Source organism: Eucyclogobius newberryi, unplaced genomic scaffold, assembly GCF_026437365.1.
Source record: "Eucyclogobius newberryi isolate DKJ021-1_F unplaced genomic scaffold, fEucNew1.0.hap1 SCAF_5, whole genome shotgun sequence".
Classification (NCBI taxonomy): domain Eukaryota; kingdom Metazoa; phylum Chordata; class Actinopteri; order Gobiiformes; family Gobiidae; genus Eucyclogobius; species Eucyclogobius newberryi.
In genome coordinates, this window is record NW_027316167.1 from 38,677,183 (window position 1) to 38,821,361 (window position 144,179).

Below are 144,179 nucleotides of genomic sequence, written 5' to 3' on the forward strand. Positions count from 1 at the left end.
CATGGCGGCCCAAAAAGACAATAATTATATGGCGGCCCTCAATACGCTTCAGACACTGGGTTAGGGTTAGGATTAGGGACAAGAGAGCGGATTTGGACCCAAGAGCAAAAATTATTGCCTGAGCTGTATCAACGCCGCCATGTTGGGGCACTGGCCACTGGCACTGGCCCCAACATGGCCCCAACATGGCCCCAACATGGCCCCAACATGGCCCCAACATGGCCCCAACATGGCCCCAACATGGCCCCAACATGGCCCCAACATGGCCCCAACATGGCCCCAACATGGCCCCAACATGGCCCCAACATGGCCCCAACATGGCGGCGTTGATACAGCTCAGGCGGTATTATACATTGGAATTCTGACTTTCGTGAGCCAGCTGGGGTCTGATCTAATGCCAACCAGTGCGATATTAGACAAAGCTGAGATCGCACCAAAAGGGGGGGGGGACTATGTGCTGGTAGCCGTATAATGGCTCAGCTGATTGGACAAGGATATTTCTGGGCTTTTTATTACAAACTTCAAATTGACCTCTTATTTTCTTCTACTTATTTCTTTTCCTTTTTGTTGGCGGTGCATCACACCCATCGCCTTAATGACGAGTCGACCCTGCTCCTAGTTGTTTATGATCAGGAATATCTATAATCCTTATTATCCTAGTCATAACCAACTAAGGTGTGTTGGTTTCAGTGTAGTTAGCTCCTCCCTTGAGATGAAGCCATAATTTACCCAATCCCTGTCAGAACTGAAGAAGCTACTTACTCACCCTTAAAAACATTTGCTCGTTTGAGAAAATGTTCTTATATGAAGGAACCTACCTCTGATTGAGGGATTCAAAAGTTACCTTTTCTGCTCAAATGTAGGATTCAAATTACAAACACAAGCAAAATAAGTAAAAGTAAAGCATTATAAAATGTACTCAAGCAAATTAATCTGCACATTTTTACGAGACGGTGCAGTACTTTCTAACTTTAACTTCCGCTCTGTTGATATGTTGAAATTGGAATTCTGTATCTGAATAAACGAATAAGAATTTACATTTTAAACAGTAACATTATGTGCACCAGCGCTGAGGAAATCATTAGGAGCTCACTTCGGTGCAATTATTGAGCGAGTTCAGCCCACACAATGTCTATGATCAGAACGGCAGGCTTTATGAATCACTCAGCCACAGCCACGATAACCGAGAGCTAGAACTTTTTTTTTTACTCATCCAGCTAATTAACATGTGAATCCAAGCAGAAAGGCGCTATTCCTCTGCCAAGTTTTAATTGTACGTATGGGTGAGCCATTATTTAATAGTATGGCCTCACCTCACAGTCGTAACAAGGCCCTAACAGAATCAAGTTGAGCTTCACCTGAGCTCATTTGATGAATTAATGGACTTGAATGAGTTGAGCTCCCAGGGTTAATTATGAAGCAGTGGCTCAGAGCAGTGGCTCAGATCAGCCCCTGTGCTGTTTGTCTCTTTAATAAATGTGTTGGGATGATTACTGGCTCGGACTGAACACCAAGTCTGCTTTTAGAAAATTGGGATTAGCGCCATTTTGATTATAAAATAACTTTCAATCGTAGATCTGGAAAAGAAAAAACACACACACACACACACACACACTTTGGAGATTTATGCTGGTCTACTAAATTAACCTCAATTGTTTTGATTTTAGACAAATAAACAAACAATACAAACAAGGCCAGTTACATCGTCCTGATTAACGTTACCGGGGTTCCATCTAGGAGCCAGGCCTTGGGCCTTGGGTGGGCGCTCGACAGTGAGCATCTGGTGGCCGGGTCTTTCCTCTCGGGGCCTGGCCGGGCACAGCCCGAAGGAGCAACGTGGACCTACCACCTGCAGGAGGATCCATAAGGGGCTGGTGCAGAGAGATCTGGGTGGCAGTCGACAGCAAGGGTGTCGGCGAATGGGGACATGGAAAGTCACCTCGCTGGGGGCGAAAGAGCCTGAACTGGTGTGGGAGGTTGAGCGGTACGGACTAGATATAGTTAGCCTCACCTCCACGCACAGTTTGGGCTCTTGAACCCATCTTTTCGAGAGGGGCTGGATGCTCCCCTTCTCTGGTGTTGCCCATGGGGAGAGGGGGCGGGCTGGTATGGGCATGCTCATGTCCCCACAACAGCAGTGCAGAGTACCCAGACTTCTTTGAGTGCCAGGGAGGGGTACTGGATAGTGCACCAACTAGGGACTCATATTACTTCGACACCCAGTCCGCCCCTGCTAAACAGGTCATGGATTAAAAATACATTTTTAATCTGTAATTTATGGACTATAAACTATTACTTTTTTCCCATGCTTTGAACCCTGCAGTCTACACAATGGTGCGGCTTATATATAGATTTTTACTGGCTAACGGCCACTGATTAGGATCTCTAGCTGGAAGCGCAAGTGTTTGACACACTATTGAAGAAGACGTCGGTGGAAGCGCTGTTTAGGGGACTGTTCAGATGTGTTCTCTGTTGTGTTTTACAATCCAACTCATAATCACAGACAAATTAGTCTAATGAGGAATTTGATCTAGACGTGGCTAAACGCAAAGACACAGGTGGAGCGCAAACATGCGATATATGGCGGTCTGCAGTTTAGAACCTGATGCATTGAAATTAGACTTTCTTGGCCCGACCTGCCCTGCGGGTCATTAAACAACATCACTACCATGGACCATCTTTCTGTGTTAATATCTCATGTTACAACAAGGGCACCTGCGGCTTATTGACAGGTGCAGCCTATATATGTACAATTCATTTTTTCTTTGTAAATTTCATTTGTGCTGTTAATATTCAGGAGCCCTCTTTAGCCCGAAATGTATTTCAGCTCAAATCAGAGCCCTGCTGTACTGGTAAAACCCAGAATATTAAGCAAGACCAAGGTTTTGTTCCAAACAGCACCGACCTGCGATTCAAGGCCGGGATAACCAAAGGTATTAAAGTTTTTTACCAGATTGTAGATTTTTTGCAAATACAGTATCTATATAAGTTGGAGAATAAGGTGCAGCCACAAAGGCCATGTTTATCCCAATTAATATGAATGTGATTTTGCAATAAACACAAAGAATATATTTTTTCCCAGAGCGGTTAGAGTTCTAACCTCTTAATAAGATCATGGGTTAGATTCCTGGGCCAGATTCCGGGTTCTCCGGCTTTTCCCCCCATCCAAACAGATGCATTTGTTTTCGCAACATGAGAGCTCGCTTTCACCCCAGGGGTGCCCGTACTAAACCAGGTCCAGAAACTGAAGGCGCTGTGCACAGAATGCTCCACAGTTAGCGCACACAACTCTGAACTCAACATGTGATCCATAAACGAGGGCAGGCAGCAACAGATAATCCCGAAGCTCACACCCCCAGACTGCTGCAATGACCCGCATTAGTCCTGGTGCCAGGCCCCTGAGTCCTCGGTGATGGTTGTCAGCCAGCATGGAGAATTTACAGGCAGAGAGGTGTGTGCGAACTTCTTGTGCGTAACCGTGTGGTTCTTGACCTGCTGCGAGCTCAGTCCCAGTTTCCCCGGTGTTTGGAGCATAATGTCATCGATGAGTTGTCTGGACGATGCGTTGTGGGCCGGATTAAATCACTTAGAGGGCCTGATTTGGCCCCCAGGCCTTAACTTGAATAGCCCTGTTATAACCCGTCCCAAGCTGCCCCCCAATGAAATGGGATTTTATTTGTCCAAGCCCAACCTGACCTGCAGGTCAAAACACAATCCACTAGTGATGCACTAGTGTCCACAACGCTGCGCTGTATGCGGCCGTGTATCAGGCATAAACCTCACCTCAAACTCACGCCGACATGCAAGAGAGAGAGGGGGGGAGTGAGCACGAGTGCATGGAGCTGTGGCTGGTTTCATCACTCAAAAAAGACTTCCAGCATTAACAGTTATGAGAATAAGAAGGTGTTTTATGTGTAAGTTAGACAAACAATGGTTTAGCCAATCAGAGCCTAGTTGACGACTGCCCTGCAGAACAACCTTCTGGCTCCTTATGAAGTATGAATTGCTTTTAGCTGAGTGTGTAACGCGCTGCGCTGTTTACATGAGGGGGAGAAAACAAAATAACCGCGCAAAATTGGGCTGTGTTCATTATTCTATAAATGTATAATTTGTGTTATTTATGCCCATGAAGGTTGTTTTATAATGATTAATTCCTCCATGTGGGGATAGTAACACGACTCCAGTTTTGAAGTGTATTAGTTAGTTTCTGGCCATTCACAGAATGCACCACACCACGCCCTCAGTTTGCTTTACTCCACCTCATACCACAATTCCACCTCTTGTTTAGAACTCTGCGCCCTGCGCTGTCGTCCATTGCGGACACTGCAAGATGTCAGGAAATGAGCTCAGCTGCGCCCACGTTAACGCATAATGTTAACGCTTCTTTGTTCTCTTGATCTTTGTTCTCTGTGTCTCGTTCTTTGTTCTTATTGTGTTGTTTTGTATATTTAAGGAAAAAAAGGCGGAAAGTGGCCCGATTTTGTATTCTCACTGCAACCTAGCCGTGACAGGCCCGGCAGCACCCCTGTCACTGTCCCTGACTTTACACTCAAAGTCAGAAGCCATTCTCAGCCAGTAGAAACGTGTTCGAGTCAAGTCAAGTTTACATTCAATTCCCGTATGGCCCATGTTGTCATGCAAGCTCTCGAGAACAGCTTGTCAGAGATCTTCTGGTAAAACAAGTTGGTAAGATCCACCACTTCCAAATTCCAAAATCTACTCATACTACAAATAACGGAATATTGGACAATATCGTGGCACGTAAACCACCACCTTTCGCGAGATTTTCAAACTGTGGAACATCTGGAGCAAAACTTTGCCTACTTTGGAACTGACTCAAACATTTTGTGCACGACTGAATTCAGACTGCAAATAATTTTTGGATTAATTGTTCATATTGTTTGTTTTGTAATTGACAATATATGGTACCAACACCAAATCAAACTATCTGCTTTTGTGTGTTTACTGTCCAACACCCTCCAGTAGTCGAATTTAGGTCCTCTGTTTTCCCTATACTAGTCTCTTTCCATTACTACATTAGTAACAAACTGATTAACTAAAAATCTGTTACATGTACATCCAGAACGCTGCTGCTCGGGTCCTGACTAGAACCAGGAAGTACCATCACATTAGTCCTGTTCTCAGGTCTCTGCACTGCCCCCTGTGGCTCAGAGAAGAGACTTTAAAGCAGCTCTGCTTGTGTACAAGTCTCTCCATGGCCTAGCACCAAAGTACTTCTCAGACATATTAGTGCCATATGAAACATCTCGGACTCTGAAGACCTCAGGGACCAGCCTCCTGCTGGTGCCAGAGTCAGGACTAAACATGGACCGGCCTCCTGCTGGTGCCAGAGTCAGGACTAAACATGGACCGGCCTCCTGCTGGTGCCAGAGTCAGGACTAAACATGGACCGGCCTCCTGCTGGTGCCCAGAGTCAGGACTAAACATGAACCAGCCTCGTGCTGGTGCCCAGAGTCAGCACTAAACATGGACCGGCCTCCTGCTGGTGCCCAGAGTCAGGACTAAATATGGACTGGCCTCCTGCTGGTGCCCAGAGTCAGGACTAAACATGGACCGGCCTCCTGCTGGTGCCAGAGTCAGGACTAAACATGAACCGGCCTCGTGCTGGTGCTCACAGTCAGGACTAAACATGGACCGGCCTCCTGCTGGTGCCAGAGTCAGGACTAAACATGGACCGGCCTCCTGCTGGTGCCAGAGTCAGGACTAAACATGGACCAGCCTCCTGCTGGTGCCAGAGTCAGGACTAAACATGGACCGGCCTCCTGCTGGTGCCCAGAGTCAGGACTAAACATGGACCGGCCTCCTGCTGGTGCCCAGAGTCAGGACTAAACATGGACCGGCCTCCTGCTGGTGCCAGAGTCAGGACTAAACATGGACCGGCCTCCTGCTGGTGCCAGAGTCAGGACTAAACATGGGCCGGCCTCCTGCTGGTGCCCAGAGTCAGGACTAAACATGGGCCGGCCTCCTGCTGGTGCCAGAGTCAGGATTAAAGATGAACCGGCCTCTTGCTGGTGCCAGAGTCAAGACTAAACATGGGGAATCTGCGTTTCAGTTTTAATATTTAACACGAGAGGCTGGGACATTGCCAAGTCCCTATGAACATTGTTTAATCTGTTTTTCCACTGTCGTCCATCAAGAAAACTGCTGTTGTGATTTTGGGCGTTACAAAAATAAATTGTTGAGTTTTATGCAGCTAAAACCTAAGAGTCTTCCTGAAGATGTAAGACAGGTTCTACTCTGACTATGTTCAATTCTAAGCTAAAAACAGTTAACCCTTTTGTTTAGCTGTGCATTTTTATTTGCACTCTTCTCTTTCATGTCTTTAATTGTTTTGACTTTAATTGTAACTTGCCTTGTGTATGAATTGTGCTCTGCCTTGCCTGTTTCCAGTGCATAATACATCTAACATTATCTAAACCCAATGCATTACATAAAGAGAGGTTATAACGTGGTGTAGATGCTTTGCAGAGAAAAAATGCAGGAAAAGCTGAGGATAAACTGGAGGTAATTCCTGTTTACGCTAGCTTTAGCCACGTCACACAGCCACACAAAGTTGACACTTAGACATTTAGTTAGTCATTTCCAGCCGGGGGTTCAACAAAGCTAGACAGCAGTTTGAAAATATGCAAATATAAATGAAGTAATAAATGAATACAATTCAATAAAAAACATAGAGAGAAGAAAAAAGAACCAATTGTGACCAGCCATCTTAAAACCAGGCACAAGTCTCCCCAGAGACATTTTGAGTTATTCACAGATTCTGAAAGTGTACTTTCAAAGCTATCCAATGATGTCTCACTCACGTACATCTGATAATATTTGAGTAAGTTGTGGTCATTTGAATTATTGGATTGGATTGGATTCAACTTTATTGTCATTGCACAGAGTACAGGTACTAAGACAACGAAATGCAGTTAGCATCAACCAGAAGTGCAAAACAGCAGTTAAAAGTGCAGAGTATGTAAAGTGAATCAGTGAATAAATACAGAATGTACAGTAGGGGGCAGTATGGGGTATGAGCAGTTGTCCACAATCACATGTACAGGTGTGCAGTCGTGGGTGAAGAGGGAGTAGAGGAGAGGACTCAGCACACAGCCCTGTGGGACACCGGTGTTCAGGATGAGTGTAGAGGAGGTGTGGTTTTCCAGCTTAACAAACTGGGGTCTGTTGGTTAGGAAGTCCAGAACCCAGTTGCAGAGGGAAGCATCGATACCCAGGTCACTGAGTTTGGTCATCAGTTTGGAGGGGATGATGTATACACCTCTGAATAACTTTAACTGAGAACACGGTGCTCAAACATTCCTGACCTGGGCTCACAAGGTAGGTGCTCATTTGCATCTCATAGCTAACAGCTAGCTCCGGGCTCCGGGGCCCGGATCTATCAGCGAGCTCCGGAGCCCGGAGGCAAAAGCCGGTTTAGCCACGAAAACTAACGGCAAACCACCGTAAAACACACATTAAGCACGACCCACACAACCCACGGGTCAAGAAATACTACATAATTATATAATTTGTACAGAACAACGCCGAAAAATAAGCCAATAACATGGCGCTAGCCTAGCTTAGCTTCCAACTTAGCCCGCGGCTAACACAGGAACAACAACACCTACTGAGCTAGTTTTCGATGCGCATATCATTTTAGCATGTATTCATGCATGCAGGGATCTTGTGAGTACCAGGCACTTTCTTTTCATGGATCTTTTTTCTTTTAGTCTTTTTTGGTGGATTTACTCCGTACTCCATCTTCAAGCTACCACAGAGTATGACGGTGTTTTATGTAGCCATGTGGCTCGCAGCTGATTGGCCGAAAAATAACAACAATGCGCTGCTGGAAATAGGTGACACCCCCAGCGGAGCACTGGAAAAAGACCCAAAAACTACCCATTTTTAACAGCTTAATGTATACTTTAAGACAACCAATAGTGTTATCTGAAGCACGGAGGGGCTCCTTCATAACTTCAACTTGCACATTCTGCAAAAAAACAAAAATCACAATTTTTTTTTAAAAACAACTTAATTCGTCTTTTTCTCAGTTTCGTTTTCTCCGACTTGTGGCGGTTTTTAGCGGGGCAAGTGACAATTGTGGTCCATGAGTAGAGAACCCTTCTGGTCCCCCCCCCCCCGTTCCTTCTGCCCTTCTACGATTTTGGTTTAATTATGTTTAAATTCTTGTTCTCATCTACTTCCATCCACTTTCCTTGTGTACGTTTATTTGTGTATAAGGTGCATTAAAGTAGGGAAGGAGCAACCACCTGTGGAGGCTTAAACTATTATTATTCTTAACTGTCTGTATGGTTGTGCTTCCCCGATTGATTCCTGGTACTGCTGGATTCATCTAAGGGGAGGCCAAGACCCCCAGGCCCCAGGGTACCACAGAGAGGCATAAGGTTGTTGATACAGGGGTCTTTCCACTCAGGACCTATACAAGGCTAGAATTCAGATGCATTTTTGCTCAAGGCATCAAGAAAAATGAAGAGATTAAGCAAACAATAATAATTCTAGACAAAAACAACAAAATGAAAGAAGGCGTGGGAGGATGGGGGCACTAAGGAGTTATTTAATAGCTGTTGAGGAAGTCTGCGGGTAGGATAGGTGACTGAGGTCAAATGAGGCATGAGCTATATTAATATGCTTTTAATGAGGGTTAGATAAGAGCAGTTTCTGTTATGACTGGGTGAGGTCAGTTGCTCACCTAGCAGAGCACTGCGTCTGGACCCAGAGCCATGCCCTAGACATGGAAATTTTGCTGTCTCAAACTCACAAAGTACTGGTAAACCTATAAATAATAAATTTAGATAAATACTAGATAATAGGATCTGAAAAAAAAATCAGCATTTTGTCTAAATTATGCCAAATTCTTTTACTTTTCTTATATTTCGCCGACTCACCAGCCGTTCTTTTCGAAAGCACCGTGTTGAATAATTTTATAGCGCCGGTCAACTTATTTTTCATCCGAAGGGACAAATGACGCATTGCACATATGCCTCTGTATTGAACAGACCTTGTAGAAATGAACCTGTATTTACTTTTTTTGTTGTTGGTTTGACTCTGTCCGCGCCACTGGTGTTGCCACCGCTCACGTCGTTCTGCATCATGGTGTCGCTTCATATTAAATTTGACCTGCGCTTTGCATTCTGGGAGGGAAACACGCCCAGCAGCGTAATCACAACAAAAATGGGCGGCGCCCATGTCCCCCGCATGTTCCCCCCGCTCGCCTTCGCTGCCAAAATAAAGGATAACAGCGTACAAAAGGTCGATTGAGATATCTTAAAATCGTTAGATTTAGTCTCCCGATCGGGTTGATCGAGACGTTTTCCATCATTGACTGTTGAAGCCTGACCCCTGGCGGTCACTCCGAGTCAAAAAATGGCGACGATTGGGATATTTTTTTTTTGCCTTCAAAGTAAAAAAAATAAGAATTTACCTACCGACCGACCCACTTGAAAAATGTTGGGTCGGGTTACAGCAAAAATACAATAATTATTTGGGGCAGCCTAATCTACAAAAGAAATATAGTGGAACATACTTTTTTGTCAAATCACAGTGATGGACAAAGGTAGAATAGATCTAAGTGATCAGGCACCTATTTACATCACTGCAGATCTGGAACGGAAACGGAAAAACACACTCTGGAGATTTGTGTTGACTCAGTAACTCTCAGTTTATTTCATTTTTATTTTTTACATTGAAACATGGACAATGATAAAGGTGAAAATTACCCTCCCAGTCTTTGGGATGCAGCAAAGGCAGTCTTGAGGGCAAAAAATTAAGGAGAAATGAGGAGAGATGAAGGCAAGGCAAGTTTATTTGTAGAGCACATTTCATACACAAGGCAATTCAAAGTGCTTCACACAGCAGGAAAAATGCATTAAAATGACACTGACTTTGGAAAGCGGGGTCAGGCAGGGCTGCACCTGGTCCTTTTTCTGGTTTCCTTTGTATTTGGAACCATTGGCCCAATATATTAGACAATAAGAAACAATTCATGGAATTACAATTTACGGGATGGAACATAAGATTGTGTGCTATGCAGAGGATATTGTATCATTTCTGACCCCGCCAGAGATTTCCATACCTAAAGTGATGCATTTCCTTGATAAGATTGGCCCAATGTCTGGATACAAACTGATTGTACAAAAACTGCAATTCTATCCTGCTGGCGACCAATGACTTTTTGACCTACCTTTTTAAATGGCAAACAGAATCCCTCAAATATTTAGTAAGTAAGTGAATTTTATTTGTATAGCACCTTTCACAGACAGTCACAAAGTGCTTCACAAAAACACAGAATAAAACAATTAAAACACAAAACACACAGTCCTTATAGAGAAGGGGTGCTTTTCTATAAGAACTATATCCCTCTGTCTATATAGAGAGACCTTGAAAAATTGAGTCTTATTCCATATTTTAGTCTAAGCCAAAGGATTGAAACTATTAAAGTGAGAGAAATCTGGACAAAACACAATGGATTCCAAACTCCTGACAGCTGGGAAGAAAACCATCACCATCAAAAAAATGGATGACACAAACTTCTCCAACGATTAAGGACTGGGTGGACATCATAACCGGCATACGCACAATGGAAAGAAATCACATCTGGACTTAATTCAAAAATGGATAAATTCAATAAAAAATAAGAAATAAACGTGGTTTATTTGTCCCCCTCCTGATGCATGCTGGGAGGGCCAGCTTGCCCTTGTACCTGGAGCAGAGGCAGTGACAGGGCTAAATGCTGAACAATGTGCTCTCCATTATGTGAATGAATCTAATCACTGCTCCGCGGCGCAGCAGCCTTTGTTAATGGGGCTCCTACACTCAATTATCCTAATTGTTCCATTTGCACAAGCGGCTGGTGGTTTGAAGAGCGCTGACTGGGGCATGGATGGAGCAGGGCTGGAGCAGGGATGAGCACTCTCACTCAGGGTAATTGTAGTGGAGTGTGGAGCTGTGACATCAGGGAGGGAGTTGCCATGATGAGGGCGAGAGAGGGCAGAGCATGTGGGAGGGCATCAGGGTGAGTGTAGGCCACTTCAGTTAGGAGCTATTACACTGTGAGAGAGCATATTGTTATTATGCCCTGCACATTGATCACTGCAACAGTGTTTTGAGTTTGAAAAGCATTTAACAGGTTTATTTCTTATTTTTATTAGTATGACTGGTGAAATACAGTAGATCCACAGTAAATATTTATTGTACGTTTAGGTGGCAGTTTGTGAGGAAGTTGAAAGATTTTTTTTTTTTATGTTTCAACATCAATTTAGGAAACTAATAGTGTTGTATCATATTGCTACTCAATTCAGTCAACTATTGTGTCATTTAGATGAGTTTTGGCCTTTGTTTACATTATGGTAACAGTTATTAATTACCTATATATGTCTGCTGCTCATATCCAGCCTGTAAGTAATATTATAAACTTTATGACAACGTCCTAAAGCAAAGATCCCTCACAACGTACAAGACGCACAGTGCAGTTTGAAGACTAAATTCCATGATCAAATACTGTCATGTATTCTGAATGTGTATTTTTGTGTACATCTCGACATTCCCAGCACTGAGGACACCATATTAGGAGATGTCTGGACTGGGTCGTTTTCAGATTTCCTTTAAATCAATTTGAGACACTTTATTGTGCTCAGGAAATAAAACATAGACACTATAAGCCCACTGGGATTTACCTGTTTGACTCAGACTGTGCCAGCACCATATTGGTTTCGTTTTTTCAGATATTTTTGAACGCACCATGAGCCTTCCCTCAGCACAAGCCTGGGGCCCCAGTGAAGCAGCAGAGGAACAGGCATCAGGTGAGCACAAACAATAAAAAGCAAGTATCATATTGCGGTTATTGCAGTGGCGAATCATAAAACATATTAGTTGGCAGGCAGACAAGTGAAAGCGCATGTAATGAAAAGGAGGCGCGCAGCTGTCGGTCGGAGGGTTGAGAACATGAGCCGAGCCGCCTGTGATGTGGAACAGAGGAGAGAGAGAGTCAACAGGGCTGGTCCCTCCTGCAGAGGCAGAACAAACACGGCCGACCCCAACAGGAAATTCAAATAGTCGAGATTGTGTAAGCGGGAGAGGGATTGTAATCACAGAGGGTTATGGAGCAGCGACAAGACAAATATTATGACAGTGGTTTGCAGCAGGACACTCAAATTGGAAAACAGAAGAGGTTTCATTTGACCTTCTGATCTGTGGGAGTGTCTGGTCCTCCTCAAGGGTCAGATTTTTTGATAAAATGACGTTAAAACCATGTTTTTTGGGCCTCAACTCCTACTGCACACATGTTTTAGTCTTGTGCATTCACCACCTGCCCAAATGTTGGAGGATCAGTCCCTGCTCGGACCTGTGCATACTATGTTCTTAGGCAAGACACTACACCTTGCCGAGTATATGTGGTGTGTGTGAGTAATTGCGGTGGTCATAGATGCCGATGGTGCAGATTGAAAGTCATCAGAGAATGTATGTAAGATATATGTTTTATATTATTGCTAAAAAAGTTTCCAAAAGTAGTCATCTGGACACTGTTTTTTTAAGTCAAGACCATTCCATCTAAATCATTTTCAATCTGATTTAAAAAACTGCTCAAACCATTTCCATCAGATTGTAACTGATGACTTTTGGATGGGAATCGAAACATCATGATTTCTAAAAGCTATGTCCAGATGATTTACCTTTGAAACTTTCTCCACCATGGACCACTCCAGGACGAATGAGGGATTACTTGTGTTATTATTTTCCTAGCTTTAAGGTCTGCTACAATACAAACTATAAGTTCTGTCTGTGTTCAGAAATATGAAAAGAGGAAGTAGAAAGGTTTCCCTGGGAGCCAGCACGCAGTCCTGGGGATGTGGTCTTTTTGCTGCTAAATCCTGGTCTATGTCTGCAGGCAGCATGCCAGCCAAATCTAATATGGATTTATATACAAAAAAAGTGCTCTGTTTTACATAATGAATATTTAATCAAGCATGAACCAAGTAAAGCAATTTTGAGGAAATAATTGAAAGTGACAGCATCCTGAGACCCAGAGGAGGCTGAAACGTCACAGGATTAGGCCCTCAAACGTCCACTGAAGGAGAAGAGGCTTCAGACCTCCGGACATCACTCACTACGTTCACATGACAGAACTTACCTACTGTTCACCGCCATGAGTTTGTAAGTGCTTTTCACAACTTTCAGAGGTCACAGCAGCATTTACCATCTTAAAAAATAAATGAGATAAGAGAAGCTAATAAGCATTAGCATTCTAACAGAATACTTTCTGCAGAGAATAATACTCTCTACAATTACTGTAGATGCAGACAGCACACAGCCTCAGTCTCATTCTGACCCTCGGAGCTGCCATTACAAAAGATCTGTAGAGGGGCACAAGAGATTTGACTTTATCACATGATAATAATAATAATGATGGGTAGAGAGGCCAAAACATCTACTCAAGTGTAACATCACTTCAACAGTATCAAGTAGAAGTAAAAAGTAATAGCCCAACAATGATTATATTTAGAGTAACTACTTGAGTACTGAGTAACAGTCTGTAAAATGTATTTACAATCTTATTTAAGATTTGTGGATTATAGTAATCAAACAGACGAACATTAAATAATGTACATATTTTGGAATTTAAAAAAAAAACAGACACAAACATTTGAAAAACAAAGCATATCTTGAAGGTCTTTAAATCCTTTAATATTGTCAACATCAAACTTTAGTCACTTGTAGACTAAAGCTCGGAGCACACAGCATCTGCTCCTGATTTAGGCCTTGGTTGTCAGTGCAACATCTGGGATATGATAACCATAAAACATTTCACTACTGCAACAGCTGAGCAGAGCGCCAGGAGCAAACGGAGTGATGAACACACCAAGATACAAACACGGGAAAAAGAAAAAGGACAATCACAGGACGTCGTAAAGCGTTAAAGTCAAACTGCAGCGTCCTCATGACCTTTTGTCCAATAGTATGTGACTCTGCAGACGAGACAATATAATATAATAATATAATGTCCACAATATATTGCAAATCAGAAAGTGAGAAGAAGGGTGAAAGTAGAATCTCATGTGTCCGTGTTTACACTGCGTGGATCAGTGAAGCTGATAGAAAACACAACACTAATAGATCAACGCGGGCGTGACGTCAGGATATTAATGAGCACTGCAAATGTCCCGGATGGACATTCAAGCGTGCTCAGGCCGTCAGGGAAATAACATGGGAAAATGGCAGAACAACAGCGACTACAACAGCTAATCTCAATCAACAGAAGATGACATCCCAAGAGCGAAGCTGAAACAGCATAAAGTAGAAGACCATTCTGAACTAGATAATATGCTTAAGCCATTGCGAGTGTCTGCGTTCTTAAGATAAGATAAGATAAGATATTCCTTTATTGTCCCACATGGGGAAATTTCATTGGTGCAACGCAGGAAGATACAGAGGTAGATACAGAAGAAAAGAACAGATCACTTATAGGGAGTCTGAAAAACACTTTCAGTAGAAGATCTCCTATAAACAAAAACTCCCATAGACAAATAAATAAATACATAAATACCATTGCATGTGATCACGACAGTAATTGCGTAAAAGTACAACATGTGTGTAAGTAGTACTGGTGGTACTACATGTGTGTAAGTAGTACTGGTGGTACTACATGTGTGTAAGTAGTACTGGTGGTACTACTTAAGATAAAAAGTCAGATTTAACAACAAATTACATTAAAGCTGCGCTAGCCACGGCCAAAGAATAAAGCCTAAAGAATAATAATTCCAATGCCCCATTCATTTCAATGGGGAAAAAGTACTAATACTTTTGAAAATACTGCAAAAAGTACAAGTTGTTCAAATGTCAAAAGTAATAGCACACGTAATACTGTGAAAGCGATCGTAATGAGGTATAATTTGTTGAAATCAGTTAAAGCGTTAAGGAATTGAAACAAGCGAAATGGAAAATATAATAATAAAAAACAGTAGAACATATAGTGTCTGCGCCATTACGCAGACACTCAACTAGTTGAAGCAATGTTTAAGGTGCAGAGGACGTCGTATTAGCGGAAAGAAGGCTGAACTTGTAAAAAAGTATATCCGGGCTTTCAGCGTCTTCATCTAGACTCTTCTCCGATTTTTGAACATTACGACATGGCATTTGTAAGGGTCTACTGAATAAAACTGATGTTAATTCTACAGCGTACGCATAACATGGTAAACTTATATCCGGGGCTCCAGCCGCAGGCAGCGGTGCGTCCCGGGGTTTGCTTACTTTCACGGGCAGAACGCGTCCCCTCCGCTGCCTGCGGCTGGAGCCCCGGATATAACTTGATTGTGTTCCGTGCTAAAAAACTAGTTGTAGCCTATGCAAGTCAAAACAACACCGACACTCACTGTCACTATTATATATCGTCATGTTTATTACTCTAACTCATCTGTTCGTTGCAAGCGGTTGCTGGGATAGGATTTGGGTGGTCAGATGTTGGTCCATATCCTCCTACAAAGTGTTTTGAACAAATGTAGGTGCTCTTCCTAATTTTCCCCACGTGGAAATGTTCTTTTGGTCTGCCACACGCCCGTATCCACAAGTGACATTTGTCCCTTTTTGTCGTCCGCTTCGGAAAAGTTATGAACCCCTCTATTTCAGGTTTTTGGGCGTAGCGAGAATCACTTTTACACGTTCCATATGTGGCAGGATAGCCTGCAGGCGGGCCCCTGCCACTGCTTAGACGCCCCTGATAGGTGAATTGATCAAGCGTACGTCCATAAATTGCTGTCTGGTGACGTCAGTCGGCCTCTGACCTCACACACTTCCTGGTTGCTGGGTGCTCCACCTCGCTCCTCAGTCCAGGTATTTTGAGTTGTATGTGAATAAGAAAATATTGTATGTCTAACAAGTGTCATTATTCAGTGTGCCGCGGTGCTGCCATGGGCCCGCGTGGTGTGCGACCTCCGGGATGTGCGGCGTGCGGTTGGCCGGGCGGCGACCGCAGCGTAAAGCCTCACGCGCTGGCTGCGCCGTGCTGCAGCCATCCTGTTCCAGGTGCCCGGAGAGGACCCTGTCTTGCCTTTTGTTGGGAACGCTTTAACTGAACGCTTTTTGTGAACGCTCGTATGACAACCTGTCTCTTATGAAGACAACGGACTGTGAACATCTGTATTAATAAATGTATCAATAACTTAAACCATGCCTCTGTTGTTCCAACGACGAACTTGCGTGCCTTCGATTAGATTGGTCCTGAGCCAGAATCTCAGGTGGCGTTGTTGGAAATGTGAGTGCAAACTGTGAACATGGAGTAAAATAGTGGACGCATTGGTCCACTTTGCCACACATAGCAGCAGTGTTTGTTGCTAACTATCTTTGTGGAACAAATGAGTCGATTCTGGGTCGTAATAATCAGTCTGACAGAGTCTGACTTCCGGGTACGCTGTGTTGCCGCGGTGACGTCACATAGCTATTTTTAGCTCGGCCGTGGAGCGCTATTCTATGTCATCCACCGGCAACTTCCTGTGAAAAATATTTTTATGATCCACGTTTTACAAAATCTAAACAAAAACTGCGGTGGTTCGATTGTTTAACAAGTTGTCATCTTTGTGGCTCTTGTGGCTCTGTTGTCTTTGCGCTCTGAGGATCATCAGATTTAAAACCGTATACGATTCTCTTCAACTCAATGGTCTGCACTTTTTGTCTCGTGTTTAATCGTTTAAGACTCAAACATCCTATAGTGTGTTTCGGCCTTTACTTCCAGCTGGAAGACTCACCACAACTTTGAGCTCAGACACAGCCTTGAATGCAGCAGTCTGTAAGTTCAGAAGTGTTTATAATGACTTTATGTTGTTTAAAAGTATCACAATATGCATCTTTGTATCGATACACATATTTCCAAGAAGTTAGTCACGATATCGATATATTGATCACAGCCCTACGACAAACTAAATGTTACTCAAGTAGAAGTTAAAGTATGGTGTCAGAAACTACTCTGAAAAGTAAATTTAACTAAGCAATATAACTGAGCACTACCCACCCCCGTTAATAAATGTATAGAAGTCAAGTGAAGAATCATGAAACTAACTTTGTACTTTCTTGGTCTCTCATTACAGAGTGTGCTTGAGCTCAGTGCACCTCGGTGTGTAACAGGCTAAGCCGACTGTGCCAAAGAGTTCACTTATGCAAACTAAAACAGGTTATCTCCTCCTCTTTGGCTCTGCCCCTTTAATAAACCAGCTTAGGTTTGGCCTCGCGCCTCATCTCGCCTCACAAACCTCCATTCAGCAATAACATGCATCAGTGAGCAGCCATTCATTTAATAACTCTTTAATATTCTCTGTCAAAAGAGCAGAGCAGCCAGTACACTGTGCATGGGCCTAACAGTGAGGGACTGATTGAATATTACGTAAAGATGTCATTTATATTCATTCAAAGTGTGAAAATCTGAGACAAACAGCAAAGAATTTGTCTGAGGAGGAAACGAGCATGGACGACTTTGTGAGGAAGAAGATCAAACTGGAAGTGCAGATAGACAACTTTTACCTTCCTGAATTTGACAAATCTACTTTGCCTCCAGGACTGACGTGTTTATACAGCAGCACACGGCCCTGAACCTGATTTTTATAAAATTGTGAAAATCAAAAATAGTTTTATATTCTTTGCAGCGGCCCATATTTCTCACTTACTTAATACATTCTGAGCATCTTATTCTATTCATTATTCATTGCGATAAATTTATAAAAGGTCACGGTAAAGCTAACAAACATTAGCATGCTAACAGCGCACTTTCTGCTTCTGGGAGATTAAAACACTCCCTGAAAGAGAGGAACCATTTAGCGGGCTACAGGGACCTCTGCTGGTCAACACTCATATTACAACAACACTATGAGAAGCGCGGTCGTCATCCCCATGTAAAGCGCTAGTTTAGAGTGCACTTTTGCACGGGCTTCGCCCGTTTGCAACGGTAATGTTCCATTTTCCTACTACTAATTAGTCTGCACGGGGCGTGCATGAGCGGAGGAGTGCGTTAGTGAGTGTTTGGAAGTGGGCGAGCGCTTCGCGCTCGATTTTGTGCACACGTAGTGCACTTTCACAGCCGTGCTTTGCACAACCTTACGGAACTAATAGGCCTCTCGCCAGCTTGTGGTGCTCGGGCCTAATAATAAGAAACCAGGGGAGAACAATGGCTTTTCGCATTCCATTCCATGGCTCGAGCCAATAATCAATAATGTTAAAATAACAGCACAAACTGAACTAACCTGTTTACAAAAACACTGCACTTTGTATTCTATGTACTTTTATAAATGTGTCTGTTTTATATTCAAGTTAATGTATTATCAAAGCCTTTAGCTTTGAGGCAAAAACAAATACTTTTAGAAACAGATTTTCTCCGGTGACATATTTACATTACATGTAAACGTTTTAACATGCTGCTAATGATTATCCATCTGCAACTCAATCTCCCCTTTGTGTTAATTAATGATTTATTTATTTAAGGGAGACTCAACTAATTTATATAGTATATGTGGAGCTCCGCATTTCTAGGGCGGTTTTGTGAAAGGGGCTTTTGTGCTTTTGTGTGCTCTATAGTTCAAATCTATGACACTCGTGGATTATTGTTATATTTTGTACATTTGAATAAAAAAAATATTGAGCTAAAACAAATAGTCAGCTGACTTACGAGTGGAAAATCATCCATGGTGAAATACTGCGGCGCAGTTTTTTGCTGCCTCTTTACGGTACATTTCATCACAACAAAGTGTCACTCTGCTGGACCATGCTGACACTTGTCGGCCCCGCCCCCCTCATGCTGATGCCAGACGGACCCGCCCCCTCATGCTGATGCCAGACGGACCCGCCCCCTCATGCTGATGCCAGACGGACCCGCCCCCCTCATGCTGATGCCAGACGGACCCGCCCCACTCATGCTGATGCCAGACGGACCCGCCCCCCTCATGCTGATGCCAGACGGACCCGCCCCCTCATGCTGATGCCAGACGGACCCGCCCCCCTCATGCTGATGCCAGACGGACCCGCCCCCCTCATACTGATGCCAGACGGACCCGCCCCCCTCATGCTGATGCCAGACGGACCCGCCCCCCTCATACTGATGCCAGACGGACCCGCCCCCCTCATGCTGATGCCAGACGGACCCGCCCCCCTCATGCTGATGCCAGACGAACCCGCCCCACTCATGCTGATGCCAGACGGACCCGCCCCCCTCATGCTGATGCCAGACAAACCCGCCCCACTCATGCTGATGCCAGACAGACCCGCCCCCCTCATGCTGATGCCAGACGAACCCGCCCCACTCATGCTGATGCCAGACGAACCCGCCCCACTCATGCTGATGCCAGACGGACCCGCCCCCCTCATGCTGATGCCAGACGGACCCGCCCCCCTCATGCTGATGCCAGACGAACCCGCCCCACTCATGCTGATGCCAGACGGACCCGCCCCACTCATGCTGATGCCAGACGGACCCGCCCCCCTCATGCTGATGCTAGACGGACCCGCCCCCCTCATGCTGACACCATGTCTGGCGGTCGGAGCTATGACTGCAGGAGAATAAAGATTATTCAAACATCCATGAATCACTCTAAAACAAAGTGGGTAAACGAGTGAGTGACAGCTCTTAAAAGTCTAACATGCCTAAACGTTTGTGCCCGACTTCTGTGTTTACCCTCACTTACGTTTACCTCGTCAGACTGCAGGAGTTTATTTACCTGTGTAACCATAGCAACCCCACAGTCCTGTCTGTGTCGCAGAGGGAGTGGCTGCTGTTTGTTCTCACTGGGTTATGCGCGGGTCACACCCGGGTCACGCGCAGGTCACGCGCGGGCAGGCCCGGCTCCAGAATCAAATGACTAATGTGCATTGGTGTTGCAATGCGTTGGTGTTGTGAAAGGGTGCAGGTATTCTTGGTGAAACACACATCATGCATATTGCCTGGAATATAATCCTTTGAAAGAAGGAATGCATATTAAACATAGCTTTACATACTGCATGTATCCCTTGTTCAGCTTTGAGTCCTGCTTTAGTGCAGTCTCTAGCTCTGAAATGACTTGTAACACAAGTATGAACTGTAATTTACAGTATGACGTGAAGGTTGTCTCATCAATGTTTATAGACAGCATAGAAACTGTCACTATAAATGTGATATCCCAAACATCTTTTTTACAAGAGTACTCTAGCCACTCCCTATTTTTAAACCAGGTACTATTGGATGAGCGTTTTACTCCACTGAAATAATGGGACGGGTAATTAGGCAAGAGTGGTTGAGTGGGCTTATCTGTTCCTATATCATCAATGCAGTGGCGTCCAGTGGTAAACGCTGATTCATGTTGGGTCCAACGCTGGATGTGGCGTGATGAATCGGCTCGAATGCTTGATCCTGGTTTGGATTTGGAAGACGAGGCAGCAGTGGCGGCGGTTCTATGCGTCCCGACTCCTAGGTGGCTCCTACTGATCCCGGTGCGAAAGAGAAGGTAGCGGAAGCAGGAAATCTGTGCCTGGTACTCCAGAGGGCGACGACGGCTGGCCTCGGGCTGTACCGGAGCGAGCAAAGCAGAAGAATTGCCACTCGTGTTGAATAAAAAGGTCTAACAGAGGGTTGTGTTGGAAACTTACTGTCGTAGCGATTACACCCGCTGTTCTATTGTTTAGTAGGCACATAGAAGCCTTTATATGAGAGACGAGGCACAGACATGTTCGGGTCTAGACGGACCAACCATTTAATGATTTCCCGCCCCCAAGGAACATACACAAAGGTTCCTACCCAGCATATCACTACACCCGCGATGTTGGCGGGAGTAAGCTAACAGACACCTGCAAATTAGCATTTTCCGAACTAACATTGTACATTGAAGTGCTACTGTTTTTATTCCCAGCGATGGAAGTGTTTGAGACTTGTTTATGTTTAAGACATTCTCGAATATCCATAGTTTAAAGCTGTTATTTGAAGCCAAGTCAGAGCTGCGGCGCTCAGCCCTCAACACGGTGGTCTGACTATGACGTACTGCGTGGACCACGTTCAGCATGGATTGGGCCATTTTTATATTTTGATTTTATTTGTTATTTTTCCAATACATCTCCACACAATAAATATGTATATTGCGAAAATAAAAAAACACTTAATTTTAATTTAAATGCAACCCTTTTGCACCCCGTAGATAGGGGCCTGCACCTCTGAGGAAGTTGCTTGGATGAGTGTTGAAACGGCTTCAATAAAAACAATTGTATTTATTTGAAAACATTCTCTAGAAACCTTCAGTCGCCATATTTCAACATTTATTTGGTTGATAATGTGTTTAAAGTCTCAATGTTCTCGTCATTTTGTTTTGATATATTTTTTAATCTTCTTCTGTATCTGGAAGTGTAAAAAACAAGTACAAAACCAACACTAGGCTCATAGACAAACAGAAGGTGAGCAGGGTGAAGCGGAGGTGCAGGCAGTGGATGAAGGAGCAGTTGTTTGAACATGCATTAGAGCGAATGCGCTGAGCCTGTTAAAGACACATTCACTGAGCTCGTGTGTGCACTGGCCAGTCACAAAGCACCGGTCAATATTTACCCTGACCACACAACCACTGGCCTTCTCTTCACTCAGGGACCAAGGAATCTGAGGAGCCGTCTCCAAGTGCTTTTTTTTTTTTTAATATAACCCTTATTGGAAAAACCCAGGAGGTAGAGGTCTGCCCACCAACCAGAAGGTAACCAGTTCAAACCTCAGCAGAGTCAGTGTCATTTTTATCCAGAAAACAGCGGTGTGAAATAAAACTCACACTGATCTTTCTGGCATATTCGCTCACTCTTTTCTCATGTACTGCATGTTTCAGTAGACTGACCTTCATCAGGTGTAGATCAGGTACATATTATATGTGTGGTCACTATCTAAAGCCCAGCACCTGCATCAATCATGAATCAGTTCTAGTTTGGCCTCCGACTCTAGAGCTGAAAAGGACCATGGCCTTTTCATAAGTTTCAGCTTCCTGTGATATTCACCATTTTGACAATATTTCTCCATTCCAAAGACATATTTTTATATACTTTATAAGATATTTAGCTTTATTCTGAAAGCTGCAGGTGGAGGCAGCGCACAGGTGATTGTGGTCTCCTCTTAAACCAGTGAGTGCAGGCTTCACATGAACCTGCACAGCCACATTCTACAAGAGGTTTGGTCTGTTTAAAGCGGTTGCTTGCTTCCACCTGCTGTTCAAAATGTAAACTACAACTTAGTATCTGCTGCGCCACAAATATTCATTTAGAAACAGCAGGGTCTCCTCTCCACAGATCTGACTAACTCAAATGCTCAAAGGAGGAAGATAAGTTGAACTAAGGATTTAAAATATGCAGAAATAAAAAAAACTCATAAAACACACACACGATTTGACTTTTAGTCTGAATAAATTTTAATCTTAATCAAAAAGAAAAGGTGCTACAGCTACAGATAATGAATATACAAATGTAAAAATCAAGGTACTTTACAGACGGCTCCATGAAAATCTAGAAAACAAGCTAATATTTACATCCAGCATGGAGCCATTATTTTTTTTAAAGACTCAACAAACACAAAACTGTATTTTGAAAAAGCATTTCTCTACATTTCTAAAATATTCAAAATCTAAAATAAAGCCGCCACCACTACAGACAAAGCAAGCAAAAATAACAATACACTAAAAGGATTCAGAACTACTTGGCCATCAAAATCTTGAAAATAGATGTAAAATTGCACAGTAATGCCTTCATAAATGATTGAAATGCATAGTTCATGATACACGTCCTCACTTCTTTGGAGCAGAGACAAGGTCCAGCTGTGGTCAGCAGCTCAGGGCTTCCTTCGCCTTCAAAAAACAATTTTTATTTATTTATTCCCATTAAAAAACACTTTGCAAGCAGCAGCTGAACTTGAAGCAAGGTTGTGGGCGGAGTTTAGGGGTTTGTACCACATTTATTTTCATTATTTATTCTAAGTAACTCTCAAGGTGAAAATGAGATTACTATTCTGCATCTGATTAGAGCGTTTTCTGAAGTGTGCTGTATGTGCTTAGCACTGATATTAAGTGAGCAACACATGGACAACTGCAGAGTTAAAAACATTAAAAACAGAACAAATATACTGAATATAGTTTACAGCGTATGTAAACTGGACACACATTTTTTACACTTGAAACAAAGCTTTAGATTAAAGTATAATAATGTTTGTACTGTAATATAAGGGTGCTGCTGCTGAAGTGCATTTGAATATTGTACTTACTTCTGATATGCAGGGCCTGAACTGGTCACTGGGGGCTACATGGGAAAAGATCAAATAGTTATTACAGGTTTAGGCAAGGCAAGTTTATTTGTAGAGCACATTTCATACACAAGGCAATTCAGAGTGCTTCACACAGCAGGAAAAATGCAATAAAATCACAAAGAAATTACAGAAACAGCAATACGATAAAATTAAACTAAAAAAATAATAATAATAGTAATAATAAAAAAACACCAAGCCACAAAGGGTAACGTGTTTTCGGAGTCCAACTCCCTTTTAAATCAGTCCAACTGATTGTCTAAACTAAAGAAATCACATAAAAGAGAAGAGTGCAAATAAAAATCCTGTCAGTCATATGCGCAGCTAAACAAAACAGTTTTTAGCTTAGATTTGAACATTGTCAGAGTAGAACATGTCTCACATCTTCAGGAAGAATGTTCCAGATTTTAGCTGCATAAAACTGAAACACAGATTCCCCATGTTTAGTCCTGACTCTGGGCACCAGCAGGAGGCCGGTCCATGTTTAGTCCTGACTCTGGCACCAGCAGGAGGCCGGTCCATGTTTAGTCCCGACTCTGGCACCAGCAGGAGGCAGGTCCATGTTTAGTCCTGACTCTGGCACCAGCAGGAGGCCGGTCCATGTTTAGTCCTGACTCTGGCACCAGCAGGAGGCCGGTCCATGTTTAGTCCCGACTCTGGCACCAGCAGGAGGCCGGTCCATGTTTAGTCCTGACTCTGGCACCAGCAGGAGGCCGGTCCCTGAGGTCCTCAGAGTCCGAGATGGTTCATATGGCACTAACATGTCTGAGATGTACTTTGGTGCTAGGCCATGGAGAGACTTCTATACAAGCAGAGCTGCCTTAAAGTCTCTTCTCTGAGCCACAGGGGGCAGTGCAGAGAGCTGAGAACAGGACTAATGTGATGGTACTTCCTGGTTCTAGTCAGGACCCGAGCAGCAGCGTTCTGGATGTACTGCAGCTGTTTTACAGCTCGTTTGGAGAGGCCAGTGAGCGGCCGTTACAGTCTAATCTACTGGAGACAACGCATGGATAAGTTTCTCTAAATCTGGTTTTGACACTATATTTTTGATTTTGGCAATGCTTTTTAGATGGTAAAAAGCTGCTGATGTTATTGATTTGACCTGGCCATTAAAGTTCAAGTCCGAGTCCATTATTACCCCCAGATTTATAACTTGGTTTGTAGGTTTTAGAGCGAGACTCTGGAGGTGACCGCTAACACTTTCTTTGTTTCTGTGGCCAAAAACGATTATTTCAGTCTTGTCTGAGTTCAGCTGTAGAAAGTTGTTTTGCCTCCACAAACTGATCTGTTGGATGCAGTGACAGAGTGAATCTACTGGTCCATATTCACCTGCCGACAGTGAAACATAGATCTGAGTGTCGTCTGCATAATTGTGATAGGACACATTTTCACTGCGTATCAACTGACCTAACGGCAGCATGTAGAGGTTGAACAGAAGGGGACCCAGGACTGACCCTTGGGGCACTCCACAGGTCAGGGTCATGTGGTCTGAGACACAGTTACCAATTTCAACAAAGTACTTCCTGTCTTCCAGATAGGACCTTAACCAGTTTAGGGCAGTGCCAGTGATGCCCACCCAGTCCTCTAGTCTCTGTAAGAGGATCCCATGATCGACAGTGTCAAAAGCAGCACTCAGATCTAACAGAATTAAGACTGAGGCTTTGCCCGTGTCAGTGTTCAGGCGGATGTCATTTGTCACCTTGACAAGAGCAGTCTCAGTGCTGTGATGAGGTCTAAAACCTGACTGAAAAACATCAAATTAGTTGTTTATTAAGAGGAAATCTGTGAGCTGTTGGTAAACAACCTTTTCAAGGACTTTGCCCCAAAATGGCAGATTAGAGATGGGCCGGTAATGACTCAGTACTGCGGCATCAAGACTGCTCTTCTTTAGGAGAGGCTTTATGACCGCAGTTTTCAAAGACATTGGGAATGTTCCAGATTGAAGTGACATGTTAACTATGTGAGTGAGTGGTGCTAACAAACTGTTCAGCACAGACTTTAGAAATCTGGTGGGTAACACATCGAGGCAGCATGTAGATGAACTCAGACTGGTGATGATCTCATGGACAGTTTTGTCAGTTACTGGTGCAAAGTGAGTTAGCTCTAAGTGTCTTGGTGGTTTTAGGGTAATTTTTTGCATTGTGGGATTTATAGCATTTTTAATGCCCTGAAATTTGTCATTAAAGAATAATGCAAACTCATTACACTTGGATGTGGAAATGAGTTCTAACGGCAGCTGAGCTGGAGGGTTTGTTAATCTGTTTACTGTGGCAAACAGGACACGCGAGTTGTTACTGCAGCTTCCAATTATTTCAGAGAAATAGCTTTCCCTAGTTCTACATAAGATTAGGTTGTACATGTTCAGCTTCTCTTTGTAAATCTCTTTTTGAACCTGGACCTTTGACTTGCGCCATTTCCGTTCGGCCCTGCGGCACTCCTTTTTCTGTGCCCTGACCTAATCATCATTTCTCCACGGCGCCTTCTGCTTATTTTTAACCATTTTAGCCTTTATAGGGGCGATGGTGTCCAGAACATTCAAAACACTAGATGTAACAGAGTTCAACAAGTCATTTACATTCAAACATGAGACATTTTCAAAGTTTATCATTTCCATAAACAGTGCACCTGTGCCATCACTTATGTGTCTCCTCTGAACAACTGCAGGACCAACCGGTGGTTTGGGAGAAACAGACAGGTCAAAGAAGACACAGAAATGATCAGACAGAGCAGCATTGACCACATTGACATTTGAAATATTTACCCCCTTTGTAATTATGAGATCTAGAGTGTGTCCTTTGCTGTGAGTGGGACCTGTCACATGCTGAGTAAGACTGAAGGTTTCAAGGACAGCATCAAGCTCTTTAGCGTTTCTGTCACAAATATTATCAACATGCACATTGAAAACACCTGTAATGACCAAACCATCAAACGTCTGTGCATACGACTGAAAGCATCTCAGTAAAATCATCAATAAAACTTGGGCAGTGCTGGGGAGGCTTGTATAAAACAAAGAGAATGGATGGAGACTGTTTTAGCTCCATTTTAAAAGGAGACATACTCAAATGATGAAAACACCCCAAAAGTCAACCTGCGGGTAATTATTTAATCTCTAAAGACTCCACCCCTTTTTTTTCTTCTTCTCGTGTTTCAGATCCAAACTTAAAGTTGGGTGGAGCAGATTCTATCAGAACTACATTCAGTTAAAAACATAAAATCAAGATTATAAGAAGAAATAAAATTATTAATTAAGAGTGATTTGTTGCATAAGGATACTGACATTTAGCACAGCAAGTTTCAAACTAGTTTCAGTGGGACTGGGCTTTCAGTGGGACTGGGACTTTTCACAGGGAATATGAATCACATTTCTCAGATTGGGCCTAACTCGCATTTTGTTTTTCCATCTATGTGATGATGTGACTACAGAAATAGCACTAGGGGGGGCTCTTTTTACATAGGGCCCCGGGTTGGTTTGATTTTTAATATGACAATAAGTCCCGGCAACGCTGAGACCCAGTGCATCCTAGCTATGGGAGATACCAGGTGAAAGGCGAGGTTGGATGGGTGGTGGGGCTTTTGTAGCCGAGGAGAGTTTAGGACCAGGTGAGAGGCGAGGGGGGATGGGTGGTGGGGCTTTTGTTGGTCGAGTCGGCTTGTGCAGGGAAGAGTTGATGAAGTATTGACATAGCCCTTGATCTTGCTATATTGGGCGTGAGTGGAGCCATCTTAATGCCTGTATTGATCAGACTTTCAAAATGGCTGGGAAGGCCCATGGGTGAGAGGAGATGAGAAGGAAAATGATGAATCTTTAGTGGGAGTAGATGTTGCAGGGGGAACCCAGGGATGGTCTAAGGCAGGGGCAATGACAGGGATGTTGTTGGGCCTGTCACAGATGGGTCCAAGTCCTTTGAAGATTGTTGTGGTGCTTTTGCGGATGAATCCTTCGCTGAGGCGGTGGAGGTGAATGTGGAGCAGCTGGACCTGAATCCTTTGCTGGAGGTGGTGGAGCGGCTGCTGATGAATCTTTTGGTGGAGGCTGAGGTTGTGGTGCTGTTGATGTTGATGTTGAAACATTGGCTCGGTCTCTGGCTGTTGGAGCAGGAATTCTTCTCTCATTTCCCTCTTCTCTAACTATCTGCTCAGGACCCTGTCCAGGCCCAGTCCAATGCCTTGGAGCATGGAGCAGGTTCTCTGTCAGCACCCTCACTCCACCTCTGCATAGGTGGGGGCCATTTCTCTTAAATAGGTCCTCTCGTTTCCAGAATAGATAGAAGTTCTCAATGTAATGTAGTCCTCTAGGAACACACTCTTTGGACAGCCATATGTTCAGCTGAAGAAGCCGGCTAAACTTGTTTATCCTCCTGTCGATGTTTGGAAGAGGTTCACTTATGAATGTTTTGATTTCCACTATCAAGCACGTCAAATAACTTCAAGAAGTCTTATTTCAAAACTTCAGTCTGTATCTCCATTCAAAACAGCGTGACCTTGGCTCTTGACACAGATCCTCCTTGCTGTATTTTGGCCACGTCATTTTTTCATATAATTCCATCTCTGAAAATGGTAAAAATCTGTTTGTGAGCTGTATTTTAGGTGACTTTATGTTATCTTTGTATTGTTTAGGCTTTGCACCAAGTTTGTTCGAAGAAACAGCCTGGTCTTTCTGGTTTTTAGACAGTTTTGGAAACGACAGAGTCACTGCGGTTTAGGTTGAAAGTAGCAGTTTTTCTTGTAAAAAGTGTGCTCTTCTTACCATCGGTTGAAACAGGAATGGTATCGTGAAGAACTTTTTCAGATTCCAAAACAAATATCCGTGTTTTCAGCTCATTAATTTCTTGTTGGTATTTCCGACAGCGTTCAGTCTTTCTCCCTTCTTCTCCCGGACATGTCGCTGGCGTCAGATATGTCGTTAAAACTAGAAAAAAATTCTTAAAATCCTTGATTTACTTGAAAGTCTAAAGCAAAAATGTTTGGAAGACAAAAACTGATTAAAAAGCAAAATAAATAAGGAAAGCAGCGATAACAAGCGGGGCGAGCAGGAAAGTGTGTGCAATTTTCGGAAGCAGGAAGCAGCTAGTTTAAATCAGATTTGACCACAATTCAGTTTAATTTATTTTTTGTAATGAGAACAAAACAAGGAAGCTGACAACGAGAGAATCTACAAACTCCACCAACACAAACCAGCTCAACAGTCCTAAATATGAAGTGTGTGCCATTTGCTGAATGTCCCTCCCATCCCTCCCCATTTCACACTACAGCTGTTCTGTCAAATAAAGTATTTAAAATGGGAAGAGTCTGGAATAGATAAGAGGTCTTGGTAAAACATTCATTTTTATAGTTTTGATCCTTTGACCTGAAGCACCGGCACAATGAGATTCCACTTTTATTTAAAGAGGAAAGAAAGGGCATGAAATATCTTTATGAGGACTACACCCACATATTTAATAGAGTCTGTTTGCCATTCAAATGGACAGGTCTTTGTGAAGTTTAAGGGAGTTTGCCAGTCAGAGTTCTGTTTTTTGTACATTCAGATGCACTCACATTTACCTTATTTTCTCTGTCATCCAGTTCTACCGACTCTGCCGACCCCGATCGCCTCTTTCGACTGAAAAAGAAAAGCGAAATTAGATCCAACCCATGATATTTAGGCTGTGCAGTAATATTCGAGGCTACATTACGTGGGTGCTGTAGGATTCTCCTGTCTCAGCGTTTCGATGTCTGTAAACTGAACGGCTTGTCCTCCGCCCCTGGTTTTGAAAACATCGCCCTGAAAACACAGTGAGCACAATTACAACTTTACTGACAAATAAGCTTCTCGAGTGTCAGTGTGGCTGTCCAATTGATTTCATTTAGTTTTCTCCATTTCATTCAGTTAATTTGATTTTTAAATCCAGATCGAGCTTCAAACTGTTCATGAAATACTTTGAGCTTTTGGTCTTGATCGAAAGCCGTGATCGATCAATAAAAGTTACACTTTGTCGTATTATCCAGCCCTAAAATTAGATCATTATAAATTTATATATTTTTGCAACTCAAATGATCTTTTCTATTGTACATTGAGTCTTTTTAGATACATTTGTAACCAAATAAAAGGTGGAAATATTGTGACTGAAGGCTTTAAGATGGAGAACATTTACAAATAAAAAATAAATCTGAAAGATTTTTTTGATTGAATAAAGCCACAATATATGAGTTTATACAGTCAAAATGACCATTACGATTATGAAAATACGACTACGGCTTAAAGTCGTATCAAGTTCTGAATTCTTGCTGCCCTAGATTTTCCGCCCAGGTGGCGTGCAGCCCGGGCGGCGTGCAGCCCGGGTCCTGTTCACAGTAGAATCCTCCGTTGAGAGGAGGAGTACCTTGATGAGCTTGGTCTCGATCTCTCCGTCCGAGGCCAGCTCTTGGTGCCGGAGCATGTACTTGTGGCACTTGGACAGGACCTTCTCGTTGGGGCTGGCCACCGTGATGGCGTTGGGAATGACGGGCTGCATGACAGTGTCCAGCTCCAGGTTTGTGTTGGGCTTGTGGTCCACCCACTTGTCTGCGCCGCACGAGTGAGAGCGCCGGTGTGTGGGGTGCACAGGGACGGGCTGATTCCAGTGCAGAGAAACACCACAAATGATTCACCAAGTGACAAGGGCCGTGTGAAAGGTCAGTTTGAAGTGCACTGCTGGAGAACCAACAGCTCCAGAGTCTGTGCATTTGACTTGTTTTTTAGATTATTTATTTCACAGAATCAAAATGTTACAAAACGTTTTACTGGCATTTGTCTTGCTTTAGGGTTTATATTTCAATATCATCATTTATCGTGACGTTTTCAGTCGCGATATATCAGACTTGTGATTGGTGTAACTGCGGTTCTCCAGTAATACACTTCTGAGCTTATGAGAAAACAGAACATGCAAAGAAAAATCACCAGGATGTGCATGCAAAGAACGACAGGGGCTGGTTCAGTGGGATGTGTAACAGGAAACGGCAGTAAAATAATAAAGACACTGGCGTTAGCGATGACGCGTCGGCGACCGACCGTGTGAGCGCGGAAACGGACTCAATGCAACCAAAAAGGGCCCAAGTAATCTAATCGAATCTAATGAATCTAAAAGTGTGGGAAGTGACACTTTTTAAATACAATCAACCAAATAACTGGAATTATGGGGTTTGAATGCTTCTAGCTAGAGAAGAATTACAACATTTGTATTTAATAATGTTGCTGTCTTTAATATAAAAAGGCATATTAATATGAGAGTTCAGTTTTGATCGAAACTCTGAACTAATCGATGCCAAGCCCGTCAAGATAATTACTATAGTATTTATTGCATGTCCATTTACTTTGTACAAGTGGGAGATGTTGTTTTCAAGTAGTACAAGAAGATAAGCAATTTAGCATTGCATTTGTTATATGATACTGTGTATTTAGGGTTTACTAGTTGTAGTAGTTTGACCATTGCCGTAAAAGGGCTGATGATTTTAGTAGTCGACAGGTCAGCCATTATTCTTATTGTACAATACATAATCAACCAAATAAAAGCTTCAAAACAGAGATTTGGAAATAAAAATAACAATTACAATTAACATGATCAAAATACTACTGCAATAATTTGATATAGTCGACTAGTCTTGACTTGTTAATCGTTGCAGCTCTAGAACTGAATGAGCGTTTGTTTGTACGATCTAAAATTACATTATTTAGCAGTAAAATAACTGTAGTGACACAAGGTGTGAAAGCGATGTATAAAACTACAAACTACAGCCTAAGAACCAGTCTAAAAAAAAGTGGATGCATCCACAGTAAGACACTGACCCTGACGCCTGCCTCGAGGCCCAGAGCGTAGAGAGGTGATGGGATCTCAGAGCCCGGAGCCCAGCGCTGACCTCTCCTGCGGCCCACTCTGCTGCAGGTGGGCGTGTCGCTCCTGTGCTGGGGAGGAGTGCCCTGTGCCTCTACCGGACGCCTCTGCTCCCACTGAGAGATGCAGGAGGCCACAGAGCGCTGGGACGAGGGGGGAGAGAAGGAGGGAGAGGAGGAGGGAGAGGAGGAGGAGGACGGGGGAGGAGAGATCTGCTCTGCTCTAGTGTGGGAGCGCTGTGGGGGAGAACAGAGTCTGTTTGTGCTCTTGAAAGGGAACGGTGCCCAAGCTTAGTGGCAAAGCAAATGAACACACACATGATAATAGACATGATAGAGCCAGCATTAGTGCCCATGCAGTTTAGCCCATTTGAAAGACAAGCAAAATTACAATGTTTAATAAGCGGGAATGACCAAACCCAAAGAAAATAAATGCAGTAGCAAGTGTGCCGCGTCATCTTTATTTGAGGACAGAAGCAGCTCGGATCTACAGGGCAATCTCCTTGATCCTGAAGCCCTAGTTCTACAAAGTTACTGGTGACTGGATAATGTGCTGAACGACCAGGTCGTTATACACGGAGGTGCGCTATTTTTGGATGTAGCATCATGAATAACAGAGACAGGCTACAACATAGTGACATCCTTAACTCATGTGACTGAGCAGAGATGAAACAAACACAGTCGGTCTCAGTCGGTCTCCTCTGATCCCTCCAGGAGAGGGGGAGGAGTTTGAACTTGTCATAGAAGAATACTCACAGGCATTGGAGAGGGAGAGGCAGACCTCTTCTGTCCCGCAGTGTGGTCCTTGTCCCTAGATGGCCTCTGGGGGCGCTCTTGCACTCCACTGTTGCTGTTGCTCTCGGTTACGATGGCTTTGAGCTGCTTTAGCTTCTCATCTTTCACCCACAGCTTGTTCTGCAGCTCCATCTGCTTTGCATTCACTCGCCTCGTCTGGAGACAGAGCAGAGGTTCATGGGTCTAAAACTCTGTCCAGATAACAACAGAGGGACTACACCGACCGCCTTGAAAAAGCAGTCGACTGGATGCAATAACAACAATATTGTAAGAAAAGAACTGACAACAAGGCAGATGCAGGCAGCTCTTATCAAGTAGAAAAGGCCAATCTGTTTAGACAATTTAGAGATGTTTCATGTTTTTAGTTATTAAAAGCACAAATTATTTTTGATTTATTGCCCAGCCCTAGTTAATATATAGTAGGGGATGTAACTGCTCAAATATGACCCTGCCTCGTGTGGAGAGTAAAAGGGGGCACTACTTACACACTCCTTCTCCCACTTGTGCTTGGTGTCGGCCACCACGCCCTGCATGCGCTGCTCCATGTGCCTGCGCTCAGCCAGCTCCTTCTGCAGCCTCTGCTCACGGGTCTCCAGCTCCTGCTTTAGCGAGCGCTTGTCCTGCTCGTACACGTCTGTCGTCCTCTGGAGGATTTCAAGCTAAACAACACAAGACATTTAGACCTTCTTCTCTACATGTGCAGAGTCTGCGCTGCACTAAAGCTAAAGTTACTTTATATTCCAGGGTCTTGGATTTCTTTTCCAAGTGCTCGATCTCAGTCCTTTGATTGAGGATGAGCTTTTCTTTTTCGCCCAGTCGGCTCTGCTGGTTGTAGATTAGAGATTCCTTGGCATTGACCTGAGAGCCAAGCTGGTCCAGCATGGACCTGATGGTGAACGCTGAGGAAAGAGGGAAAAATGAACCATGAAGCCTTTAGATGCAAAAAGTATTAAAAGATGGCAGAAGATCTATGTGGTGACATTTTTAACAGTCAAACCCTTCTTCCCACAACAGCACTGTCCTAGTCTATCTTCACCAGAGTAAATCATATTGCTGCAAACAAACAACTATTTTAGTAATCGACTAATCAAAGGCTTTTTATACACATTATCAACCCAATAAAAGTTGAAATATGGTGGCCAAAGGCCAGAGAATCTTTCCAAACAAATTACATGAATGAAAAAAAGATAAGATAAGCCTTTTTGGTCACACAATGGGTAAATTTCGGTGTTGCAACGCAACCAGAAATAGTTTATTTTTTACATTTAAAAATTCAATAAAACCAGCATCTTAGTTAATATTTTTTTTTGTGTTCGAATCTATAAGGTCCAGATAATGTTATAATCAAATGAAGACTTTTTAGTCAACAAATCACAATAAGATTAATTGTTGCTGCAGATGCAGAAGATGCATCTTGTTTAGTTTGAGTGCATTGAATACATTTTTACATTTCATGATCGTTGAAATCAAACTTGCTTTCATTTACAGCAACTAATAATTGGACTACTGCAAAAAGGTTTGTGGTGTTTGAAGCGTTTGTTGCCCCCTGCAGTCTTTGAGCAGAACACCAGCCCTGCCACATTTGTCGAGAATACACTCCTGAGAAACCCTGGCTATTTTAGTATATGATTATAGGGTCTTATTATGATTTTTTTTTTTTAAAAGCTTGACAGTGTATTTTCAGAAGGTAGCTGTAGGGGAAGCTCTTCTTAGTTCTGCTCCAACACCCTGAGCCTCAGACTCGTCACAGCAGAGTGAAAACAAACGCGAGTACCAGTCTTATTGAACTGCTCGGTCATCATCAGGCGAATGTGGCGTCTCTTCTCCAGGACCTGGATAAGGTGCGGCAGTGTCTGATCATCTGTGGGGTCCACCAGAGTGCAGGGGGGCAGTGGTGGCAGGCTCTCCAGCAGCTGGGTCAGCAGCACTGGGTCATCCACTGGGGGAGCAAACACACATGAATCATGTACAGCTGTGTTCAAGTCCAATCCACAGATCCACAAATAGTGTTCCATTTTTAGTCACGTTACTACTTGGCCTTCTGCCTCGAGTTCTCTTTAAGTTTAGTAAAGTAAAACAGGAATAATTTGGTAAGATGTATACAAAAGCTGACTAATCACACTTTTAATTATATCTATTTGTTTTATGTTTGTATGTCGTATGTTAATGTTAAGTATTTTTTCACATTGTTAACATAAAAAATATTTCAAAGCCCCGCTGGCAATAGACCATGTATTTAATCTCAATCCGTTTTAGCAGGGTTAATAAAAGGCCCATCCCTGTCGACTGCGGGTGTACCAGACTCCTAGAGTGACCGTCCCTTATCACAACTTGATGTGACGGAGCTCACACTGTTCAACTCCAGATCTCCGGAGCGTCTTTAGTTTGTTCCACGGAGCAGAGATGTCCCTCGCACTCATCACTTGGTAAATCGCCTTGTCCACATGAGGGCCTTTTATGTGTAAATGTTACTGATCAGAGCGGCTTCTGTATCGTCCTCCTCCTTTCGGGTGAGCCCCCTGCAGTCTAATGCTCCTTGTTCTCTAGTACCTACTCGACGGCCCTGCCTTACATGCGGCTCCCCCTTATCCCGAGCGGCCCCCCCTTACCAATATTAGAGGCCCCTCCTCGCTCCTCCAGCCTCGTCAGCTCCTCCTTGAAGGCCTGGTTCCGGTGCCTGCGCCCGGCTGCCAGACCGCAGATTGGCCGGTCAATGGGCCGAGCCACTTCCACCTCCTGGGTCATCTCTGCGAAGCGCATCACCTGCTGCACCACAAAGTTCAACAGCTCTTAACATTTTTATTTACATGATTTTGTGTGTGATTTTCTTTTTTTAACTACACATCATGCAACATGGACTTAAGGTTCTTAAGGTTATTTATGTGGGCTACCTTGCTCTGAGCACTCAGAAATCACTCAATTCACAGCAAATGCTGTGGATTACAGAATGGGAGTGATTGCTTTTTTGCTTCCTTGCCAGAAGAAAGGGCAGTATATTGTCTATGTCCAGGGTGAGAGTGCTCTCTGTAGATATCTCTGGCCTTTTTCTCAAATATACTCCTGTAAATGCCTGTGAAGGCAGGTAGTGGTCTGGTGTCCAATTTAAGTCCATAAACATCACCAGCCTCAATCTGAGAGTTCAAAATACTTTAATGCATGGCTCTAAGGTTTTCACACGTCCGTGCGCTCCGGAGCAGCCCCACATACGTATCCAGAAACAGGATCACGATATGTCTCCCAATACTTGTATATTTCGATACAATTCCCTCATTACGATACGTATCCCCGATACATTTTTGAAAGAAGGGTCTTAGAAATGTACCAAAAGGGTAATTTTTTTTAAACTCTGGATTGTATGAAATTTCATGTTTATCCAATAAGCACTTATTTATAAATCCATTCTGCTCTAATAACTTCATTCATCCAACCAACTAATCCAAATATAAATATAAAAGGAGCACATTCTATCAAAGTATTGCATGTTTCTTGCCAAACAATTGGCCTGGTCTGAACATGCTGCAGCAGCATCTTCTGCACAGATCAGCTTCTGATCAAGTCCACATCTCCTCACCTCGGCTGAGAGGAGCGCAGCACAAACATCATATCAAAAGTACGTACTATTCCCCCCAAAAACAATGTCTCAAATATCTCGATATTTTAAACACAACCCTATTTCCCGCTCCCCCGTTTTCACCCCTAGAACCCTGAGGATGTCAAATTCAAAGGGGTCAAACTCACTCATGTCCAGGACAAAACCAGACCTGTAAGTGAAGTAATTCTGATACAAACAGCTCGTCATCATCTGATGACGAGTCTGGTGGTGATATGCAACTTGTGAGTGTAAAGACAATTAATATGTAAATGAGACTCATGCAAATAGTCATCTGGTGATATGGAAGAAAGTTGTAAATAAGGCCATCTGACTTGGTGTTAATTTGTTCAACAACTAATTGTATGTGCAAGTTTTGTTTTATTTTGAAAATGTTTAAGTGTTCAAAAGTCAATTTGTTAAGGTTTAAAAAATAGGCCGTGGCTGCAGAGCCGCGGCGCGGTCGAATGGCCCAGCAGTTTCAGGAGCCGCGGCACAAAATAACATGGCAGTTTCGGCCGCGCACCGCGGCTCTGTAGACACTCCCTTAAAAAAATTAAAAATTGGAATATTTACAAATACATTTGAAATAAATAGTCTTGTAACATCAATAGAAAATATTGGTTGTTAGTCATTTTCGTGTTTTGCTATACAAATTTGAAAAAGTTAACGGATTGAATAGCAGCACTGCTATACAAGAGAAAATCCTTCATCTGAGCCCTGAGCTGACTGCCACACTTCTCACCTTGACAACAGACTTATAGCGAACAGAGCTGTGTGAATGCGCACACTTCCCCCGGTGCTGTACGGACTCTTCTTTTGGTAAATGCATCGTGAGAGTGAAGCGCAATGAGTGTTAAAGCCGAGTGTTACAGAGGTTTTACCTGATGTAGAGGCAGAAGTGACTTCAAGTTGATCTAATTTCCCTCGTCAGACACAAGTTTATAACAGACAGCTCTGCAGCTGAAGTCACGCAAATACATGTGGTCAAACTACATTTTTGATCAAATTCCCAGCCCTTCTATCCTCACCACAGCCCAAGGCTGGCCGCTTTCACACCCCTCTTGTCCCACTTCAGAAAGCAGGAGAAGCCACTCCGAGACCACCTATTTTTGGTGAATGCAAGTGGAAGCTCCTTTACGTCGACCTCACTAGTGGCAGTGTGAAAACAACCTTAGAGCATTTTAACACAAAGTACGTAAAACCTAGTCCCAGAGAATATGCATTACATACTGGCGCCCCTGTGTGAGGACGAAACGAGACTAATATGATTCTGATTCTAATATAAAAGGTACTATATCATTGGAAAAATACATGCAAAAGGTACAAAGCAAATACAACAAAATAGTCTTTCCTATTCAACAGTTTCTCCTCCTGTGGCTCAATGTTTCAGTATTAATTTCAGTCCTGTGCGTGTTCTTATTTAAAAGTTGTTTAGACCCAGTTTAGTTCTGAATTGGTCCTGGTCTGATAGTGCTCCTTTTCTGTGCCGACAGCACCTCCTCTGCTCTCTAACAGTCCTGCTCCTGACATTAACAAAAGATAGAGTATTACTTGTCTCCTTTAGGCTTGTCTTCTTATTATAATATTTCTGTTGTAGTCTATGTACGGCGCCCATTGCCATGGTTCTTGTAACATGCCACTTGTAACTGTGTGATTACTGGGTGTATTTTGAACCCAAGTAATATTTTTTGTATTTTGTATTTTGATCAAAAGTGACATGGAGCTAGTCATCTCATTTGTTGCGGTCTATACATTTTTCGGTAAAACAAACTTTGGATGAAGTGTTATATTTCTCAGGTCCACACGAGCGACAGAGAAGCACATATATTGAAATATTGAATTCATCCCAGTGGGAGTCAGCTTTGTGTCGGGGCACTGGTGCTGCCTTACCATGGTCTCCTCATAGTCGTCCGCTTTCGGGTTGACGCAGACGATCATTCGGACTTTGCCTTCACCGTCAAAGTAGTTTTTGAAAAGGTGGGTTACTTTGGAGTCTCTGTAGGGCACCATCTGAAAAAACAAAAACAAATGAGCATCACATGCGTAGTATTGATTTAACGTGACAAAAGGGTAAATGAGCAGGGAAGAAACGCTCCTGTACAAACCTTATTAGTGCCACACATCTGGTTCTCTCGCAGCACCGCCATACACGTGCGCAGAGTCATCAGTGACTGGTTGATGTTTCCTGGACAGAAGACATTTTTAATATGGTTTGTGCCCAACAAAAGGTTTCAGTGCCCCACACTATGCACCAGTGAATCTAAAGTTGGAACGTTGCGTTTGCGTCCACACTGGGTGGGGTCAGGGCATATTCTGATCTGGCGGCGGTTCGAATCCCGCTCTTGACATAAACATCCTTGGCACTCAGATCCACTGACTCACAGATTGGTGATGCAATTCCAGCTCCCACAGATGGATACTGTGTCCTTGGGCAAGACACTTAAACCTTTTCTAGTGTTAGTAATGTGTGAATGAGTGGGTGGTTCCCTGATGTAAAGAGCTTTGAGTGACTTGATGATAGAAAAGTGCTATAGAAACATCTACAGCCCTAGATGGACAGGATTAGTTGGAGTTAAGTGGCATGGTTACGAGTTTTGTCTGTGGTAATTGTCCATGGCTGTGAAAATGTCCGCAGAATTATACAAACTGTAATTTAGTAAACACAGATGTCCTCAGGTCATTCTAGTCCCATCAGGCTGCGAAATAGACGAGGGCCCGGGGCCCGTAAGCAGTCAAATCTCCGGCGGGCCCGGGTATGAATTAGGAGGGGGCCCGCCCTGCCCCTGTATCGAAATTCCTCGAAAAAAAAATCAAGATTTAACTAGTAATTTGTCCATATTTGGGGCATTTTCATCGCTTAAGTTTTGTTTTGACAGACATGCCACTTCGCAGTATTCTCGCTTCGCATTGGCCGAGCGGTGTCAGTGATCTAATTTCGATGAAAGCGGGCATCTGATTGGCCGCTGCGTTCGGATGTACTCGGAAATGCCCGGTCTAATTTTGCACCAAAAGTGACATCTAGGTTGGCGGGCGTCAATCTACTCAGTCCACAATTCAGTCTTTTTAAAGTTGTTTGCAACAAAAGCTATGTCAATGTGGAAGTATCCAAGGGCCCCAAGGGCACCCCCCTTTGGAGTTGTTAACATCAGGCAATGTATATATGTTAGTAGTTTTTTTTGTAGGCTGTGATTTTATATATTCCACAAGATCTCCCTGTAAACAGTATTTATTTTGTATCTAAGAAACATTATTATATTGAATTAAACACTATTGAAAGATCATGATCTCTGGTTTATAGGAATTCAGTATTTGTGCTCTTCCTTCATATCAAATAAAAGATAAAAGTACTTTAAATTGTTTTCCATGCTAATAACGAGGTTTAAAACAACAAATTTATCTTGTTCTTATGACGCCGCGATGCCGCGCGCGCTTGTGGGCCCCTGAAATTGCTAGGGGGGGCCCCCCCAACTTTTTTAGATAGGCGGCCCCCCTGGCCCCTAACTTCGAAAATCTATTTCTCTATTTCTCCCTGCCCAAGTGAACGCTCATGTCTGATTTGGGCATTTTCATTTCGACATTGAAGCCAAAATAAAAATGTCTCGACATTCATTTTAGGTCCAGGTTTCAACTTGCCACAGACCACACTCCAATCCAAATATTGTTTCACTAAAGAAAAGACATGACCTGGAAGTACACTCGTTGTCATGGCAACGCAAAACCAAGCAGCATGGACAGTGAATGGATTCAAAGAGAAAGACTTTGTTTCATAAGAAATATGATCGTGTGCCACTTGGTGACTTAGTGGCTAGCACATATGCCAGGCTCCATGTGCAGCCAGCCACAGGGTCGTGACTTTGAATCAGACTAACGATTTCCTACATGTCCTTCCCTCACTTATCCCCATTTCACACTACATCCTGTCCAGTGAAGCCGCGGGCAGAAAAAGATGGTGGATTTATGGTAATTAGTTTCACAACAAAGCCAAAGAATAAATCTGTAAAAGCAGAATACTTACATTGTTTATCTAGTGTGAAGACTGACAAAAACACAATAAAGCAGCGATGTTTGACAAGATTTCAAAGACAGTGTAGAAACAAAGCAGTTCTAGAGTCCAAAGTTGAGTTGCAGTGAGTCTTACCAGCTTCCCTGAGGCGGCTGCCCTCAGCTCGGGTCCTGCTGGTGCGCTCGCTCCCTGCCAGGTCCACCAGACACAGCTGGCTCACATTCACCTGGTTTCTGTCCTGTGAACAAGGCATTAGCGTGAGCGTCACACACACACAGCCCTGAGAAGGCTCAAAACAAAGCAGAGGAACAGTATGTACCTGCAGAATGTGGTCTCCGTCTGCATCCAGGGGAGCCTGGGCCAGCTTCAGGGTGAACACGCTGTGGGAGCGGCTCGACTCACGGTTCAGCTGAGTGTTAGCAATTCTCCTTTTCTTTTGACCTAAAATGAATTAAAAGGAAATTTGTTTCAAGGAGTATCGGTATTTCAAATCAATCTGGTAAAACTACTTATAGCTGTAATGAAAATGGACAATAACAATATCAGCACCAGAGAAAGGCACAAAAATAAAGTGCTGCACAATTTCAAAGAAAACAAAAACATAATGTATGTATTAATTGTTCAGATGGTGCTTTACCTTTCCAGAAGACTTCAAAGGCCTCCTCTGTGGACTTGACCTCCACCTCCGTGCACCCGGCCACGTACATGTTATGGTTCTGGTCCTCACGCAGGAGCTTCGACTGTGGAGGTCTGAAATGAGTCCAACACCTCACTTTAATTAAACTGAACACACAAGGAAACACGCACACACAGGGGGGGGCATGAACTGAATCAACACATGCACAGGGCCTGGGTTTAGCTTCAGCCATTCACAGACAGACCACACATGAGGGACCACCGACAGACCACACATGAGGGACCACAGACAGACCACACATGAGGGACCACAGACAGCCACCAAAGCATCTAAGCTACGCCAATAACTGAGCAGCTACGTGCAGGTTTAGATTATGAGGACGGACTACGGGATGGAGCAACAGCCTGCCATGTTGAGGCTGCAGACAGTGTGTCGTGCACCACATACATGAACTCTTTGTTTCGCACAGGAGTGCCACCCTCATGCCACCTGACAAACACAAGAGTACATTTGTAAAAAGATACAACTAGAAGGCCAAAAAGAAGTGATGGGAAATATTCTGTGGTTTGAAATACCATGTAATGTTTTAAAGTGCACTCTGCAAGGTCCCAAACACACAGATGTGTGACAATCAGGGGTGCGCCGACAGGCTTTTAGCTAGAGGGCCGTCTTCCCGTATTTTGGACGGGGTATTTTGACATGTGGATGGGCATTTTCAAGGGCAAGGACGGTGTAATTTTTATTAATACATTTTAGAAAAGGGAATGTCATCATTAAATCGGGCCGGGAAGCGCTTGACGATAGTCCGCCGTGGTCCGCGCCATGACAGTTTACTGTTTACAAGTGAATTTGCATGCTGCGCGCTGATTGGTCGACAAAGTTTGTGTGCTTGGCTCTGATTGGCTGCCGAGTCGTGGTCTGGAAAATGCCGAAGCTCCACGGCCAAATACCATGTAAAATACGGCGCGATACGCCGCTCCTAAGTGGCGGAGTGTGATCCGCACGAGAGGCGCAGGCGGCCCGAGAGTATGGAAAGTCAATATGATACGAGAGGCGTGCGGGCGCCGCTCTAGATCGCCGTGTAGGCGCCTCCACGTTAAAAGCGCCGCTTTATACTTTACACATATTGGCTTTCCATAGCCTTCCCGCGAGCACCGAAGGCGCGACCGAAATTTTTTTAAGCCCCCGGACAAAATTATTTGGACGGGTGTTTTCAAATCCTATCTAAAAGCCTGTGCACCGATATATCGATATAGCATGATACAGTATCGATATCTCCATGAGTCATTTTTGGTATAATCTTCCAAATTATTTTGTGACCGCACTACAATTTTGGTGCTCGTTTCAAGAAAAGAACCCCGTTTAAGCTAAACCATTTTACATTTTGATGATTAAATGGGTGCATTTCATTTTGAGTTTGAGCAGGTTGTGGTTTAACAAAGAAACATTTCGTTAAAATGTATTGGGTTCTTCAAAAAAAAGTGAAATATCGCAGAATATCATGAGTAATATATCGATTATCTCATGTATCGCAAAATTGTGATATTATTGTATCGTGAGCCGTGTGTCGTGTATCGCATCGACTCGTGAGAGACCCGGTGATTCCCATCCCTAGTGACAGTGTGAGGACGGCCAAACTGACAGCAACAGTCAGCACTGACTCTGATTTTAGGCCTCGACTAATCGTGACTTGCCTCGACTAATCGTGACTTGTATTTCAACCTTAATTTGGCTGTAGCATATTTAGTCATTTTAAATACATTTACAAATGATCGCTGCCTATTTGAATACTAACATAAACATGGTGACAGCCAAATGGGAAAGACGTTCAAACTTGAAAAGGTCCATAAAAGTGAGTCCTTTTGAAAGGACAAATTGACGGTCCTTCTAAACCAGAGTCCTTTAAACAAGACAAAACTGCAGCAGGAATGCGTCGTGCAGCTTTAATTGTAACAACACAGACGCATTCTGTCCAGGCATTTTAAAAAGGTCCTATGCTCGCAGCAAGTGTAAAAACAAGATTGATTCTATTTTCTGAAATGTACGAACACATGATGTGCTGCCTCCTGCTGGTGGCAGACCTCCCTCAAGTGTTAGTGCATCTTTAAAGAAGGGGTTGATATGAGAAAAGACATGTGCTTTGGCCATCACTACTGTGGGAGTGCCAGTTGTACATGGAAAGTTGCCTTACTTTGGTCTGATTGGGTCTAAAGCAGCGTCCTCGAGCAGGTCATAGATGTAGTTGTTGTAGATTTCAATGTATGACACAAAGACACTGTAACAGCAGTCTTCATCCACTCCGTCTGATTTACAAGCCTCGTCTGCAGTGATCATGTCCGCAAACTCTGGGTCTGCCCGCTGCCTGAAACACAAGCACAGAACATGTTCACGTCACAGAGTTTCAGCCACAACATTTACAATTAAGTCCTGAAACTACACAAATATTGTCGCAAATCTGCACTACAAGCAAATTCAAGTGATTTCACTTTAGTTTAACATTTTTAGTGCACTCTCAAATATCAACAACATGCTTAAAATAACGAACAGCAAAACAAGAATAAAAACGTGTTTGCTTAAATTGTATTGCACCCGTTGGTCTAACCCTCGTGTACCTCGTGGGCGCAACAAGCGGTTGACTTTCTCGCTTTTGTCTTTCCAGGAGCGCATCCACGGTGTCCTGGATCTCCATCCCATTTTTATCATCTGGTTTGAACACCTAACAAGTAATGGCTGAAATGGTTAGTCTGCATATTAGTGAAATAGTCCTGAAAAGACTTGTAAATAAAAGCGTACAAATCGTTTGGCCTGAAAGGCGCTGATGCTGTTAAAAAGCATGTCCAAGGAGCGAGGGAGCAGTCCACCCTCTCCAGGAGAGCCAGTCATGGTGAAGGTCTTCCCACTTCCAGTTACACCGTACGTGAAGAGCAGACCTTCAACATGTACAAACAACACATTACATTCAAGATGGAACCATTTTCAATCAAAACCAATGAGTTACTGTCATTTGAAAACTTTATTTCAACTGATAATAAAAACACAAAACATTATATATAGAATGGGGGAAAAACAACTGGTAATTTGAGATTTACATATTGAAAACAACTCACCATTTTTGTTATGAATAAGGTCCTCGACCAGAGGCTTGGCCACGTCCTCAAAAAGTTCCACTTGACCAGTGTTGACACCAAAGACCTTTTTAAAAGAGCACTGCATCTAAAAACAGAGCGACAAAGTGTTAGCTGCGACTCGACTCACCCGCTCCACGTTCAGGACTTCTTTACCTCTTTGTATTCTCCGTTGCGGTTGGCCTTCAGTCCGTCCGGAGCGTGCAGCTGAATTGTGTTGTTACTGATCATTTCCACACAGCATTCCGTATCCTCCACTCCCAGAGGACGGATCCGGCAATAAACCTTTAGATGGACAACAATTTCTAAATGTTTGGGCCAATAACAACATAGTCTGATCAGATGTAATAATGTAAATTATGTAATGTAAGGTGACATAACATTTCTTTAACCTAAACCCTTTAACTTTCTTCCATAAAAACGTAAGTTTAGATGACACAGGAAATATTCTCCATCAGGATGAAATCCAGTGACATCACTTTAGCTTCTTTTGGCTCCCGTTGACCAAAACTCTCATATTGGCAGAACTCTCTCAATCTGAATCGAAAGAATAATCAATGAGCAAAATGACCGTTAGCTGCAGCTCTAAGTCTATCATAAGAAATCTGCTTCATTACTAGACGTGTAAAGTTAGTCTATAGAATGGATTTGTGTGCGTGTTGTGCGTGTGTGCGTGCGTTGTGTGTGTACTCACTCCCACAGGATCCTTTTCCACATTAGGACTCCTCTTTGGCCCGGGCCTCCGGGGCGTCCTTCCTTTGCTAAAGAGACAACAGGTGACACATGCTCACAAAAGGTTTTGTTCAGAAACATAGTCAATACATCCATATTATATAAATACATAAATATATAAAAAATAATTGGGCATTTCTTTTGAAATAACTCCTGTAAATAGCGCTGCTCAGTAAAGCTTTACACGGCTCCTGCTCAAGAATGACACGCACATTTGTGAAGAGTAAGTCCTAGAAATATTGTGCCATGCATTTTGTTTCTATATTACTGCTTTGTTGAAAATTATTATTCTAGTTAAGCTACAACAATATTAAATGAATGTTTCAAATATTTAAAGAACACAATTCACTATCTGTAAACCGGTGATCTAGAAAAAGATTATTGCATGAAATAATTATTGTCGGAGCACAACAGAAAACTGACATTTTGCTGTCTGGAGTTTGAGCTAGCATTTCTTTTCTGTTTAGTTTATGGCTCAAGCACTTTATTTTCTACCCTTTATATGTATTTGCACTTGAACATTTTTCAGTTTATTTGCTTTATTGTGTGTTACATAAATTACTATTGTGTATGAGTGGGTTCAGATGTGATGTGTAGAAGTTTATGAAGACTTTTGATTTGTCTTTAAATAATGTTAACAAAATACGTTTTGTGAATGTTGTTTTTGAATACGTAAAATATTTTAATATAGATTATAATATGGTTTAAAATTGCTGCAAAAACGGCCATGGAGGGAGACTGAAGAGATTTCTGCTGGATCGTTTTACGTTCGTCTGACGCAGGTTTGAGCACGTAACCGTTATTATCTACATGCAGATACATTTCCATGTGTGGTGAAAGATCAATGACACAATCTGACACATTTTAACAGGAAATCCACTGGGGGGAAAGCGCAAATTACGTTCTTAAAGTGGCGTCGTACGGACAAATGTGTTTACAGTTAGCACATTAGCATGTTAGCCATCTCAGCAAAGAAGCCTCAAAAGTAACGCCAGCCGCAACGGAATCTAGATATTATGTACTTTTGTGCTCTTTTGAACACGTAATGCTCTCGCTACTACTAGAGATGATAAAAGATATGGTTCTCACCCTGCTCTCTGCATACTTGAGTTTAAAAGTGTCTCAGCTCTCACAAGAGCGGCGCTTCTCGGTTTGATTTGAAAAATTCGCTCGGTGAGCCGTTGTACTGACAGCTCCTTTTCATCCAATCAGAGCGAAGGGAACAGAGCGCTCAGCGGAAGTCCCGCCTTCAGGCCGTAGCGCCCCGCCTCTTGTCAGTATAAAGACTACTGTAGGTGGAGGTAATGTGACGCCACCATGGATGTATTATATGGACACTACCAACCGCCATAAATACCAAAGAAGAAGAAGAAGACGTCATGACCTAAATGAACATAAAATAAATTAAAATAAATGTATGTAGGCTAAGCATACCATGATTATTATACGTCCATGAGAGTGATATATAATGCAGTCAATGGATGTTTTCATTATGTCATCGAAATCCTTTGATTGAAGGGATCTCTAAACTTTAAACCCTTAACACACACAGCAAAAGCAAAAGTAATTCCTCTGTACAAGATCTGTTTCACTTTGAATTCTAGGCTGGACAGTTTAATCAAATATGACTTATTTACAGACAATCAACATCCCTTCAGGAATAACCTCTGAAACCACATTCAATTAGACAATTTGAAAACAAATATAAGTATTAAGGAATGTAATTACATACTAACAATAGTTTGTCGAACTCTGTGCAATACAAACAAATCAATAAGACAAACTGAATGGGAAATTAAAAATGTAATATTGGCGGCAACTATATTTATGTTTTACACACTGAATGAAATTATGTGATAAAATGAGGGTTATATGATCTGAGCTGGAGGTAGGATTAAATATGTTTTAACTCTTTCATACTCATTCGTTTTGTTTTGTTCATAGGAGTTCTATCAAGAGTGTGTTTTTGAAACTTCCTATAATCTGTCCTTTCCTCCTGTTTCTACTGCGTTGTAACAACGAAATTTCCCCTTGTGTGGACATTAAAGGATTATCTTATCTTATTTTATTCTCATACTCATTCAACATTTCGTCACTTTTCTTCTCTGACCAACATCCACATTTTATTATTTATCCTTCTCGCATTCAACTTTTTCACTTCTGATTTCTATTATCAGGACTGAAATAAATCTTACATTAATCAAAAATATCGAACACATTTTTCTCATATTGATCTAAAAAGCAAAATGCCACCGGTGTTATTTCAGTCACACATCATCACAGACAGCAGGGGGCGCTATTTTCTTCACTAAGCTCCAGAGTGAATCTGTTTCTTCAGATGACTGGGGAACAACACAATCTTCTGCATACAACCTGTATAACCACAACTAAGCATCACTCTGGATCACCCATATTTTTGAAGTTTGGTAGTTTTTCCTTTGCCGCGATGGAGGGTCTATGGACAGGGGAGCTTGGGACATTGCTAAACTATGAACAACTGCTGCTGTGATTGAACTGAATTGAACTAAGCTGATAAAGATGATTCCCCGTGGTGCAGTCCAGATTGAATTTCCTAAAGCTATGGTATTTTCCCAAGGATATGGCGTCAACACAGGGTATCCCCCCGATTAAGACCACTCATGGAAACTATTGAGTTTGCCACAGATCATAAATATTACGGTCTAATTTTTGACTAGAATCTTTTAAAGATCATATACAAAACAATTCTCATAAATTGAAGCAAAACTAGGATTCTTTTATTGTAATAAAGTTTGTTTTACTCTGGAAGGTCCAAAACGTCTTGTATCAGCCATGTTTTTATATATTATATTTTTTATATAAATGCTACTGCAAAATGTCTTAAATCCCAGGACACCTTATATCACAGTGCTCTGAGATTCACAACAGGTTGCGGCTCGCTCACACACCATTGGGACCTTTATGCCAGGTTCACACATTGGATGATTTTAGTTGATAAAGTTTTGTATTGTTGTGCCCTTTCCTGCTTGTGTGCCCGGGTGCAGAGAGGGTCATTATGTCCTGCACTCACACACACATGTACAGCCTGTCGTTGCCCCATGTTGGACTGACTGGGGAAAGAGAGTGTTCTCTTACCAGAAGCTTGGAACGTTTTCAATCAGACTTGAGGTTGGGAGATCTTGATTCAATTGAGGGTTTTTGTGTGATTTTAAAAGGCAAAGAAAAATGCAGAGGACAAATTTTACTATGAAGACAATAAAATATACTTTAACCTTATCTTACTTCTTCCACCACCACACCACTATTAGAATAAAAAGCTTCAAAGCTCCCAGAACTGTCCAGGGTGCTGAAAAGACTTTGTGGGACAAACACAGAAGCCAGTGTCAGTGAAGAAGACCCCAGTGAAATAGACCCCACTCCTTACAGTACATTGATGGATTTACTTGGTTGCTGTCAGGTTGGAAACATATTTGGGGGAAACTGATGTTTATATACAAACAAAAAAGAATGCTGCGGGTGATGGTTTCACATGTTCGGACGCTGTGATGTCCCTCTCAGAGCAGCTCAAGTCAATATTCATGAACATCATATTTTGAAATATAAGCACACAAAACATGGATAAATGTGAAACCTGTTGTACGAAAGTGATTGGAAATTGTGTATATATATATATATATAACTAAATAAAAACAATCTTTGACCAGGGTAAATGCCAGTTTTGAACAGATAACCCTGTAGCTTTTGTCCCTCAACTAGGGAGTGGGGAGAGGAGGGGAGGAGAGGAGAGGAGAGGGGAGGGTTTTGGGAGGAGAGGGGAGGGGAGTGTGAAGCCACATACAGTAGGTGTGATGTAAGGGATAAACACTCATTAAAATGTCTCTATGTGCTACCCGGTGGTCGAGTGGTTAAGGCACAGAACACATATGCCACGCTCCAAGTGCGGCCGGCCTCAGTGTCGTGAGTTTGTGACTGTGACTCTGTCCTCCCCTCTCTCATCCCCCATTTCACTGTGTACTTTCCTGTCAATAAAGTCTACAAAATCTTTATAAAATGTACGTAGATGTATTTTGATTGCCTGACCAGCCATTCCCAACACGTTTTGGCAAACTACTGAGATGCATTCGAACAGAATGTGGGCGGGGCTGGCGGGTCAGGCAAGTATTTTGACAGTATAAAATATTATTGTAAAAGTCTACAGCTCCACACTAAAACGCTCAAATAAAATGAATATATATAATATAATTATACAATTATGTTTTGTGTAGCCTATTCCAATGGGTATGAGTTAAAATACTATATCTAAAATGTATCAGAAAACAGGAAATGTATTCACTTTCCCCCCCACACACCTCTTTACATCTGCTATGACCAACCACCAAATGTAAATGCAGATTAATAAGTGTCTGCTCCTCTGGAGACCCTGAGTCCCTTTTCTTCCCAGGCCTCATCTCATTTCTTTGTTCTTTGTTTACAATATGGTTGCTGCCCATGTCCAACCAGGAAGTAACATGAACGTTACCAAAATTGTCAAACCAGGGAAAAATTGTGAACTACAGCACAACCTGTAAAATGCACTTTAAGTATACTACTTTTTTGGTGGTGAAAGTGCATGTTAAAGGTCCCATAACATGCAAAATCGACTTTTCAGAGCTTTTAACCTTCTTACATTGCTATTTGTGCTTCATATATGTACCCAGAGTGTTTTTTGATTGATTCCCGCAGTGTTTAGCTATATTACAGACTATCTCCTTTCCTCGAATCTCCAAACTGACGGGCGGTGGGTGCAAGACCGCGTCATAAGGGCAAGCACGCGTCACCATCCCCCCTACCCCTATATATATATATATATATATATATATATATATATATATATATATATATATAGATCTATAGATATATCTGCTCTGCGCACACTGTAGAATAAACACCAGATTCATTTAGTCTCAAAGTAGACTCTTTCTCACTCACTAGCGCGGAGCGGCGCACCGCGGAGCAGACAGCTGTGGGGCACACACTACGTCACGGGTGGGCGGGGCACACACGCGCTCTGAGACTACGTCACGGGTTGGGCGGGGGAGCCAGATCGCTCTTCGCAAGGGTGGGGGCGAATATCAAACCAAGCGTCTGCATTTCCGCGTTGGTGAGGGGGTCCAAGGTCTGGGTGATATTTCTAAACTATTATGTTAAGGGTGTTGCACAACCCTTATTATTATCAATTATACACTTAGGATAGACTACGAAACGTGAAAAAAAGCATGTTATGGCACCTTTAATGAACACACATGTTACACATAATGCAAACTCATATTGTAATCAGTGTTAATTTCCATCTGTTGTCCCACATTCACTCACAAACACACTCTCAAGCTGGAGGCAAGGTGTCTTGCCCAAGGACACAATGACAGTGCGTACTACCGCCCCCCTGTGGCACCTGGCATTCTAGTGGTCTCCCATCCAAGTACTAAGCAGTACCATCCCAATGAACAATTATTACATTAACTAACTATTACTGAATTAGTACATTTTCTAAACTGTTGGGTAACTATTCTGTTGGTCAGACGTTTGCTTCTTGCTTATCTTTGTAATTGCCAGAACCTCCTGGAATAAAATGCATTCTTCTTTCACAGACCTGACCTGTAACTTGACGTATACACAGTAGAGAGAGTGGAACAATCAACCCAGACAAAAAAGTCTTAAGAATTCAGCTTTATTACATTATTTACAGAATAATAAATAGGCCGGCATTTCTGAACATTTTAAATAATGCAGAGAAGTATGATTAAATAAACATAAGAGTGTTAATCCCATAAATTAGAAAGCACTTACCTTGATTTAAACTACATTGTATAAAAGGGAGAGAGGGTAAATTAAGCCACTGTAAGAGTTTAAAACCAGATGTTACACATTTGTATCTATATGTGCATTATAAATAAAAAGAATACACCGTTTGGGAAAATTGGGGAATATAATAATAACATCTTTGGTATATTGTTCCTCTCTTTTTTTTTTAAACAACAACAACAACAACAACAACTAAACGATGCTGTGGGTAGATTAAAGCAGCCCTTCCTTTCTTTTCTTCAGATTAAAAATCCGATGATGCAAAAAATATGATATTAATATCAAACATTTCATATTTAATTAGCAATTCTATAGTTCAATGGTTGTTCATAGGGGTCTGGGTTTGCAACTTTTTGTATATTTTAAGGTGCTTTATACGTAATGTTTAGGCAAAAAATAATAATAATCTTCATATTATTATATATAAAATGTAAATATAAAAATACAAGTTCTATTAATTTTGCCCTAAATGTCAGTCTCTAATCTGGCTACACTTTGGGATAAATCTATAATATTTCTTTAAAATCACATGTTACAGAAGACTATGAGTGCTTAACAGTTGGGAAATATACAATACTATATAAATTACTCAATTTGTCTACTAGACATCTGTTTCTCAGGAAAGAAATTCATAATTTGTACAAGTTGTAGTTGAAGTTTTCATTAACAAATGTCCTTTGACTGTTGAAAGAAAAAGTTGGTTGGGCAGTCAATCCTACAGTGAAACAAAAAGCCAGGTAATAATCCCCTGTTGTTGCACTGTTCGATACTTCATACAGCAATTCATCAAGTAAATGTTATTATTTAAAAGGTAGAATTATGGGTATAAAGTATTGTTCCTGTGTCTCAGATAGGAACTAAGTAGTTGATTGTGCAGAGGCCTGTTTTCTGAAGCTGGATTATGGCATTTTCAGAGCCAAGAGCAGAGTTTTGCGGTCACTGTACAGCTAACAGACATTAGCTTGCTAACAGCACATGTCTTAAATTGCTCTATAATAAGGTGCAGACAGCACACAGCCGTCTCAAACAGACCCTAAGAGCTGCTTTTACAATATATCTTTACTTGGACAAAAAAAGTATGACAAATATTTAGAGACTATGATTAACAGTTCCTCGACCGTGAAGTACCCAGCTCTTTCCTTCTCCATTGCTCTGACTGGTCTGTAGACATGCCCTGGCTTCTTTCTGTAAATCCGGGGTTAACAGAGAGAATTGTGGATGGACGCTCATGTCTGGGTTAGTCTTTCGTATCCAGGATACGTTCAGCCAGCTTCAGAGGCCTCACATTCAGTTGAGATTGAAGCACCTTTTTAAACGTGTAAAAGCGCACCTCATACCAATACTTTGAATTGTTACATTTTGTTTTATGCACAAAACCCCACTTTCAAAGTCTGTTCCTTTACTACAAGTGGTAATGGACTTCATATGTTTGACACTTATCTGTTCCTAATAAGATATTGATCAACCATATTTCTAAAGATAGCATTTAGCTGTTCTTAATTACCTTCACACCAAGTTAAAAACAACAATAACTTGATTTCATCTTTACCAAACATGCTTCAACATTTGGCCCTGGGGCTGTAGTTAAACATTTCAGTCATTGTACATTTCCAGACCTCTGCTTTACTTTTCTTTGCTCTTCTTTCTTTCGACGCTGAGGACAGGAACAGAGGCAGACTGAAGAGGGAGATGATCACCACATTGGACAGCAAACAGAAGATGGCGGTGCCCACAGAGCTGCTGAACGTAACAGGCAGGGAGTTCTGCAGGAGCCAGGCCTTTCGGATCAGCATGTCCTGCTCGACGGCCTGCATCTGCAACTGAGTGCCCAGGATGGCACACACATGGAAGAGCTGGTGGCTGTGGCCTGTAGGGGGAGCCACACAACCACAGTTTAACAGACGGGAGAGGCACAGTTCAGAGCAGTAGGTGGACGGTGGCTGAGAATATAAGAAGTGCTCCATTTGAGAAAAATGAATTTGGAGAAAATGGCCTTTGAAGTTAAATATATATAAATCTGTGGGTAAAAGTGGATGCAGAGAAATAATAAAACATCATTAGGAGCAGATTGGATAAATTGCTACGTTTAGTTTTCCACATAAACGTGCATGTCTCCCTTTAAGTAAAAGTAGAAGAATCTCAGTAAATACTTACTTAAGAAAAAGTATTGAAGTGCCCAATTTAAAGGGTACTCAAGCAAAAAAATAAGATAAACAAAAAGTTATAATTATATATGTGGGTAAAAGTGGATGCAGTGAAAAAAGAAACAAAAAAAAATAAAACTCTTCGGGCAGTATCTTACCATGGGCATGCTAAAAAGAACCACTAAAACCAAATAGAAAGTACTTTTTACTTTTCAGTCCAGTTCAAAACTATTGTTGAAAAAAAGTGCAGATATCTGCTCTCAAAAGTAGTGAATTAAAAGAAAATATAATCCACTATAATTATTTAAAGGACACATATTATGCAAACTAACTTTTGGAGCTTTTATCCATGTTCTGACATTGTTCCTCATCAAAAACACAGTTGGAGTTGTGTTCAGCCTCACCCCCACTTCATGAGCTTGTTTTCTCTGTTCCTTCTCTGAGCCTCACAAAAACACTCACTTTCAATCATTTTAAGATCTAAAACATGAGATGTCAAAGCAAAGGTAGAAGAACACGTTTAAAGGACAATAACATTTTATTTATTTGACAGGGACAATGCAATCATACATAGTCACAAACAATGCTTGCAGCCGATGTGATGCACACAAAGTTTATAGCCAGAGCTAGTTTTCAACTTCTGTCCCTGGTTGGGCTTTTCTAAATCCCCCCACAGATATAAAAGGCATTAAAACACATTTCCATTATTGTAAATAAATCAGTGATAAATATACACATCTACACAACTCATTCTTCTTCACTCATGCACGTCACTCATGCACGTCACTCATGCACGTCACTCATGCACGTCACTCATACACATTCATAACACTTACAGGTGGGTACAATTTTGATTTTCTTTCAGCCAGCCCTTCAGTCTGGAGGTGAACATATTTACTTCCGAGATTCACTTTATTTCAGGGGGTAATGAATTCCAGAGTTTACAGCTCTTAAAAGAGAAGGATGATTGTCCAGATGATGTCCTGCACTGTGGGATTTGACAGTATTGGTTTGAGGAGCCTCTTGTAACTCTGCTGCTGCTGTTTAGTCTCTGTATAAATGTACTGATCGGTTCAGGGGCCAAGTTATTGATACATTTGAATCATAATTTAAGAAAACACAGGTTACTGAAGCTTTCAAAACTTAATAAATTATAATTCTTGAGAATGTGGCAGTGATCGGACAGGTTTTCTATCCATAATTTGTATAATTTGGTTTCTACCGCTTGTTGTTCCCTTTCAGGGTCGCGGGTGACTAAAGCCTATCCCAGTGACTTCGGGCCCTGGACAGTGGCCAACTCGTTGCAGGGTACATTTCAACAAACATTTCAACATCATATTCACAGGAAGTGTACTATTGCAAATTATTGACATGAAAGGAATTTGAAATGGCTACAGAAAAAAAGGAATGGTTTGGCATTCATTAACAAAGATGAGAAGATGGTGATGTGTTAAAATCAATATGAAGTGCACAGTTAATCATTGTTACTTTAGGACATAGGAACCATTCTGTGGCCATCTAAGGATTCCTCGGTCCAGCAAAGTGCAACGTGTAAATGGAAGTAATGCAGTGAAAAGAAATACCAAACTCCTTATTGCTGATTGTACATTTTTGAACAGACTTTCAACAGTCAAGTTAAAATGAAACTTTTTGATATATATTTATGTCAAGAAAAGTACTGTACTTAACTACAATATATAGGATTTCATTACTGGTATGTGGGAAGTATGTTTGAGACCTATATGTCTGCTTACCTTAAATCACAATCAATTATTTAATCAAGTTCATAACATTTTTCACAACATTGAGCCAGTGGCAGCAACCATATATGTGCAACACCGTTAACCACCGCACCACTAGCGAAACAGACTTATATTTGATACTTACTTTTGTGTCTGTACTTTTCCTTCACAACATTTATTCATTTCAGCTTGTGTAGGTATATACGCAGTATACTAACTATATATATAAACTATATATGGTGCTATTCTGCCACATGCACTCACATACTAATCCAAAATGCGCTTTGTTTTACAGACTTACCGATGTAGTCGAAGCTCCCAGGGGCCAAGCGCTCGGGTAGATGGGTGGCGAACAGGAACCCGGTGAGGAACGCCAGAGCCATGTGGTAAACATGGAGGACGTTTGTGTGAGTGCAGCCTTCACCGGCGCACAAGAACACCTGAGGACACGCCACTAGGTCAGAGCCAAACACTTCCACACGGTTAGCATCAGGTGTGAACAGGTATGATCAGGTGTAAACAGGTGTGAACAGGTGTGATCAGGTGTAAACAGGTGTAAACAGGTGTGATCAGGTGTGAACAGGTGTGAACAGGTGTGATCAGGTGTGAACAGGTGTGATCAGGTGTGAACAGGTGTGATCAGGTGTGATCAGGTGTAAACAGGTGTAAACAGGTGTGATCAGGTGTGAACAGGTGTGAACAGGTGTGATCAGGTGTGAACAGGTGTGATCAGGTGTGAACAGGTGTGATCAGGTGTGATCAGGTGTAAACAGGTGTGAACAGGTGTGATCAGGTGTGAACAAGTGTGATCAGGTATGAACAGGTGTGAACAGGTGTAAACAGGTGTGGTCAGGTGTGGTCTGGTGTGATCAGGTGTGATCAGGTGTGGTCTGGTATGATCAGGTGTGATCAGGTGTGATCAGGTGTGATCAGGTGTGATCAGGTGTGAACAGGTGTGATCAGGTGTGAACAGGTCATGTGAACAGGTGTGATCAGGTGTGATCACCTGATCCCGAGAGAGGAGACAAAAAATTTACTTTTTTAGGTCTGGTCCAACATACCGTAGATTTTTTTCAGTCGACACAATATCATTTATGTGGCATGTGGCCAATAACCGATATCCTATATTTATGTATATGTTTTAATCCATAGGTGTCAAACTCTCGAACATTCAAAATTGATATTTAAAAAAAAAAACAAAGAACCATAGAACCGCAATTACATCCGTAACCGTTTTCATCGCTAAAACTACGCGTCCCACAATGCTGCCGGTGGCCGCCCCTCCCCCACGGGGCTCTGCTGCACTGCTGTGTGAGCTGCCGAGGGAGAAGTGCACTTTAAGCACTTTTGAGCAGAAGTTTAGTGGTGTGTCAGTTCAGGTGAACAGAGAACTACACAGACGTGGAAATGTTAGTTAGTACATTTAAAAGTTTTTTTAGATCTTGAGAAGTTTATTTTGTTATAAAGTCAAATGTTTATCTCTGTGTAGAACTGTAGATCAACTCTGAAGTTGTAATGCACATAAACTGAAGCACAGTATTGGTGAAATTACACTTGTTTTTCTAAATACAGTTCAATTTATGAGAACAAACGTTTTGTAATTTTTTTAGTTATTGCTTCAAAACAGCGTAGGCTATATAAAGCTATTTATTTCTTATATTTTTAATAGTTTTATATTTTACGTTATGTTCGGCCCGCGACCCAGCCTGAGCGTCGAAATTCGGCCCACGACCCAAATGAGTTTGACACCCCTGTTTTAATCTATATCAAGGCCCATATATTGAAAAAGAGTTTTTATAAAAGTCACAAATCAATTTTCCTTTTGTTAAGGGTGCTTGACATTTGGAGGTTAAAAATGCCTTTTTTATTTTCTGCACCTTTAAATTATATATTTTATAAAAATCAGTTCTACTACAAGCATTAAATAATTGAGATATTCACCACAATTTCCCCTTGTGTGGACATTAAAGGATTATCTTATCTTATCTTATAACATGTGGTGCCATCACTTGTCAAGCAGCACATTCACAAAAAAATTGCAACGTAAACAAATATCACAAATGACCCTCTTTTTACCACGGTGTAGGGTAACATACTAGTACAAGTACTGTAAGGTTATGAATGTCCACCCACTTGTGAAGGAGGCATTCAGGTTTGATATTGATTAAAGGATTGTTCAAGAATTCAAACATGACACACTGCCTAAGTGTGGGTAAGTTTGAATCGTATTTTTAAGAGAAGAATGGGGCACCAGCCGTTTAATCGGCAATTTAACAACTCTAAAATCAGATATCTAGATTAATTAATTAATTAGAAATTAATTTGCTCGTTGATCTAAAGGTTTGAGAACGTGACATTGACCCCTTTTCTGGAAATGAAGGAACACTTTACCAAATGTGGGTTATGGAGATTTAATGACCAAATAATTAAACAGATAAATATGAATTAGGAATATGCAAATGAGTCGATAACAGATGGAAAACACTAGACATGATGGTTCTAGATCTATCTAGGTGTGTGTTAGAGTTAAGTCTAAGATGAAATTCAGCCTGTGAAGTGCATTCATACGAACGGAACCAGAAGCTGTGATCCTGAGGAGACGGGCCTGTGTGGGGTCCAAGGGCCTGCTTGGGGTCCAAGGGCCTGCGTGGAGTCCAAGGGCCTGCTTGGGGTCCAAGGGCCTGCGTGGAGTCCAAGGGCCTGCTTGGGGTCCAAGGGCCTGCGTGGAGTCCAAGGGCCTGTGTGGGGTCCAAGGGCCTGCTGTGGAGTCCAAGGGCCTGCTTGGGGTCCAAGGGCCTGCGTGGAGTCCAAGGGCCTGCTCTGGAGCTCGGCCCTGACGTTGTCTGGCCAAAGAAGGACTGGATCGGTTCTGCGATCTGCGTTCTCCTTGGCTCTGAGGCGTTCTCCTTGGCTCTGAGGCGTTCTCCTTGGCTCTGAGGCATTCCCGAATGAAAAGGCCATCGTGCTGCTCCACCGATGTGGCTGGTCTAAAAGGCTGTGGACTTGAAAAGTTGCAAAAGGTCCTTGCTTGATTTTGCGTGATGCAGCATCAATCACGTTTTAAAAAAAACGGGCATAGGTTTCTTAGTTCCGGGAGGGAACATTAGCTTCTCTTGGAAAAGTCTTTGTCCCGTAGCGTAGCATCGCTCAGCTAACTAGGCCCGAGGCCTGCTCCCAAGGCCTCATGGACCTTGCTGGTGGGACCCTGGATGGAGGGTCGAGCTTCGAAAGAAACTCGGATGGAACTCGCTCTGGAGCTCGGATGGTACTGGTCTGTAACTCTCTGCTCTTTCCTTTTGTCTTTCCCCGCGGGGGTTTTGGCGCCGTGGCTTCAGCCAATCAGCATGCACGCTGGGGTCAGAGCTGATAAGGAGACGAGATCTGGCTTTAGGCCACAAGAGTTACACAAAAGGTAAAATTGTCCACAAAACAAGTTATGAAACAGTTAAAATGACATGTTAAACACGATGACACAATATGTACATGTAAAGTCATCTGGTGGACACATTTTTGCAATCTGATGATTGTCTGTTAAAACCACTAAAGCCGCATAGTCTTTCAGCGTTTTAGCGTTTGTCTTGGAGAGATCGTTACTCTCTGTAATCCAAAAGGAGTCATTTGATGAAGAGTTATTTTCAAAGTTCAGAGCGTCTCTGTTGTCGCTATCACGTCTTCTTTCTTCTGAGGGCAGTAAAACTCCACACGGGCAGTAGATAACACCTAGCCCGCATTCCTGTCACCATGGCAACAGGGGGAGGACATCTGCATATCCTACAACGGCTTGGCCCTTCTGTTATAATGGCTCTTCTGTTATAATGGCTCTTCTGTTATAATGGCTCTTCTGTTATAATGGCTCTTCTGTTATAATGGCTCTTCTGTTATAATGGCTCTTCTGTTATAATGGCTCTTCCGTTATAATGGCACTTCCGTTATAATGGCACTTCCGTGATAATGGCTCTTCTGTTATAATGGCTCTTCCGTTATAATGGCACTTCCGTGATAATGGCACTTCCGTGATAATGGCACTTCCGTGATAATGGCACTTCCGTGATAATGGCACTTCCGTTATAATGGCACTTCTCCGTTCAAGTGGAAAACGAGGGAAAAGTCTCAGCTAAAATATGCTATAAAGTAGATTGATTTGTGTAAAATGTCCAATGTTCATGTGACCAACAAGTCAACAATGCACCGATTCCATGGACCTGAAAACTACTTTTAGACTGTATAGAACGTATTTGCTATTGAGATCAGCAGCTCTGTGTAAAATAATACAAAAGGAAAGTGGATTACAACAGATGGTGAAGCTCAGGCCAACGTCCGTTATAAGATGGAAAGTGAATCATCGACGACAGATGAGCTCCTTCTGCTTTTTGTGTATCTGTCGTTTTAATAATGTGATTTTTCATGTAAAACCACAGGCCATTCAATGTCAAACTTTTTATATATTTTTTAGATTTGAAGCAGAGAAAACATTGTAATTTTAGTAAAGAATGTACTGATGAAAGGGCCTCATTCTAGAAATGTTTGAAGAAAATTGTTGCAGTGACATCACTGGACAATAGTTTAAATTCCAAAGAAATTACAAAATTTAGAAGACATTATTTACAAAGATAAAGCAAAAAATGTATGCTACGTCAAGTACCCAAAAACAATAAGAAAATCTTTCTCTGATGTAATATAATTAGTTTGCGTGTTCATGATCATAATCCAGAGACAGCTGTGCCTCATAATAAGGCACGGTGAGTTCCAACGTTCACGTGTGTTTGACTCTCATGTCGGCAGGTTCTGGAAGCCTTACCCTGTAGAAGAGAGGAATGTGGTCAAACAGGTACGGATACGCAAATGCCAACACGCGCAGAAGCTTGCTCAACTTTGGACTCTGCATCTCCGGAAATCTGAAAACAGAAGAGAAAGAAAATGTTCTGCGAATTTAATGAGCAAGTCATACAATCAAAACTAGTTGGAGTGTCGCAAATGGTGAAAATGTGAATTCATCAAAAGAGGAATCGATTTAAGAAAAAACGAAATCATATCTGAAGGTGCAAGAAACACAAATATTCAAATCATTGTATATTGTTACTTGTTGGCAGGTTTGACAGCTGTGCTTTATTTTATTATTGCTCCATCAAAAACAGTCCTCAGTTCGGTCATGTTAGCGTAAATGTCAAAACTGTGTTCTCTTGGTGTCTGTCCTCTGTGGAGCTCAACTGAAGCCACAGCAGGTCAGTCGCTATAGAGATGGACAGGAACACCCTTGGCCTAAGAAAATTGCTCAGTCATTCTTATGAAATCCAGTCACACTCCCAAATGTCTCTGTGCTTAAAGTGCCTCTGACCGGTCGGACGACTCATTGAACTAACATGCAGTTAAGATAAATATATTTTGAATTTTACTAAAGATTATAAAGATTTTATCACAGAATAGCATTTTTTTTTAGGTTTATAATTTCACTTCCTGTTTGTAATTTTCAAAATTTTACAAATAAAAATGTATGAGAGCACCTTTATTTTGTTGAATTAATGTTTAGAGGTTCAGAAAAGTTGTTTCTTTGCCTAAATTATGCTTAAACTTTGACGGGAATGAGTGATGTCACTTTCTGTCATTTTTCTACAGATTTTTAAACTTTTCTCCACAAATTCTTACTCGATTGGTGTAAAACTATAATGTATATGTACAACAGGTATAAATGCACCAAATAAGTTCAAAATGAGAAAATCGGTAAAACTTGTCATACGCACTAATCTCATTCATTTTGGTCTCATTTTCTGGGTTCTTTTTTCAGACGCAGGGATCTGAAGCCCACCTGAGGAGTTTGTCACGGAGGGTTCAGGACAGTATTCAGTTTATTAATGAGATTTTGAATCTTAAAAGTGTAAATCTGTTGAGGCAGAGCCAGGAGAAGCACACAGACACCACATATGAAATGTTCAGAAAAAGTCAAAATATACTCTATATAATATATAAAGCTGTTTACCTCGTCAGAGAGTCATGATTATACTGGAGAAATGGTAGCCCAAGCCTTTGCAGGAAAGACACAAGTGAAGAACAAAGTTAGATTTTAAATAAATCCAGAACATGAGGAACACATGTCGATACTGCTGGTTCTGGGCAAAGGCTCAATGTTCAGTGCAGCTGTTTAATGTATAACTCTCATTTAGAGCTGTCAATAACATACACACTGTAAATATATGTCACATTTGATGTCATGAAAACTCTATATTCTGCTTAGCAGTACTTGCTCCATGAAGTATCTATTCTATCTGTACTGCATTTTTCTAATTACAGGGATTATGTTGTGAACTTTCATTCTTACAGTCGGTGGGCTCGCCTCTCCACAGATCTGACCAGTGACTTTGCCTAGTGGTGCCACCTGTTTGTCACTATGGAGATGGTATACCGTGGAACATTTCAGACAAAGCGATAACATCTCCATGGAGACAAGCAGAAAAGTTACAGAGATCATATTTAATTATTCTAAATAAGAATAGAATGGATGTTGCTGTCTTCAAACATTTGCATTCATGTTGTAGAATTTGATGCTATCATCATTTCATATGGAGGCGGGGCCTATGCAACTCTGTGGGAGATTTACAGTTTTTTAAAGAAATCTCCCAAACAGAAATCCACAAAAATGTAATTTTATCCTTATTCGTTTGGGATTAACTCCACAGACTTGTCATATTAATTTGTCAAAGTGCAGTTGTACCTGGAGTAGCAGGCCAGGCCGGTGCACAGGATACTGTTGCACACGGCCACGGGGATGAAGGAGCGGTGGAAGAAGCTGCTGGTCCACTTGTCTGGGAACACGTAGGAGGAGTAGATGATGGCAGACCCTGCAGCACAGCCAGGAAAGGAACATTCACTTACTCACATTTGCTCAAACGCATGTCCACTAACAGAGGGATGTCCAGTCACGGTCCAGTAAAACACACAATGATTAAAAAAGAGAAAATAAACATTAAACATTATATAAGTTTATGAATGATGAACATCATCAAAAGATGTTTTATTATTTTTCTTCCATCCATCCATCCATCCATCTTCTACCGCTTTATCCGGGGCCGGGTCGCGGGGGCAGCAGTCTAACCAGGGACTCCCAGACTTCCTCTCCCCAGACACTTCCTCCAACTCCTCCGGGGGGATCGTGAGGCGTTCCCAGGCCAGCCGAGAGACATAGTCCCTCCAGCGTGTCCTGGGTCTTCCCCGGGGCCTTTTCCCGGTGGGACATGCCCGGAACACCTCCCCAGGGAGGCATCCAGGAGGCATCCGGAACAGATGCCCGAGCCACCTCAGCTGGCCCCTCTCGACATGGAGGAGCAGCGGCTCTACTCAGAGCTCCCCCGTGTGGCGGAGCTCCTCACCTTATCTCTAAGGGAGCGCCCAGCCACCCGGTGGAGGAAAAAACTGCGATTTGGTCCATTACCCAAAGCTCATGACCATAGGTGACTGACCAGTAAATCAAGAGTTTTGCCTTTCGACTCAGCTCCTTCTTTACCACAACGGTCAGATGCAGCGACTGCATCACTGCAGCCGCTGCACCGATCCGCCTGTCAATCTCACGCTAAATCCTTCCCTCACTCGTGAACAAGACCCCGAGATACTTGAACTCCTCCACTTGGGGCAAGGACTCCCCACCCACCTGGAGAGGAAAAGCCACCTTTTTCCGGTCGAGAACCATGGCCTCGGATTTGGAGGTGCTGATTCTCATCCCAGCCGCTTCACACTAGGCTGCAAACCGTCCCAGTGCATGCTGCGGGTCCGGGTTTGATGGAGCCATCAGGACAACATCGTCTGCAAACAGCAGAGATGAGCCCTAAACCGGACACCCTCCGACCCCTGACTGCGCCTAGAAATTCTGTCCATGAAAACTATGAACAGAACGGATGACAAAGGGCAGCCCTGGCGGAGTCCAACATGCACTGGGAACAGGTCTGACTTACTGCCAGCAATGCGAACACAGCTCCTGCTCCGGTCATACAGGGACCGGACAGCCCTGAGCAAAGGGCCCCAGACCCCGTACTCCCGGAGCACCCCCCAAAGGACACCCCGAGGGACACAGTCGAAAGCCTTCTCCAGATTCACAAGGCACATGTGGACTGGTTGAGCAAACTCCCATGAACCCTCGAGCACCCAATGGTGAGCATAGAGCTGGTCCAGTGTTCCACGACCGGGACGAAAACCACTCTGCTCCTCCTGAATCCGAGGTTCGACTATCGGTCGGATTCTCCTCTCCAGTACCTTGGAATAGACCTGTCAGCCAAGACAGTCCTACAACATCCAGAGACTTTAGGTACTCAGGGCGGATCTCATCCACCCCCGGACCCCTGCCACCGAAGAGTTTGCGAACAACCTCAGTGACTTCAGCTTGGGTGATGGGCGAGCCAGCCCCTGAGTCCCCAATCTCTGCTTCCTCTTCGGAAGACGTGACTGAGGGATTAAGGAGGTCCTCAAAGTATTTCTTCCACCGTCCGACGACATCCCCAGTCAAGGTCAGCAGGTCTCCACCCGCACCGTAAACGGTGTTGGTGAAGCACTGCTTCCCCCTCCTGAGGCGCCAGACGGTTTGCCAGAATTTCTTTGGTGCCGACCAATAGTCCTCCTCCATGGCCTCCCTGAAGTCCTCCCAGGCCCGGATTTTTGCCTCTGCAACAGCACGAGCTGCGGCCCGCTTGACCAGCCGATACCTGTCAATGACCTCAGGAGACCTACAAGCCAGAGTGGCCTGATAGGTCTCCTTCTTCAGTCTGACGGCATTCCTTACTTCCTATGTCCACCACCAGGTTCGTGGGTTGCCGCCACGACAGGCACCGGAGACCTTGCAACCACAGCTCCGAGCAGCCGCATCAACAATGGAGGCGGAGAACATGGTCCACTCGGACTCCCCAGCCTCCCCCGGGATATGGGAGAAGCTCTCCCGGAGGTGCAAGTTGAATACCCTACTGACAGAGGGCTCCACTAGACGTTCCCAACAGACCCTCACAATGCGCTTGGGTCTGCCAAGTCTGTCCGGCTTCCTTCTCTGCCAGCGGATCCAACTCACCACCAGGTGGTGATCGGTTGCCAGAGGTCAGATGCCACGACAACAAAATCGATCATTGACCTCCGGCCTAGGGTGTCCTGGTGCCATGTGCACTGATGGACACCCTTGTGCTTAAACATGGTGTTTGTTATGGACAATCCGTGGCTAGCACAGAAGTCCAATAACTGAACACCGCTCGGGTTCAGATCGGGGAAGCCGCTCTCCTTATCACCCCTCTCCAGGTGTCACTGTCATTGCCCACGTGGGCGTTGAAGTCCCCCAGTAGAACAACGGCGTCCCCGGTCGGTGCACTGTCCAGTACCCCTCCCAAGGACTCCAAGAAGGCCGGGTACTCTGCACTGCTGTTCGACCCGTAGGCCGCCACAACAGTGAGAGACCTGTCCCCCACCCGAAGGCAAAGGGACGCGACCCTCTTGTCCACCGGGGTGAACTCCAACAAGTGGCGGCTGAGCTGAGGGGCACCAGAGAAGTGGAGCGTCCAGCCCCTCTTGAGGAGATGGGTTCCAGAGCCCAAACTGTGCGTGGAGGTGAGGTCGACTATATCTAGTCGATATCGCTCAACCTTCCGCACAAGCTCAAGCTCTTTCCCCCCCAGCGAGGTGACATTCCATGTCCCAAGAGTTAGTCACTGTGTCCGGAGATCTGGTCGTCGAGGCCCCTGCCCTCGACTGCCGCCCCGATCTCTCTGCACCGGCCCCTTATGGATCCTACTGCGGGTGGTGGGCCCACGGGAGGGCGGCCCCACGTTGCTCTTTCGGGCTGTGCCCGGCCGGGCCCCGTGGGGAAAGACTTGGCCACCAGTCGCTCGCCATCGAGCACCCATCCCAGACCTGGCTCCAGGATGGGGTCCCGGTGACGCCGTTCCGGGTGACGTAAACGGTCTTGTTATTGTTGTCATCATAAAGGGCTTCTTGAATTCACTTAATCTACAATGTGACTTCTAAATCCGTTTTCTCTAACGGTGTTTTCTAACCATGAATATGACAAAACTACACAAGTGTTTAATTTATATAAAATGCAGGATGGAAGAAATGCGCTAAACCCTCGTCAAGTAGTCAAAGGATGTTGCAGCCTAAATGTAAATCCTGTGTCCTGCGTCTGTGAATCCGTACCCAGGCTGTAGAAGCTGAGCGCACCGTAGTCGCAGAAGAAGCAGATGTGGCGGGCGCTGGGAGACATGGAGCTGAAGGTGTGGGCACAGCTGGAGGCCAGGGGATACAGGCAGATGGAGATCAGGTAAACGACCAGCGGCCACATGTACGAGTCCTGCCAGGCCGAGTACACGAACACCACGCTCAGCAGCTTCCACACAAAGTACCTGACGACCACAAAAATACAATGAACTTTACCTTGGCTTTGTCATTCTCTCATTGTCCACTTCAGCGCTTGAGTGAAGGGGAGCCCAGCATAATAGCAAATGTTTTGAAAAGTGGTTAGTTTTATTAAAATTGTGATAAATTATATTACTTAAGTTATAGTACTTTGGACATGTACGCCTTTACAATACAGGCGTCCTCCTAACCAATCAGAGAAAGACACAGTCCATTTGTGTCAAACAAACATGGCGGTTACAAGTAGACGTCGACTGTTATGGGTCGATACCAATTGTTTAAAAGACAAAACGTTCTGCCAATATGTACAGCCAATTTCGATCTAGTCACTTTTGTGCAATGCCCTCTTCAGTATTTGAATAAAGCTTTATAAATATTCTTTAGACAGATGTGTGGCCCAAACTAAATTTTGGCCTCGTACAGTACAATACAGTGGTTTATCATAAGGTCAAGTCAGCACTTGGTAAGAAATGATTATTATTATAATTGTGAGGGTTGTACTTTGACTAATTTGAAGTGTTTGTACAAAGCAGGAGACTAATACACTCAATTGCACAATACAATGGATTATGCAAAACATTTTGAATTGTTACACGATGCTGGTTGAATTTCTTCACAAATAAAAGCCCAAATCAATGCAGATTTACAATTGTAGCATAACAAATGAGCGCCTTGACTCACTACTAGTCCAGTGTAGTAGCAGAAACATACTTCTGAATGAATTAATGGCTGAACATTTGGTTGTCCATATTAAAAATATGTATTCAACAGAAAAATACATCTCCATCTGAAGCCACTCGACAATCTTCAGCTTTTTGAATCCGATCAAATGCTCGAGCTTTCTTCTGTCCTTGATATTATGTCCATCTTGGACATAGTTAAAAACAATCCACAATGTCTGAAAAGATCATTGTGGCCGGTGCTGGGATAGCGTGACATGTTGTTCCATATTTGGAAAAGTGGGTGTTTCATGACGACTACAGAGCCAATCAGGAGCAAGGTTGCTGAAGGTACTCGTCTCCTCCCGCCCATGCCGATGGTTTCATTTGTGCATACGCTTAGCAATGGGCCATGCTAACTGTCAATCAAACCTTTTGCTAACACAAGCTGGAGAGGACAGTTATTATTGTTTATATCTTGAGTCCGACAGCTGGGTTTGGGCGCTGTCCACTTATATGCAGTATACAGTCTATGATCGCATTTCACTGCGGCTTTGGACCGGTCCAGGATAAAGTCATAACTGCACCACACATTTTGCGCTTGCGGTCCATGATTAAAGGGCAAAGAATATTACATTATATTAATGTATTATAGTGAAGCTACAAACAGCAGCTCGACACATGGTGTAGTGAATATGTACAATGGGTCTCTGCAAGCTGTAGCTTCAGGCCAGTGTATTTTGTGAATGGCTCGTGTATCAGTGACAGTTACACCTGAGCAGACGAGCAGAACGTTCAAGTCCTGCAGGATTCATCTGGAAACACCAAACTGCACCGCCCGATGCAACAGTAATGACACGCCGGAATCACGGCAGCCAAGGCCAAATATGCAACAGGTGTCGTTACACGCAAGCCAGAATGAAATATGATACTTTGACGATATTTATATTCTTGGAAAAAGTATATTTTTTATATTGGTTAAAGGTTTTGTCCATATTTATATTGTGGTTGTGAATACCGCAATTTCATACAATTGCTGGATCAACTATAGTCTAAAAACAAATATATACATTGTTAGATGAATGATAGTCTTAATTTCAGTAATTTTTGACTATTTCCTATTTATATCCCAGCATTATTTGACTTGTTTCATGACGATCTTAATCTTTCTCAGAGTTGTATTTCGATTGATTCATGCAGGTGTTGAGGCTTGAGAAAATTGTACATGAATCTCAGGAATTCACAAATGCATTTAGTAATTCCAAGTTTATGTGGCTGTGAGACCTGCCTTTTGTGCAATTATTTCACTTCTCTGCATCGCGATTCAACCTCTCTTTATGCAATGCAATGAGTTTGGATAATGTTCGATATATTATGCACCGGAAATATGTTTTGGTTTTTGATTACATTTTTGGAAGAGTCAAACAGCACACCTCGCTCAGCCCATCACAGAGCCGCGGCGCGCGGCCGAAACTGCCATGTTATTTTGTTGCCGTGGCTCCTGAAACTGCTGCGCTATTTGACCGCGCCGTTTTAGACCGCGCCGTGTTAAGGTTAAGGTTAAGGTTAAGGTTAAGGTTAGGGTCAGGGTCAGGGTTAGGGTTAGGGTTAGGTTTAGCCATGAGGCTATATGGCCGTGCCGCGGTTCCTGAAACTGCTGGGCCATTTGACCGCGCCGCGGCTCTGCAGCCACGGCCTTTATTATTTTATTAGTAATACAATTGGCCTATAATCTAAAATAATTAATGCCTACTAATATTAATCTGGCCAGGGAGTAATTGTATTTAATTTGAAATTATATATTTATTTTTTATAAATCTGTGTAGTTAATGTTCCCTTAGGTTGTGCTTTCCCCACTGTATCTGCTTTTTGCTATCTAAGTTTTCATCTGAGTCGCAATCCTTTCTCTCAAAATCGTTCCAGGAGCCAAAAGTGAACCAGACCACTTCAGAAGCTAGTATCTATCTTTATTCTGGTTTCCTATGAACATGAACATGACCTAATCTAGACTAAACTGCTCTCAAATCGATATTCTGAATTCAAGTCATTGTAAACAATCACCAGTTGTCTCTGATTGCCTGTCTGCTTGTCCCTGTTCTTGTGCGTGTTGTGCAGTGGTACCATGTGGGCAGGAAGTGAGTCCAGATGTTGAGCGTCTCGTTGGTCATCTGGAAGAGGCTGAGGACGCAGTCTGTGGCTGAGCTGCGAGGAGGTCGGTACCCAGACATGATGGAGTCCTCCTGGAAGACCTGAGAAAAACAGAGCCAGAGTAACCAGAGGAGGGCAGAGGAACCAGTCCCAGAGGAGCCAGAAGTGAAGGGAGGACATCAGGGGGACAAGAGGAGAGGACAGCAGAAGAGCCAGAGGAGCGGACAGCAGAAGAACCAGAGGAGAGGACAGCAGAAGAACCAGAGGACAGCAGAAGAACCAGAGGAGAGGACAGCAGAAGAACCAGAGGAGAGGACAGCAGAAGAACCAGAGGAGAGGACAGCAGAAGAACCAGAGGAGAAGAACCAGTGGAGAGGACAGCAGAAAAACCAGAGGAGAGGACAGCAGAAGAACCAGAGGAGAGGAGGACAGCAGAAGAACCAGAGGAGAGGAGGACAGCAGAAGAACCAGAGGAGAGGACAGCAGAAGAACCAAAGGAGAGGACAGCAGAAGAACCAGAGGACAGCAGAAGAACCAGAGGAGAGGACAGCAGAAGAACCAGAGGAGAGGACAGCAGAAGAACCAGAGTACAGCAGAAGAACCAGAGGAGAGGACAGCAGGAGGAACAGAAGAGAGGACAGCAGCGGAATCAGAGGAGAGGACAGCAGAAGAACCAGAGGAGAGGACAGCAGAAGAACCAGAGGAGAGGACAGCAGAAGAACCAGAGGAGAGGACAGCAGAAGAACCAGAGGAGAGGACAGCAGAAGAACCAGAGGAGAGGACAGCAGAAGAACCAGAGGAGAGGACAGCAGAAGAACCAGAGGACAGCAGAAGAACCAGAGGAGAGGACATATATTATTAGTTAAATTAAGTAGAGCTTAGTTCTAAAACAGAATCCCTATGTCTATGTCATCAATAAGCACTATTCTATCCAAAATGCACAGACATTTTACACAGTTTTAAACATTAATTTAACAAATGTGTAAAAAAGTATTGTTATTCATCAAACTATTGTGAGTATGGATTATGGCCCTTGCTTGCAGTAAGGTTGCTAGGTAACAGTTATATTATATTACCTTTACCATGTCACCATAGACATACACATCTCTGCCTGTTGCTCGGACTCGATCACTTAGCCGATGCTACCCAGACTAACATAAATCAAATATTCCTTCACATACAAAAGAATGGTGACGCAAATGGTGAAGTATATAATTTCATGATATTTAGGTAATTTATCTGGTCTCCTCACTAGTAACACATAAAAGAGGATGTGCAGTGGTCACTACATTCTTACAAGACGCACACAAGATCAGAAACCTCAACTTAAAGTCAGGTAGCCTTTAGTAAAACACCAAAAGCTTTACACAACAAGGCTTTGTCATCTCGTAAATGAAGAGCTGGTACCAGCCGACACCACATTTTCATAACTTTCTTTTTTTTGTGGGCTAATGCTAACGGTTATAGGAAAAAATACAAAAATCTTCTCACAGTAGCCGAGTTGCAAAGTGATTGATTGCATAGCTAATGTATATATATATATACACAGCAGTTCATATCCAATCCAGGAAGTAACATAATAAACTTTGACAAAACTGTCAAATTGGGACAAAATAGGCAAGATTTTTTTGTAACATATTATAATCATGTAAACTATACGTTTTTAGTGCACTGTGTAGCTAAACCTGTGAAATGCACTTGTATTGACAGGTTAGAACTAGTTTAAAGCAGCAGAATGTTGGTGGCGTCCATGGAAAGTTAAAATCATACTTCTGAACATTCTCCATGGATACGTTTTATGCCATACTGTCGAACATTAAAGCCAAAAGTAAAAAAATTCTAAGGTAAAAAATATAATTAGGCTTTTATTTTATTGTATGTTTTGGCTCAAAAGTGATTTACGCTGTTCACAACTCGCCACGAGCTGCTTTGCCTTGAATGTTCCGCAGAATGGCATGGATTACATTTTCATGGTGAAAAGCAGGTGCCACCAGGCTAAGTTACAGGTCAGATCTGTGGAGAGGTGAGCCCACTCACAGTGAGGAAGCAGGTTTTTCAAGGTATTTTTTGAGCAAAATCAATGCTAGAATGATTACTTTAATGCCGTACTGTGGAATATTCTAGACAAATATACAATAACATCCCCATAGATATAAGTTAGTGGCAGACCCCAACCAGAAAAGCTGCATTGTGCGCATTTAAATAGAGGTATAAGATTTGGCTAAAATTGTACATAATTTCTCATAGTTTAACAATTAAAATTGAAAAAGTTAAAAATGTTACTTCCTGGTTGAAATGTGCTGCACATGAAACATAGAGGTGAAACCTTCCAAAATAAACAATAATCATTATTTGTTATTATTAATTTATTTTGTTAAATTAACATCAGAATTATTTGCTATATGATTAATATTTACAGGTATTTTCCCATTCCCACACTACAGGAATGACTCTTTTTGATCAGTTTGCTTTCTCAACATATAAACTTTCACCTAAACTGTCCAATCTGATTCTGCAAGTTTCATTATTTCATTTAATCCACTTTCATCCAGAGATTTATATGGGATATTGTAACTTCAAAGGCTGTTTTCAGATCTATTAATCAGAATCAGAATCAGAATGGGTTTATTGTCAATGAACAGAATTCACAAACATAGGAACTTGTCTTGGTGATTCAGTGCAACATAAAACAATGAGCAATGAATAAATCATAAACACTACACACATAAACACTAATAAGATATACAAATACCTTCAGTAACATGTTTCTCGGTTAAAATTGAAAAATACTTGCCAAATGTATCAGTTAGATATCTGTAATTGTCTGTTGTCACTTGTAGAGCTATAATTTAAAAACTGTACATTCAAAGGTTGATAGACAAGTCAATTTCTTTCTGTTCAAGGATGTGCAGAAAATATCTCGTCTGTACTCAGAACTACAGTCAAGACAGAACGGCCTGACCATGGAGTGTGTTCCAGAAGGTTTGGGCCGGCCAAGTAGCAGAAAGTCATGTGGATTAAACTAAGGAATAATATGAAGGAACAGAAATCATATCCGTACAGCTACAGCTTCATTTAAAAAAAAAAAGAAAGAAAAAAAAAATTCTTCTCCCTCACAGTTTGATTAGTAATCCAGTAAATAATCAACAGACATATTACTAGTTGCAGGAGCCCTGGTATATTTGAAGCAACTGTTGTTTGCCCCTCATTGAGCTAATGTGCCATGATACATGCTTCTGTTTATGAAGACATTTAATCAACAAACAACTTACACTATAAATGTGATAGGATTAGTTTTGACAATTCAAAAACCTTGCACATCTATAATACTCAAAGGCATTATATTGTATTATTATATTATTATATTATATATATATTATATAGTATATAATAAATGGAAAGTTCAAAAGTAAATATGCACTAAAACAAGGCTCAATAACAACAGAACTAAAATTATCACAAGTGACACATTATTATTCTATTATTTTATTATTTTTGTTTGAAGTAAATATTAGAATAAGGGTCATTTTGGGACATACTGCGCAGCCCCAGGACATGACACATATTTAAGTACAGTACATCTCAGCGAGCTCAGAACAGTGAAGCAGTGAAGGACTTACTTTGGGCACCTGGTCGATGGAGAGGACTGGAGGTAGTTTGATGAGGCTGAGCATGGTTAGTCCTGCTTTCTGCTGGTTGTTGGGCCGGCTGTTGGTTCGGTTGTTGTTGCTATAGGTTAGTGTTCGGTCTGATTGTTGGCCTCGTTGTTGGTCTGATTCTTGTTTGGTTGTTGTTTCGATTGTTGGCCCTGTTATTAGTCTGGTTGTTAGTCTGTTTGTATGTCCGGTTGTTGTTTCGATTGTTGGCCTTGACGTTGGTCTGGTTGTTAGTCTGTTTGCGTGTCCGATTGTTGTTTCGATTGTCCGTCTTGCTGTTTGGTTGTCGATGTGCGTGTCGGTCTGATTGTTGGCTTGGTTGTTGGTCTTGTTGGGAGTCCGGTTACGTGGCCGATTGTTGATCCAATAGTTGGCCTTGTTCTTGCTCTGGTCGTTGGCCCGGTTGTCGTTGCGCTTGTTGGTCTGGTTGTTGAGGATGAATGAACAGGTACAGTGGCGACAGGTGGAGTCTTTATACAGTGCTGTTGCCATGATGCCTCCTATTGGTTCCTCCTTCCCTTGTGTCACCCCTCCTGTATAGGTAGTTACTTGGCCCCACCCCTCCCTCTCTCTCTCTCTCTCTCTCTCTCTCTCTTCTTGTCAAAACAGGTTGTTGAAGACTTTACAGTTAAACATGAGGAATGTGTGGCCCAGGTATTCCAGATTTATAAAGGCCATATGTCAAGATTTACTCAATTTCACACCATTATAATCATTAGAATTTTAGAATAATACTTGACGACGATGTACAAAAATAAAAATTAACCTAAAGTTTTAGACATAAAACATGCAGCTTTGAATTAGATCTAAACAAATTTATGAGTATGATCCGTCAAAGATTGTAAAGTTTGGCGTGTGTAGGTGCTACCTTAGGAGCTGATCTTTATGTTTCTATGAAAGAAAAATGCATTTGTGGAAAATGTTGGAAGTCACAATGTATCATGTAAATCTATGGATGAAGTGGATTCAATGAAATATTAAATCATCTATAGGTGCAGATTGGTCATTGTTGTTGTTTCCACATGAACAAATAAAAAATGAGTTGCCTATGAAGTCTACCCTTAAAATGATCATGATAATTCTTTATGAGCCCTGGAGCTTGCACACAGGAGCCCTGGAGCTTGCACACAGGAGCCCTGGAGCTTGCACACAAGGGCCCTGGAGCATGCACACAGGAGCCCTGGAGCGTGCACACAAGGGCCCTGGAGCTTGCACACAGGAGCCCTGGAGCTTGCACACAGGAGCCCTGGAGCTTGCACACAAGGGCCCTGGAGCATGCACACAGGAGCCCTGGAGCTTGCACACAAGGGCCCTGGAGCTTGCACACAGGAGCCCTGGAGCTTGCTCACAGGAGCCCTGGAGCTTGCACACAGGAGCCCAGGAGCTTGCACACAGGAGCCCTGGAGCTTGCTCACAGGAGCCCTGGAGCTTGCACGCAGGAGCCCTGGAGTGGAGCTTGCACGCAGGAGCCCTGGAGCTTGCACACAGGAGCCCTGGAGCTTGCACACAAGGGCCCTGGAGCTTGCACACAGGAGCCCTGGAGCTTGCTCACAGGAGCCCTGGAGCTTGCACACAGGAGCCCAGGAGCTTGCACACAGGAGCCCTGGAGCTTGCTCACAGGAGCCCTGGAGCTTGCACGCAGGAGCCCTGGAGTGGAGCTTGCACGCAGGAGCCCTGGAGCTTGCACACAGGAGCCCTGGAGCTTGCACACAGGAGCCCTGGAGCTTGCACACAGGAGCCCTGGAGCTTGCTCACAGGAGCCCTGGAGCTTGCACACAGGAGCCCTGGAGCTTGCACACAGGAGCCCAGGAGCTTGCACACAGGAGCCCTGGAGCTTGCACACAGGAGCCCTGGAGCTTGCACACAGGAGCCCTGGAGCTTGCACACAGGAGCCCTGGAGCTTGCACACAGGAGCCCAGGAGCGTGCACACAGGAGCCCTGGAGCTTGCACACAGGAGCAGGAGGACGAGTCCACTGAGACAGACCTCAGCTCTGTCCTCACCAACACTGAGAGATAATGACAATGAAATCATATACACACTATCCCCGCCCACATCCACGTACTCAGTTGGGATTATTTGAAAATTCAGATTCCGAGTGGCACATGTAGAGTTCTAAAATGTCAAATGCCACTTTTCAAATATAAAAACATGTAAATAACAATCTGCTGCTTGTTACAGTGAAATATCACCATGACGAGTTATCAGTTCTGCAGTCAGTTGGACAGGAAGTTAATGAACCTGTTTCTATGACTGAAGCTGTTTTAGATCATTATTGTGGTTTGTTTATTTACAAATATATTGTTATTATTATTAGTTATTATTATTATTAAAATGTATACAAACACAAAACAAGAAACCCAATAAGAGAACCAAAAAATGAAATAACATTATAATAAAAAAAATTATAGTGGCACATTATAAACATCATAAATCTAATTTTGTTCTCCATTTAGTCCAAAGTCTATCGAGCAGTGAGGAAAATAAGCATTTGAACTCTCAGCCTTTGGAGAGTTTCCCCATTGATTGATCATCTACCTTTGTTATAATTCAATACTAAGAACCTGAAAAAGCATAATTTCCTTTAAAAAATGTTTTCTCTGTAAATAATTGTTTCTTTAGATAAATAACTGAATTTGTCCAGAAACCATAATAGATGAGTTCTGAAATATTTGTATATACTTAATGTGAACTTGAAATACAACCGTGAAAAACAAATGCATTGCTTTCTCATTCAAAAGCTTTGAAAGCTCAAACTTGCAGACATATTGTTGATTCAAAATGTGAAGTAAAAAGTATGACCTAATGGTAGTTATCAAAGGTGCCATATCATGCTTTTTTCGTAGTATATCCTAGGTGCATAATTTATAATAATAAGGGTTGTGCAACACCCTTAACATAATAGTTAAAGGTGGTATGGACGATTTTTTTCAGCAAATTTTTTATCATATTTCCTCGTGGCGTGGATAAATCATTTGTCCTGCCACGTATCAATCATAAAGCGCACCTGTCGCTCACCTGCAGCCGCGTCAGGCTCGTCCCCACGTTTCCGCGGGTCTAAGCGCATGGATCTATCATAATATAGTTCCCTCAGTGTACGGGACAAAATGAAGACGGAGAAAGACAGTTCGAGCTGACGCAGAAGTGGACAGAAATCTACGGGAGACGAGCGATGCGATGCGCTCCGTTGCGCTAATAAACAAACGCACGTGTGTGTTGTATCAGTCCACACGGGGACTTCCGCACTTCCGCCTGCGTTCTCAAATCGCCGAAAAATCGTCCATACCGCCTTTAAGAAATATCACCCAGACCTTGGACCCCCTCACCAACCCGGAAATGCAGACGGCTTAGTTTGAGATTCGCCCCCACCCTTGCAAAGAGCGATCCGCCTCCCCCGCCCAACCTGTGACGTAGTCTCAGCGTGGAGACACAGCATGTACAGCTCTCACACTCCATCGTCTGTGCCAACACTCAAATGTAACTTTGTTGTAAGTTCTACAACACAAGTCTAAAGATTCACATCGCAGCAACGTGAACATATGCAGTAAGATCATTGTGACTCATGATAAATAGGACACAGACATGACAATAAATTGATCAATATCCACAAGACCAAGGAGATGGACTTCTGCAGACGCCACCCCACTGCCCCCTCACCAGTGAACATCCAGGGACGGGACATTGAGAGAGTGGACTCATACAAGTACCTGGGTGTTCATCTGAACCACAAACTGGACTGGACTCATAACACAGACGCACTGTACAGGAAGAGCCAGAGTCGGCTCTACCTCCTGAGGAGACTCAGGTCTTTTGGAGTGACAGGGCCACTCCTGAAGACCTTCTACGACTCTGTGGTGGCATCAGCCCTCCTGTACGGTGTGGCCTGCTGGAGCAGCAGTATCACATAGAGGGAGAGGAAGAGGCTGGCAAAGTCATCAAGAAGTCCAGCTCCGTCCTGGGCTGCGCTCTGGACTCGGTGCAGAAGGTGGGGGACAGGAGGGTCCTGGCTAGATTCACATCTATGCTGGACCATGAGTCTCACCCCCTGCAGGACACTCTGTCCACTCTGGAGAGCAGCTTCAGTGACTGATCCACCCTCGCTGTGTGAAGGAAAGGTTTTGCAGATCTTTCCTTCCTGCTGCTGTCTTTATTATTTTTCCCCTCATCCCTTGTTGGGAAATGGGAGGTTTTGTCTATGGGAGTTTTTGTTTACAAGAGATCTTCTACTGAGAGTGTTTTTCAAACTTCCTATAAGTGATCTGTTCTTTTCTTCTGTATCTACCTCTGTATCTACCTGCGTTGCAACAATGAAATTTCCCCATGTGTGGACAATAAAGGATTATCTTATCTTATAATATAATATATCATATCATATCATATAATAGTGTTTTTATACAAATTACATTTTACATTCATGACATAGCACAAACAGTTAAAGGAATGCCGGGGGGGGGGCATATTACAATTATAAATCAAAAACATTCAAAGACATACAGTTTTCATAGGTGGAAATGGCTTCTTTGTTTAAACTTTTGAAATGGTGAGCAAATATGACTCAATTTGTTTGATAACAGGGAAAAAAGGGGATACTACTTTTATGAATATAGAATTTGCTAAATATAAGAATTAACTTAATTGCCATTTTTTTTTACTATGGTCCACTTTTGTGTCATGGAAACCAAAAATGATATGTTCAAATTTGAATTTAAAGTTGGGTTCAATGTGACGTATTATAAAATTGTAAACAGTCTTTCCAAAGTCATATAATAGTGTTCTGCCCATTCTAAAGTTTTAGCCTACAGCGCCCTCCTGTGTTTGCTCAGTGCTATTGCTTGTTTACGTTCAAATCCAAGATGGCCGCACGCCATGCCGAGTTGTTCGTGTGTTGAGCTCATGGGCGGAGCCCTTATGGCCTGAAGGCGGGACTTCTGCTGAGCGCTCTGTTCCCTTCGCTCTGATTGGATGAGCTGTCAGTACAACGGCTCCTTTATGACACGTGCTTTGTGACGTCGCCTGAAGATAGAGGTATATAAAAAGAAGCGCAAGTCTGCTACACGAATCTCATAGCAGTCTGTGTTTACCTGTGAGGTTCAATAAAGCTCCTGAACGCCTCGTCGTGTCTCCTCGTTGTTTCCACCTATCGGAGTCTCCATCTTGTCCTTAATAGTGCTCTGGCCCTGCACTCCAGCAGTGACAGCTGCACTTGAACCAGTACCTGACTGTCACAGTCCCGGAGTTACCTCTCCAACAACAAGTATGCAGAAACCACGGTGAGAACCATATCTTTTATCATCTCTAGTAGTAGCGAGAGCATTACATGTTCAAAAGAGCACAATAGGACATAATATCTAGATTCCGTTGGGCTGGCATTACTTTTGAGGCTTCTTTGCTGAGATGGCTGACATGCTAATGTGCTAACATGCTAACATGCTACCTATAAACACATTTGTCACATTCGTGTCTGTACAACACTTTAAGAACGTAATTTGCGCTTTCCCCCAAATGTATTTCATGTTAAAATGTGTCAGATTGTGTCATTGATCTTTCACCACACATGGAAATGTATCTGCATGTAGATTATAATACATTTTACAGAGCTAGTGTTGTTAAGGTCACGTGCTCAAACCGGCTCAATCCGGTTTCAGACGAACTTAAAACGATCCACCAGAAATCTCTTCATCCACTTATTTTCCTCCATGGCCGTTTTTGCAGCAATTTTAAACAATATTATCCTCTATATTAAAATATTTGACATCTTCAAAACAACATTCACAAAACGTATTGTATTATTGTATGTAACACACAAAAAAGCAAATAAACTGAAAAATGTTCAAGTGCAAATACATATAAAGGGTAGAAAATAAAGTGCTTGAGCCATAAACTAAACAGAAAAGAAATGCTAGCTCAAACTCCAGACAGCAAAATGTCAGTTTTCTGTTGTGCTCCGACAATAATTATTTCATGCAATAATCTTTTTCTAGATCACCGGTTTACAGATAGTGAATTGTGTTCTTTAAATATTTGAAACATTCATTTAATATTGTTGTAGCTTAACTAGAATAATAATTTTCAACAAAGCAGTAATATAGAAACAAAATGCATGGCACAATATTTCTAGGACTTACTCTTCACAAATGTGCGTGTCATTCTTGAGCAGGAGCCGTGTAAAGCTTTACTGAGCAGCGCTATTTACAGGAGTTATTTCAAAAGAAATGCCCAATTATTTTTTATATATTTATGTATTTATATAAGATGGATGTATTGACTATGTTTATGAACAAAACCTTTTGTGAGCATGTGTCACCTGTTGTCTCTTTAGCAAAGGAAGGACGCCGCGGAGGCCCGGGCCAAAGAGGAGTCCTAATGTGGAAAAGGATCCTGTGGGAGTGAGTACACACACAACGCACGCACACACGCACAACACGCACACAAATCCATTCTACAGACTAACTTTACACGTCTAGTAATGAAGCAGATTTCTTATGATAGACTTAGAGCTGCAGCTAACGGTCATTTTGCTCATTGATTATTCTTTCGATTCAGATTGAGAGAGTTCTGCCAATATGAGAGTTTTGGTCAACGGACCCAAAAGAAGCTAAAGTGATGTCACTGGATTTCATCCTGATGGAGAATATTTCCTGTGTCATCTAAACTTACGTTTTTATGGAAGAAAGTTAAAGGGTTTAGGTTAAAGAAATGTTATGTCACCTTACATTACATTATTTACATTATTACATCTGATCAGACAATGTTGTTATTGGCCCAAACATTTAGAAATTGTTGTCCATCTAAAGGTTTATTGCCGGATCCGTCCTCTGGGAGTGGAGGATACGGAATGCTGTGTGGAAATGATCAGTAACAACACAATTCAGCTGCACGCTCCGGACGGACTGAAGGCCAACCGCAACGGAGAATACAAAGAGGTAAAGAAGTCCTGAACGTGGAGCGGGTGAGTCGAGTCGCAGCTAACACTTTGTCGCTCTGTTTTTAGATGCAGTGCTCTTTTAAAAAGGTCTTTGGTGTCAACACTGGTCAAGTGGAACTTTTTGAGGACGTGGCCAAGCCTCTGGTCGAGGACCTTATTCATAACAAAAATGGTGAGTTGTTTTCAATATGTAAATCTCAAATTACCAGTTGTTTTTCCCCCATTCTATATATAATGTTTTGTGTTTTTATTATCAGTTGAAATATAGTTTTCAAATGACAGTAACTCATTGGTTTTGATTGAAAATGGTTCCATCTTGAATGTAATGTGTTGTTTGTACATGTTGAAGGTCTGCTCTTCACGTACGGTGTAACTGGAAGTGGGAAGACCTTCACCATGACTGGCTCTCCTGGAGAGGGTGGACTGCTCCCTCGCTCCTTGGACATGCTTTTTAACAGCATCAGCGCCTTTCAGGCCAAACGATTTGTACGCTTTTATTTACAAGTCTATTTTCAGGACTATTTCACTAATATGCAGACTAACCATTTCAGCCATTACTTGTTAGGTGTTCAAACCAGATGATAAAAATGGGATGGAGATCCAGGACACCGTGGATGCGCTCCTGGAAAGACAAAAGCGAGAAAGTCAACCGCTTGTTGCGCCCACGAGGTACACGAGGGTTAGACCAACGGGTGCAATACAATTTAAGCAAACACGTTTTTATTCTTGTTTTGCTGTTCGTTATTTTAAGCATGTTGTTGATATTTGAGAGTGCACTAAAAATTTAAAACTAAAGTGTAATCACTTGAATTTGCTTGTAGTGCAGATTTGCGATAATATTTGTGTAGTTTCAGGACTTAATTGTAAATGTTGTGGCTGAAACTCTGTGACGTGAACATGTTCTGTGCTTGTGTTTCAGGCAGCGGGCAGACCCAGAGTTTGCGGACATGATCACTGCAGACGAGGCTTGTAAATCAGACGGAGTGGATGAAGACTGCTGTTACAGTGTCTTTGTGTCATACATTGAAATCTACAACAACTACATCTATGACCTGCTCGAGGACGCTGCTTTAGACCCAATCAGACCAAAGTAAGGCAACTTTCCATGTACAACTGGCACTCCCACAGTAGTGATGGCCAAAGCACATGTCTTTTCTCATATCAACCCCTTCTTTAAACTTGAGGGAGGTCTGCCACCAGCAGGAGGCAGCACATCATGTGTTCGTACATTTCAGAAAATAGAATCAATCTTGTTTTTACACTTGCTGCGAGCATAGGACCTTTTTAAAATGCCTGGACAGAATGCGTCTGTGTTGTTACAATTAAAGCTGCACGACGCATTCCTGCTGCAGTTTTGTCTTGTTTAAAGGACTCTGGTTTAGAAGGACCGTCAATTTGTCCTTTCAAAAGGACTCACTTTTATGGACCTTTTCAAGTTTGAACGTCTTTCCCATTTGGCTGTCACCATGTTTATGTTAGTATTCAAATAGGCAGCGATCATTTGTAAATGTATTTAAAATGACTAAATTTGCTACAGCCAAATTAAGGGTGAAATATGGCGACTTAAGTCTTCTAGATAGACTATTTATGGAAGTGTATTATTCTCACAGACTCACAGGGTCCCTCACGAGTCGATGCGATACACGGCTCACGATACGATAATATCACGATTTTGCGATACATGAGATATATTACTCATGATATTCTGCGATATTTCACTTTTTGTTTTAAACCCAATACAATTACTCAAAAATTCAGAAGGTCAAATGGTTTTGCGTAAACGAGGTTCTTTTCTTTAAACGAGCACCAAAATCGTATCTAATCTAAACCTGCACGTCGCTGCTCAGTTATTGGCGTAGCTTGGATGCTTTGGTGTCTGTCTGTGGTCCCTCATGTGTGGTCTGTCGGTGGTCCCTCATGTGTGGTCTGTCGGTGGTCCCTCATGTGTGGTCTGTCTGTGGTCCCTCATGTGTGGTCTGTCGGTGGTCCCTCATGTGTGGTCTGTCTGTGGTCCCTCATGTGTGGTCTGTCTGTGGTCCCTCATGTGTGGTCTTTCTGTGGTCCCTCATGTGTGGTCTGTCTGTGGTCCCTCATGTGTGGTCTGTCTGTGGTCCCTCATGTGTGGTCTGTCTGTGGTCCCTCATGTGTGGTCTGTCTGTGGTCCCTCATGTGTGGTCTGTCTGTGGTCCCTCATGTGTGGTCTGTCGGTGGTCCCTCATGTGTGGTCTGTCTGTGGTCCCTCATGTGTGGTCTGTCTGTGGTCCCTCATGTGTGGTCTGTCTGTGGTCCCTCATGTGTGGTCTGTCTGTGGTCCCTCATGTGTGGTCTGTCGGTGGTCCCTCATGTGTGGTCTGTCGGTGGTCCCTCATGTGTGGTCTGTCGGTGGTCCCTCATGTGTGGTCTGTCTGTGGTCCCTCATGTGTGGTCTGTCTGTGGTCCCTCATGTGTGGTCTGTCTGTGGTCCCTCATGTGTGGTCTGTCTGTGGTCCCTCATGTGTGGTCTGTCTGTGGTCCCTCATGTGTGGTCTTTCTGTGGTCCCTCATGTGTGGTCTGTCTGTGGTCCCTCATGTGTGGTCTTTCTGTGGTCCCTCATGTGTGGTCTGTCTGTGGTCCCTCATGTGTGGTCTGTCTGTGGTCCCTCATGTGTGGTCTGTCTGTGGTCCCTCATGTGTGGTCTGTCTGTGGTCCCTCATGTGTGGTCTGTCTGTGGTCCCTCATGTGTGGTCTGTCTGTGGTCCCTCATGTGTGGTCTGTCGGTGGTCCCTCATGTGTGGTCTGTCGGTGGTCCCTCATGTGTGGTCTGTCTGTGGTCCCTCATGTGTGGTCTGTCTGTGGTCCCTCATGTGTGGTCTGTCTGTGGTCCCTCATGTGTGGTCTGTCTGTGGTCCCTCATGTGTGGTCTGTCTGTGGTCCCTCATGTGTGGTCTGTCTGTGGTCCCTCATGTGTGGTCTGTCTGTGGTCCCTCATGTGTGGTCTTTCTGTGGTCCCTCATGTGTGGTCTTTCTGTGGTCCCTCATGTGTGGTCTGTCTGTGGTCCCTCATGTGTGGTCTTTCTGTGGTCCCTCATGTGTGGTCTGTCTGTGGTCCCTCATGTGTGGTCTGTCTGTGGTCCCTCATGTGTGGTCTGTCTGTGGTCCCTCATGTGTGGTCTGTCGGTGGTCCCTCATGTGTGGTCTGTCTGTGAATGGCTGAAGCTAAACCCAGGCCCTGTGCATGTGTTGATTCAGTTCATGCCCCCCCCCCTGTGTGTGCGTGTTTCCTTGTGTGTTCAGTTTAATTAAAGTGAGGTGTTGGACTCATTTCAGACCTCCACAGTCGAAGCTCCTGCGTGAGGACCAGAACCATAACATGTACGTGGCCGGGTGCACGGAGGTGGAGGTCAAGTCCACAGAGGAGGCCTTTGAAGTCTTCTGGAAAGGTAAAGCGCCATCTGAACAATCCTTGTTAATACGACATTATTTTTAATATTATTTTTAATAGTAATACATGACCAAAAAAAAGGGTAAATAAGATCTGGAGAGAACAAAACGGCACAAACAACATATTCAAAATCTTCAAAAGAAATTTTAGAGGACAAACACTTAATACTTATAAACACTTAGCTGTGCTCTAATAACTTGCCTTTCCCCATTGTTAAAATGTTGCAAACATAATTTTATCTTGTCTTATCTCTAAAAAATATTTCTTCCCTGTAAAACAATCGTATTCAAAAAGGTGTAAAATTTCCCTCAAAAACACACATTATATTTCTGGGAGTGATGACAAAAGAAATGCACATTGACTGTAATAAAACCCCTAAACTTACACATATGGACAAAAATAAACAAATGTAACAGGTCTTCTTCCTCCTAAGGAAAGAAATGTCTTTATGGAATTGGAACTTTCATTTCATCCTCTCAGAACAGGCAGATTCTGTGTGGGAAAAGTTGTACTAAGACTCCATTTGTAAATTATTTTGGTTTTATTAGCTTCTCATTTGTGGGAGACAAACTAATTGTGTGATTATTTGGTCGGGACAGAGCATGTTAATGAACATACATGAGAAAATGCCAGATTGTAGCTATGGGCTCATTTCAATCCGTTGTGCGTCATTCACTCTCACAAACTCTTTCATACACCAGCGTGCACACTGGAGGCCAAGTGATAGTTTACAATACTGCCCCCCTGTGGCTCCTGGTATTTCTGCCAGGTGCTGAAACACAAGTGACCAATGACCAACGTGAAGAGTCTTTTCAAGAGCAAAGACCTCTCTTCCTGGGGTCCATAACTGGCTCTGTTCATAGAATGACAGTTGGGATGTTTTCTTTAAATGTTTATGCTTTAGCTTTGAGACACGGTGTTCTTTAAAGTATTCACCTGTTTTTTACACCCACCACTCACTGTTCACTGCAGGACTTGGAGATGAAAAGAACAGGAAGTACTGAAGCTCAGCTTTTGTTAACAAATGTATATATATTTATACCAGGATACTTCTTTGTGTTTAACAGTTTATATTTCTGTGTTCTCTCGCTCTCATTTAAAATGTGCACTGTCAACAGAATCCTGATTTAAAAATCCTAGTTTGATTTATTTTTTTAGTGCGTGTGTTTTTGTTTTTTATTTGAAATTGTGCAGCACTTTATTTTTGTGCCTTTCTCTGGTGGTGATATTGTTATTGTCTATTTCATTGTAGCTGTAAGTCGTTTTACCAGATTTATTCGAAATGCTGATACTTCTTAAAACAAATTTCCTTTTTTAATTCATTTTTGATCATTTTAGGTCAAAAGAAAAGGAGAATTGCCAACACTCAGCTGAACCGCGAGTCGAGCCGCTCCCACAGCGTGTTCACCCTGAAGCTGGCCCAGGCTCCCCTGGATGCAGACGGAGACCACATTCTGCAGGTACATACTGTTCCTCTGCTTTGTTTTGAGCCTTCTCAGGGCTGTGTGTGTGTGACGCTCACGCTAATGCCTTGTTCACAGGACAGAAACCAGGTGAATGTGAGCCAGCTGTGTCTGGTGGACCTGGCAGGGAGCGAGCGCACCAGCAGGACCCGAGCTGAGGGCAGCCGCCTCAGGGAAGCTGGTAAGACTCACTGCAACTCAACTTTGGACTCTAGAACTGCTTTGTTTCTACACTGTCTTTGAAATCTTGTCAAACATCGCTGCTTTATTGTGTTTTTGTCAGTCTTCACACTAGATAATCAATGTAAGTATTCTGCTTTTACAGACGTATTCCGGAAACGTCGGACTGATAAATAACCTTTAGGTGTCTGTATTTTGAGGCAATAAATGTCTCTTTGACTTTGTTGTGAACCTAATTACCATAAATCTTTTTCTGCCCGTGGCCTTAGGGATCATCTCAAAATGGGTTGAAGCTGTAAAGACGTAACACATTTCGTCTTTTTGTTGTTTTGAAGCGTCAATACATCGTTGTGGCAGTAATTGTTTTGAAACTCTATCAGCAACGAACACTAGGACAACATTAGGCGGCGGGTGCGTGCGCGGAGCACGGTGGGTGCGTACGGCGAGCACGGTGGGTGCGTACGGCGAGCACGGCGGGTGCGTGCGCTGAGCACGGCGGGTGCGTGCGCGGAGCACGGCGCACCGTGGCCAGCGCGGGGAGCGCCAATGCGGCTGGTGCAGAAAAGTTGGAAAAGCTTTTTTGCAGCAAATGATCAAGAGATTTGGCTCTAGTAACGTGCTACGCACTGACCAGAAGAAGGAAACAAGACAAAGGTTTCGGCCAATCACAGAAGACGTGAGATTCTCACGTCTTCTGCTTCTGTCATTCTGACATGTCTAAGGTCTAAACTCAGGCAATTGACAATTACAGGTTTTGACAAGAAACATTAGTTTCTCACTCTCTCATCCTCTTGAGACTATCTCAATGTGGTCATCTCACAGTTTGGGTGAATGGGATGTGTCTTTGGGCCCCTAGGGCCCGTGGACCATGTGGAACATGTGACATTATTTGGAGAGTTCACAACTTCTACATATAAACATACCAAAGGATGTTCAGGGATGTTCACTAGAGGTGAGCAGGGTCTATCAAGCTACTATCGTTTTATCAACGCGTAAAATTTTATGTGAAGCCAGAAATATTTTTTTTTAGTCTTTTGAGGGGGTATGGGGGGGGTCCAGAGAGAGACAAAAAAAAATCGTCTTTTAAGCTTCAACCTATTTTGAGAAGATCCCTTACTGGACAGGATGTAGTGTGAAATGGGGATAAGTGAGGGAAGGACATGTAGGAAATAGTTAGTCTGATTCAAACTCACGACCCTGTGGCTGGCTGCACATGGAGCCTGGCATATGTGCTAGCCACTAAGTCACCAAGTGGCACATGATCATATTTCTTATGAAACAAAGTCTTTCTCTTTGAATCCATTCATGCTGGCACATCCAAACATTGCACCAAACTTTCCATGCTGCTTGGTTTTGCGTTGCCATGACAACGAGTGTACTTCCAGGTCATGTCTTTTCTTTAGTGAAACAATATTTGGATTGGAGTGTGGTCTGTGGCAAGTTGAAACCTGGACCTAAAATGAATGTCGAGACATTTCGATTTTGGCTTCAATGTTGAAATGAAAATGCCCAAATCAGACATGAGCGTTCACATGGGACTAGAATGACCTGAGGACATCTGAGTTTACTAAATTACACTTGGTATAATTCTGGGGACATTTTTATAGACATTTTCACAGCCATGGACAATTACCACAGACAAAACTCGTAACCATGCCACTTAACTCCAACTAATCCTGTCCATCTAGGGCTGTAGATGTTTCTATAGCACTTTTCTATCATCAAGTCACTCAAAGCTCTTTACATCAGGGAACCACCCACTCATTCACACATTACTAACACTAGAAAAGGTTTAAGTGTCTTGCCCAAGGACACAGTATCCATCTGTGGGAGCTGGAATTGCATCACCAATCTGTGAGTCAGTGGATCTGAGTGCCAAGGATGTTTATGTCAAGAGCGGGATTCGAACCGCCGCCGGATCAGAATATGCCCTGACCCACCCAGTGTGGACGCAAACGCAACGTTCCAACTTTAGATTCACTGGTGCATAGTGTGGGGCACTGAAACCTTTTGTTGGGCACAAACCATATTAAAAATGTCTTCTGTCCAGGAAACATCAACCAGTCACTGATGACTCTGCGCACGTGTATGGCGGTGCTGCGAGAGAACCAGATGTGTGGCACTAATAAGGTTTGTACAGGAGCGTTTCTTCCCTGCTCATTTACCCTTTTGTCACGTTAAATCAATACTACGCATGTGATGCTCATTTGTTTTTGTTTTTTCAGATGGTGCCCTACAGAGACTCCAAAGTAACCCACCTTTTCAAAAACTACTTTGACGGTGAAGGCAAAGTCCGAATGATCGTCTGCGTCAACCCGAAAGCGGACGACTATGAGGAGACCATGGTAAGGCAGCACCAGTGCCCCGACACAAAGCTGACTCCCACTGGGATGAATTCAATATTTCTAGGGGAAATATTATTTAAAATTTACTTTAATGACCTTTTTAACCACATTATGATGGTAATATTTTGTTGTCTTGTATTTGAGGCTTCCTACCCCCTATCCCCGCCCACATTCCTGTGGTGCTTATTCAAAACATTCCACACACTTGAGATTCAAAAGTGTCAGACATTTTCTCAATAAAAATGTTAAGAGCTGTTGAACTTTGTGGTGCAGCAGGTGATGCGCTTCGCAGAGATGACCCAGGAGGTGGAAGTGGCTCGGCCCATTGACCGGCCAATCTGCGGTCTGGCAGCCGGGCGCAGGCACCGGAACCAGGCCTTCAAGGAGGAGCTGACGAGGAGGCTGGAGGAGCGAGGAGGGGCCTCTAATATCGGTAAGGGGGAGCCGCCCGGGTAAGGGGGGGTCGTCAAGTAGGTACTAGAGAACAAGGAGCATTAGACTGCAGGGGGCTCACCCGAAAGGAGGAGGACGATACAGAAGCCGCTCTGATCAGTAACATTTACACATAAAAGGCCCTCATGTGGACAAGGCGATTTACCAAGTGATGAGTGCGAGGGACATCTCTGCTCCGTGGAACAAACTAAAGACGCTCCGGAGATCTGGAGTTGAACAGTGTGAGCTCCGTCACATCAAGTTGTGATAAGGGACGGTCACTCTAGGAGTCTGGTACACCCGCAGTCGACAGGGATGGGCCTTTTATTAACCCTGCTAAAACGGATTGAGATTAAATACATGGTCTATTGCCAGCGGGGCTTTGAAATATTTTTTATGTTAACAATGTGAAAAAATACTTAACATTAACATACGACATACAAACATAAAACAAATAGATATAATTAAAAGTGTGATTAGTCAGCTTTTGTATACATCTTACCAAATTATTCCTGTTTTACTTTACTAAACTTAAAGAGAACTCGAGGCAGAAGGCCAAGTAGTAACGTGACTAAAAATGGAACACTATTTGTGGATCTGTGGATTGGACTTGAACACAGCTGTACATGATTCATGTGTGTTTGCTCCCCCAGTGGATGACCCAGTGCTGCTGACCCAGCTGCTGGAGAGCCTGCCACCACTGCCCCCCTGCACTCTGGTGGACCCCACAGATGATCAGACACTGCCGCACCTTATCCAGGTCCTGGAGAAGAGACGCCACATTCGCCTGATGATGACCGAGCAGTTCAATAAGACTGGTACTCCCGTTTGTTTTCACTCTGCTGTGACGAGTCTGAGGCTCAGGGTGTTGGAGCAGAACTAAGAAGAGCTTCCCCTACAGCTACCTTCTGAAAATACACTGTCAAGCTTTTAAAAAAAAAAAATCATAATAAGACCCTATAATCATATACTAAAATAGCCAGGGTTTCTCAGGAGTGTATTCTCGACAAATGTGGCAGGGCTGGTGTTCTGCTCAAAGACTGCAGGGGGCAACAAACGCTTCAAACACCACAAACCTTTTTGCAGTAGTCCAATTATTAGTTGCTGTAAATGAAAGCAAGTTTGATTTCAACGATCATGAAATGTAAAAATGTATTCAATGCACTCAAACTAAACAAGATGCATCTTCTGCATCTGCAGCAACAATTAATCTTATTGTGATTTGTTGACTAAAAAGTCTTCATTTGATTATAACATTATCTGGACCTTATAGATTCGAACACAAAAAAAAATATTAACTAAGATGCTGGTTTTATTGAATTTTTAAATGTAAAAAATAAACTATTTCTGGTTGCGTTGCAACACCGAAATTTACCCATTGTGTGACCAAAAAGGCTTATCTTATCTTTTTTTCATTCATGTAATTTGTTTGGAAAGATTCTCTGGCCTTTGGCCACCATATTTCAACTTTTATTGGGTTGATAATGTGTATAAAAAGCCTTTGATTAGTCGATTACTAAAATAGTTGTTTGTTTGCAGCAATATGATTTACTCTGGTGAAGATAGACTAGGACAGTGCTGTTGTGGGAAGAAGGGTTTGACTGTTAAAAATGTCACCACATAGATCTTCTGCCATCTTTTAATACTTTTTGCATCTAAAGGCTTCATGGTTCATTTTTCCCTCTTTCCTCAGCGTTCACCATCAGGTCCATGCTGGACCAGCTTGGCTCTCAGGTCAATGCCAAGGAATCTCTAATCTACAACCAGCAGAGCCGACTGGGCGAAAAAGAAAAGCTCATCCTCAATCAAAGGACTGAGATCGAGCACTTGGAAAAGAAATCCAAGACCCTGGAATATAAAGTAACTTTAGCTTTAGTGCAGCGCAGACTCTGCACATGTAGAGAAGAAGGTCTAAATGTCTTGTGTTGTTTAGCTTGAAATCCTCCAGAGGACGACAGACGTGTACGAGCAGGACAAGCGCTCGCTAAAGCAGGAGCTGGAGACCCGTGAGCAGAGGCTGCAGAAGGAGCTGGCTGAGCGCAGGCACATGGAGCAGCGCATGCAGGGCGTGGTGGCCGACACCAAGCACAAGTGGGAGAAGGAGTGTGTAAGTAGTGCCCCCTTTTACTCTCCACACGAGGCAGGGTCATATTTGAGCAGTTACATCCCCTACTATATATTAACTAGGGCTGGGCAATAAATCAAAAATAATTTGTGCTTTTAATAACTAAAAACATGAAACATCTCTAAATTGTCTAAACAGATTGGCCTTTTCTACTTGATAAGAGCTGCCTGCATCTGCCTTGTTGTCAGTTCTTTTCTTACAATATTGTTGTTATTGCATCCAGTCGACTGCTTTTTCAAGGCGGTCGGTGTAGTCCCTCAGTTGTTATCTGGACAGAGTTTTAGACCCATGATCCTCTGCTCTGTCTCCAGACGAGGCGAGTGAATGCAAAGCAGATGGAGCTGCAGAACAAGCTGTGGGTGAAAGATGAGAAGCTAAAGCAGCTCAAAGCCATCGTAACCGAGAGCAACAGCAACAGTGGAGTGCAAGAGCGCCCCCAGAGGCCATCTAGGGACAAGGACCACACTGCGGGACAGAAGAGGTCTGCCTCTCCCTCTCCAATGCCTGTGAGTATTCTTCTATGACAAGTTCAAACTCCTCCCCCCCTCCTGGAGGGATCAGAGGAGACCGACTGAGACCGACTGTGTTTGTTTCATCTCTGCTCAGTCACATGAGTTAAGGATGTCACTATGTTGTAGCCTGTCTCTGTTATTCATGATGCTACATCCAAAAATAGCGCACCTCCGTGTATAACGACCTGGTCGTTCAGCACATTATCCAGTCACCAGTAACTTTGTAGAACTAGGGCTTCAGGATCAAGGAGATTGCCCTGTAGATCCGAGCTGCTTCTGTCCTCAAATAAAGATGACGCGGCACACTTGTTACTGCATTTATTTTCTTTGGGTTTGGTCATTCCCGCTTATTAAACATTGTAATTTTGCTTGTCTTTCAAATGGGCTAAACTGCATGGGCACTAATGCTGGCTCTATCATGTCTATTATCATGTGTGTGTTCATTTGCTTTGCCACTAAGCTTGGGCACCGTTCCCTTTCAAGAGCACAAACAGACTCTGTTCTCCCCCACAGCGCTCCCACACTAGAGCAGAGCAGATCTCTCCTCCCCCGTCCTCCTCCTCCTCTCCCTCCTCCTCTCCCTCCTTCTCTCCCCCCTCGTCCCAGCGCTCTGTGGCCTCCTGCATCTCTCAGTGGGAGCAGAGGCGTCCGGTAGAGGCACAGGGCACTCCTCCCCAGCACAGGAGCGACACGCCCACCTGCAGCAGAGTGGGCCGCAGGAGAGGTCAGCGCTGGGCTCCGGGCTCTGAGATCCCATCACCTCTCTACGCTCTGGGCCTCGAGGCAGGCGTCAGGGTCAGTGTCTTACTGTGGATGCATCCACTTTTTTTTAGACTGGTTCTTAGGCTGTAGTTTGTAGTTTTATACATCGCTTTCACACCTTCTGTCACTACAGTTATTTTACTGCTAAATAATGTAATTTTAGATCGTACAAACAAACGCTCATTCAGTTCTAGAGCTGCAACGATTAACAAGTCAAGACTAGTCGACTATATCAAATTATTGCAGTAGTATTTTGATCATGATAATTGTAATTGTTATTTTTATTTCCAAATCTCTGTTTTGAAGCTTTTATTTGGTTGATTATGTATTGTACAATAAGAATAATGGCTGACCTGTCGACTACTAAAATAATCAGCCCTTTTACGGCAATGGTCAAACTACTACAACTAGTAAACCCTAAATACACAGTATCATATAACAAATGCAATGCTAAATTGCTTATCTTCTTGTACTACTTGAAAACAACATCTCCCACTTGTACAAAGTAAATGGACATGCAATAAATACTATAGTAATTATCTTGACGGGCTTGGCATCGATTAGTTCAGAGTTTCGATCAAAACTGAACTCTCATATTAATATGCCTTTTTATATTAAAGACAGCAACATTATTAAATACAAATGTTGTAATTCTTCTCTAGCTAGAAGCATTCAAACCCCATAATTCCAGTTATTTGGTTGATTGTATTTAAAAAGTGTCACTTCCCACACTTTTAGATTCATTAGATTCGATTAGATTACTTGGGCCCTTTTTGGTTGCATTGAGTCTGTTTCCGCGCTCACACGGTCGGTCGCCGACGCGTCATCGCTAACGCCAGTGTCTTTATTATTTTACTGCCGTTTCCTGTTACACATCCCACTGAACCAGCCCCTGTCGTTCTTTGCATGCACATCCTGGTGATTTTTCTTTGCATGTTCTGTTTTCTCATAAGCTCAGAAGTGTATTACTGGAGAACCGCAGTTACACCAATCACAAGTCTGATATATCGCGACTGAAAACGTCACGATAAATGATGATATTGAAATATAAACCCTAAAGCAAGACAAATGCCAGTAAAATGTTTTGTAACATTTTGATTCTGTGAAATAAATAATCTAAAAAACAAGTCAAATGCACAGACTCTGGAGCTGTTGGTTCTCCAGCAGTGCACTTCAAACTGACCTTTCACACGGCCCTTGTCACTTGGTGAATCATTTGTGGTGTTTCTCTGCACTGGAATCAGCCCGTCCCTGTGCACCCCACACACCGGCGCTCTCACTCGTGCGGCGCAGACAAGTGGGTGGACCACAAGCCCAACACAAACCTGGAGCTGGACACTGTCATGCAGCCCGTCATTCCCAACGCCATCACGGTGGCCAGCCCCAACGAGAAGGTCCTGTCCAAGTGCCACAAGTACATGCTCCGGCACCAAGAGCTGGCCTCGGACGGAGAGATCGAGACCAAGCTCATCAAGGTACTCCTCCTCTCAACGGAGGATTCTACTGTGAACAGGACCCGGGCTGCACGCCGCCCGGGCTGCACGCCACCTGGGCGGAAAATCTAGGGCAGCAAGAATTCAGAACTTGATACGACTTTAAAGCCGTAGTCGTATTTTCATAATCGTAATGGTCATTTTGACTGTATAAACTCATATATTGTGGCTTTATTCAATCAAAAAAATCTTTCAGATTTATTTTTATTTGTAAATGTTCTCCATCTTAAAGCCTTCAGTCACAATATTTCCACCTTTTATTTGGTTACAAATGTATCTAAAAAGACTCAATGTACAATAGAAAAGATCATTTGACTTGTAGAAAAAGACTAGTTAATGGTTAGTTGCAGCTGCAATCTGCACCAGAGTGAGACTAAACCTGAGTTATAGCAATTAAGAAGTTGCAAAAATATATAAATTTATAATGATCTAATTTTAGGGCTGGATAATACGACAAAGTGTCACTTTTATTGATCGATCACGGCTTTCGATCAAGACCAAAAGCTCAAAGTATTTCATGAACAGTTTGAAGCTCGATCTGGATTTAAAAATCAAATTAACTGAATGAAATGGAGAAAACTAAATGAAATCAATTGGACAGCCACACTGACACTCGAGAAGCTTATTTGTCAGTAAAGTTGTAATTGTGCTCACTGTGTTTTCAGGGCGATGTTTTCAAAACCAGGGGCGGAGGACAAGCCGTTCAGTTTACAGACATCGAAACGCTGAGACAGGAGAATCCTACAGCACCCACGTAATGTAGCCTCGAATATTACTGCACAGCCTAAATATCATGGGTTGGATCTAATTTCGCTTTTCTTTTTCAGTCGAAAGAGGCGATCGGGGTCGGCAGAGTCGGTAGAACTGGATGACAGAGAAAATAAGGTAAATGTGAGTGCATCTGAATGTACAAAAAACAGAACTCTGACTGGCAAACTCCCTTAAACTTCACAAAGACCTGTCCATTTGAATGGCAAACAGACTCTTAAATATTTGGGTGTAGTAAATATATTTACAATTTATATATTTACAATTTATAACAAATATATTTCAAGCTTTTTCTTTCCTCTTTAAATAAAAGTGGAATCTCATTGTGCCGGTGCTTCAGGTCAAAGGATCAAAACTATAAAAATGAATGTTCTACCAAGACCTCTTATCTATTCCAGACTCTTCCCATTTTAAATACTTTATTTGACAGAACAGCTGTAGTGTGAAATAAGATAATCCTTTATTGTCCACACATGGGGAAATTCATTGTTGCAACGCAGTAGATACAGAGGAAAAGGACAGGTAACTTATAGGAAGTTTAAAAAACACTCTTAATAGAAGAACTCTTATAAACAAAAACTCCAATAGACAAAACCTCATTTCCTAATAAGGAATGGAAGGGAAAAATAAATAAAGATAAAAATAAAATAAAAACAGCTAGTGTTAGACAAGATAATACTACTACTACTAATAATAATGGATGGGAGAGACATTCAGCAAATGGATGAGGAATGTAACCCACACACTTCATATTTAGGACTGATGAGCTGGTTTGTGTTGGTGGAGTTTGTAGATTCTCTCTTGGTGTCAGCTTCCTTGTTTTGTTCTTGTTACAAAAAAGAAATAAAACTGAATTGTGGTCAAATCTGATTTAAACCTGTAATAACTATTTGATCTTTTCCCATGTAGCCCCCAGTGACCAGTTCAGGCCCTGCATATCAGAAGTAAGTACAATATTCAAATGCACTTCAGCAGCAGCACCCTTATATTACAGTACAAACATTATTATACTTTAATCTAAAACTTTGTTTCAAGTGTAAAAAATGTGTGTCCAGTTTACATACGCTGTAAACTATATTCAGTATATTTGTTCTGTTTTTAATGTTTTTAACTCTGCAGTTGTCCATGTGTTGCTCACTTAATATCAGTGCTAAGCACATACAGCACACTTCAGAAAACGCTCTAATCAGATGCAGAATAGTAATCTCATTTTCACCTTGAGAGTTACTTAGAATAAATAATGAAAATAAATGTGGTACAAACCCCTAAACTCCGCCCACAACCTTGCTTCAAGTTCAGCTGCTGCTTGCAAAGTGTTTTTTAATGGGAATAAATAAATAAAAATTGTTTTTTGAAGGCGAAGGAAGCCCTGAGCTGCTGACCACAGCTGGACCTTTTCTCTGCTCCAAAGGACGTGTGCCATAAACTAATGAAGTTTACTGTTTTTTACTTCATTTTAGATTTTGAAGAATGTTTTAGAAATGTAGATTCATGTTTTGGGTTTGTTAAAACTTTGACTGGGAAAAAAAAATGGCTTCATGTAAATATTGGATATATCTGTAAATATTTTGATGAGATTAAATTTTATTCAGACTAAAAGTCAAATCGTGTGTGTCTTTTGAGTCTTTTTACTCATAATTTAAATCCTTAGCTCAGCTTCTCTTCCTCCTCGCATCATTTGAGTTAGTCAGATCTGTGGAGAGGCGACCCTGTTCTTTCTAAATGAATATTTGTGGCGCAGCAGATACTAAGTTGTAGTTCACATTTTGAACAGCAGGTAGAAGCAAACAACTGCTCTAAACCAGGGGTGTCAAACTCATTTTGGGTCGCGGGCCGAACATAACGTAAAACATATAAAATAAATAACTTTATAAAGCCTACGCTGTTTTTGAAGCAATTACTGGATCAATTAAAAGAAATTACAAACACTTTTGTTCTCATGAACTGAAATGTATTCAGAAAAACAAGTGTAATTTCACCAACACTGAGCTTCAGTTTATGTCATAAGAACTTCAGAGTTGATCTACAGAGAGAAACATTTAGTCATGGGTATTTGGAACTGAAAAATATTGTATTTGACTTCATAACAAAATAAACTACTCAAGATTTAAAAAACCTTTTAAATGTACTAACTAACATTTCCACGTCTGTGTAGTTCTCTGTAGTTCTCTGTAGTTCTGTAGTTCTCTGTAGTTCTCTGTAGTTCTCTTTACACCTGAACTGACTCACCACTAAATAAAAACACACGTGGAGCGTTTAAGGAGGTTAAGTTATGAGCCACAGTTTCCATCAAACCAAACTCTTTTCTCAAATTGTGGGCCAAATATCCTGTACAAAATAAAACAATAAAAAATATAAGAAATAAATAGCTTTCTTACTAGTAATAGTTGTGGAGACTGTTGCGCAAATGTGCAGCAGGTGAAAAACTGCTCATTTCTGATGTGAAATGTTCATATCACAGACATGTTTCTGCACAAACTCAATACAAGCTCAATATTTTCATAGTTTAAGTTGATCTTAGTGACAAATGATTCATGTAGTGACTCAAATGAGGTCATTGTGTTGTGTTCAGTCACATTAGTGTGGACACAGTCATGTTCAGACTTTATGTCACCGACCGCCTCGAAAAAGCAGTCAATATTGGAAGAAAAGATGCAGATGCAGGCAGCTCTTATAAAGTAGAAAAGGCCAATCTGTTTAGACAGTTTAGAGATGTTTCATGTTTTTAGTTATTAAAAGCACATTCATTTAATTCTTATATTTAGCAAATTCTATATTCATAAAAGTAGTATCCCCTTTTTTCCCTGTTATCAAACAAATTGAGTCATATTTGCTCACCATTTCAAAAAGTTTAAACAAAAAAGCCATTTCCACCTATGAAAACTGTATTTGAATGTTTTTGATTTATAATTGTAATATGCCCCCCCCCCCCCCCCCCCGGCATTCCTTTTAACTGTTTGTGCTATGTCATGAATGTAAAATATAATTTGTATAAAGAATTTTGTCAATAATAAAAAATAAAAAAAAAATGTAAACACTATTACATGATATGATATATTATATTATATATAGATAAGCCTACTCAAGCCACTTACCCAGTATTTGGTATCTTTGTAAGAAAGCGTGTGTAGTCTCTCTAGCATGTTTGATGGTATTTCACCTCAATTATGACACAGTCTTGGTCACGAATAATGGATAAGGACATTCTCATCTGCCTTCCTCTCAGCAGCTTTACGAAGAAGTCCTGCAAGTGTAGAAGTACAGTTAGAGCCAGAATTTGAAAGAAAAAGCGCAACACATTTTCATGATAACAAATAGGCCTACGACCGACTCTTCAAATTAAGTGTTCTTAGCGTCTGGTGTGGCCAGTAGACATACACTTTCATGATTATTTTCTAACTTGGTGATGGATACATTTACCGGTATTGATGTATAGCAGGCACAGACAGTCCAGCCCCCACCCTAGTCAGCAGTTTTTATCATGATTTGATAATAGATAAGTATTGCGATCCAAAATCAATATTATTATCATAATCATTGAAAGATATTGCTTCATCGTGCATACCTGCATCCTTTGACTCTGCTTGTATGAGTTTATCCTTATGGCGTTTCCTTTGTCCAGTAACATATTTGTCAGGTTTTCTGCAGATTATGCACACTTCAGGGAGGACATGAGACTGTGACGGGGTGATGATGTGGACGACTTTTTCCTCCACTTCGGTCCTAACTTTGAATGAAGTCTCTTGGTGAAATAATGGCAGGTTCATCTTCAGTTATTGTCCATTTGGTTGACCCAGCCTTTTGGTACCGAAGTTGAGCACTGGCTATGCTTTTTTTCAGTGGCGGGCCGTGGGTCTGGGACCTCGTTCTGAGGTTCTGCATAGACCCGCCCATAGGACCTGCCTCTCAATATTGGTAATCCAATCAAAAGACGTGCACGTGCTACACCCCGCTGCCTCACGAAAGTCAGAATTCCAATATGGCGGCGACCGAGACCGGTCCCGCTGATACAGCTCAGGCAATGATTTCTCTCTTGGATCCAAATCCGCTCTCTTGTCCCTAACCCTAACCCAGTGTCTGAAGCGTATCGAGGGCCGCCATATAATTATTGTGTTTTTGGGCCGCCATGAGGGCCGCCATATTGGAGCCAAATCTGACGGAAGTCAGAATTGGCTCCAATATGGCGGCCCAAAAACACAATACCTGCCTACACCTGCTGCTGGCTCCTGTGTAACAGCAGCAGATGTACAATAGCCAACTCTGAAGCTGATTGGTTAACCCATCATTTTCATTTCCATTCACTTTATGCTACAAGTGCCTTTCCTGTTGAGTCTGAAGGCCGGAGGGCAGATTTTAGACCCCTGGCAACACATGATGGCTGAATATGATTGGATAAAAGATCTAACATAAAGACCAGACCTCCAAATCTCAACCTGGGGCTGGAAGCAGTGCAACAAGAGGAAAGCTATGAAATGAAGAGTATAACTCTTATTCTGGGGAATAATTTTATAAATATTTGTGGGAAAAAACATATTTTGTATATTCTGATTATGTTTAGGCCAGCAGAGAAGGCCTTGCTGGTCCTGAAGGCCCATCACTGTATAAGGCCCATGGCAGCAGAAGAAAGACAAACAACAAAGAGCTCTGTGTCACGAACAGCAGAACGGAACCAATTACGGAGCGGGAGACAGGCAAAGAATTTAACAGCCTTTAATCAAAAATAAGACAGAAAAATACAAAATCTTCAGGTAAAGGTCAGGTCCAGTATCCAGCTGTGACGGAGAGCAGGCGAGAGTCGTAATCGTAAATCCTTTCCAGGTTCGGTACACGGGTAAACAGCAGTATCAGGGATCAGGCAGAAAGAGAAACACAAGGCAGTCCAGGGTCGATAACGGCAAACAAGAATAACAAAGGTCAGGCAGGAATCAGAGTCAAAAAGTCAAAACAGAGGATCAGAAAAAACACTCAAATGCTGGGGATAACAGGGCAATCACAGACAATCTCGCTAAGAACACAGGAACACACACACTAATATACGACACCCAGTGATTAGCAATGAGGTCCAGCTGTGAGTGAGCAGAGAGACAGAAGGGGCGGTAACCAGAGGAAGAACAAGAAGGGAGGAGGAAACAAAGAGGAGCAGAGGAAAAAGACAGAAAAACTTCTAACCCCAAAACAGATCATGACACTCTGTCCTGTTTAAAAACACTTCTGCCTGTCAAGTGTGATGTGACTGAAGACAATGGAGCTATCGACCCATCAGCAATTTAATAATATTTAAATAAATGTAGGGCCCTTGTTGGAGATTGTCCGCAGATAAAATGCTCATGTTTTGAATGATTTTATTCAGTTTTCTATTTTATATTGTATTTAACCTGTATTTTTTATTGATGGATTTATTGACATTTTATTCTGATATTCTTTACTTGTTTTATGTGTATTCTATCAACACAGGGTGCCCATGAAAAAGAAAGCTTCTCTCATTAAGGTCTTCTCAGAACAGCACTGCATTTGGCCTGATTATTTCTCAAGTAATTTCTCAAGAACAAACTCTTTCAATTTAATTATTTTATGCCTTTTAATGAATTCAAAGCGCTGGTTAAAATATCAGTGCACTTTCTTTGCATGGTTTTATCCGATTTTGTATTTGTAAGAGTTTTTATATATTTGTTACTTTTATTGATTGTTTTATTGGATGTTTTATTGGCATTTTATCTGTATATTCTGTTTGTTCTATTTGTTCATTTACAGGGCACTCTTATGGGAGCTTGCTCTCAAGGCCCTCGCTGTATTAATAAAGGGTTTTAATATATATTATGTTTTGAGACAACTGTTTTGGCATTGCCAGTTTAAATGGTGATAATTATTTCATTTAGTTTATTCCCTAATGTTGTGTTTGAAGTAACAATGAGGAGTGAAGACTTTTAAAAGACAAATTAGCAGCATGACTATTGCTTGCTTGTTTCAAACAAGATATCGTCTGTACCGGTAATTCACTATAAATACATATGTGCGTGTGTGTGCGTGTGCGTGTGCGCGTGCGTGTGTGTGTGTGTGTGTGCGTGCGTGTGCGTGTGTGTGTGTGTGTGTGTGTATATCTGTATATATGAATATCCTTCTTATAGTATGTATATATGTATAGCCTTCATTACCCACTGAAATAAAGTGCATCGTTGAGGTAAAAATGTTCACCTCCAGACTTACGTTCTGGCTGAAGAAGAACATCAAATCTGTATCCACCTGTAAATGTTCTGAAAGTGCATGAGCGATATAATGCATGAGTGAGGAAGAATGAGCAGTGCAGATCTGTATATTTACCACTGATTAATTTAGAAAAATGGAAATGTGTTTTAATGTCTTTTATATCTGTAAAAAAAAAAAAAGAGTTAAGAATGGGAGTAGAAAATTAACACTGGCCATGAACATCGCATCGGCTACGAGCTTTGTTTTGTAGCTATGTATGATTGCATTGTCCCTGTCAAATAAATATATACATATATAAATTCTGCATGAAGGCTGAAAAAATAAGGCTAATTCTGTTCACGTTTCTAAAGATTAGACGTTAATTAGAAATACAGGCAGTATTTTAACAACATAGAGTGTTAATTTGTCTATGGTTAATTTAATTTGTATAAATTGATCAGCGGTGTCAGACTTTTCACTCCATTCAGCGTGTTTTGCAGGTATATGGGACGTGCACGTGGGAGACCCAGGTTTGAAACTCTCCCTTGTGTGTTGTTCATCCATAAAAGTCAACACATGCTGTGCTGCCCGGTGGTGGAGTGGTTAAGGCACAGCACACATATGCCAGGCTCCAAGTGCAGCCGGCCGCAGTGTCGGGAGTTTGAATTCTGACTCTGACAATTTACTGCATGTCCTCCTTTTATGTGTTTAACCGCACATAAAAAATAATCAAATAAAAGTATCAAACCAGTCAACATTATTTTCCTTTGGAAAATCTTTATCTTCACTTTAGTTCAGTGTCTGTGATGTCTTGAGTCCCCACTTGACTTAGTTTATGTTCTTGAGAGTGAATGACTCACACATTAACCTCCATTTCATAATCACCACTGCCTGAGCTCAGCCAAGCACACAGTCTGTCCATCTACTCACAACAGAACCAAGCACACAGTCTGTCCATCTACTCACAACAGAACCAAGCACACAGTCTGTCCATCTACTCACAACAGAACCAAGCACACAGTCTGTCCATCTACTCACAACAGAACCAAGCACACAGTCTGTCCATCTACTCACAACAGAACCAAGCACACAGTCTAAGTCTGTCCATCTACTCACAACAGAACCAAGCACACAGTCTGTCCATCTACTCACAACAGAACCAAGCACACAGTCTGTCCATCTACTCACAACAGAACCAAGCACACTCTCTGGTCTGAACCTCCACACTTCCATTTCACTGCCTTATTCAGGCAGTGAAATGGTGGAGTGGACATCACGAGTTTTGAGGTGTGGGTGAGTCACAAGAGTGAATGAGTAATACATTTAACAGTAAAGTGTTGCAGCTCCGTTAAAACAGAAGGTCATTAGGCCAAAGCCCGCCTCCCCATGTGTGGTGCACCCAAAATATGTCACCACATTGTTTTTAGTTATATTATTATTTGGTAATTTGGTATTTTACAGTAATTAAATATTTATGTTATTTTGGTAGGTTAATACTAAGACATTAACTTAGACATAGTATGTGTCATAATTAAGTGCTTTCCTGATTTTTGTAAGTTGGATTAGTGGGGCGGAACCTTTGTGCAGAAGGTGTTGCACCAGATTGGGTTTTGACGGCGGAACTTCCTGTTTACGTCAAACGTGATCTGGACATGAAAAGCAGCACCTCGGTTCATCCTTTCTTTTGCTTTTCTACAATATTTTCAGGTCGGTACACGGTGCAAACCACCAACACATAGCACTATAAGGTCATTACTTAAGGTTTCATCAGTAGTTTGTACTGTTGTGATGTTGCCTGGTACATTTCGGCTTGTATTTGCAAGTTAACTTTCAAATAAGCAGTAAAGTAACATGCGGCCGAAATCCCGCGAGATTTCAAAGCCGAAACATCGCGGGATTTCGGGAAGTCCGGTTTTATGGTTTTGATTCAGCTTTATAAGCATTTATATGTAAAGTATTTTATTTTTGTAACTTAGACAAAGAGTTTAGGCATTTGTACAGGAGTTTATAAGACACACTTTACATTTGAGATGCTTTATATTTGTAGTAATGTAAATTAACCTTTGACAGTTTGAGAGAGTACATTTTTTCGTGTTTAATGTCCACGTTGTAAGCCAGTTAATATTATTGTACCAGAACAGTGGTATTTGTGTTTTATCTAAAATGTGAATTAAAAGAAAATGTGTCACTTAAAGCAGGGAAAGTATATGCGTGACATAATGTGACAATGTATTGTACAACTGCACAATAATTGTACATTGTATTATTATTTTTGTTTAAGAACAATTAAAAAACGTGATCTGGACATGAAAAGCAGCACCTCGGTTCATCCTTTCTTTTGCTTTTCTACAATATTTTCAGGTTACAATTCCTGCTACGGCAGTCCCACCTTGGGGCCCGTAACAGATCATGGGGGCTCGTCCGGGATCAGCACACCATCTGTCCATGGGTCACTGCTGATCTAGTGATACAGAACGTTGGGACCACAACGACTGCATGTTCCGGTGCCAGGGGTGATCCAGTGTGCAGCAAAGGGGCCAGTGACCAGTGAAGAAAGGGTACACCAGCCTACAGAGTGCAGCACTGCAAACCCAAGCGTCCGAGACCAGCAGTATGTCGGCCGACGAGAGAAAAATACTAGTTTGGAACATTAAGAAAAAGCTTCACCTGCTAACAGCCACTGAAGCTCATATCATCGTAACAACTTTAGGTGATATTGAAGGACTTGATGCCACAGAGTTAAGCCAAGATGATGAAGAAAGCTGTGTTGAGTACCTCACCATGTACTTGACATGCCAAGCCATCCTGGGACGGGAGGACCAGGGCTTGCCATTACTAAAGAGACTTGAAGACATCATAGATGGGGCCATCGCCAGTCGCAGTCAAGATTCTGTGCTTTTAGGAGCTGAGGCAAGTGGTAGTGAGCAGGCCACTCCCCAGCAACAAGCAAGCACCAGGGACACAGACATGCAGACATTACTCGCCCGTTATGAGAATATTCAAAGTCAAATTAACCAAGTCCTGTCTGGTGCAGCCTCTCCAGGACAAGAGAGACTCCACCTATCTCCAGTTAATACGCGTCATTCCATTAGTCAGCAGGCAACACCAGTCCTACAAGCAGCAGGTGGGCCACTTGTAGTTGATAACTCTCCTTTTCACAGTGTTCCAAGTCACAGTGGTGAAAGCATGATAGCTATGAAAGATTTGCCACTGCTGTCTCGTAAAGAGTTTAAGATTCACGGAGGAATGATAAGTGATACAACATCTGAAATAAGTTACAATAGCATATGTAAACAAATTGATGAGGGTCTCAAAGAAAATCACACTCAAAATGAAGTAATCAGAGGAGTACTCCGTGCGATTAAGCCAGGCAACTTTCGTGAAATGCTGACAATAAAGGATGATATCACAGTCACAGAGTTTAAAAGTTTCCTGCAGTCTCACTTAGGTGAAAAGAGTAGTACTGGACTTTTTCAAGATTTGATGTGCGCAAAACAACATGAAAATGAGACACCTCAGCAGTTCCTATACAGAATGATTGGACTGAAACAAAAGATCCTTTTCTCACTAAGACAACCAGATACAGTAGTTAGGTATGATATGTCCACAATCCAGTGCATATTTCTCAACACTATATGTCAGGGAATAGGAGAAAAGCATGAAAGTGTTCGCCAAGACCTAAAAACACTATTAGGAGATCCCACTGTTAGTGATGACGCACTTCTCCGCCAAGTAATAAAAACTACAACAGAGGAGAGTGAAAGAAAGCGCAGACTTGGTCGTAGTGGTTTCACAAAAGTGGCTCAGGCACATGCCACTAACACTGAGCAGAGCAAAGAAAAGGACAATGTCAGTGTGAACCAGATTAACAAAGACTTGACACTACAGAGACTCAGTGCCCAAGTCGAAGCACTCACTCAGGCTATGGAAAGTCTAAAAGCAATAACGGGTCTTGTTCCAACTCCTGAAAGGAAGGAGGCTGTGTTGAAAGTGCAAAGACCCAAAACCTGTCAACAATGTGCTGCTCAGGACAGTCCAAACTGCAACCACTGTTTTGTCTGCGGAGAAGGAGGTCATCGCGCTGTGGGGTGCTTAAAGAGGACCAAGCAGTCGGGAAACTGGAGGCGGTCAGGGCAGAGGGACCACCCCTGATCGACTACACTCAACTGTCCCACACAAAGAAAAAGAGAGATAAGTCAAAAACAGACAAATGTAATGCCAGTTCACAGGAGACTGTTGACACTGAAAAGCCACGTGGGTTAGTTGCTCCATTAGTTGGCCGCCAATCACACCTCAAATGCATGATGGCAGGTTACCTTGTGACTGTAGTATTAGACACGGGGGCTGGGGTGAGTCTTATAGACCATGCATGGTTAAATAAGTATTTACCAGGTCAACAGATCAGACCTTTAAGTGAACTGATGGACGATGATCTCAATGTGAGGGCGGTCACAGGTGATTCAGTACCGTATGATGGTTGGGTAGAGGTAGTAGTCAACCTAGAAGGTAACAATGACCCAGACCTATCTATACGTGTACCCTTCCTTGTGAGCCGCCTCCAGATTGAAAAACCCATTGTAGGGTTTAATGTAATACACGAGTTCATCAAAGACAATGGGGGGAACTACAAACTCATAGAACTTATTGGTAGAGCTATGGGAATTGAGATTTCTGCTGTGCATGCCTTTGTAAGCTTTATCCAGACACAAACGCGTCCAGTAAATGAGCCTGCTACTGTTAAAGTAGGGTATAAAGGTGTTACTGTATACCCAAGTCAAGTTGCTTACATTAAATGTAGAGTTCCAGAGAGTGTTAGTTCCACAGAGTCACTTGTATTGTTTGAGCCTGTACTTGACAATGTCCACCTTGAACAACTTAGTGTTGGAGCAGGGCTTTTAGAAATACAAAAGACAGAGAGACCATATGTCAGAATACCTGTTTCAAACTATTCAAAACAAAGTGTGACTCTGCCCAGCTCAATAGTTTTGGGTTCTATTGAGCCTATTGCCAAAATAGTTGAGACGGACAACCTCAAGGACATTTGTGAAGCACCCATTTTTATCCACTCTGTTGACTCTGTGTCTAAGTCCAGCCAAGACCAGGAGCTACCGAAGACAGCTCGCTGGGACCCTCCAGTCGACATTAGTCACTTGACACCTGAGCAACAGAGTGAGGTGAAACAAATGTTATTTGAGGAGTCTGGTGCGTTTGCTCAAGATGACGGTGACATTGGCAATATTCCCACTTTACAAATGACTCTTAATCTCAAAGATGCCACTCCAGTACAGCGTACTTACACAGCTATTCCTAAACCATTGTACAAAGAGGTCAAAGAATATATTCAGGATTTACTTGCAAGGGGCTGGATAGTGAAATCGAAGTCACCCTTTTCTGCGCCGGTTGTATGTGTGCGAAAACGAGATGGTACTTTAAGACTTTGTATTGATTACAGACTATTAAATCAAAAGACAGTGCCAGATCGCCACCCACTTCCACGTATCCAGGACCTCCTTGACACCCTAGGGGGCCACAGCTGGTTTAGTATTCTCGACCAAGGTAAAGCTTACCACCAGGGGTACATGGCCGAGGGATCCCGCCACATGACTGCCTTCATCTCACCCTGGGGACTTTATGAATGGGTTAGGATCCCCTTTGGCCTTAGTAATGCACCTGCTGCCTTCCAGCGCAGCATGGAAGAAATGCTGAACACTCTGCGTGATGACTGTTGTATCCCCTACCTGGACGATATACTTTGCTATTCCAAAAGTTTTAATGGACATGTGGAAGCTATGCGCAAAGTCCTAAGAGCATTACAGCAACACGGAGTCAAGCTCCGCCCAACAAAATGTGAACTGTTTAAAGCAGAGGTCAGATACGTGGGTAGGCTGGTCTCAGCAAATGGAGTCAGGATTGATCCAAAGGACATTGATGCGGTTAAGTCACTCAGCGAAAAGAAACCGACAAATGTAGGCGAGTTAAGAAAGCTCCTTGGCTTTTTAAGCTATTACCGTGTTTATATTCAGGACTTTTCCAGAATCGCTAAACCAATGTATGGTCTGTTGCAAGTTAAAGGATGTTCTGAGAGCACTCAAGGGAAAAACAAGAAGGGAAAAGGTGCTCAGCTACCATCCAAGACTCCTATTAACTGGACAGGTGAGCATGACCACACCCTCAAACAGCTCATAGACATTTTAGCCAATCCACCAGTCTTGTCCTATCCCAACTTCGAGCTGCCTTTTGTCCTGCACACTGATGCCTGCGAGAAAGGACTAGGGGCCGTGTTATATCAAAGGCAAAGTGGTAAACTGAAAGTCATTGCATACGGCTCACGAACTTTGACCCCAGCTGAAAAGAACTATTGTCTGCACTCTGGCAAACTGGAGTTTTTAGCTCTTAAATGGGCAGTTTGTGAAAAGTTTAGGGATTATTTGTTTTATGCCCCAGACTTCACGGTGTATACAGACAATAATCCGCTGACATATGTGATGAGCACTGCAAAGTTAAACGCCACGGGACATAGGTGGGTGGGTGAACTTGCTGATTTCAGGTTTAACATCAAATACAGGCCTGGTAAAAGTAATGTGGATGCAGACACTCTTTCACGCCTTCCGCTGGACATTGACAATTATGTTGGGGAGTGCACAGAGGAGTTTAGCAGAGACATTGTTTGTGCCACTTGGGAAGGTAGTGAGGCAGCCAAGAAGAGTGACATTGCCTATGTAGCAGCCCTTAATCTCAACCAAGGCAATGAACCAGACAAATCAGCCTTACCCAGTATTAGCCATGAAGAGCTCGTGAACGCACAAAGGAAAGATGCTACAATAAAAGAACTTATTAAGCTAAAAGGGACAAAGACAATACTAACTGACAAAGACAAACAAACTGCAGATGGATTAGTGAAAAGACTAATGCGTGAGTGGGGAAAATTGGTGATACAGAATGACTTGTTATACAGGGAAGCTGGGGGTAGACAACAGCTTGTATTACCTGCAGAGTACAGACACCTTGTGCTAAAAAACCTCCACAATGACATGGGTCATCTCGGGGCCGAACGAGTAATTTGCCTTGCCCGAGACCGTTTTTATTGGCCCTTTATGAAAAAGGACATTGAGGCCTATGTAACAAGGAAGTGTCCATGTATAAAACAAAAGAAACCTGCCACTCATGTAAGGGCACCTATGGGCAGCATCAGCAGCAGTGCACCCATGGAACTAGTGTCTATTGACTTCATGCACTTAGAAAAGAGCAAAGGTGGTTACGAATATATTCTGGTAGCTGTGGACCACTTTACGCGCTTTGCTCAAGTGTATCCAACACGAAACAAGTCAGCAAGAACAGCTGCAGAAAGACTGTTCAATGATTTTATCCCTCGGTTTGGTTACCCTGCCAGACTGCATCATGACCAAGGCCGAGAGTTTGAGAATGGGCTATTCAAGGGCCTTCAGCAGTTGTCCAGTGTTGGCCGTTCTCGTACGACGCCATATCATCCACAGGGGAATCCAGCAGAGCGATTTAATCGGACTCTGTTGCAAATGTTAAGGACATTGGAGGAAAAAGAAAAATGCAACTGGAAAGACTTTCTGTCCCAAGTCGTTCATGCATATAATTGCACAAAACATGAGGCCACAGGGTTTTCACCGCACTTCTTAATGTTTGGGCGCCACCCCCGCCTACCAGTGGACCTCTTGTTTGGCCTTAAAACAGAGAAAGATAACGAGACACCACAAGGATATGTGCAAAAGTGGGCAAAAAGAATGAAGGAGGCTTACCATATCGCTTCAAACAACAGCCAACAATCCAGTGCCCGTGGAAAAAAATATTATGACCAACAGGTGAGAGGAGTTGTGTTAGAACCTGGCGATCGTGTCTTGGTGCGCAACTTACGTGAAAGGGGAGGACCAGGAAAGCTCAGATCATACTGGGAGCAAACGGTGTACATTGTTAAAGAACAGATCAATGACAGTCCCATCTACAAAGTGTTTCCTGAGAACAATGAGGAAAGAACTAGAGTTCTCCACAGAAACCTGCTCCATCTTGTAAATGACTTACCTGTGAGCATCGCTCAGGAAGACCACAAAGAGACTGTTAAAATAAAAAAGAAACCTCGCAAAGTTCACCAAAATCAGAGTGACAGAGACAGTGGAAGTGACTCATCAGACTCTGAAAGTGACTCTAGGACGCGCTATTGGCTCAGAGTTCCAGTTGTGACAAGGCCACAGAACCGAACAGTCACTCAAACCTTTCCAGCATCATCTCAAGTGGTTGTGCCCGGAGAACAAGTGAGCCAACCACAAGCAGACATTACTAACAGAGGCACTTTGATTGAGGACCAATATCCAAATGAAACTGACCTTGTCCAAAACCCTGAAAATGACAATGAACAAGGAGAACAAATTGAACCTCAAAGAGACACTGAACAAGTTGCAACTCAAATGGACTCAGGACAGGGGGACCAGATGGAGACAGAAGAGTTGTCCCTCAGGAGGTCAACACGAGAGAGGAGGCCACCACAGAGTCTTACTTATAGTTCCCTTGGTCAGCCCTCATATCAATCACAGGGAGTTGTGAGTCATATTGGGCTATGTGGGGTACAAGTTATGCCAGCATGGGGTATGCATCCATTCCAAGTAAATCCTTACAACCCATACCAGACTATGCCTTATACAGTAACTGTGCCTTATGCAATGCCTAGTTTTGTGTATTGAAGGTATATGCATTTATTTTTCATTGAGAGTCAACATAATTGGGGCTTTAAAGTGTCGGGAGCCACCTTTTGTGTTGGGGAGCGTGTGGTGCACCCAAAATATGTCACCACATTGTTTTTAGTTATATTATTATTTGGTAATTTGGTATTTTACAGTAATTAAATATTTATGTTATTTTGGTAGGTTAATACTAAGACATTAACTTAGACATAGTATGTGTCATAATTAAGTGCTTTCCTGATTTTTGTAAGTTGGATTAGTGGGGCGGAACCTTTGTGCAGAAGGTGTTGCACCAGATTGGGTTTTGACGGCGGAACTTCCTGTTTACGTCAAACGTGATCTGGACATGAAAAGCAGCACCTCGGTTCATCCTTTCTTTTGCTTTTCTACAATATTTTCAGGTCGGTACACGGTGCAAACCACCAACACATAGCACTATAAGGTCATTACTTAAGGTTTCATCAGTAGTTTGTACTGTTGTGATGTTGCCTGGTACATTTCGGCTTGTATTTGCAAGTTAACTTTCAAATAAGCAGTAAAGTAACATGCGGCCGAAATCCCGCGAGATTTCAAAGCCGAAACATCGCGGGATTTCGGGAAGTCCGGTTTTATGGTTTTGATTCAGCTTTATAAGCATTTATATGTAAAGTATTTTATTTTTGTAACTTAGACAAAGAGTTTAGGCATTTGTACAGGAGTTTATAAGACACACTTTACATTTGAGATGCTTTATATTTGTAGTAATGTAAATTAACCTTTGACAGTTTGAGAGAGTACATTTTTTCGTGTTTAATGTCCACGTTGTAAGCCAGTTAATATTATTGTACCAGAACAGTGGTATTTGTGTTTTATCTAAAATGTGAATTAAAAGAAAATGTGTCACTTAAAGCAGGGAAAGTATATGCGTGACATAATGTGACAATGTATTGTACAACTGCACAATAATTGTACATTGTATTATTATTTTTGTTTAAGAACAATTAAAAAACGTGATCTGGACATGAAAAGCAGCACCTCGGTTCATCCTTTCTTTTGCTTTTCTACAATATTTTCAGGTTACAATTCCTGCTACGGCAGTCCCACCTTGGGGCCCGTAACACATGGTACAACGAAGAACTGGGTTCACATAAACAAAGAGTTCAAAAATTAGAGACCATTTCGTCGCTCCCACACAGAAGAATCCCTACAAGCGTGGAAAAGCTGCCTACACTCCTATAAGCAGGCTCTTTGTGAGGCCTAAACCAGATACTATTCTAATCTAATAGAAGTCAACAAAAGTAACACTAGATTTCTATCAGCGTTTGACACCATCGACCACAACATTCTACTGCAGAGGTTAGAATGTGATGTAGGTGTCGGAGGAACAGCCCTCAGCTGGTTTAAATCCTGGGCGGCAGTAGCTCAGTGGTAGAGCGCTCTTCTTCGGCGGTTCGACTCCCGGCTCGGTCAGAGCGGTCAGATCCACTGGCCCGCAGGTTGGCGGTGCGATCGCAGCTGCCTCATGTGAATACTGCCGTTGTGTCCTTGGGCAAGACATTTAACCCAACTCTCCCCCCAGTGTCTGCGTATATCTGGGGTGTGAATGTGTGTGTGAATGTGTGACTGGTTCCTTCATGTAAAGCGCTTTGAGTGCCTTGACGGTAGAAAAGCGCTATATAAATGTGACCATTTACCATGACCATTTACCATTTATCTGATAGGTACCAATTTGTTAATGTAAACCAGAGCTCCTCACCTTGTTCTCAAGTAATTTACGGTGTGCCTCAGGGGTCAGTACTCGGTCCAATTCTGTTTACTCTTTATATGTTGCCATTAGGCAACATTATCAGAAAGCATGGCATTAACTTCCACTGCTATGCAGATGACACTCAGCTGTATTTATCAATGAAACCTGATCAGAGCGATCAAATAGACAGACTTAGTGCTTGTGTGAAGAATATAAAAACCTGGATGACACTTAATTATCTGCTTCTTAATCCTGAAAAAAACGAAGTCATTGTGCTTGGCCCTAAACATCTACGAGACACTTTATCTGAGAAGATAGTCACACTGGACAATGTTAGTGTAGCCTCCAGTTCTACTGTAAGAAACTTCAGAGTCTTATTTGACCAGGAGCTCTCATTTAAAGCACATAAAAATCAAGCCTGTAAAATAAGAAGAATCTGGCCTTAGAGCAATGCTGAAAAACGTATCCATGCATTCGTAACTTCTAGGTTAGACTACTGTAACTCCCTGCTCGCAGCTCGTCCTAAAAGCTCTATAAAAATCTTTCAACTGATTCAATGCAGCAGGAAGATTACTAACAGGAACTAAAAGAAGAGAACACATTACGCTCAAGTGCCCTCACTTGCTCCTGTCCAGTTTAGAATCAAATTCAAAATCCTACTCCTGACTCACAAAGCCATAAATGACATGGCCCCATCCTACCTCAAAGATACGATTGTACCATACCATCCAAACAGAGCTCTTCGCTCTCAAAATGCTGGCCTTCTGGTGGTCCCAAGAGTCTCAAAAAGCACAGAAGGAGATAGAGCTACCAAGTTCCTTTGTTATGGAATCAGCTCCTTTCCTTGTTAAAGAAGCCGACACAGTCTCTTCATTTAAGACCAGGCTTAAAACTTTCCTCTTTGAAGTCGCTTATGGTCAGGCCAGTTAGGAACAGAAATATAAACCTACAGTTTCAGCTACGCTGCCCTAGGAGCAACTCTTGGGGAAGTATGGCGGCCTGAGCACTATCTTCTGATAAAGACTACTTATTCTATTAAATAATATTTAATTATTAATTCCTCTTTCAATCGGTTCATTGCCTTTCTTTTACTTTTTCCACTCCCTTCCCTTTGTGATAAAATGTGAATATATGTTTATATTTCTGTGATGTATTTTATCAGCATAATAGTGATATTTTATCTGCATCATTAGTCTAAGAGAAGAACGGGTGTGTGACAAACTGCATTTGTGAAGGGGTCGTAAAGATGGGCCAAAGGATGTTTACCCTAGGGGGGGTGACAGCCCAGAGGAGTTTGGGTAATGTTTACCCAAGGCTTGATCTCTAGGAAAAATACCAGCTGTAAAACAAGTGCCTTGATGTGAAGCTGACCAATGAGAAATGTGACCCGCCTATTCCAGAATATCTAATAAAACCAACCAGCTTTCTCCCAAGCTTGCCACACAAATGTCTGATATTTCTGTGTCGTTTCATATTCTAAGTTGAATTGTGTTCTCGATGTGTTACGGAACAGCATCGGTGTATTGTCTGATTCCATGACATTTTCTGGTCCTTCGAGCCGGATGACCAGCTGCCCTTTGCGGAGATTGACGGGTGAATCGGTGAAAGTCTGTGTGCACAGCAGAAAGAAGTCCACTTTTCCCGTGGCCGCCCATCGCACCTCATTCTCCGCGAGGAGAGCGCGTCGTTTCGAAGCAGCAGGAGAACACAGGCGACAAAGAAGGTCAGCCAAAAACTTTGTGTGTGAAAAACAGTGAGCCATAAAACGTTTTATGCATTAGTTTGATATTTACTGGAAAAATATTGTAGGCTTTTATGCCCAGTTAGGTATTACTGAGGAAATGCCCAGTTTGATATTACTGAGGAAATATTGTAGGCTTTTTTGCCTAGTTTGATATTACTGAGGAAATATTGTAGGCTCTTATGCCCAGTTTGATATTACTGAGGAAATATTGTGGGCTTATGGACGAGATAAGTTTCTCACATAAGCAGGGAGTTTGATATTGCTGGAAAAATATTGGTTGGCTTTATGTAGATAAGTTTCTCACATAAAGGAGTTAAATTGCTCACCACGAGTTAAGTTTCTCACCGAAAGAAAGTTATGATGCCTTATGCCGAGTTGTTACTGACATAAAGATGTGTGAATGTAAGCGCTGTGCACGAGCAAAGTAAGGAAGAGAGAAGTGTGGATGTGTGAATGAGGATTAATAAGTGATTCACTAACAAGTGTGAATCACAATTAATCATACAAGGGTCACAAGGCGTTATTCTGAGAGATCTAAAATTTGCAGTCACGGGTGAATCATTAAACACCACGTTTATGTCCGGAGGAATCTAATAAGGAATTTTCTCTAGAAGCTTGACATTGACCGTGACTGTAAAGCAAGTAGCATTTCTCTCAGACGACCGAGACCACATAATGCCAGAATTATCACCCCAAACTGTAAAAAGACAAAGGAAAAGTCATAAGAGGATTTTGGAGGGAGACTTCCAGTATGCTCAGATGCCGTGGCAGAGAGGGGGAGATAAGGGGGGTCAACAAGGCAGGAGAATGGGGAGAAAGCACTCAGAGGACGCTCTGAATGAATGAATTAGGAACTAAACTCAGCTGGTTTTAAATTTTAGTATTTCAACAAATGTAAGGGTTTTATTTTGATTGACACCAATCAATTATAAAGATTGTATTAAACTTGATAAGAGATGAAGATTAATTCAGATTTTTATAGATGGCCAATATTTTTGGGGGAATGTGATCACAAGACAGAACACTTCCTGTCCCCGACATAGAAGACAAAAGTTGTGTTTTTACGGTATCGTGTTTTTTGAGTGCACAGAACAAACCTACGTTTTGTTTTATTTTTGGACTTGACGAAAATTATCTTTTTGGACTTAATGCATGACTAGATGAAAGTACAGGACGAAAAGGCAGAAGTGTTTTTAAATTTAGGATCAAATGCCAGGCATGGGCCTGGAAGTGATAATATGGGTAAATGAGTGACTACTGATGTTTTTGGACAAAAGAGTAGAACGGGCAGTAAGTAAAGTAAAATAGTAAAAGTGATAGTAAAAGTTATATCAGTATTTGTATTATCATGAGGAAACCTCGTATTGCGATGTAGACGTAAGTGAGGGAATAAGTTAAATAGTGACGTGCTGATGTCCTCCTTGGAAAGACATGAATGGGTCATTAACTAGGGCAATTGACGCAGAAGTGGGGGGACATGGGACATACATGTGTTTATTAACTAACAGGGTGACAACAGGACACCAAGTCATAGAAGATAGTCAGAGATAAGGGCTATTGACTGGGAAATAATTTGGGGAGAGGACTCAGGATGGAGCAGATGTTGTTATCTTTACGGATCACAGGGACACCAACGGTTACACCTCAGGGGGGTTGACGTGATGAGTAATAGGGAAAAGTTACATTAACAGGGAAAGAATTTGACATTCTAAAGTAAATACCTGAAGGATGGTGGAGATTCAATCAAGAACTGAATAGATTTAAATAAGACAATATCATCTAAATTTAGACGCTCTAGAAGTTATGAAACCAGTGATAACAGAACTAGACAGGAGGAGTGAAGAACAGTGGAATCCCAGGGGATGCAGCGTCTGATAGTTATATCAGCAGCAATGAGAAAGAAAAAGCAGGTTACAAGTGAAGGTAAAGAGTAAGTGGAAAGAGAGAAAGAAAAAGCAGGTTTAGAAATTTGGAAATGGGTGTTTCCTCCGTTACGAGAGGAAGACAGAGAGCAAGATAGAGAGGAAGACAGAGGGAAACAGAGAGGAAGATGTGACGTGACAAAGAAAAGACAAAGAAAGTAGGCAACAAGGGAAAAAAGGGTTGATAGCAAGAGACGTGCCTTATGGACAAGGGGAAGGTTTAGAATCATTTTGATTTTTAATACACATATAGACTTGCTAGAACAAACTAATACACAATGTTTGTAAAGCATCACATGAGCAGGTGTGAGAGATTGGGTTTGAAACTCACCTGAAGCACATATAGAAGATTAGAAAATATTACATTAGATGGGTGACTTTATTCAGGCCACACCCACAGAGGAGATGTGAAATGTTATGTTAATTATGTGAAGGTCTAAGTTGTGAACTGACCCTTATGGCCAGCTCAACGGGGGAATTATTGAGATAATTATTATTGTTTGATGTATTTGAATCATATACACACACACACACACACACACACACACATATGCGCGCACACGTGGAGACCAAACATTTAGAGTTTGAAACATTTGGAGTTTGAAACAAATGGTGGTAAAACAGATAGGTTTGGCAGTGTCGGATTACAGACACAGACACATGGGCCCGGCGCCTTTGAGGGGGGGCTCAGCCAGGGATGTGAGCACTGAACTGTGAAAGGTCAAGAGGTGACATTGCGGAGTTGGAGTGACAGACGCAATTCCATCTCTTCCTTGATTACATCCTAGATTAGTGAACGTTGTAAACTATCTGGATTATTGAATTTTGTTTGAATGTAGAAGTTTGAGAAATGGGCAAGCCCATTTATCAAATGGAGGGATATACGTGTAAACAAATATTCCGAATCAATAATTACAAAAAAAAAAAAAAACTGAAAGAAAACTGTTTGAAATACACTGAACTGTTGAGAAGACTTTGTTTATTACCGCAGCAAGAACGTGTTAGAGATGTGGTGTTTACAGAGACGAGCCAAGTGGACGAGCAAAGTGGACGGAGCCACACCTTGTCGTTCACACACCGACCAGTGGGAGGACGAGATCATGGGTGCAGCAGACAACACAGCACCAGATCCATAAGCAATCTACAAGACGCAGGACTTCGTTTGTATGAGTTATGTCCAGAGTCTACGGTAGAGTACGATACTCTGCTACGATGAACGGACACAGAGACCACAGTGCGTAAAGTGCTATACTCTGCTACGATCAACGGGAGGCAGAGGCTACGGTGCGCAGAGTACCATACCCTGCTAAAAGAAATCAACGAGTTATCATCATCACAGCGATGACAGTAATATGGGTGCTGAACACCTGTATTATGCGCCAGACAATCGGGACAATCGGGACAATAGATCAATATACACAACTGTGTATACCGGTAAATGGAAAATAGAGGGAAGAAAATAAGTGATCAACTTGAAAGGTTGTGAAATGTATAATGTATAATGTACAATGTACAATTGACATGACAGTAGCTGAAGAAACACAATGGCATATTATACAGCCACTGTTGTTTGCACTAACTAAGAGAGTTTTTTATCTGCTACAACATAACTACATGCAATGTTAATGAGATTATGAATTGAGATGGGAAATGTACCAGTTCATATGTGTCAAAGGTGTGACCGAAACGAGCAGCGGATGAAGGTCTCTTAAGAAACCAAGCGCAAGGACGTATGGTGGTGTGGGGACACTTGTGTGACGTTGTGCCTATGTATCCCTTTTGTGGCCAGCCATGGTCATAACAAAGACCAGCATCACCTAGAACCATACCGCAGGGTCAAGGTCGAGAGGTTAGTGGACAATCTGTTCCCAGTAGCACCTGATACGACGTATTTGATTCTATTGGGGTGTCCAGAGGTCCCTGACGAGTCAAACGGACTGACCAGAGAGCAGCGGGTTTAAGGGCTTTCCGCTTGTACTTCTATATTTCCCATCACACCGCACAAAATTATAGACAAGATAAATTGTCTGTTTGTCAAATTACAGAGATTGACCAATCTGACTCAAAATTTAGGACAGTAATATAGACATGTAGACATGTTGTGGGCCGAGAGAAAAGGAGTGTATTCAATGTTGAGAACTGTGCATTACTTTTTGTGTGTAAAAGTGTCATTTAATACCTATATGAAAAACATGTTGAAAACTGAAAAGAGTAATATGTTTGGCATATGAGACAGTAGACTAATGCTTTGATAAACAGGAGGGAAATGTGATAAAATGTGAATATATGATTATATTTCTGTGATGTATTTTATCTGCATAATAGTGATATTTTGTCTGCATCATTAGTCTAAGAGAAGAACGGGTGTGTGACAAACTGCATTTGTGAAGGGCTCGTAAAGATGGGCCAACGGATGTTTACCCTAGGGGGGGTGACAGCCAAGAGGAGTTTGGGTAATGTTTACCCAAGGCTTGATCTCTAGGAAAAATACCAGCTGTAAAACAAGTGCCTTGATGTGAAGCTGACCAATGAGAAATGTGACCCGCCTATTCCAGAATATCTAATAAAACCAACCAGCATGGCAAAAAACGGGGTGGGACGCAGGAGGATCAGCCAGGCTGCTTACAACGGCCTGGCTGACACAGCCTTGCGTTTTCTCCCAAGCTTGCCACACAAATTTCTGATATTTCTGTGTCGTTTCATATTCTAAGTTGAATTGTGTTCTCGATGTGTTACGGAATAGCATCGGTGTATTGTCTGATTCCATGACACCCTTCCATCCCTGAGGGGAGTTAAGATAAGATAAGATAAGATAAGATAAGATAAGATAATCCAATCCTTTAATGTCCACACATGGGGAAATTTTGTTGTTACAACGCAGTAGATACAGAAGGAAAGGACAGATAACTTATAGTACTTATATAACTCTTAACAGAGAAAGAAGAAGAACTCTTATGAACAAAACAAAATACTCCTATCAACAAAACTCCTCTCATATCTTAAATAAAATAAAGAGATAAAGATAAAATAATAATAAAATAAAATAAAGTAAAAAATAGCTAGCATGAGACTAAATAATACTAAGACTAATGGTAAGTAAGTAAACAAAATAAAATACTCTTATTTACATCAGTTGTATGCACATGAATATGGTCTTAATTGCTTGTGAGTACGACAGTAATTGCACATGAATATGACGGTATTGCACATGGTTAAGTCAGTATTGCACGTGTTCAGGGCTAGCAGTGTTTGTTACACAGCAGGAAGGAAAGACCTGCGAAACCTCTCCTTCACACAGCGAGGGTGGATCAGTCTCTCACTGAAGCTGCTCTCCAGAGCGGACAGAGTGTCCTGCAGGGGGTGAGACTCATGGTCCAGCATAGATGTGTAATTAGCCAGGACCCTTCTGTCCCCCACCTCCTGCACCGAGTCCAGAGCGCAGCCCAGGACGGAGCTGGACTTCTTGATGACTTTGTCCAGCTTCTTCCTCTCCCTCTCTGTGATGCTGCTGCTCCAGCAGGCCACACCGTACAGGAGGGCTGATGTCACCACAGAGTCGTAGAAGGTCTTCAGGAGTGGCCCTGTCACTCAAAAAGACCTGAGTCTCCTCAGGAGGTAGAGCCGACTCTAGCCCTTCCTGTACAGTGCGTCTGTGTTGTGAGTCCAGTCCAGTTTGTGGTTCAGATGAACACCTTGTATGAGTCAATCTCTCAATGTCCCTTCCCTGGATGTTCACTGGTGAGGGGGCAGTAGAGTGGCGTTTGCAGAAGTCCACCACCATCTCCCGCGTTGATGAGGAGGTGGTTCCGCTGACACCAGTCCACAAAGTCCTGCGCCAGTCCCCTGTACTCCACATCATCGTCGTCCGTGATGAGTCCGATGATGGCAGAGTCATCAGACTCCAGGACCAGCCGCTCCGGTGTCTTCATCAAGTGGGACGTGAGAGCCACTGGCCTGAAGCTGTTGAGGTCTTTGGCGCACGGTGTCTTGGGCACAGGTACCAGGCAGGAGGTCTTCCAGACCTGTGGTACCACCCTCAGCTTCAGGCTCATGTTGAAGACATGCTCCATAACTCCACACAGTTCATCTGCGCAGGATTTAAGGAGCCTGGGGCTGATGCCATCAGGTCCTGCTGCCTTCCTCACTTTAATCCTCTTCAGCTCACTCCTCACCTGTGCTGCTGTGACAGTCAGTAGTTGGCAGGGGGACCGTGTGCTGGGGGGATGGGTGAGTCCAGGCGAAGTGGGGAGCTGATGGTCCGGGGCAGATAAGCGAAGAGGAACAGATGCAGGGCATTGTCTGGGGGGATTAAGACTGAAGCTTTGCCCGTGTCAGTGTTCAGGCGGATGTCATTTGTCACCTTGACAAGAGCAGTCTCAGTGCTGTGATGAGGTCTAAAACCTGACTGAAAAACATAAAATGAGTTGTTTATTAAGAGGAAATCTGTGAGCTGTTTGTAAACAACCTTTTCAAGGACTTTGCCCAAAAATGGCAGATTAGAGATGGGCCGGTAATTACTCAGTACTGCAGCATCAAGACTGCTCTTCTTTAGGAGAGGCTTTATGACCGCAGTTTTCAAAGACATTGGGAATGTTCCAGATTGAAGCGATATGTTAACTATGTGAGTGAGTGGTGCTAATAAACTGTTCAGCACAGACTTTATAAATCTGGTGGGTAACACATCGAGGCAGTATGTAGATGAACTCAGACTGGTGATGATCTCATGGACAGTTTTGTCAGTTACTGGTGCAAAGTGAGTTAGCTCTAAGTGTCTTGGTGGTTTTAGGGTAATTTTTTGCATTGTGGGATTTATAGCATTTTTAATGCCCTGAACTTTGTCATTAAAGAATACTGCAAACTCATTACACTTGGATGTGGAAATGAGTTCTAACGGCAGCTGAGCTGGAGGGTTTGTTAATCTGTTTACTGTGGCAAACAGGACACGCGAGTTGTTACTGCAGCTTCCAATAATTTCAGAAAAATATCTTTCCCTAGTTCTACATAAGATTAGGTTGTACATGTTCAGCTTCTCTTTGTAAATCTCTTTTTGAACCTGGAGCCTTGACTTGCGCCATTTCCGTTCGGCCCTGTGGCACTCCCTTTTCTGTGCCCTGACCCAATCATCAATTCTCCATGGCGCCTTCTGATTATTTTTAACTATTTTAGCCTTCATAGGGGCGATGGTGTCCAGAACATTCAAAACATTAGATGTAACAGAGTTCAACAAATCATTCACATTAGAACATGAGACATTTTCAAAGTTCATCATTTCCATAAACAGTGCACCTGTGCCATCACTTATGTGTCTCCTCTGAACAACTGCAGGACCAACCGGTGGTTTGGGAGAAACAGACAGGTCAAAGAAGATACAGAAATGATCAGACAGAGCAACATCGATCACATTAACATTTGAAATATTTACCCCCTTTGTAATTATGAGATCTAGAGTGTGTCCTTTGCTGTGGGTGGGGCCTCTCACATGCTGAGTAAGACTGAAGGTTTCAAGGACAGCATCAAGCTCTTTAGCGTTTCTGTCACAAATACTATCAACATGCGCATTGAAATCACCTCTATTGACCAAACCATCAAAGTCTGTGCATACGACTGAAAGCATCTCAGTAAAATCATCAATAAAACTTTGGCAGTGCTGGGGAGGCTTGTATAAAACAATGAAGAGAATGGATGGAGACCGTTTTAGCTCCATTTTAAAGGATACATACTCAAATGATGAAAACACCCCAAAAGACAATCTACGGGTAATTATTTCATCTCTAAAGACAGCACAGACTCCACCCCCTTTTTTGTTTTCTCGTGTTTCAGATTCAAACTCTCAACTGTCGTGGAGCAGATTCTATCAGAACTACATTTCCTGTGTTTTTGTCAAGCCATGTTTCAGTTAAAAACATAAAATCAAGATTATAAGAAGAAATAAAATTATTAATTAAGAGTGATTTGTTACATAAGGATCTGACATTTAGCACAGCAAGTTTCAGACTAGTTTCAGTGGGACTGGGCTTTATCTTTTCACAGGGAATATGAATCACATTTCTCAGATTGGGCCTGACTCGTATTTTGTTTTTCCATCCGTGTGATGATGTGACTACAGAAATAGCACTAGGGGGGGCTCTTTTTACATAGGGCCCCGGGTTGGTTTGATTTTTAATATGACAATAAGTCCCGGCAACGCTGAGACCCAGTGCATCCTAGCTATGGGAGATACCAGGTGAAAGACGAGGGGGGATGGGTGGTGGGGCTTTTGTAGCCGAGGAGAGTTTGGGACCAGGTGAGAGGCGAGGGGGGATGGGTGGTGGGGCTTTTGTTGGTGTAGTCGGGTTGTGCAGGGAAGAGTTGATAAGTATTGACATAGCCCTTGGTCTTGCTATATTGGGCGTGAGTGGAGCCATCTTAATGCCTGATTTGATCAGACTTTCAAAATGGCTGGGAAGGCCCATGGGTGAGAGGAGATGAGAAGGAAAATGATGAATCTTTAGTGGGAGTAGATGTTGTAGGGGGAACCCAGGGATGGTCTGAAGGCAGGGGCAATGACAGGGATGTTGTTGGGCCTGTCACAGATGGGTCCAAGGCCTTTGAAGATTGTTCCTTTGCTGGAGGCGGTGGAGGAGAATTTGGAGCAGCTGGAGCTGAATCCTTTGCTGGTGGTGGTGGAGCAGCTGCTGATGAATCCTTTGGTGGAGGCTGAGGTTGTGGTGCTGTTGATGTTGAAACATTGGCTCGGTCTCTGGCTGATGGAGCAGGAATTCTTCTCTCATTCCTCTTTTCTCTAACTATCTGCTCAGGACCCTGTCCAGGCCCAGTCCAATACCTCAGAGCGTGGAACAGGTTCTCTGTCAGCACCCTCACTCCACCTCTGCATAGGTGGGGGCCATTTCTCTTAAACAGGTCCTCTCGTTTCCAGAATAGATAGAAGTTCTCAATGTAGTGCAGTCCTCTAGGTGCACACTCTTTGGACAGCCATGTATTCAGCTGAAGAAGCCGGCTAAACTTGTTTATCCTCCTGTCGATGTTTGGAAGAGGTCCACTTATGAATGTTTTGATTTCCATTTTATCAAGCACGTCAAATAACTTCAAGAAGTCTTTTTTCAAAACTCCAGTCTGTTCCCGCCGCATGTCCACTGCACCCACGTGCACAATCAGCTGTTTAGCTCCTCCAGGCTTAGCCATAATATTTGGAAGGAGTGACGTTATCTCAAAAGCAGTGGCGCTTGGAAAAGAATGTGTGTTTATCTTTTCATGCGTCACGTGACTTATCGCTCCGTCTCCAATCAAAACAATCCGTATGACCTTGGCTTGTGGCACAGTTCCTCCTTGCTGTATTTTGGCCACGTCATCTTTCCTTTTTTCATTTAATTCCATCTCTGAAAGTGGTAAAAATCTGTTTGTGAGCTGTATTTTAGGTGACTTCATGTTATCTTTGTATCGTTTAGGCTTTGCTCCAAGTTTGTTCCAAGAAACAGCCTGGTCTTTCTGGTTTTTAGACAGTTTTGGAAACGACACAGAGTCACTGCGGTTTAGGGTTAGGGTTAGCCCTAACCCTAACCCATATATATATATATATATATATATATATATATATATATATATATATATATACATACATAGAATTATAAACTTAAAAAGAAGTGTGCAACAACTGAAAATGTGTCTTATATTCGAGGTTCTTCAAAGTATCTCCACCTTTAGCTTTGATACTGCTTCACACATTCTTGACATTCTCTTGATGAGCTTCAAGAGCTCGTCGCCTGAAATGCTCTTCATTAATCTTGAAGGAGTTCCCAAAAATGCGTAGCACTTGTCGGCCCTTTTGCATTCATTCTGCGGTGTGTGTCCAAACTTTTGGTCTGTACTGTATATGTATATATATATATATATATATATATATATATATATATATATATATATATATATATATATATATATATATATATATATATATATATATATATATATATACATATATATATATATATATATATATATACATATAAACTCAAAACCTTGCAACTGATAACCACCACTTTGAAAAGAGGAGGAACCTAATTCAGGACAGTAAGAAAGCTGGTTTTCCACTGTTTGTATGACACGGTTGGTTCGCTTCCCAGATTTCAAGATAAGCCCGAAATAAATGAAGACCGTGTGAGGCCAATATGAATCAATATTGAACTACCAGTACAAGGAAAAAATTATACAGTGTGGACTAAACCCGTGACCTTTGGGCCCAACGCTCTAACCCCTAAAAATCTGGATATTTTCCTCATTCTTTTATATAAATGTAAGCCTGCTAATTTATTGATCTATTATCCAAATACAGTCTTCTACAGATGATGTATATCTTCTATAATTTAACTTCTATAGACCAGTTTTTGTAAAAGATGATAACCTTTTCTGTTATTGCTTATTTAGCTTGACCAAGACACTGTGCGGGGTCGGCTGAGTCAAGCAAGAATAATCAAAGAGCTGTTGCCTTTGACAAGGATATCAATGTTTTTGAAGAGTACCACCTGAAGCTGCCTTCTACTCATACTGGTCACCCAGTGAAGGGCATTGTACGTATGATTGAAAAGTAAACGTTCAAATCAAAGTACTTGTAAAGTAACTGTAAATGTCATGAAATAGTTAATGCATGAGTTAATTTTTTGTTTCATAGAAATTGTTTATTTGTTTATTTGTTTATTCGTTATTATTATTCATGCGTTTCAAATGTTTATTTGCATAAGATATTATATGTTCACCAGACAATCCAGGACTATACATTCAAAACTTCATGCAAACTCAACTCAAACTACCAGCCGACATTGCCCGTAAGTCACCTTCCACTGAATTCACCGTCCGGCAAAGTGCAGAAGGATAAAACCAGGCCCATCATCGTCAAGTTCGAACACTACCAGCATGAGGAACTTCTCAAAAGCAAAGGAAAACTACTCAAGGACACCAATTACGGAGTGAACGATCAATACTCACAGGAAATAAGCGAACGAAGAAAAGCTCTTTACCCCATAGTAAAGGAACGCTGAAAAAACAATATACATAAACGGACAATTATTCAGAAGCCCAGAAATTACACCCTGGCTCTTCTGACCTTTCTCACACAATCATGCCATAATCATGCAAATTCAATTATGCCTCCTCGCTCCCAGAACTACTGTAACTAACATACAGTCTCTCTCTCTTTCTCTCTCTCTTTCTCTCTCTCTCTTTCTCTCTCTCTCTCTCTCTCTCTCTTTCTCTCTCTCTTTCTCTCTCTCTTTCTCTCTCTCTCTTTCTCTCTCTCTTTCTATCTCTCTCTTTCTCTCTCTCTTTCTCTCTCTCTTTCTCTCTCTCTCTCTCTCTCTCTCTCTTTCATAACCTAATAATGTACCACTCTCTGCATGTTGCCTGTATATGTCCTATCTTTTTGTCTGTCTTTGTACAGTTGTGTAAAATCTGTTTAGGTCTGTATTCCTCAGCACCATTACTACCTCTAAGCTCAACCTCAAGGGAAAATAATGGAAAACATGAAATGCAAGATATAACACACATGCATCCAACACTGATGACCAAAAACCAATCACCAAACCGATCACTTCACAGAGTTTCACACTGCACCAGGGAACCAGACAGGGATGCCCTCTCTCGCCTTCCCTCTTTGCCATTTTCATTGAACCTCTGGCAGCAGCAACACGACAAAACAGTATAATCAAAGGAATTCAGGTAGCAAATGTACAACACAAAATCAGCTTGTATGCAGATGACCTCTTACTTTACATACAGAACCCACAGGTGTCAGTTACAGAAACTTTCAATATTATCAATAGATTTTCTCATGTCTCACATTACACTATCAACTGGAACAAATCAATGGCACTACCCCTCTCCAATAATGCATGGGATTCTGGAGTTCAGGACACTTCCCCCCACTTTCAAATATCTACGGATTCATATTTCCCCCAGGCTGTCAGAGCTTTTCAGCCTCAACTATACCCCCCTCCTCAGGAAAATTGAAGACGATCGACGATTTCTAACGCTGGTCAAAACACCCACTCACACTCAATGAAAGAATCGCTGCTGTCAAAATGAAAACTCTCCCTCAGATTAACTACCTCTTCTCGATGATCCCCACTGCTTCCACAGACAATTGGTTCAAAACTCTCAATTCATTAACTACACAATTATATTGGAAAAATAAAAAAAATGAATATCACTCTCAACACTGCAAAATAAAAAATCACATGGCGGGCTTGAGGCACCAAACTTCCATCACTACTTTCTGGCAAATCAGTTACAATACCTATTCAAGTCATGGATCAACATACAAAAGCACAACTACCCATGGCTGGAACTAGAGCAAAACCAATGTATAAATATCACTATAGCAGACCTCCCCTTCCACTCACAATCAACCAAAAAATCCAACTTCTGTCAACTTATCACCATCAATTCAACTCTGACAGGCTGGTGGAAAACAAACCAAATCACAAAATCATCCCTAGCACTAAACAGGTACACCCCACTCTAGCACTAAACAGGTACACCCCACTCTAGCACTAAACAGGTACACCCCACTCTAGCACTAAACAGGTACACCCCACTCTGGCACTAAACAGGTACACCCCACTCTGGCACAACCCAGTGTCCCTGTTCGACAACCACAAATTCATGTCATTCAATACACTAACACAGAAATATGGGGTTGAAGAGTTCCTTCAATATCAACAGCTTAAACTTAAAATTAAAGATAAAACAAGCCTCTCCAACAACACATTACAACCATCTCAACTTGTTGAAAAACGTATGAAAATTAATAATTTAAAAAAATTAACATTCCAGCTTTATAAACACAACCTGATCACAAACGTAAAAATAACAGTAACCCTCCCAACAACCAAGTGGGAAAATTACTTGGCGTTCTCTCCCAACCCTGATTATTGGGAACAAATCGGCAATATAAATGTTTCCATGACCACGAACACAAACCTACAACTTATGAAGTCATACATAGATTTCACATCACTCGAAGTCAAATCTTTAAAATGGGCTTCACCAACACCGATATTTGTTCACAATGCACCTTAGGTGGCAAAGACAACTATCTGCACGCCATGTGGCGCTGTCAACCAGTCTACTCCTTCTGGATCACAATCACTGAGGCACTCTCTACCATCCTGGACTCCAGAATCCCTTTATCTCCAACACTCTGTCTCCTTAATGACATTTCTACAATACACATCACACAACACTTCAAAAAACCCTTGCTCATCTCTCTAATTGTCGCTAAGAAAATAATCCTCCAAAACTGGAAGTCCAGGAAATCATGCCATATCAACCACTGGAAAAACATAATCACAGAATATTTTATAATAGAAAAGCATCATGCACATAAAGAGAAGCAAATGTTAGCCTTTGAAAACACCTGCTCCCCTTTTCTGTCATTTCTAAACCCAACAAAAACATAATCAACCCCCCCCCTTTTCCTGGCCTTGACTTATTTGATTACTGTAACTAATTATTTATCTAATTACTTTTATTTTATCTTTTTTTTTGTCCCTTTACCCCCTACATTTACCAATCTACATATAGACACACACACACATTAGCAACACCCAAACACAGCATGTCACCAAAGCTCTTTCCCATAACCCGATCATGACCACAGACCAATCCATAGTCAATCCCGTCCTGTCCTGTCCTGTCATGTCTGTCTGTCTGTCTGTCTGTCTTCCATCTCGCTTGTCTATCTGTTTCATGTGGTTGAGGTAGGACAATTGTCCATCCATCCATCCATTTTCTTCCGCTTTGTCCGGGTCCGGGTCGCGGGGGCAGCAGTCTAACCAGGGACTCCCAGACTTCCTTCTCCCCAGACACTTCCTCCAACTCCTCCGGGGGGATCCCAAGGCGTTCCCAGGCCAGCCGAGAGACATAGTCTCTCCAGCGCGTCCTGGGTCTTCCCCGGGGCCTCTTCTCGGTGGGACATGCCCGGAACACCTCCCCAGGGAGGCATCCGGAACAGATGCCCGAGCCACCTAAGCTGGCTCCTCTCGACGTGGAGGAGCAGCGGCTCTACTCCGAGCTCCCCCCGTGTGGCTGAGCTCCTCACCCTATCTCTAAGGAAGCGCCCTCCACTCCGATGCCAGACCGATATGCAAACTGCAGCGGGTCCATGGCTGAGCTCACGGTGGAGCGGAGGTGGTCCAGGACTAGCCGCTCCAGTGTCTTCATTAGGTGGGACGTGAGAGCCACTGGCCTGAAGCTGTTGAGGTCTTTGGGGCGCGGTGTCTTAGGCACAGGTACCAGACAGGAGGTCTTCCACGGATGTAGTCCGTGATGCACTCTGTGATGGTGTTGATGTCCTCCCCATGTGGGTCATAAAGCTCAGTCCAGACAGTGGTGCTGAAGCAGTCCCTCAGAGCCTCCTCGCTCTCAGCAGACCACATCCTCACCTCACGGGACACCACAGGCTGCCTGCGCACGATGGGTTCATACACAGGCCTCAGATGTACAAGGTTGTGGTCCGAGCTGCCCAGGGGAGGGAGGGGGGAAGAAGAATAAGCCTCCTTGGTGTTGGCAAAAAACAAGTCCAATGTTCTATTCTCTCTGGTGGGGCAGGTAACATACTGGGTGTATGTTGGTAGAACAGAAGAGGGAGAAGCGTGGTTAAAGTCACCAGAGATGAGGAAGAGAGCCTGTGGATGCTGTGTTTGCAGCCTACAAGTGCAGGAGAGCAGTGCTTCACAAGCATTTTCAGCATTGGCAGACGGGGCCACATAGACTGCGATCAAAATCACATGTGAGAACTCCCGGGGCAGATAATATGGCCTCATGCCAATAGCCAATAGTTCAATATCCTTGTTACATAGCTGCTCCCTCACTGTGCAGTGTTCGGGTTTGGACCAGCTCGTGTTCACATACACCGCCAGACCTCCACCTCTTTTCTTCAAGCATTCTCTCGTTCTGTCCGCCCGCAGCAGATGAAAATTGTCCAAACCTACAATAGAGTCTGGCATTTCTGCTGTTAACCAGGTCTCTGTGAAAATCAAGACGGTGCTGTCCCTATAAATCCTCTGGGACCGCATGAGGCTCGCTATTTCCGTCATTTTATTTTGAAGGGACCTCACGTTACCCATGACTACGGCGGAAACCGACTTCCTGTTTGTCCCTCTCTTCTCTCGGAGTTTACGTCCAGCCCGTCTGCCTCGTTGCGTTTTCCTTAGGATGTCCGCCGGGATAACGTGACGATCTCCGGGTAAGACGACTGTTCTCCGCAGTTTCATGAGTTCCTCCTTTGTGTAAACGCGGTACGGCGCCGGGCGGGGGGCGGGGCCGGAGCCGGGGGACTCAGAGCCAAGACACATCGCAACGACATGACGAAAACACTCAATCCAGCCGAATAAAGTCAAAACAAGTTAATTTAAAGCGATTCCAGTGCGTGTCCCGATCGTTCGTGAAGTTCCTCTTTCATATAAACGTGTATATAAACGTGTACCGACGACACGCCGTACTTTAGCGCGGCCGGAGGGCGCGGCCGGAGGGGCTGGTGGGCTCGCTCGGAGCTAGCTCAAGTCACAACAACACAACGAACGCAACGAAAAACACTCAAATCCACCCGAAAAAAGTCAAAAACAGTTGAATTAAAAAACTATTCCAGCACGTGTCCCTATCGTACAGTAAAATAGAAAAAAATATACTAATTATATTTACAAAATATAGGAGATAAAGCACAATAAGTGTGAGAAAGAAGAGAGAGCGTTTACACCGGGCTGCCAGCTGTACCAGCACCTTATGACGTAATCTGTAAGTGTGAAGGTTCCAAGTGTGGAGGTTCCAAGTGTGAAGGTTCCAAGTGTGAAGGTTCCAAGTGAGAAGGTTCCAAGAGTGAAGGTTCCAAGTGTGAAGGTTCCAAGTGTGAACGATCCAAGTGTGAAGGCTCCAAGTGTGAAGGCTCCAAGTGTTCCAGAATGAATGAGAATCCCTTGGTTGTGGACAGAGAGGATGTTGTAAACGGAGCTGCTCAAACTCAAAAGAACTGAAAAGATCAGGATCATTGCTAAAGCTGAAGATTCCTTGAAACCAAAAAGCTTGAATGGGCAGAAATAGAAAACAGGCTTAAGGCGCTAAATGGGAATCAGAGTGATCAGAGTAAAGAAATGGAGGTGGGGGCGTCGCTGGTCTCCTGTCCTCGCCCAATCCAGTAGATGCACGGCTGCCAAGCAACGACAACAATAGAAGTATCAAAGCCTAAAGAATGAAGCCTAAAGAATAAAGCTCTACGGCGGAAGCACCAAACACCAAAGAAGGAGAGGAAGATGAAGAAGAGTCGGCTCTGGAATAAAGCCGGTGGGAATCTTAAGAATAAAGTCTAAAGAAAAGAATAAAGTCTTAAAGAATAAAGTCTAAAGAATAAAGTCTAAAGAATAAGTCTAAAGAATGAAGTCTGGCGGTAATGTAACACTTCACTTGGAGAGTCTGAGGACTACGAAACGTCTGAGGAATAAAGTCTGGCGGTAATGCAACACTCGGATGCCAACCGCCATAAAACAACAACAACAACAACAACAACAACTTCACTTGGATACTGAGGGGAGGAAGAACTTCTATAGGATACAATGACAAAGGCATCTCATGACCTCTTGGGCTTTGTCAAAGCACTGGAGGTCAAAGCACTGGAAGAACAACTTTTAGGACTACGACAAAGTCTGGGGAATAAAGTCTGGCGGTAATGCAACACTCGGCTGTCGGGTGCCATAAAACAATAACAACAGCAACAACAGTCTAAGGAATACAGTCTGGCGGTAATGCAACACTCGGATGCCAACCGCCATAAAACAACAACAACAACAACAACAACTTCACTTGGATACTGAGGGGAGGAAGAACTTCTATTGGATACAATGACAAAGGCATCTCATGACCTCTTGGGCTTTGTCAAAGCACTGGAGGTCAAAGCACTGGAAGAACAACTTTTAGGACTACGACAAAGTCTGGGGAATAAAGTCTGGCGGTAATGCGACACTCGGCTGTCGGGTGCCATAAAACAATAACAACAGCAACAACAACAGTCTAAGGAATACAGTCTGGCGGTAATGCAACACTCGGATGCCAACCGCCATAAAACAACAACAACAACAACAACAACAACAACACTTGGATGCCAACCGCCATAAAACAACAACAACAACAACAACTACGAAAAGTCTGAGGAATAAAGTCTGGCGGTAATGCAAGAATTGGATGCCAACCGCCATAAAACAACAACAACAACAACAACAACAACTTGGATGAGCCATCACTACTCAACACAGCCGAAGGTAAGTGGAGAATGACATTATATTTGTACAGGAATGTGTTTCATTCACTTATATCCAGCGTTTAGGACAATGTTTTAACTTGTTTGTGACGTTAGCTAGTCGGCTAACGCTAAAAAGCTAAAACAACAACGCAAATGAAAGTCAAACTCTGGGGACGATGGAAGCGTGGCAGGATGCCCAGATGAGTCACACGGCGGAGGGAAAAGAACGAGTCGCGGTGCGTGTTTTTCTGCGTTTTTGGTGAAATAGTTTGACTTGAACCTCGTCCAAACCTTCTCCGCTCTCTAGACCGAGGAGCCAGGAGTGACGCGATGGAGGCGGAAATGGAGTCGGACAGTGACGAGAGCCAAATCTACTCAACTAAAAAGAAAAGAAGCAAAAAAGAAATAGAGTTTGAGAGAAGCAAGTAGAAGGAGAAGGAGAATTTACGGTCGGTGTGGTGGAAACTGATGTGATCGAGGGAGTATTTAATGACCCACACAAGGTTGGCAAGATTGTGGGTGAGGAGATAGGAGACATACATTTCATCAGGAGAACAAGGAAAGGAATGGTCATAATAAAGTGTAAAACAAAGAGACAGCAGGCAAAAGCACTGGCTTTGGAAAGTTTGAAACATTGGTCTGTCAGATGCTTTGAACTGGATGGAGTCACGAGGATGAAGGGCATCGTCAGCAGAGTTCCACTCTCGTTTAATGAACATGAGTTCCTCAATGTTGATGGTGATTGTGGAGTACGACGTATGAAGCGTTTTGTGGATGGAACTAAACAGGACAGCAATCTGCCTGACATTTGGAGGTGGACTCTCGGAAAAGATTCTTTTGGATTATATCTACTCTGGAATAAGATCTTTTGAACAACCTCCTGTAAGATGTTTTACTTGACAAGAATATGGCCATGTTGTGACGGTGTGTAGAGGGAAAAAGTGATGTGCAAACTGTGGAAAGTATGAATGTGATTTTGAAGAGTGTAGAATATTCTGTGAGGTAGAACCAACGTGCTGCCATTGTAAAGGGAATCACAGAGTCGGATCAACTTTGTCCAAGAAGAAACCCTAGACGGCTGGTGTGGAGTACGACCTGGCAGAGTGGATTCTGGACAACCTCACAGACCGACCCCAGTTTGTGAGAGCCCGGGACTGTGTGTCTGACACTCAGACCTGCGGTGTGGGGGACCTGCAGTGTGGGGGCGCCCCAGGGCACCGTCCTCGCGCCCTTTCTCTTCACCCTCTTATGCAATGACGTACTGCAACATTGTTGCAGTATGTTGTTATAGTTACATGTCATTTTACTGGTTTAATTTATATTTGTCCAAATTAGGAATATGTTTGACTGAGAGTACGCCCACTCTAGGCCACACCCCATTCAGCCCAAACTAATCCAAAATAGTTCCAATTAATAATTAGGATCGAGTTTGGCAATTGAATTTTACTGAATTTTCATAGTAAATTTTTAATGCAAAATATTTTAACCAACATTTAAAAAAAAATCGTCAATTTCTTTGAGATTCATTTTTTGAGACATTTCTTCATCAACCATTCACTCACCAATGCAAGTTTCAAGTCTGTTTTTTTGTTCACTGACAAAGGCAATAAGGTTTTCTGATTCTGTTTTCATACATGTAAATGGATTTTCAAGTTTGACTGTGCATCCACGTCGAGTTAAGTTAGTCACATCTTCTTTGATATTAAAATGAAGTTCATGTACAAGCTCCTCCAAATTCCCAACAAGATGTGACAACTGCAATAAGAGATGCACATTTCTTCAATACTTTATAAACTAAGAGCTTTAATGTATTAACTTTCACATGTTCATGTATTACTTTAGTGGTAGTGTGAATATTGACCAAAGTATTGTCATACGTTTATAAATACATTTCTGGGTCATATTTATCATATGGGTAACAATGTTCTTTCTGTGTACTTTCTGATTGTCTGTGAACTGGTTCAAACAATCTTAAAGCTGACGTCATGCCATTTTATCAGACCCAAGAAACAGCTTTATAAAACACAGTTAAATCTTGTGGAAAGTCGGATCTCAGCTGCAAGACGAACAACATGCTTCTGTTTTCCCTGTTTGCATCAAATAAAGAGCTTCAGAACGATCCTCGCCTCTCGCAGTCTGTTATAGACTAAACTTCGACAAGATCTGTTGTAGAAGTTGTAGAAGTCAACGATAGGCAGAAGGCAGAACTTTTAGAGCTTTTCAGCTCGTCCACAGTGGAGCAAACTTGGGGGATATAGGGATCAGTAGGAGGAACACAATGTTAGATAATCAGCCGTACAAACTTGAAATAAACATGGATAATTCTGATCCTTATCATTTGTTTTTCTCCTTGAAAGAGCTGGTGAAGGTGATAAATGGGGGCGGTCCAACTGCTCCAGGAAAAGATGGGCTGATGTATGACATTTTTAAAAACCACAAAGAAGATGTATCGCAGGAAGTTCTTGCACTGATAAACAATGTGTGGGCAGAAGGACGTGTTCCGAATGCTTGGAGGCGGGCTGTGGTTATCCCCATTTTGAAACCAGGAAAGGAGGTAAAGAAAGGAGGTTCATATCGGCCCATAGCTCTTACATCAGTCAAGATCAGTAAGATCATGGAGAGGATGGTGACAGAAAGACTTGTCTATTTTATTTTGTAAACATTTTTTTCTGTTTTACTGTAAGACAGGGACACGCGCTGGAATCATTTTTAATTCAACTGTTTTTGACTTTTTTCGGCTGGATTTGAGCGTTTTTCGTTGTGTTGTTGTGATGTGAGCTAGCTCCAAACTAGCCCCCAGCCCCCAGCGCCCTCCGGCCGCCGCTAAAGTACGGCGTGTCGTTGGTACACGTTTATATACACGTTTATATGAAAGAGGAACTTCACGAACGATCGGGACACGCACTGAAATCGCTTTAAATTAACTTGTTTTGACTTTATTCGGCTGGATTGAGTGTTTTCGTCGTGTCGTTGCGATGTGTCTTGGCTCTGAGTCCCCCGGCTCCGGCCCCGCCCCCCGGCCGGCGCCGTACCGCGTTTACACAAAGGAGGAACTAATGAAACTGCGGAGAACAGTCGTCTTACCCGGAGATCGTCACGTTATCCCGGCGGACATCCTAAGGAAAACGCAACGAAGCAGACGGGCTGGACGTAAACTCCGAGAGAAGAGAGGGACAAACAGGAAGTCGGTTCCCGCAGTAGTCATGGGTAACGTGAGGTCCCTTCAAAATAAAATGACGGAAATAGCGAGCCTCATGCGGTCCCAGAGGATTTATGGGGACAGCAGTGTCTTGATTTTCACAGAGACCTGGTTAACAGCAGAAATGCCAGACTCTATTGTAGGTTTGGACAATTTTCATCTGCTGCGGGCGGACAGAACGAGAGAATGCTTGAAGAAAAGAGGTGGAGGTCTGGCGGTGTATGTGAACACGAGCTGGTCCAAACCCGAACACTGCACAGTGAGGGAGCAGCTATGTAACAAGGATATTGAACTATTGGTTATTGGCATGAGGCCATATTATCTGACCCGGGAGTTCTCACATGTGATTTTGATCGCAGTCTATGTGGCCCCGTCTGCCAATGCTGAATATGCTTGTGAAGCACTGCACTTGCACTTGTGTTCTATTTTGTTTTTATACCGTTTACTTACCTGCTTATAGTATTACCTAGTCTTGTGCTAGCTATTTTTACTTTATTTTTTATATTATTTTATTTTATTTTCATTTTATTAGTATTTTCATTTTATTAGTATTATCTTATTTTTATCTTTTTATTTTTATTTATCTATTTTATTTTATTTCCCCCCCTCCATTCCCTATTAAGATAGGAGAGGAGTTTTGTTAATAAGAGTTTTTTGTTTTGTTCATAAGAGTTCTATTAAGAGTGTGTTTTGAAACTTCCTATAATCTGTCTCTCCTCCTGTTCTACTGCGTTGTAACAACGAAATTTCCCCTTGTGTGGATATTAAAGGATTATCTTATATTATCTTATCAGTCATTAGGTATTACCTTACTCCCTTTGTTGTGCTGCAGTCTTGTTTAGTGCAACACATACATCCATTGGATTAGAAAGCGTTATTATTCTATGATTTCATGTCCATCAAGAGAGGCAGTTTTTAAAATGTCATTGTTGTGACTCCTCATTGCTCTGGACCGGCCCAGCTTGTCCTTCAGCAGCAGTGGAAGTGAAGATCAACACACAGCGTGCGAGAAAGTAAGGAACTGCTGCAACAAATCAACACATTAGCCATGACAACAGAACATTCTGGTTGAGGGTCAAAAATAATAGGCCTATATTCATTACATTTTATTCAAATGTGTATTTGTTCAACAGATTAACCAGAATCACTGTTATAGTTGACATTAGATTAAATAACCCTGCTGGTTAATAATACTCTAACAATTTGATATGAATCTACATAAAAACAGACTCATTAAATGTCAAAATGGAAAGTATTTTGGACCTGGCATTGTTAAAACAGCAGTAAATATGTGAGCTGCTAGTGCCAAGAAGAGTTCCATGAATTTAACTAAGTCTTAAACCAAAAAAACAATTCTACTCCTAAAATGTGCACCATAAAACACATATAAAGCACGACCCACACAACCCACAGGTCAAGAAATACTACATAAGTATATAATTTGTACAGAACAACGCTGAAAAATAAGCCGATAACATGGCGCTAGCCTAGCTTAGCTTCCAACTTAGCCCACGGCCCGAAGAATAACAACAATGGCTGGTTCGAAATAGGTGACGCCCCCGAGAAGCGCTGGAAAAAAAAACGAAAACTACCAATTTTTAACAGCTTAATGTGTACGTTTAAGACAACCAATAGTGTTATCTGAAGCACACAGGGGCTTATTCATAACTTCAACTTGCAGATTCTGCAAAAAAACAAAAATCACACATGTGAAAAATGTTATTATCTCAGTTTGGTCGGGGCCAACTTGTGGCGTTTTTTACCGTGGCCAGTCACATTTGCTCAAACGCATGTCCACTAACAGAGGGATGTCCAGTCACGCTCCAGTAAAACACACAATGATTAAAAAAGAGAAAAGAAACATTAAACATGACTGTTATCAAAGATGTTTTATTATTTTTCCTGAATTCACTTTATCAAATCAGCATTCATTCAATGCTTTCACCTGAGTCTGTGTTTTCTCTTGTCTAATAATCTCACGCTAAATCGCTCTTGGAACCAAAAGTGAGCCAGATCACTTTGGAAGATCGTACTTGTCAGGGTCCACTTTGGATCTCTAAAATGGGTCGGTACAGTTCACTTACGACGGAGACACTTTCGGACCTTTACAATCCTCCACAAAGTGAACCAGTGGAACTGTGGCTTGCCTTAACACAGGGGTCTGCAAACCTTTTGGCTCTGGGGCCATTTTGAAAAGATTGTGCCACCACCTATTTTTCTCCTCATTCTTCAGTTGTCACGTTGCAGTTATATTGTACTTTGAGAAGCTCATTCAGTCATAATATCATTCAGAATGTAATCAGAATGTCACACAAGCTCTCTTCAAGAGTTCTGGTATAAAACAGCCTAAATCTTATACAAACATGAAATTAAGATCAAAGTTGGGCAATTCTCATTCAAGAAAAGTAAATTAAAGGACATCCCTGCATTCTGGTGATGTTTGCCGCCATTTTGCAACCTTTACGTGTCACGGGTATGAAGCGTTTAGATCACGTAGATTGCACCCTAAATCTGCTAAATCCGGACATTTGTTTCATTTTTCACTTTCTGACATTCAAAAATGTCCCTGGAGATGTTTGTGAGAAACCATCCATCCATCCATCCATCCATCCATTTTCTACCGCTTGGTCCCTTTCGGGGTCGCGGGTGACTGGAGCCTATCCCAGTGACTTCGGGCCTTAGGCGGGGTACATCCTGGACAGTGGCCAACTTGTCGCAGAAACACTTTATGATAAAACACTGTCCATATAACGTTTACTGATATTGATGATTAAAATTATGTTATCTTGATAGAATTGTGAGGGTTGTACTTTGACTAATTTGAAGCGTTTGTACAAAACAGGAGACTAATACACTCGATTGCACAATACAATGGATTATGCAAAAGATTTTGAATTGTTACACGATGCTGGTTGAATTTTTTCACAAAATAAAACCCAAATCAATGCAGAGTTACAATTGTAGCATAATAAATGAGCGCCTTGACTCACTACTCGTCTAGTGTAGTAGCAGAAACATACTTCTGAATGAATGAATGAATGGCTGAATATTTCGTTGTCTATAACAAAAATATGAATTCAAAAGAAAGATACATCTCCAACTATATTGGCTGCAACCAAAAAGAATTGGGCTGAAGCCACTTGTCAATCTTGAGCTTTTTGAATCCGATCAAATGCTCGAGCTTTCTTCTGTCCTTGATATTATGTCCATCTTGGGCATAGTTAAAAAATAATCCACAATGTCTGAAAAGATCATTGTGGCCGGTGCTGGGATAGCGTGACATGTTGTTCCATATTTGGAAAAGTGGGTGTTTCATGACGACTACAGAGCCAATCAGGAGCAAGGTTGCTGAAGGTACTTGTCTCCTCCCGCTAGGGTTGCCAACCATCCCGGATTGCCCGGGACGTCCCAAATTATGGGTGATTTTGATTTGATTTTGATTATTTTGAATTGTCCCGTCCGGGACAGCTCCAGTCCGTATTCCAATCACAGCCTCGTCGGCCAATGATTGGCTACTGGAAATGCCCCCAAATCAAGCATCGCTAGGGCCCATATGTACCTGTGACACGTTGCCGCTGCTTGTTGGTGTGTGTGTGAAAGTGAGCGTTATCGTGTCAAAATGAGCAGTGAACATGCAAAGAAAAAAAGACTTTGCAGCAATAAAAAGGAATGGGAAGCCAAAAAGTCATGGGTTAAAGCAGTCGCCAATGACGCAACAAAAGCGTTTTGTATAATATGCCGTCGTGAACTAACCATAAGCCATGGTGGCGAGACTGATTTAACTCGCCATGAAGACACAGACATGTACAAAAAGTCTGTGCAAGCGAAAGGAGCGAGCAACATTAGTACATTCTTCGCCACATCAACAGCTGAAATAGACAAAATTGCCGTAAGTGAGGCAGCCTATGTGTACCACACTATCAAGCACGGCCTCAGCTATAACAGCACTGACTGCACTGTTAAATTAAATGCCACTTTATTTCAAGACTCATGTACTGCTAAGAAGATGCACTTGGGCAGAACCAAAGCTGAGATGATCATCATGAATGTTTTGGGACCACTGCAGCAGCGGCTGGTCCATTTAGGGCGCTGGGGCGCAGCCCCCCCTGTCAATCTGCCAAGTACGTCAACTATTTTTGTGTCTAAAAACAATATAATTTATTCAAAAATATCTTATATTCTTATTAGTGTAAATGTGTAAAATAATAATATATATCCATATATATATCTATAAATAGATATAGATGTATACTTTGTTTGAGCGGGGCGTGGTCTGCTGCGCAGCCTGCGTCACTTTTCTTCGTAGCCGTGGGGCGGTTTGAATAGCGTCCCAGAGCCTCATAGAAAAGCAATGGGGATTTTTAGCCAATCAAATCACAATCAAAAGTGATTACGTCACTATGGTTTTCTCCATAGGAAAATAGCGACTGATAGAAAGCTCCTTTTGAACGTAGTAGTTACGCCACGGAGCTACACTTTTTACGCTAGAGACTGAGGCATGTGCGCGCGCCTACAAGGAAGTGCCACACACGCCGTGTTTTCCGTGTTTACGTCTTAAAACTGCATCTACATTTTTCCCTTTTGTCAATATAGAGTGGAGTGAGGTATTGTGTGCACGAGATGGCTCTTCCTTCATCCTGCTGTGACTCGTCTCCTGGAAACCAGGCCTGCACTTACATCATATTTCAGGTCCCTGGGGGAAAACTGTCCGGTGGCACTGAAGAGAATTTTTGAGGATGAGATACAAACCAACACTGCTGAGATTTATCTGTGCTTTTTCCAGAATGTTGGATGTGTCTTTGATCAATTAGTTAAGCAGCTTGAGGTATCAGAGCTCTGCATCACTGATGTGTATGAGGAACTACGACAGTTCAAAATGAAGATGCATCAGAGGAAAGAGGACAGCTTTTTTGGATTTCAGACCAAGAGGCTGATGGACAAACAGTTGCCAGCACAGAGGTCCAACAACCAGCAGACTTTTGTATGTTTTATGACTCAGTTATAGCATACATCAGCAAGTGGTTTGACTTCTCACCAGAAAATACAATGGTGCAACTGAAACCAATAGGCCTCCATGATGAGCTCTCCTTTCCTGACCTGGAGCAGATGCTGGCTGTACTAAAACTTCGGACAAAATGTATATGGATCAGCTCTATGAAGAGTTCTGTACTAGCAGGGAGGAAATACAAAAGCCACCAAGGACACCACAATGTCCACCAGTGAGAAGTGGGTGGCAATTTTTGTAGGGAAGGACAAAATGATGAACATATTTAGGATTGTCTCATTTGTCCTCAGTGTGCCAGGCTCAAATGCCTTTGCAGAGAGGATCTTCTCAATGATGACAAATAAATGGTCGGACTCAAAGAACAGATGCAGCACAGAGCTGATCAAAAACAAACTGTTAGTCACTGTCAACTGTGACTTGTCATGCAAAGAATTCTACCTGGATGTGCTGGAATCAGTCAGGAGTAGCAAGAAATATTCATGGAAGAAGTAACTTAGATGGTGATTCTTCTTTTGACTTTGTTGATTCAAAAGTCTTATTTATGCCCCACACATAACCTCATAGGTTAGGGGCAGTATTTCTCAAACTAAGAATGATTTGTTTCTGTTATTTCCTGCAGGGTAAGAGGAAGTCCATGATGCAGCAAAGACACAGACAACTGAGGGACAGAGATATGTTCAAAAAGACAATACACTAGTTAGAAACAACATATGGATAATAACAAAAAGTTCTACACCAGTTATAAGCTTAAATTTCAAAGTTCTAATAAAATGTTAATATGTAACTTACATAAATGTCTGTCTTTTTCCCCCCTTCAATATGATATGGCCTCACATGTACTGCTCCGAACTGAGTTAAATGAGTTTGACAGTGATTGGTTTAGGCCTAAAGCTTTTCAGTGTCTGCAGCATATGGTTATAGTCTAATGCTAACATGACATTTGAGAGAAACTTGTAATAATTGTCTTCACTATTCCCATGAACAATACATCCAGGCAAGTACAGTAGTGGTTTGCCAAAGATACACTGAAATTATTAGGTTCATGGTATGGCTAATGAAACTACTGCAATTTCCATAATTGTTGGCTCGCGCGCGTGCACCTGGAAGAAAGTGTCCCTCTTTTGGGGTTGAACTAGAACCTACTACCTCCCGCCCATGCCGCTGGTATCATTTGGGCATATGCTTAGCAACGGGCCATGTTATCTGTCAATCAAACCTTTTTCCATAACTGCACCACACATTTTGCGCTTGCGGTCCATGATTAAAGGGCAAAGAATATTACAATATATTAATGTATTATAGTGAAGCTACAAACAGCAGCTCGACACATGGTGCTTCCCCTTTGAATATGTACAATGGGTCTCTGCGGATTGGACCTTTCTGGAAATTAGATTCGGTGTGAGACTAAAATGTTTTTCATTAGTTAAATGACGTTTTTAAGGCTAACCGTTCCGTTTCATTGTCAGATTTCATAGGTTATATTTTCACTCACTTTGCCTGCCACAGTTTAATTAGAAGCATGTTTCTTAAAGCTAACGGGAGAGGAGCCGTCTGTCCGTTAGTGTGTGCGAGCAGCTCATTAGCACAGGCTGCTTTTCCTCTTCACTGAGCACTTAGCTAATTGTGAGGACTCCATTGAGATCCTTCAGCTCTGCAGGGCTCATTAGCAGCCGGCCCCCGAGCACCTACAGTACACGCAGGCCAGGGCGGGGCTTTCTACGACCGGAGAGCCCAGAATCAATAAAATATTGTGAAATATTACAGGAACGACAAAAAGTTTTATAATAAACTAGGAACTTGCTTTTGCGCTAAGTTGCAACATAAAACATTGAATAACAATTGCATAAAAAAAGGTTAAATAGAAAATATATACAACAACAGTGCAAGTGTGTGTATGTAGATAAAGTATTGTTGATATAAGTTATTTAAAGTGAGGAACTGGCTAAAAGAGGCATATATACAATTAAACAATGTGGTGAAAATGGTTTTCCCTCATCAATATCATACTCAGAGTTGGATGTGGATCGATTCATGCATGTTTGAATGATTCAGGGGCACTTCCTCACTCGATGCAATATCCATATTCAAAATGTCAGTTAAAGTATGTAGCTTCAGGCCAGTGTATTTTGTGAATGGCTCGTGTATCAGTGACAGTTACACCTGAGCAGACGAGCAGAACGTTCAAGTCCTGCAGGATTCATCTGGAAACACCAAACTGCACCGCCCGATGCAACAGTAATGACACGCCGGAATCACGGCAGCCAAGGCCAAATATGCAACAGGTGTCGTTACACGCAAGCCAGAATGAAATATGATACTTTGACGATATTTATATTCTTGGAAAAAGTACATTTTTTATATTGGTTAAAGGTTTTGTCCATATTTATATTGTGGTTGTGAATACCGCAATTTCATACAATTGCTGGATCAACTCTAGTCTAAAAACAAATATATACATTGTTAGATGAATAATAGTCTTAATTTCAGTAGTTTTTGACTATTTCCTATTTATATCCCAGCATTATTTGACTTGTTTCATGATGATCTTTCCTTTGCCATAATCTTTCTAGTTATTTTATATACATATAAGTTTATGTGGCTGTGAGACCTGCATTTTGTGCATTTATTTCACTTCTCTGCATCGCGATTCAACCTCTTTTTATGCAATGCATTGAGTTTGGATAATGTTCGATATATTATGCACCGGAAATATATTATGTTTTTTGATTCCATTTTGGGAAGAGTCAAGCAGCACACCTCGCTCAGCCCCCTTGTGTGTGTGTGTGTGTGTGTGTGTGTGTGTGTGTGTGTGTGTGTGTGTGGTGTGTGTGTGTGTGTGTGTGTGTGTGTGTGTGTGTGTGTGTGTGTGTGTGTGGTGTGTGTGTGTGGTGTGGTGTGGTGTGTGTGTGTGTGTGCCTTCTAAACCACTACAATAAAGTCAAACTGACTTTATAGCCTAATGACAGGTCTATTAAAATGTGTTGTGTACAGTATATTTGAGGAGCAGCAGTCAACTATGACTCTGATTAAAATCGATTAAAATTGTTGACATTTTATTATGCAGAAATCTTATCTGTCATTTTTTGGCCATATCTCGCGCAGCCCTGCATGTGGCAGCCCTGAATGTGGCAGCCCTGCATGTGGCAGCCCTGCATGTGGCAGCCCTACATGTGGCAGCCCTGAATGTGGCAGCCCTGCATGTGGCAGCCCTGCATGTGGCAGCCCTACATGTGGCAGCCCTGCATGTGGCAGCCCTGCATGTGGCAGCAGCCCTGCATGTGGCAGCCCTGCATGTGGCAGCCCTACGTGTGGCAGCCCTACGTGTGGCAGCCCTGGGTGTGGCAGCCCTGGGTGTGGCAGCCCTGCATGTGGCAGCCCTGCATGTGGCAGCCCTGCATGTGGCAGCCCTGCGTGTGGCAGCCCTACGTGTGGCAGCCCTGCGTGTGGCAGCCCTGCGTGTGGCAGCCCTGCGTGTGGCAGCCCTGCATGTGGCAGCCCTACATGTGGCAGCCCTACATGTGGCAGCCCTACATGTGGCAGCCCTGCATGTGGCAGCAGCCCTGCATGTGGCAGCCCTGCATGTGGCAGCCCTGCATGTGGCAGCCCTACATGTGGCAGCCCTGCATGTGGCAGCCCTGCATGTGGCAGCCCTGCATGTGGCAGCCCTACATGTGGCAGCCCTACATGTGGCAGCCCTACATGTGGCAGCCCTGCATGTGGCAGCAGCCCTGCATGTGGCAGCCCTGCATGTGGCAGCCCTACATGTGGCAGCCCTGCATGTGGCAGCCCTGCATGTAGCAGCCCTGCATGTGGCAGCCCTACATGTGGCAGCCCTACATGTGGCAGCCCTGCATGTGGCAGCAGCCCTGCATGTGGCAGCCCTGCATGTGGCAGCCCTACATGTGGCCTTGTGGCTGCACATCTTTTGATCGGATTACCAATATTGAGAGGCAGGCCCTATGGGCGGGTCTATGTAGAACCTCAGAAAACCTACTTGAAGTGAAATTAATTAATATGGCGCCACAGCGCCCCCTACAGATTTTATATGGAGGTTAAATGTTTAGTTTTGCGAAATTATCTGAAATTTGACACAAAACTCAATTTTGGCATTTTGATTAAAATCGAATAAAATTGTAGACATTTTATTATGCAGAAATCGTATCCGTCATTCTTTGGCCATATCTCGCAAAGCCCTGCATGTGGCAGCCCTGCATGTGGCAGCCCTGCATGTGGCAGCCCTACATGTGGCAGCCCTGCATGTGGCAGCAGCCCTGCATGTGGCAGCCCTGCATGTGGCAGCCCTACATGTGGCAGCCCTGCATGTGGCAGCCCTGCATGTGGCAGCCCTGCATGTGGCAGCCCTGCATGTGGCAGCCCTGCATGTGGCAGCCCTACATGTGGCAGCCCTGCATGTGGCAGCAGCCCTGCATGTGGCAGCAGCCCTGCATGTGGCAGCCCTGCATGTGGCAGCCCTACATGTGGCCTTGTGGCTGCACATCTTTTGATCGGATTACCAATATTGAGAGGCAGGCCCTATGGGCGGGTCTATGTAGAACCTCAGAACAAGGAAACTCACCCGAAGGCGGAGGGACGCGACCCTCTCGTTCACTGGGGTAAACTCCAACACGTGGCGGCTGAGCTGAGGGGCTATAAGCCCACACCAGCCCGCTGCCTCTCCCCACGGGCAACACCAGAGAAGTGGAGTGTCCAGCCCCTCTCGAGGAGATGGTTCCAGAACCCAAACTGTGCTGGAGGTGAGGCCGACTATATCTAGTCGGTATCGCTCAACCTCCCGCACAAGCTCAGGCTCTTTCCCCCCCAGCGAGGTGACATTCCATGTCCCCAGAGCTAGTCTCTGTGTCTGGAGATCTGGTCGCCGAGGCCCCTGCCGTCGACTGCCGCCCAGATCTCTCTGCACCGGCCCCTTATGGATCCTCCATGGTGGTGGGCCCACGGGAGGGCGGCCCCACGTCGCTCTTTCGGGCTGTGCCCGGCCGGGCCCCGTGGGGTAAGACCCGGCCACCAGGCGTTCGCCATCGAGCACCCATCCCAGGCCTGGCTCCAGGATGGGGCCCCGGTGACGCCGATCCGGGCGACGTAATAGGACTTGTTTGTGAACTCATCATAGGGGGCTTCTGAACCGATCTTTGTCTGACCCGTCACCTAGGACCTGTTTGCCTTGGGATACCCGACCAGGGGCTTGAAGCCCCCGACAACATGGCTCCCGGGATCATTCGGGCGCTCAAACCCCTCCACCACGTTAAGGTGTCGGTATCTTATCTTATCTTACATTCTCTAGAAGGCTTTCTGAGAGTACTTCACTGAGCCGCTGTAATGGGCTTCTGGGTTGCTTGTTGTGCATTCTCGCCATGATCTTATCCTTCAGGTCAGTTGCTGCCGGAGCCCAGGAGCTTGCACACAGGAGCCCTGGAGCTTGCTCACAGGAGCCCTGGAGCTTGCACACAGGAGCCCTGGAGCTTGCTCACAGGAGCCCTGGAGCTTGCAGACGGGAGCCCAGGAGCGTGCACACAGGAGCCCAGGAGCGTGCACACAGGAGCCCTGGAGCTTGCACACAGGAGCCCAGGAGCGTGCACACAGGAGCCCTGGAGCTTGCACACAGGAGCAGGAGGACGAGTCCACTGAGACAGACCTCAGCTCTGTCCTCACCAACACTGAGAGATAATGACAATGAAATCATATACACACTATCCCCGCCCACATCCACGTACTCAGTTGGGATTATTTGAAAATTCAGATTCCGAGTGGCACATGTAGAGTTCTAAAATGTCAAATGCCACTTTTCAAAAATAAAACATGTAAATAACAATCTGCTGCTTGTTACAGTGAAATATCACCATGACGAGTTATCAGTTCTGCAGTCAGTTGGACAGGAAGTTAATGAACCTGTTTCTATGACTGATGCTGTTTTAGATCATTATTGTGGTTTGTTTATTTACTTATTTATATTGTTATTATTATTAGGCCCGAGCGCCACAAGCTGGCGAGAGGCCTATTAATCTCGTAAGGCCGTGCGAAGCACGGCTGCGAAAGTGCGCACGAAATCGAGCGCGAAGCGCTCGCCCACTTCCAAACACTCACTAACGCACTCCTTCACTCACGCACGCCCCGTGCATACTAATTAGTAGTAGGAAAATGGAACATTACCGTTGTAAACGGGCGAAGCCCGTGCAAAAGTGCGCACTAAACGAGCACTTTACATTGGTCGTCATCCCCTTATAAAGCACTCATTTGCGCTAAGTAGCTCACGAATACGTTCCCCATCTCTTGCATGTTCCGTGCATATAAGCATGTAATGCAAAAATTGAACATTATTACTGTATAGAGGGCCAAAAACACAAAGTTAACGAAAGTACCCGTCAGTGACCAGGGACCCACACCATGAGGTAGGAAAGCGCGAGCGCTTTCCGAAAATGTATAGTTTATGATATTTGAAAAATGGGAAACATTGTTTTCGCATCGGAATATTATTCTTTCTTTCTTTCTTCTCGGGACCAACCCCCCTATTTTTCACCCAGTGAACATTGACGAAAAGTCACAAAAATTTGCACACCTCTAAAAATCGTGCCTCTCTACATTCTGGCTATTTCCCTTTTCTAAAATAAAAAAAATTGGCGCGTCAGCGCCAATTTTACCCCAAATTACCCCAAATGTACCAAAAATGCATTGAGATGGCTCTAAAAAGCTGAAATTTGGTGAAAATGCTACTGAGGAGTGGGACATCAAAAGTTATTCAAATCACATTGATACCTGTCACGGTCTCTGTGCGGCGAAGCCGCAAACTGTAGCTAGAATTTCAGAAATCTCCCAAATTTAGCATTGCTGCCGTTTGCGCAGATAAAGTCTCTTAGAATCAGTTGTTAAACTCTTTGCCCTAAACCTACTTGAAGTGAAATTAATAAATTTGGCGCCACAGCGCCCCCTACAGATTTTATATGGAGGTTAAATGTTTAGTTTTGCGAAATTATCTGAAATTTGACACAAAACTCAATTTTGGCATCTTCATCAAAAAAGTCAATGAGACTCATGTCATAATTGTTATGGCTTTGCCGTAGCAATGACCGAAACCTCCCATGTTATTCCAATGGGGAAATCACCAGAACATGTTTACACTTTCACCAACTCCCCCCAGGGCGTCAGCCCTATTAACCTGAAATTTGGTGAGACTCATCTTCAGGGGTGGACCATCAAAAGTTATTCACATTTTTATTCAAAAAGTCACGGTGTCTGTGCGGCAAAGCCGCACATTTTGCCAAGAATTCAAAATAAAATTGCGTTTTGATGGTAAAACAAAGGGGAGAAGATGTGACAGCGTCACAGATTCAGCAGTAGATGTAATAAAAGGACAATTGGGGCACGTTAGCGCCCCCTCCTATTGCGGCCTGGCGGCGGCGTGGCGAGGGCCGATCATTGCCGCTTGCGGCTATATTTATTATTAATATTGAAATATATACAAACACAAAATAAGAAACCTGATAAGAGAACCAAAAAATATAATAAAATAATAATGACAAAATTATAGTGGCACATCATACATCAAATTTTGTCCTCAAATTTAGCATTTGAACTCTAGCCTTTGGAGTTTCCCCATTGATTCATCATCTACTTTTGTTATAATTCAATACTAAGAACCTGAAAAAGCATAATTTCCTTTAAAAATGTTTTCACAGTAAATAATTATTTATTTAGATAAATAACTGAATTTGTCCAGAAACTATAATGGATGAGTTCTGAAATACTTTATATACTTAATGTGAACTTGAAAATGAAACTTACAGACATATTGTTGATTCAAAAAGTAAAGTAAAAAGTATGACTTAATGGTAGTTATTACAGTTTTTCTCAATTGCTTTTACCTACTTATGTAAACTAGATCTTCATGACTTCATTCTTTGCAGAGCAGAACTGGTTCACTCTTGTGACTCACTCACACCTCAAAACTCGTGTTGTCACTCCAGCTCAGACCAACATCTGCCATTGTGTCCTCAGGCAAGACACGTCACTCGCCGTCCCTGGTATGAATGGCCTCACTTCTGTCCATCTGCCCCAGGGCAGCCATAGTTATAGAAGCTGCTTACCAACCCCGAGTGTGGAGTGAATCATGCAGTGAAAGGGAAGTGTGGAGGTTCAGACCAGAGAGTGTGCTTGGTTCTGTTGTGAGTAGATGGACAGACTGTGTGCTTGGTTCTGTTGTGAGTAGATGGACAGACTGTGTGCTTGGCTGAGCTCAGGCAGTGGTGATTATGAAATGGAGGTTAATGTGTGAGTCATTCACTCTCAAGAACATAAACTAAGTCAAGTGGGGACTCAAGACATCACAGACACTGAACTAAAGTGAAGATAAAGATTTTCCAAAGGAAAATAATGTTGACTGATTTTACACTTTTATTTGATTATTTTTTTATGTGCGGTTAAACACATAAAAGGAGGACATGCAGTAAATTGTCAGAGTCAGAATTCAAACTCCCGACACTGCGGCCGGCTGCACTTGGAGCCTGGCATATGTGTGCTGTGCCTTAACCACTCCACCACCGGGCAGCACAGCATGTGTTGACTTTTATGGATGAACAACACACAAGGGAGAGTTTCAAACCTGGGTCTCCCACGTGCACGTCCCATATACCTGCAAAACACGCTGAATGGAGTGAAAAGTCTGACGCCGCTGATCAATTCAAACAAATTAAATTAACCATAGACAAATTAACACTCCATGTTGTTAAAATACTGCCTGTATTTCTAATTAACGTCTAATCTTTAGAAACGTGAACAGAATTTTACTTTCCAGACTGAAGGAATCAGTCTGGAAAGTCTGATTCATGTGTAGAACTCATACCAATCTGGCAGGAGCCAGGTTGTGTTACTGCATGATGACACAATCATTTCTGACTTGTGCAGGATGCTTTCCCATGGTGCATGCTGGATCATATCACGTCTTATTTGTCAGCACAAATGTCCAGGCCGACTGCTGTGTCCTTAGACTGTATGAGAGTGTGTTTGAGAAAGCTTTTGTTTTGTTCAAGGTGTGTATCTCATGTGTTCATTAACATCCCCAGTTAATACGAGAATATTTTGTGGGTCTATTTGTGAAGATATGTAGCTTCTGTATGCAACTACACAGGTAACCAGCAGGGTGCAGCACTGCGCAGAACAAATGTCCACGTCACAGCTTTAGCTTCCATTACCTGAATCACCCTCCTTGCCTAAAAAGGCTCAAATAGTTTTTCAATTTGGCAAGTTAATAATTTTTAAAGTTGCCTCCATAATTTACAACATGAACATGGCAAAATGTCTTGAATTACTAGAAAGTTAAAATAAATCTGATACTGTTGCATCTGCAATCTAAATCCTGATTACAGCAATCATAAACATAAGAAGAAATCCTGACAAGATTTGATGTATTCTGACGAAATTGTTGTGAAACTA

The 144,179-nt window shown here is 42.7% G+C and overlaps 3 protein-coding genes across 3 annotated transcripts; 1 reads left to right on the forward strand and 2 right to left on the reverse strand.

Moving 5' to 3' along the window:
* Nucleotides 1-19,792: 19,792 nt before the first annotated feature.
* On the reverse strand, nt 19,793-45,262 carry LOC140380752 (kinesin-like protein KIF23). Its single transcript, XM_072464654.1, has 24 exons — nt 45,098-45,262; nt 43,971-44,037; nt 43,433-43,561; nt 43,259-43,364; nt 42,945-43,081; nt 42,764-42,867; nt 42,343-42,513; nt 40,599-40,640; nt 40,152-40,264; nt 39,834-39,955; nt 39,650-39,752; nt 37,617-37,696; nt 37,402-37,521; nt 34,529-34,685; nt 33,694-33,858; nt 32,652-32,818; nt 32,405-32,578; nt 31,881-32,075; nt 31,080-31,391; nt 29,638-29,868; nt 28,951-29,039; nt 28,814-28,877; nt 20,223-20,531; nt 19,793-19,945 (listed from the first exon to the last, which is right to left on the reverse strand). Exons 1-24 carry the CDS (start codon nt 45,109-45,111, stop codon nt 19,793-19,795), a joined length of 3,324 nt encoding a protein of 1,107 aa, XP_072320755.1. The 5' UTR covers nt 45,112-45,262.
* A 5,920-nt stretch (nt 45,263-51,182) lies between these two features.
* paqr5b (progestin and adipoQ receptor family member Vb) lies at nt 51,183-70,991 on the reverse strand. Its single transcript, XM_072465749.1, has 8 exons — nt 70,513-70,991; nt 66,866-66,993; nt 63,867-64,072; nt 60,421-60,547; nt 59,689-59,733; nt 58,513-58,609; nt 54,016-54,154; nt 51,183-51,695 (listed from the first exon to the last, which is right to left on the reverse strand). The coding sequence occupies exons 1-8, from the start codon at nt 70,564-70,566 to the stop codon at nt 51,388-51,390; spliced, it is 1,104 nt and encodes a 367-aa protein (XP_072321850.1). The 5' UTR covers nt 70,567-70,991; the 3' UTR covers nt 51,183-51,387.
* Nucleotides 70,992-76,870: 5,879 nt separating this feature from the next.
* LOC140381387 (kinesin-like protein KIF23) lies at nt 76,871-92,396 on the forward strand. Its single transcript, XM_072465435.1, has 22 exons — nt 76,871-76,933; nt 77,342-77,470; nt 77,539-77,644; nt 77,822-77,958; nt 78,038-78,141; nt 78,392-78,562; nt 80,780-80,892; nt 82,233-82,354; nt 82,436-82,538; nt 84,588-84,667; nt 84,763-84,882; nt 85,156-85,315; nt 85,968-86,132; nt 87,008-87,174; nt 87,248-87,421; nt 87,751-87,945; nt 88,435-88,746; nt 89,958-90,188; nt 90,872-90,960; nt 91,034-91,091; nt 91,884-91,918; nt 92,332-92,396. Exons 2-22 carry the CDS (start codon nt 77,396-77,398, stop codon nt 92,345-92,347), a joined length of 2,733 nt encoding a protein of 910 aa, XP_072321536.1. The 5' UTR covers nt 76,871-76,933; nt 77,342-77,395; the 3' UTR covers nt 92,348-92,396.
* Nucleotides 92,397-144,179: the final 51,783 nt, after the last annotated feature.

Excerpts from the sequence above, each read along its gene's own strand:
- LOC140381387 (XM_072465435.1), top strand. The coding sequence starts at position 77,396 with ATGATCAGTAACAACACAATTCAGCTGCACGCTCCGGACGGACTGAAG. Across the intron at positions 82,355-82,435 it reads ACGGAGACCACATTCTGCAG|GACAGAAACCAGGTGAATGT; the intron begins GTACATACTGTT and ends CCTTGTTCACAG. Across the intron at positions 82,539-84,587 it reads CAGCCGCCTCAGGGAAGCTG|GAAACATCAACCAGTCACTG; the intron begins GTAAGACTCACT and ends TCTTCTGTCCAG.
- LOC140380752 (XM_072464654.1), bottom strand. Across the intron at positions 29,869-31,079 it reads GCCTCGAGGCAGGCGTCAGG|CCCGTCCCTGTGCACCCCAC; the intron begins GTCAGTGTCTTA and ends CACTGGAATCAG. Across the intron at positions 29,040-29,637 it reads TCGAGACCAAGCTCATCAAG|GGCGATGTTTTCAAAACCAG; the intron begins GTACTCCTCCTC and ends CTGTGTTTTCAG.
- paqr5b (XM_072465749.1), bottom strand. The coding sequence starts at position 70,566 with ATGCTCAGCCTCATCAAACTACCTCCAGTCCTCTCCATCGACCAGGTG. Across the intron at positions 60,548-63,866 it reads GCTCAGCTTCTACAGCCTGG|GGTCTGCCATCATCTACTCC; the intron begins GTACGGATTCAC and ends GCTGTGCTGCAG. Across the intron at positions 51,696-54,015 it reads TGGGAGCTTCGACTACATCG|GCCACAGCCACCAGCTCTTC; the intron begins GTAAGTCTGTAA and ends CTCCCCCTACAG.